At 43.2% G+C, this 136,891-nt stretch overlaps 7 protein-coding genes and 1 long non-coding RNA gene across 10 annotated transcripts; 2 read left to right on the forward strand and 6 right to left on the reverse strand.

The window, feature by feature from the left end:
* Positions 1 to 251: 251 nt before the first annotated feature.
* LOC140582891 (uncharacterized) lies at positions 252 to 2,962 on the reverse strand. The gene is made up of 3 exons (XR_011985699.1): positions 2,886 to 2,962; positions 1,306 to 1,391; positions 252 to 736 (listed from the first exon to the last, which is right to left on the reverse strand). It is a non-coding gene; the product is annotated as an uncharacterized lncRNA (long non-coding RNA).
* A 22-nt stretch (positions 2,963 to 2,984) lies between these two features.
* Positions 2,985 to 5,154, reverse strand: LOC140582774 (CD48 antigen-like). The gene is made up of 3 exons (XM_072707088.1): positions 4,788 to 5,154; positions 3,606 to 3,863; positions 2,985 to 2,995 (listed from the first exon to the last, which is right to left on the reverse strand). The coding sequence occupies exons 1-3, from the start codon at positions 4,972 to 4,974 to the stop codon at positions 2,985 to 2,987; spliced, it is 456 nt and encodes a 151-aa protein (XP_072563189.1). The 5' UTR covers positions 4,975 to 5,154.
* Positions 5,155 to 26,156: 21,002 nt separating this feature from the next.
* LOC111844583 (SLAM family member 5-like) lies at positions 26,157 to 57,540 on the reverse strand. 2 transcript variants are annotated; one of them, XM_072707350.1, is made up of 5 exons: positions 57,429 to 57,540; positions 53,472 to 53,780; positions 52,276 to 52,533; positions 51,929 to 52,065; positions 26,157 to 26,608 (listed from the first exon to the last, which is right to left on the reverse strand). In XM_072707350.1, the coding sequence occupies exons 1-5, from the start codon at positions 57,481 to 57,483 to the stop codon at positions 26,558 to 26,560; spliced, it is 810 nt and encodes a 269-aa protein (XP_072563451.1). In that variant the 5' UTR covers positions 57,484 to 57,540; the 3' UTR covers positions 26,157 to 26,557. The 2 variants fall into 2 exon arrangements, with proteins under 2 accessions (XP_072563451.1, XP_072563450.1); XM_072707349.1 differs by lacking the exon at positions 26,157 to 26,608 and adding an exon at positions 51,637 to 51,743.
* LOC140583133 (SLAM family member 5-like) lies at positions 28,551 to 34,006 on the reverse strand. The gene is made up of 4 exons (XM_072707772.1): positions 33,982 to 34,006; positions 30,486 to 30,794; positions 28,901 to 29,158; positions 28,551 to 28,690 (listed from the first exon to the last, which is right to left on the reverse strand). The coding sequence occupies exons 1-4, from the start codon at positions 34,004 to 34,006 to the stop codon at positions 28,551 to 28,553; spliced, it is 732 nt and encodes a 243-aa protein (XP_072563873.1).
* Positions 57,541 to 62,020: 4,480 nt separating the features above from the next.
* LOC111844581 (SLAM family member 5-like) lies at positions 62,021 to 63,862 on the reverse strand. Its single transcript, XM_072707089.1, has 3 exons — positions 63,579 to 63,862; positions 62,531 to 62,566; positions 62,021 to 62,355 (listed from the first exon to the last, which is right to left on the reverse strand). The coding sequence occupies exons 1-3, from the start codon at positions 63,724 to 63,726 to the stop codon at positions 62,021 to 62,023; spliced, it is 519 nt and encodes a 172-aa protein (XP_072563190.1). The 5' UTR covers positions 63,727 to 63,862.
* Positions 63,863 to 78,292: 14,430 nt separating this feature from the next.
* On the reverse strand, positions 78,293 to 83,794 carry LOC111846182 (SLAM family member 5-like). The gene is made up of 6 exons (XM_072707090.1): positions 83,698 to 83,794; positions 80,283 to 80,591; positions 79,235 to 79,270; positions 78,766 to 79,063; positions 78,456 to 78,570; positions 78,293 to 78,343 (listed from the first exon to the last, which is right to left on the reverse strand). Exons 1-6 carry the CDS (start codon positions 83,750 to 83,752, stop codon positions 78,293 to 78,295), a joined length of 864 nt encoding a protein of 287 aa, XP_072563191.1. The 5' UTR covers positions 83,753 to 83,794.
* A 13,631-nt stretch (positions 83,795 to 97,425) lies between these two features.
* LOC140582807 (SLAM family member 9-like) lies at positions 97,426 to 122,703 on the forward strand. 2 transcript variants are annotated; one of them, XM_072707184.1, is made up of 7 exons: positions 97,426 to 97,638; positions 98,552 to 98,878; positions 99,085 to 99,120; positions 99,296 to 99,556; positions 112,637 to 112,765; positions 121,649 to 121,731; positions 122,231 to 122,703. In XM_072707184.1, the coding sequence occupies exons 1-7, from the start codon at positions 97,473 to 97,475 to the stop codon at positions 122,360 to 122,362; spliced, it is 1,134 nt and encodes a 377-aa protein (XP_072563285.1). In that variant the 5' UTR covers positions 97,426 to 97,472; the 3' UTR covers positions 122,363 to 122,703. The 2 variants fall into 2 exon arrangements, with proteins under 2 accessions (XP_072563285.1, XP_072563284.1); XM_072707183.1 differs by lacking the exons at positions 121,649 to 121,731; positions 122,231 to 122,703 and adding exons at positions 113,006 to 113,088; positions 113,582 to 114,023 and having other exon boundaries at positions 97,438 to 97,638.
* On the forward strand, positions 109,541 to 111,882 carry LOC111844768 (T-lymphocyte surface antigen Ly-9-like; the record flags this gene model as incomplete). The annotated part of the gene is made up of 4 exons (XM_072707773.1): positions 109,541 to 109,868; positions 110,064 to 110,099; positions 110,274 to 110,644; positions 111,877 to 111,882. Coding segments are annotated over 4 exons (741 nt in total), but the record flags the coding sequence as incomplete, so codon positions are not given.
* Positions 122,704 to 136,891: the final 14,188 nt, after the last annotated feature.

Raw genomic sequence — 136,891 nt, forward strand, 5'->3', positions numbered from 1 at the left:
TCATAAAGGCATAATGGACCACTTCCCCTTAGCCCTTGCTGCTTTGAGACACACTTCAATATGGCGACTAGTCTCAGGAATGCCCGAAGGCGGAGGGGTAAGGCAGAGTGTTCAGGTACCTGGACTTTTGGGATTGGGCCTGCGTGTCCCTGTGCATGATGGGATAGCCACAGACAGCTACTGAGCTGAAATAAAACTTAACTTGGAGAAAACCATGTGCTAAATAAAAAAATAAATGCAAAACTTTAAGGTTCTTCTTTGTCACCACAAGATGGCGCAATTTATGCAAATACATTCTCTGAAAGGACAAAACTCGGAACATAGGAGGGCTTTTATAGGAAGCTGCTAGCTTGATACAAGATTTGAATGTCACAGGTTACTGATTTCCATACAGTGAGCTAATCTTTTCCTACATTCAACACAGAGCAGAAGTGCCCAAAACATGAGATGAACACTGTCACAGATGGGCGTTACAGCCGGTAGGAACAAGTAAGCCAGCCTGTTTATTTTGTCACCCACAAATAAGGCCCAACACTTCCTGGTATATGCATGGTATTGGTAGTTGCTCTGATCATTCTCTTGCCTGCTGCCCCTGCCCACTTTCGGTGCCTCCCTCTGCCCACAGCGCCTCAACTGCGGCCCCCCCCGTCCTTCATGAAGTGTGCCGGAGCTCCTCGTACACGGTGGTGAGCTTCACCGGTGTGGAACCGGGACCCAGTTCTGATACAGGCTGTCGCTGGGAGGAGGACAGAGGCAGAGAGAGAGAACAGAGAGAGGACAGGAAGGAAGAGAAAGAAAGGAAGATGCATTATTTCTGCTAACATCACCAGTCACACAATGAAATTACAGGGAAACCCCAGGCGTGGAAGATGACAGAGGCCTTTGTCTCCGTGATGACAGCTGTGCCCTTATCGCCAAATGCAGTCCTCGCTTTCAGGAAGCTTCCAGGCTGTTTGCTCTGTGTGTGAGGAAGCTGCTCTCTCAGTTCATTAACGACTCGTTTTTGGGACACGTCCACATGGTGATACTGAGCTTCCTGATAGGGGAGGCTGTGAGCGAGCGGCAGCTTCCCAGCCAAAGCCATGCTTCCTTAGCGTCACCAGAGAAACACACCAGTCTGCACCGAAATAGCAGCCGAGCGCTGCAGGATGACCCAGGCAGACCACAAAGGCGGATGTTTCTCTGCTGAATGCTCAGACAATGTGTGTGTGTGTTTGCTTTTAAGGTCTGCCTGTCTGTTTGTGTGTGTGTGTTTGCTTTTATTAAGGCCTGTCTGTTTGCTTTGGAAAAAAGTCATGTACTGACCTGTGAGTGGTTCTGGTTACTGTGAATTACTTCTGCATATTCAGTATTGTCAGTGTACACATGCAGTCTTGTAGAGGCGGATGCATCTATAAAGCAGGCAGACAGAACAAACTGAAAGGCTGGCACACACTAACTGGTACACACACACACACACACAAACACACACACACACACACACACACACACACACAGTTGGTCTACCTATCTAAATAGGGACCGCCCATTCATTTCTATAGGATAAACCCTAATCCCAATCACAACATCCTTAACCTCTACCCATCCCTAACCTTAACCATAAGTAACCAACCCAAATACAAGACTTCTGGCACTTTTACGTTTTTGATTGCATTCACAGATTTTTATAAAACTGAGGTTATCCAAATGGGGACCTTTACAAGTGTCCCCAAAAGTAGGGAAATTTCAGGTTTTACCTCACTTTGGGGACATTTTGGTCCCCAAATGTGATCTATGCAAACCCACACACACACACACACACACTGACTGGTACACAGACAATGTGCAACCTCTGACTCGACACATACAGTACTCCTCTGATGTTTTTTTTTCACTGGAGGTAGACGAACGTGTGAACGTGTTATGAAGGTTTTGCTTTTTCCTGTGAACCACTTCCTGTAGCAGACCATAGCTACACCACTGTTAGCATCGGTCACAGCGATACTGACAGTGACATTTGAAAAGAAGGTTCCATTTAGTTCCTGTGAACCGCTTCTGTAGCAGGACATAGCCTCCCCCCTTTTAACATCAGCCACAATGACAGTGACAGCGCTGTGGACCACTGGCTTCCAGTAGAAGGACTCAACTGCATCACTGTTAGCATTCTGGACACAACAGTCAAGACAGAGGTGTGCAGCAGCTAAACAAACACAGGGTCATAGGGAGACATGCCCAAGTGCAGGAAGCATTCAGATAAACATAGCCGTAGCTACACTACCAGTCAAAAGATTTTGCACATCACAGGTTTTTACCATTTTTCCATTTATTTCATAAACTGCAGATTTTTTACTTTTCTTAAGCACTGCAAAGTTGAGTGATCAACCATAAATGAAAATGAGTGAAATTAAACAAGCTTCCTTCATTAACATGGAAAGAGTATGTAACAGTGCATGTCTGACATACTATTACCTGGTTGTGTGGTGATGGCAGAGTCAAATTCTAGGCCGTCCTTTAACTTTAATTGCACTAGTTAACTGTTTCATCCCACAAAACAGTAGTATTTAATGTCCCTTGTAAAAAAATAATGCCTTGAATTTTCTCTGCTATTATAACTGCTAGAGGAGGTTACTTTGATGAATCAAAGATATGACATTTTCATGCTAATAAAGGTACTCAAATGGTGAACCTGCTGTAAATTTATTTATTAGCAAAGAATATTGAGTGTATTTTTATTAAATATTAAGTATCATGCAAATGCAGAAAATCTCAGTGTGTGCAAAAACTTTTGACTGGTTGGGTACAATGTATGTAAATTTCCTCCTGTGTTCACTGCGAGTTTGTCCGATATACCCGTCACGTGACAAACAGCAAAGTCCTCACAGCACCTTATAAAGCAGAATACCTGCCTTCCCTCTGCTCATCACGCTTCCTCTTCTTCAGGTAGGTGACAATGACGATGATGATGATGATGATGATTAGTCCAAGAACACATACCACAAGAGGGGCTAGAAAACTCCTGGAGGGAATGTTGTCACCTAAAACAGAGGAGGTGAAAACGTACTGATTTTAATACGTCATCAGTCTCAGATACTGAAATGTTCCCTTAATGTCCTCTTTCTAATTAGACTTTTCATTGGATTAACATTCATATAACCTTCATATTGTGACGCCCAAATGTTAGGCGCATTCTTATGTTTATTAATTATTACTTCTATTTATTAAATTTGGGTAGCAGATCACAACACATGCCACTGTTTTCATATATAATGGAAGCGTTAAGCACTGAAGCGGCGGTGAAGAAAGGGGCAGCTCAGCAGCCACAACAGCTTTTACAAGAGGAAATATTGTGTTTAAAGGTTAAAATGAAGGGTGATGTTTATTGAACATAGGAATCCGCTAAATTTATACAAATTACTAACTTTGGGAGGCACATTACGCCTCTCATTAATATTTTAGTTGCATTACTATTCTCCTTATCGAATTGTGGGTGTTAGTAAATCTCCATATAGGACCAAAAAGCCAGCGTCTAGATAAAAGTTTACACCTGTCACCAAAAGCCCTGGTGATTATTGCACATGCACCATATAATCATGATTACATCATGATGTGATATCATGCAGCCCTACCTGAGGTTTTGCTGCAGTTTGCTGGTATCTCCAGTGTGAGGTTCTGTGAGCTGACTGGGTTCTTTGCTTCACAGTAATAGGTGTATCTGTTTTCTATCTCCAGGGGCAGAGACAGGTTGGTGCTGAGGTCAGGGCTGCTGGTTTGGTTTAGTCTCTCGGTCCCTCTGTACCAGGACAGGGTGACGTCTCTCCCGTTCTCCACAGAACACAGAACCCAGCAGCTCCCACTGGCCGACAGTCTGGGTTCAGACACGTGATCTGAAGAGGGAGAAAGCAGGGGCACATTAAAACATACCCCCCCACAAAAACAAACACACACAGACACGCAGATTTGTAATGATATCTTTGTGGTGACTCTACATTCATTTCTATGGGGAAATCTCTAATCCCAACACGACAACCTTTGACTTTTGACATTTTTAGTTTTTTGATTGCATTCACAGATCTTTGTGGAGACCTGAAAAAATGGTCCCCAAAATGTCAAAATAATAGGTTTTTATTACACTTAGGGGGACATTTGGTCTCCACAATGTAATATAAAGATAATCCACACACACACACACACACCAATGTTTTAGTTCTGATTTTTTGTTTTAGTTTTTATTTTCACATTGTTTTTAATTTTCATGTGAAATCCAGTTTATTTCAATACGGTCTTATTACTTGTTATTTTATAGATACATTTCTATTTAGTCTTTACATGTATTTGTTGCACTTCAAGTTTTCGTAATTGTATTTCTAGGAATAGACGTAAAGTTATAGGACTTAGCTATCTATTACAAAATGTCACTATGCAATGCCATTGGCCATTTCTGTGGTCCAAGTGCACAAAAGGGGCCCAGAGCATGGCGCCATCTAAAGGCAATAAACTGAATTACATTTCCTTGAATGATTCCCATAAAGGAGGAAAGATAAATCATTACTTCAGCTAAATAGTATTAGAAAACAGTAATGGGAAGTATTTGCCATTTATTTTATGTTATTTCAATTATTTTTGGAAGCAATATTCATTTTTGTTTTGTTTAGCTGTGGTTTTTATTTTTATTTTCGCATGTTATTTCAGTTTACAACAATGTTTTCTTATAGGTTTAATTAACCATAAGCCTGACACACACAAACACACCCCTGATGATATGCACACATACTCATACACACATACAGACACCCAGAAGCAGAACTCACTGTATACAGTCAGCTGATATGCTGTAACTTTCTTCACTCCGTCATTGTTATCCACTTTATACTGGCCAGAGTCCTGGATCTGCAGATCGGTGATGGTGAAGAGTCCCGTCTTACTGTCCCACCACAATCTGCCTCTGAATTTCTCTGTTAGGTCTGTGTTACTGCTCCCTGACAGCACCATGGCCATATTGCCAATATTCCCATATGACAGGGTGCCCAGTGAAAGAACTGGGGCAGGAAAAGTGAAAGCCCCTCCCACAATGCCTTGCACCTGCTGTACCTCAGCGTGGGTGAATAATGTGCAGAGCTCTGAAAAAGAGGGAGAATGACGGGAAATTAAAAATCCATGTGGGGACCATCAACAATTTACAAGTGATCTAAGCGGGCTGACATCCTACAATAAAGAATGTCACTAGTGTTTTTGTCAGGATACACACCTGAACACTCCTGTACAATGGTCAGGGTCCCCACCAGAGTGTCTCTCTAAGTGTGTGGATGGTATACAAATAACATGCCCATCATTAGTGCTCATCGATGCTATTGGCTCAGGCAGAGGAGGGGCGGGACTTCGCGCGGCAGTAACACATCAAACAAGCCTGTCTGTCTGCAGAGGGATCCTAAACTGAGCCTTACGCTCTATCTTTGTACCACTTTTGTTCTTTGTAATTATTCTCACTTCAGGCACAGGGTAGAGGGATGGACACAGCCAACCATACAGAGGGTTGTAGCTTTAAGAGCTTAAACACTCACCTGTATTCCGCTGTGTGTAATAAACACAGAGCGCTATTGTTTACAGCAAACACTGGGGCAGAGGAGCAGGTGGCACCCGACAGGCACCTGCCCTTATCACACCCAGGGCACCATTACCCTGCATTGTTCTGCTATCAGCAGTATTTCTATGTACGCAGCAACATGACAGTTTGCTGCCACAAGGTGACCTGCAGGTAAACTAACACCGGGTTATAATTTGAGCTCATTCATCATTTACACCAGCACTGGGGGGCTCAGCGGGTTGGATCACAGTGCTAGCGATGAATCGGAAGGTCGCCGGTTTAAATCCCAGGGTCGGCAGAGTGATGTCAGCATTGGGCCCTTGAGCACGACCCTTAACCCCAATTGCTCCAGGGCCTGACTGGTCCTGCCCTGTCATCTGTGTGTCACTTTGGATAAAAGCGTCTGCTAAGTAACGAAGATGTAAATGTCACAGTCAGGGTCCTGGCCTCCGCAAGCATTTCTTATTTATCCCAAAACTAAACTGTTTACATGACAACATGACAAGCATTTCCTGTCACTCAGTTCTGCCCATTTTACTCAGTCCGCCTAGTAAAACGTTACTCTTTACCGTCTGATCCGTTAAAGTAGATTAGAAACTTTTTACTGTTAGAGTCACATTTTATGTTCATCTTCTAAAACATAAAATTTACCCAGAATTACCAATTCTCACGCATCTGGTGTGACACTCACACTTTCAGACTCTCACGCTCAGGCAAGAAATCTTACAGCGAATCAGTACTATTCCATTATAAACCTAAAATCAGCTACATCAAAAGAGTTGGGGCAGTTTGCAAACCCTAAAGACTATTTACATGGTGATTTGTGTATGTGCAGGTGTGCACAGAATCTCACATCCTGACCAAAGTTGCCAACCCTGTTCTACCACAGAAAAGTTTTTAAAATTTGATTCTAGTTCCCCTTTAAATTACATTATTGCTCTTCGGGGGAATTTACTTGACATTTCCCTCAGCTGATCTGCTATCATATAACACAAAAAACAACAAAAACGACGGCACCAGCTCAGCTGGGTGGTTTTGACAGGCTTGTGTAAAGTTACAGAGTCAAAGCGAGCTAAAAATGGGAAGTTAAATGCCGCTTCAAATAACTATATATTTTTGGAAAGCGGCAGAACACCTCAGGATCACACGAACATCACACGGCCACAGAACCCGGGGCGACATTCGGGCCCCAAACCCTGCACCCTGGCGCCAGCCTGCGCTCCGGGAAATCACCCTGACGCCAGAGCATTGAGGATTCTGTGTCAGTGACGTTATGCAAATAATGAACAAACAACGCGTGCAAACACTGTACAGCTGCACTGAATACGAGCGGCGAAGAAGCAAGAAACCAGCACTGTGCTAATTTACATGTTAAAGATCTCTGATAGAAGCTCACAGCCTATAACACGACGAACGTGTTGGTTATTAGGCTGTATATTGCAGATATTATATATGTATATTACATATGTATATTACAAGCACGCCTATAACATCGGCCGTACTGGCAAATCGCGCCCATCTTCCATGATGCCTACCGAACAGAACAGAACAGAATGCCTTTTATTTTTATTGCCCAGATGAGCAACGAAATTAAATGTGCCATGAATGGTACATACAGTATAATGAAGACAGAATCTTCAGATAGATTCAACACGTACGGACGCTCTGCATATAAGCTACACACATATAAGAAAGTAAGAACACAGGCATTAATAACCTAAGTATATAACCCCTGCAACCCGTCTAACCCAGATCAGAGACTGGAGTCTGTGTCCGCGAGAACGGGACTCACTGCAGGATCATAGCGCATAAAAACCGCTTCTTTCCGACAAACGTGTGATACATGATGAACTCGGTATATTTGCTGGGATGTAGCACTACCTTCCCCAAGCTCCAGGAGGAACGGCGCAGTAAAAAAAGACTTAACAGACAGACAGACTTATAAAACTGTAAACTCGGGCAAAGACATTAAACCCTCTGCGCAACTGAGCAACCTGCAAATACAGCAAAAAGCTCATCATTCGTATGGGATTTCAGTTTAGCTATGGAGACAATTTATAACAATAATAATCAGAACGTACTGTTATTTAATATAATAATTACATTTCAATATCATCAGACAAGCATATCTCATTCACAGTTAATTACTCTGTAAACTATAGTTATCAGATTGTGTGAACTCTATATTTGGGATTATTTACAATAGTTTATTTCTTATTTACTATCAGCAACTGAAATAAAACTTTTTTTGCAAAATACTAAACCGACTTAACTCACAGTGACAAGCTATTTCCAAAGAATCGAGCATGAAAGAACAACATTTAACTTACCTATAAAACAAAACGCAAACAGCGACAGACCGCTTCTTTGGTGGGATGTCTTCATTTCAGATTAAATATTACAAAATGCTATAGACAGCCTATTAAGGTTGGATATTCGACGGATATTCAGATCCACACTCTCCAGACTTAGCGGCGGGGCATCACGCACGCTAGCCGGCATAAGGCGGTCAAAAGACGGCCAGATCAATTCATAGCGCACCCGCTGATTTAGGGACCGTCAACGAATTACTGTCAGAATAATAAAATACTGATTGCTTACAATAACATCAATGCAATGGGACCCAGTAACTCCAAAATGAGTGCATATTCTGCAACTACCTGACATGCACAGGACACAGTGAACTTTACTCGTTTTTAACACTTTATTGCATCATTCTAAAAGGGAAAAGTGGGTAAATAGATTTCTGTCAATAGCTTCTAGGCCGTTGGAGCCTGTGCCCTAAAACCTAGTACGAATTGTAGTACTACCTTTGGCCTATAGGACACAGCAATTTTCATTTGATTTTAACCCTTTGTTTAATTGATATGATTTTTTTCCTCTAAAATTAAGCCTTTTCTTTCAATAGCTCCTAGGCCGTTGGAGCCTGTGACCCAAAACCTAGTACCAATTGTAGTACTACCTAAGGCCTATAGGACACAGCAACTTTCATTTGATTTTAACCCTTTGTTTAATTGATATGATTTTTTCCCTCTAAAATTAGGCCTTTTCTTTCAATAGCTCCTAGGCCGTTGGAGCCTGTGACCCAAAACCTAGTACCAATTGTAGTACTACCTCAGGCCTATAGGACACAGCAACTTTAATTTGATTTTAACCCTTTGTTTAATTGATATGATTTTTTTCCTCAAAAATTAGGCCTTTTCTTTCAATAGCTTCTAGGCCGTAGGAGCCTGTGACCAAAAACCTAGTACCAGTTGTAGTACTACCTTTGGCCTATAGGACACAGCAACTTTAATTCAAGTTTAACCCTTTGTGTACTTGATATGATTTTTTTTCTCAAAAATTAGGCCTTTTCTGTCAATAGCTTCTAGCCCGTAGGAGCCTGTGACGCAAAACCTAGTACCAATTGTAGTACTTCATGAGTCCTATGGGACACAGAAACTTTTGTATCACTTCAAGCGCTCTATATGTATTTTTATTGTGAAATTGTCACCCCAATCATGTTCAATGTTAATAAAACCCAGTATATAGCACCTCTAAGAAATTTTCAGAAATTTACTGTCACATCCCATACCTACCCTAGTCAGACGACTAAGTGACTGCATCTGCACAAGGTCTCCTTCAGTGTCTAATTCAGATGCATGTGGTGTTTGGACGTTTGACTTGCAATGCATCATGGGACAAATATTTGGGGTCGGGACTTAATTCTTATATATTTGTACTTCTATACACATCAGAATGATAAGGAGCGTCTCCAACAACTCACCTGGATCTGAAGTAGGCAATTTGTGGCTGCTACAGTCCTGATTTCAATTTTTTTTCCCAGGACTAGTTGTGAGCAAAAAATTCAAACACCACATGCATCTGAATTAGACACTGATGGAGACCTTGTGCTTCATTTAACGACACCAAAGGGCTCTGACCATGCGTCGGTTTTTCATGCACTGGGTATGAGAATGTGTTGATGATCTAGGTCTGAGGGAAGCGGGGATTTGGAAGGACGGGATCTATAAAGGAAGGTAAGGCACAGGAGATGCTGAGAACACAGAATAAAAGCTCAGTAGGTCGCATGAAAACAAAAATACCTGACATACAATGTGGGGGCAATCCAGGCATTAAAGGCAGTGGGACAGATGCAGTCAGTTAGTCGTCTGACTAGGGTAGGTATGGGATGTGACAGTAAATTTCTGAAAATTTCTTAGAGGTGCTATATACTGGGTTTTATTAACATTGAACATGATTGGGGTGACAATTTAACAATAAAAATACATATAGAGCGCTTGAAGTGATACAAAAGTTGCTGTGTCCCATAGGACTCATGAAGTACTACAATTGGTACTAGGTTTTGTACATATCAATTAAACAAAGGGTTAAACTTGAATGAGAGTTGCTGTGTCCTATAGGCCTTAGGTAGTACTACAATTGGTACTAGGTTTTGGGTCACAGGCTCCAACGACCTAGAAGCTATTGACAGAAAAGGCCTAATTTTAGAGAAAAAAAATCATATCAAGTACACAAAGGGTTAAACTTGAATGAGAGTTGCTGTGTCCTATAGGCCTTAGGTAGTACTACAATTGGTACTAGGTTTTGCGTCACAGGCTTCTACGGGCTAGAAGCTATTGACAGAAAAGGCCTAATTTTAGAGGAAAAAAATCATATCAATTAAACAAAGGGTTAAAATCAAATGAAAGTTGCTGTGTCCTATAGGCCAAAGGTAGTACTACAACTGGTACTAGGTTTTTGGTCACAGGCTCCTACGGCCTAGAAGCTATTGAAAGAAAAGGCCTAATTTTTGAGGAAAAAAATCATATCAATTAAACAAAGGGTTAAACTTGAATGAAAGTTGCTGTGTCCTATAGGCCAAAGGAAGTACTACAATTAGTACTAGGTTTTGGGTCACAGGCTCCAACGGCCTAGAAGCTATTGACAGAAAAGGCCTAATTTTAGAGGAAAAAAATCATATCAATTAAACAAAGGGTTAAAATCAAATGAAAGTTGCTGTGTCCTATAGGGCAAAGGTAGTACTACAATTGGTACTAGGTTTTGGGTCACAGGCTCCAACGGCCTAGAAGCTATTGAAAGAAAAGGCCTAATTTTAGAGAAAAAAAATCATATCAATTAAACAAAGGGTTAAACTTGAATGAGAGTTGCTGTGTCCTATAGGCCTTAGGTAGTACTACAATTGGTACTAGGTTTTGGGTCACAGGCTCCAACGACCTAGAAGCTATTGACAGAAAAGGCCTAATTTTAGAGAAAAAAAATCATATCAAGTACACAAAGGGTTAAACTTGAATGAGAGTTGCTGTGTCCTATAGGCCTTAGGTAGTACTACAATTGGTACTAGGTTTTGGGTCACAGGCTCCTATGGGCTAGAAACTATTGACAGAAAAGGCCTAATTTTTGAGAATAAAAAATCATATCAAGTACACAAAGGGTTAAAATTGAATGAGAGTTGCTGTGTCCTATAGGCCTTAGGTAGTACTACAATTGGTACTAGGTTTTGGGTCTCAGGCTCCTACGGCCTATAAGTTATTGACAGAAAAGGCCTAATTTTTGAGAATAAAAAATCATATCAAGTACACAAAGGGTTAAAATTGAATTAAAGTTGCTGTGTCCCATAGGCCTAAGGTAGTACTACAATTGGTACTAGGTTTTGGGTCGCAGGCTCCTACAGCCTAGAAGCTATTGAAAGAAATCTATTTACCCACTTTTCCCTTTTAGAATGATACTTTAAAATGCAATAAAGTGTTAAAAACCAGTAATGTTCACTGTGTCCTGTGCATGTCAGGTATTTGCAGAATATGCACTCATTTTGGAGTTACTGGGTCCCATTGCATTGAAGTTATTGCAAGCAATCAGTATTTTATTATTCTGACAGTAATTTGTTGACGGTTCCAAAGTCAGCGGTGCCCGAGCGCCTCCGAGGCTGTGGAATTGATCTGGACGTCTTTCGACCGCCTTATGCCGGCTAGCGTGAGTGATGCCCCACCGCTAAGTCTGGAGAGTGTGGATCTGAATATCCGTAGAATATCCAACCTAAAACTGATTTCACCTCGGTCCTATACCGACGCTATTTTTAAATGTATTACCATTAAGCTGCAAATTTCTTTATGAAAAGGCATTGTGCCCTTTTTTGCCTCATTAGTCAATGATACCACTGTTAATCCAGGCTACAGCATTACGCTACATTACACACATCCATAAACCACAAGTAAAGGGAAAAATCCGTGGCAAAATAAATAGCAGAATAAAATTGCATATCGCGCGAATGAGCGTTATTACGTTCCGCTTCTGCTTGTCGGCGATAAAGCGCCGCTCGCGCTGACAGGAAGCAGAAGCCATGTGAACGCGCCTCGTAATGGGTTACATGCAGAGCCGCAGGGAGGCACCTCTGACTAACAAGGCAAACTTTACGCTAAAACTTTTCAGTAGTTCCCAAAGAAGTTTGCTGGCTGGATTCTAGGTTTCAGTTTTGTTTGTTAGTTTGCGCACAATATCACACGTGAAACTGTGGTCATATTAGTGTAATATCGCTGACAATCTTTTTACTTATTCCTTCTAAATATTGCAAAATACGGCAATTGGCCTATTAGACAAGAATTATAATTTTAAAACTAATTTTAGATTATTAAATATAATTTGAGAATGTAATTCCCTGACATATCATTTTGAAATCTCTTCCATCCTGTCTCCTTTCCACCACGTCATTGATTTCACCCACTGACCCAGATATCTAATAACTCCTCCCCCTTTATCAGGTGACCAATTATTCCTCTATCTCACCTCTTCTTTACACATACAGTTTCCATTCTACCCTTCTTTCTGTAGAAATAAACCACAGCATTCAGCAAACAAAGTAAATTGTCAGATAAACCTCCACGGCCAAGTCAGGATTGAATGGAACTGCACTACCTTTCTGTGCCTCGTAGCCCAGTGCATTTCTCTCTAAGACTCAAACCCTTTCTTGTGGAGACCCTCAGGGATCAGTACCAGTTCCTCCTGTACTCCACATGCCCCGGGTCCTGTTAGGCGGATGAATCCCATGTTCGATGAAGTGATGTCACCATTGGGCCCTTGAGTGATGTCGTTAACCGCCCAATTGCTCCAGGGACCCTGACTGACTCTGATTTCTCACTTTTACATCACTTTGGATAAAATCACCAGCTAAATTAATGTAATGTAATGTAAACACATCTCTACCTCTCCCACCCTGATCTGATACTTCAGTTGCTTCCTGTTATGCCAGCAAGCATCATCTTCATACAGTATACCCTAAGTCTGAGGTTCAGCCTTGACCCCTGTGTGCAGAAACATGCTTTTCTCTGAGTCTCTCTCATCGTCTTACTGCATCTTAATTACCTTCCAGCGTTTTCTCCCCATACCTCCTCCTTCCTATGGACACATGTGTTCGCTTTGGATGTTGGTGCTAATCATGAGCTTATTTTTAGAGTCTATGTGTCACGTTCGGGAAGCAAGGGAGTCGAAAGCAGACATAGGGATCAAATAAATGGATTTTATTTAAACTGGAAACATACCGCAAGGGGTCAAAATGGAAACGCTGGTACTGGGGAAAGCACAGGCATACATACAGGATGATGTTAATGACATGACTAGGGAGTATAAAACAAGATGCACTTAAATACAGAGGACTAACAAGTGAGCGCAACGAGAGGCAGCTGGAGAGAATCACAGAAGAGCAGGAACAAGAGGTATGACCAACACATAGCAGGCGTGGCTTGTTAGAGCCCCACTAGGGAAAAAACAGGAGGGGCAGGAAGGCAGGGTGTGCCACTATGTCTCAGTGGAAAAGCCTAGAGGATAAAGTAATTTTCTTTGTTTTGTTTGCTAATTTCCCTTTTCCTTTACAGGAAATAGGAGGGAGCATGGAAACACAAGGTCTTATAAATGTGTAACTGGATTTTCAGTAGGAAAAAAAGAAAATTTAGCAGTGCACATGTAATGGCCATCTAACTCTGCGATAAAGGTGCAGGACACTAATATGCACAGAAACATGAGGCATTTCCGGAGGCCCTCTGCAAGGGGCAGAGCAGAATAAGTGGCATGTGCCCCAGGGAGAAATGTCGATTTCAGTCACTCAGGATGCCAAGTGAAGTTCCACACCACAGAAATGTCCATTTTCACTCCCTAACAGGAAACGATTCACTATTTAGTCTTAGATTATTCAACGAGAATATTCCAATAAAATTACCTTTGACATGCAGTGCTTGGTGTGCTGAGGCTTACAGCTAAATGCATCCACACCAACATTCATGCTGCTGGCGCCATCATTGCTAAAATCAGGCCACACCGTCTCACATGGAAACCACATTCTCACACGTCGAGATGCATTCTGCAGTAACACCTCTGTCCACAGTGCAGATTCACTGAATCTGGCTATCAGTCTAGCTCAGGTTTACAGACCTTCCGGTGATATGATCATGTGTGTTATTTGCCATGAGGGTGACACGGTGACTCCGTGGGTGACACTGTCACGCTGGGTGGGGGGTCTCTGCTCTGTGTGTGTGTTGGGGGGGGTTGCATATCCTCTCTCTGCTGAGCAGTTTCCCTTTGAGTTTCTCAGTTTCCTCCCTCAGACCAAAGTCACACATTTACGTTACCTGACATCTGTAAGCTGCCTGCGGTGTATAGGTGTGTGTGCTCTGCAATAGACTGGCATAACATCCAGGTTGTCCCCCCGGCCAAGACTGGTTCAGACCTCCTGTTTATATATTACTCTAAAAAGAATCTTTATAAGAAGTTTTTAAAGTTTATCCACTGTAACCTGAAGCTGTTGCACAGCCGCTTGGCATCCCTGTGGTGCATGTGATAGCTGCCAGCAGGTCAGCTTTGATAAATGGCAATTAAAGTCCAAAACTGGATAATGCTTAAGTCACATTAACTAGCAAAGCAGCACAGTTTAAACTCAGTAAAAGTCCTGCACTGTTACAGTAAGAGATGGAAGTTTTCATTTTACTCTCACAGTAATGGTCTTACTCTGGCTGGATTCCACGTCTTACAGCTCAGCAATATTGACAAACAGCAAAATCGAAGAGAGTGAAGCTGATGGCCGTTAAGCTCAGAACTGAAAGGAGGGTCACTACAGGCTGTGTGTGAGGACATCAGCTGGACAGGGAGCAGAGAAAGACAGCAGACGAAAACAACAGAGGGAGGGAGGGAGTATGTGGGAGAGTCAGAGAGAGAGGAGCTCTTGCATGCTGCCATCTGGTGGCCAATACAGTCGAACCCAGTACAACGTACCCCGTTTATAACGTTTACACCAATACAACGTTCAAATTTCGATGTCCCGAATTCGCGTAATGCATTATTCCATTTGCCGGTATCGGTTAGAACGTACACCTTTACAGCGTAAACTTCGATATAACGTATGATTTTCAGAGGAAAATAGGCAAACTGACCTTCGTTACAAAGTACAGCCTAATCTTCCGAGCGCGCGCACAATTCAGAATCGGCTGTTGCCGGCCATCTACATCGCTTAGCAACGCCTAACTACAGTATGAACCTATCCTCACGAAGCATTCCACGCCGGCCGGACTCCTTGCATGCAGCCCCCGTTTTTTCATGGTTTTGCATGGTGTCATGCTGCCGTACTGTATATCAAGCAAGATGCCTGCTAAAAGGAAACGAATTTCGCTGACCGACAAGGTGGAAATAATTCAGAATTATACATGGCAGCCTTATACTGCCGACGCGAACTAAGTTCTGAAACTGTGTGGTTATTGGGGTAATTGTGTGACATATAGTGAAAGAAATTAACAAAAGACAGATGTCTAACACATGTATCGAAATTTATTTCAGCCAATTGAATCATAAGGCGATTTGAACGATAAGCCGGCAGTGGATTTACGTTATGTCGGCTGTCTATGAGTAACTGATATTAACCTAGTTTGAAGAATATAGTTCCTATTATATTCTTCAAACTACACAAGCTGTATGTCATAGTGTCAACTTGAGGGGTGTTTTCTAAAAGTTTTTTTATATACATTTTGTGTTCTATCATTCATTTTGAGGGACTTGGTTACAACGTACTATGGTTATAACGTACAAATTCTTAATGTCGTTACGTTGTAACGAAGTTCGACTGTATATATATCACTGTTTATGAACTAGCTCAGTGGTGTTTTTGCTAACTTCCTCTTGATTTGCTCTGTGACGGGTGTCTGTGTTAGCAGGCCGGAGTAAATCACACAGTTGCATACAGAGCCATTCAGGTCTTTTGTTCTTTCTCCATGCTCAGTGTGTCCTGGTCCCTGCAACATGAATAAGTTCATTCTACAGAGAACAAGGACAGATTCCTGCAAATCAGGCCAGGCTACGTGGCATGATAATATGGATGCATCAGATACAGCTCATACTGTAAACGAAAGAAAGATCTCTGTGGAAAATAGAGATTCTACACTTGAAGTGTGAGCTGCACAGCATTTACCTGCAGAACAGAGTGATTAACAGCCCTTTTCTTCTTCTTCAGGTAGATGACAGTGATGATGATGATGATGATAAGTACAAAACAACATCCCACAGGCACATGGGCTAGAAAACTCCTGGGGGAGGGAATGTCGTCACCTAAAACAGAGGCGGTGAAAACGTACTGATTTTAATACGTCATCAGTCTCAGATCCTGAAATGTTCCCTTAATGTCCTCTTTCTAATTAGACTTTTCATTGCATTAACATCCATAAAAATATATTTTATGCTGTGGTCTGTTGGGGCTGTAACATGAAAGCAGCAGACAGAAACAGACTGAATAAGGTAATTAAAAGGGCCGGATCTGTACTGGGCGTGGCTCTGGACTCTGTTGATGTCGTGGCAAGGAGGAGGATCCTGTCCAAAACACGCACAATCCTGAACAGTCCTTCTCACCCGCTATACAGAGTTCTCTCTGATCAAAGGAGCAATTTCAGCCAGAGACTGATTATGACCAGGTGTTCTACAGAGTGCCACAGGAGATCTTTTCTCCCAATGGCCATTAAAATATATAACTCTTCTCTGTAATGTTTTCAGTACGGGACTTGAACTATGTGTAGTTCCTGCTCAATAATATTTTACAACACTACTGTTCTCAACTAATGTTCCAAGTGCAATATCTGACTATTACATTTGTGCAATATTTCTCCTTATCTACACGCCATTTCTAGTGCATTACTTAACATGTGTGCTATATTTAATTTAATTTTATTATATTTTGCTTCTATTTATTGGTATTTTTCTTTAAAGTTTTATATCTATATTTTTCCATTCTAATACTTTTTCCTAAACTATTTTCTTTTTTTTTTTTTCCTTTCTTCCCAGTAAATTAATCAGAGCAACTGTATAACCAAGACAAAGCAATTTCCCTTTGGGATTAATAAAGTTCTTTGAATCTTGAATCTTGAATTGAACTGAAAAAATTTATTCCTAATCTAAAGACACAAAGTCTGCACTGATGGAATGAAATACATCTTCGTGACAAACAGGAAAAGTGTACCGTACAGACCCGAGGTTTTGTTGCAGTTTGCTGGCATCTCCAGTGTGAGGTTCTGTGAGCTGACTGGGTTCTTTGCTTCACAGTAATAGGTGTATCTGTGTTCTATCTCCAGGGGGAGTGACAGGCTGGTGTTGAGGTCAGGGCTGTTGGTTTGGTTCAGTCTCTCGGTCCCTCTGTACCAGGACAGGGTGACGTCTCTCCCGTTCTCCACAGAGCACAGAACCCAGCAGCTCCCACTGGCTGACAGTCTGGGTTCAGACACGCGATCTGAAGAGGGAGAAAGTGGGGGCAAATTAAAACATACCCCCCCACAAACACACACACACACACACACACACACAGGATTCTACGCGGAAATCTTTAATCCCAGCATGACAACCTTAACCCCTAACCAGCACTAACCTTAACCATAAGTAACCAAACAAAATTACAACATTTTGCATTTTTATTATTTTGATTGCATTCACAGATCTTTGTGGAGACCTGAAAAAATGGTCCCCATAATGTCAAAGTAACAGGTTTTTATTACATTGAGGGGAACATTTGGTCTCCACAGTGTAATATACACATACTCCACACACACACACACACACACATGTAGGGTAAACATATCCTTATGGGGACCGCTCATTCATTGAGAATTACTAGGCCTTACTGAAATATGAGATTTAATAATAATAATTGATACTTTATTGATCCCGGTGGAGGAAAACGGTCCCCATAAGGGAAAAAAACGGATATTTATCACGTTATGGGGACATTATGCACACACACACACCAATGTTATAGTTTAATTCTTTTTTTTTAATTTTATTTTCACATTATTTTCAATTTTCATTTGAAATCCTATTTATTTCAATTTGGTTTTATTGATTTTTATTTTATAAATACATTTCTATTTAGTCTTTGCATAGTTTTATTCCAGTTTAAGATTTTGTAATTTTATTTCTAGGGATAGACATAAAGTTATATGACTTAGCTATCTATTAAAAAATATCGCTATGCAGTGCCGTTGGCCATTTCTGAGGTTCAAGTACATTGCACAAAAGAGGCCCAGAGCATGGCGCCATCTAAAGGCAATAAAATAAATGGCATTTCCTTGAATAATTTCCACAAAGGAGGAAAGATAAATAATTTCTTCAGCTAAATAGTATTAGAAAACAGTAACGGGAAGTATTTGCCGTTTGTTTTATGTTATCTGAATTATTTTTGGGAGCAATATTCATAGATTTTGTTTAGCTGTAGTTGTTTTTTCGCATCTTATTTCAGTTTACAACAATGTTTTCTTATAGGTTTAATTAACCATAAGCCTGACACACACAAACACACCCCTGATGATATGCACACATACTCATACACACATACAGACACCCAGAAGCAGAACTCACTGTATACAGTCAGCTGATATGCTGTAACTTTCTTTACTCCATCACTGTTTTCCACTTTATACTGGCCAGAGTCCTGGATCTGCAGATCGGTGATGGTGAAGAGTCCCGTCTTACTGTCCCACCACAGTCTGCCTCTGAATTTCTCATTCAGGTCTGTGTTACTGCTCCCTGGCAGCACCATGGCCACCGTGCCGATATTCCCATACAACAGGGTGCCCAGTGAAAGAACTGGGGCAGGAAAAGTGAAAACTCCTCCCACAATGCCTTTCACCTGCTGTACCTTAGCGTGGACAGATATCAGACAGAGTCCTGCAATAGAGGAGGCATTAACAGTGTGACACACAGGCTGCTCAGAGCCTATAAGAACGCTGCATAAGCTACATAAGCTGTGATAATGTCGCCCTCCCTTTAAGCTGATGGGAGGCCGTCCTGTGCCCTTCATCCCTAAATGGGGCCCATCTCCAGTGCAGCATTAACATCAGGAAGCAGCTTGTGGGGGCGAGAGAGCAGCACCTGCCCCTTTAAGGGGGACTAAGAGGATTATACATTTGATAAAGTGGGGGTGGGGGGGGGGGGGGGGGGGGGGGGAGGAGAAACACCTGCACCCTTGAAGCAGGATTAAGAGAATAATACCACCTAATAAATTGTGGGGGGAGGGGGGCACACATTAGAAGTGTTTGTGCAAAATACCCGTCAATATTCGGGGGAGTCCCCATCTCCCTATTGATGAGCAATATCGATCTTGAGACCCCCTTAAAATTTAGCTTTTGAGGCTTTCAGGGGGTCTCATAGGTTAATTGGGGGTGTCGGACCCCCCCAGACCCCCCGGTATTTCGCACATTGGTTTTACTGTATAACGACACTAATATCAGTTTCCTCAGAAGGTCGGCTGTGGGCCCCATGAGTCCATGTCATGTAGCCTGATCACCGGGGAGGAGAACAAGGGTCACGCGTGGGGAGCACAACCCCGACCTGCCCGTCACTCAGCTCAACATGGTACCAGGAAGGAGGGATACGAGGGTCACACTCCTGACAGGCAGGTCGGGTTGTGTTCCCCATGCGTGACCCTCATATTCCTCCCCGGTGATCAGGCTACATGTCCAGCGCAGACAGGGACTCGTGGGGCCCACAGCAGACCTTCTGGGGAAACTGGCAGATGGTGGTACACATCCACAATACCTCAGCTAATGCTCTGCGAAGGGCTGCCAGTGTCTGCAGGGGGAGTTTCGCAGCCAAACCCACAACTTCCCCAGCACCATCTTTTCCAGCATGTTATTTCAGACAGTGACTGATCACATGTTACACTCTGTGCAGAATTATTCTCCCAGACGCTGCTCTGAGAATTGTATTGCTTGCCACCGTGGCAGCGTGTGGCTCAGTGGGCTGTGCCTGTAATCAGAAGGTTGCTGGCTCAAACCCAGCCTCAGCACGTCTATGGGTCCTTGAGCAAGGCCCTTAACCCCCAGCTCCCTGGGTGCCGCTACGGCTGGTGCAGATAACTTTACATAATAGAGCAAGTTGAGGGAGGCGTAAAAACAATTTCTCCACGGGGATCAATAAAGTATCAATTATTATTATTAAATCTCATATTTCAGTAAGGCCCAGTAATTCTCAATGGGGGTTAAGTCAGCCAATAAAGGGAGTCAGGTCATAAATCAGTCACCTTTCTTGGCCAATCTATGGAATGCTTTGATGCACAGGAAGGGACATTGTCCTGCATGAACATCATAACCTTTTTGAAAGCTGCAGATGTTTTTTATACCAGTGTTTGAAGAATATATCTTCCAGGAGTTGGCGTTAGATCTTTTAGGTAACCTTTACACCATCTGCAAGTCGTGAAGTTCTGATAAGTTATTTCTCCACCACCTTATTGGCGCTTGAAGAAGACGCCCATGCACTAACTCATCCATCTGTTCCATCAAGAGTCACTTGCATCTCATCTGACCACAAAACCCATGTAAAATCAGCCTTGAGATGTGTCCATGCCCATTCTTGAGGTTTTAGCTTGTGTGCCTAACTGAGCTGAGGTTATGTTTCTGACCATAGCGATGTCACATAATACACTGCACCTAGTACTTCCAGAGATTCTGTTCAGAAAGCAGTTCTGAAAAATGGTGGCATTTGATGCTAAAGAGTCTGGAATCTCCCCTTTAATTTGACACAGACCTTTGGCAGTTAATTTGTGTCTCCTCACTACATGCTTCCATCTTCTTTTGCTGTTGGCCACGAGACACTCAATTGTATGGAGATCACATTTTAAAATTTTGGTAATGTAGATTTTTTGCATCCCTCTGAATTGCACTTTACTATTTTGTTACTTATTTATTTGTTTATTTCCCTGCTCTCTGCACAGTCCCTTTATGGCCTATTTTAATAGTATTAATAATTTGCTTAATAATTCTGCACAGGGATGTATCGATCATTTCCTGTTAAACTCCAAACAGGAATTACTCCGCATATTTACTATTTTAAGGTCCATTCTTAATTAGAGATTAATCTGTACTTAAATTATTAAGTTGGTAAAGCAGGTACAAGCAAAATACACACTTATGCACGCAGTGTTGAGGCAAAGAGGACCTTCCCTTTTGCAGCGAGAATTTCAGCTTTTCAGTAGCAAAAACACACAGCAAGATGTAGCTGATGTTCGTTAGATGTGGAAAAGGCATTAATAGATATATGCTGTATGATGTCACTGTGGTTGACACACACGAAACATTCAACTTCCTTTACAGTGTCTTGTTGAATTTCATAGTTTCAAGTGAATTCATAGGATAATTATAGTCTTTTCTGTTCTGTTGAATAACAGGAGTTAGAAAATAAGGTTTCTGCTCTTCATTCACATGGCATATTTCTGCCTGGTGTTTCCTGGAGTCCCCATGAGGAGCAGTGGTGTCCTAATAGTTGGGGAACTGCACTTGTAATCAAAAGATGGCTGATTTGAATCCCCAACTAGCAAAGTAGCACTGATATACCCTGAACATGGTACCGTCCCCAAGCACTGCCTCTCCAGGTGCTGAATTAGCTGCCCCCTGTAATGTGATGTATGGGTTAAGTGCAGAGGACACTCTTCACTGTGGTGTGTCAACAATGACAACTTCTCACTGATATCAAATAATATCAGAAATATGATGCATCCTAAAATCTTCATTGTCAGTTTAGTTCAGAACCTCTTCCACTGATTTTTGGAAGCTTGGTTCTGATTTAGCTGGAGATAACTGAACCCAAACATCACTTATAACCTAGTAAATATTTACCAGACAGCTCTAACTTCACCACGCTCTGCCATGTCTTGAACTAACCCACCCGTTCAGGTTAACTGCTAACCCCGGATCTGTTCTTCAGCAAATCACACGATCGTCACTGGTAATGCCAAGTTTATGAGCATGAAACACTGCTGATTACTACACATTACAAACTCATAAAAACATATTCCTCAAAATGTAGAGCTCTTTAAAGTGCACCATTTCCGTAGAATGAACCCTGATTTAAACCTAGTGTTGTGTCTTGCACTTGCCTAAATGAGAATTAATTCCCAGAGCCAAGGTTTGAAGAAACAGGTTCCATTTATTAGTTTTGCAATACGCTTAACAGAGGTAACAATTAAACTAGTTCTCTCTTCTCGGTACCCTGTTATTCTTGTCTTTTCTGTTGCCGGGCAACCCTATATATCACCCCATTTCAAGCAATTACCAAACAGGTCAGAGGTCAACAAATTAACAGTTTTTTCTATTTAAAAATCCCACCTCCTTTTATTTTAATCTTGTGTGTGTGTACACATACACCACACCTAGGTACTTATATTGTGCAATAATAATCCAGCACTGAGTAAATGTCTCACTGTTCTGTCCCGTTTCTCCGCAGCTGCACATTATCGCAGAGATGTGTTCAGCACACCTACCTGCCAGCCAGCATGTGAGCCTTAACACAGCCATTCCCAGGCAGTGCTTATCCATGCTGATGCCTGTTTATATGGCACGTTCCTGTACTGATAAAATGAGCATTGCAAAGGAGTGCTGTGGATGCTCATTCGTTCTAAAATGTTCTGCAGACTTTTTGGTCACATGACCATGACCACATACAGGAAGGGACGTCATTTCAATTTGTCAGAATGTCACGCTATTCGAGCTCTGGCAGAGGGGTAGAGTAGAGCTCAATGCTGCTGGCTTAATGCCCCAAGCTTGTCCTCAGCTTTTCAAAGTTAAACCTGTTGGGCTTCAGCCTTCATTGACCAGGTTGGACCTGCTCATCTATACGTTGGATCCTTTGCTCAGAAACACCACAACAGTCCTGAATATATGGCTCTCACTTCCTTTGTTTGGTATTTCTGTGACCGAAAGTGACGTGAGACTATACTATACTAAGGTAATTCTGTATTTCCTGTGCTGAATGATGTCTTTTCTGCAGCCCAGATCGCCATGATATCTAGAGTGAGACCTTTCTTATGATAAAGCCTCCTTCAGCATCTTAACTTCTCTGCTCTGACAGCACATGCATTGTTTCTCTGTCATGCTGCTATCAAGCTCACGGTCTCACCACTGACCCAGACATACGGCCCCTCCCTCACTGAAAGCTGACCGCGTGTGTGAGAGCACGATCGCTGTGCATGAGATCTGGAAGTGAGTGTGTGTCGTGTTGCTCGTCATATGCATGTCTGTAGCATTGTTTTGCAGTTTGTCTCTTTGCCTGACCAGCCATTTAGCAGTGAAGACCCTCTCCAGTGATGGCAATGTGCTTTTGATCTGACGTCCTAGCATGTGCTGTGCAGGGCTGGAACCTGTTGCTTGTAGTGGTGCTGCTCTGTATCACATCAGTGCCAGTGATGGATCTTTCTGCTTCAGGATTTTGTGGACTAGTAGTGATATAGAAAAAGTCATACTCAATGGAAAATTATCTGAATTGTGGTCAATTGTAGCCAATTGCCTGTCACAAGCTCGTCTGGACAACTCCACCTTGCAAAGATACCTTTCAGACACTTGCATACATCCTCATATTTCAGGCTGGCAAGATGTGCAATTTCCAAATACTGTGAAAAGTAATCTATGACCACAAGATAATGCTTCTTGTTATACTCACAGATTTCTGCAGTGATCCTTTTCCAGGCTCATGAGGACAGTGGAGTGGGGAGTAGAGGCTCTATCCATTGAGTTGGTTTAGCTTCAAAACACTGCAAGATGTTATCATCTCCTTTATTTCCTACTCAGTATCTGGCCACTGCTCATGCGGTCCCTCTCTCTGGATTTAACAATGCCCTGATGTCCATCATGTAGTGGTGGTAGTAACTCTTTGTGCATTGTGACTGGGGGAACCATCCTGTCCCCAAACAACACCCTTCCTTTAGATATACTGAGAGCATTTATCCATGGAAAGCATCTCTGAATCTGTGCTGGAACTTCACCTGAATACTTTGTCCAGCCATGACTGATTACTGAACTCAACATGGTAAGGATGCAGGGCTTGGTACAGGTGGGGAAAAGAGGGCAATGATCCACTTGGTGCTCCAAGAGACGACAGGGATTTATTGGGGAAACTAAAAAGCACATTAGGTACGAATCACAAAAATAACAGGACCACAAGGGATCAGAAATTAAAAGGGAAAACACTCCAAACTGAATCATAATATAGACCTACACAGGGAAACAAGTAAAAACAGAGACTAGAACCAGAGACATGGGCAGAGAAACACCTGCAGAACAAAGTACAATGACAAAAGAACAGAGCAGACACAGGCACTTAAATACAATCAGGTAACATGAGACAATTAGCCAATCAGCACAGTACAGGGAAACAGGCAACAGGTGGAGGAACTTAACTAACAATTATCAAGCACAGAAACTAGAGAACTTTAATAGGTACCAGAACTCAGAAACATTATTACATACTGATAATTAAACAATTCAAGGGAAACAGAAAACCAATAAACAACAAATTGATGAGAGGCCAGTCTCAAACCCATGACTGGAGGATATCAGTCTCAGAGCCGTAACCTCAACCCAATGTGCTAAGCGGCACTCCTGCGAGCAGGGGAAACACACAAGGGTTTTTAGATAAGGAGTACCAAGACGGAATGCCCAGTTATACTTACTGGCCAAACAGGGAACAGACATGAAGGGCAGGATCAGATGGGCGCTGACTCTGACACAACATCTGCATCTCAGGGACCTCCCTTGTCTGTTGTCTGATTTGGTTAAGTTTTGACTGACAGCATGGCCTTGTTGACCATCTAGAGTCTTCATCGTTTTGAATTTAACCAGTTCAATTCAATTTATTTTTACATAGTGCCTTTCACAATAGAGTCAGCAGAAGGCGTTTTACAGGGGTGTAATAAGAATAATTCATAGTAGTGAAGAGGAAAGACAAGGATTTGAAAGAAAGAAAGCCAGATGACAATAGAGAAGAGGGACCCAAAACTCCCAGGTAGGGAGAACGAAAAAACCTCTGGGGGTCCAAGGTCAACTGGCTGCCCAAAACCCCAGGAATGTTAACATTATTGAAAAAGAAAGAGTGGGTTTGTTTGCTAAAAGGTGTAAACTGTGATCAAGGTCAAAGGCAAAGTCCATCAATGAGCCGATTCTCCATGCTGGCCTGTGTAGGGTGGCAGATTGAAGGCTGCACCCACAATGTTACAGTTTGTAAATCACAACCACAATGACCCTTCTATGGAACTAAAGAAGGACTCCAGCTCAGATAGTGCCCAGCCCGGGCACCATCTGGACATGTGGGCAGAGAGCATGGGTGGTCAGAACATGCATAGAGACATTAATGGACAAGCAGAGTAGATTAAAATGGCATGTACAGCAGCTCTAGCAGCCATAGTTGCTGTGTGTTATGTGTTAGGAGCAGGTAAGTTAAACTGAAGTAATAGATCTTAATCGAAATTTATAGACTGCGACTGATTTGGCATCCCAAACATGAGCTGGCAAACCATTTCACAATATGGAGACTGTGCTCCTCAGAACTCGGCGACCCCACTCTGTTCCTTTAGGAGGTCTGCCACTTTGTGGCTGAGTTTCTGTTGTTCCTAAACATTTCCCCTTTGCAACAATACCACTTACAGTTCACTGTGGAATATCGAGCAGGAAAGAAATTTCCCAAAGTAACTTATTGCAAAGGCGACATCCTATGACAGTACAATGCTTGAATTCACTGAGCTCTTCATAACGACCCATTCTTTCACAATTGTGTGTAAACCTGACTGCATGGCTAGATGCTTGATTTTATACACCTGTGGCAATGGGTCTGAATGAAACTCCTGAATTCAGTGATTAAGAGGTGTGTCCCAGTGCTTTTGTCCCTATAGTGCATGTAGCCATCGTTAGCTCCAGCAGGGACTTTGCTCTTTTTATTGACTGTTGCGCTGCTGTGCGGGGATCACAAATGCCCAAAACTTGCAGTTTCTACTGATATCTCTGTGTTCTGTTGAGAGGTGACATAAAAACTTGGAAAATTAACTGACTGCGCTCAGGTCTGTGGAGTGTCCAGTGTTAGCCGCCATGTTGGACGTGACTTATGCCCTCCGGGTCTCCAAGCCAGTCACATGACTGAAACCTATGAATAGGGGTGTGTGCTCTGCAATAGACTGGCATCACCTCCAGGGTGTACCCCCGCCTGGGACTGACTGAGACCTCCCATTTTCATATCATTCTCAAAAAGAAATTCTGGATAATGCCTAAGTCATGTTAACTAGCAAAGCAGCATGGTAGAAACTCAAATAATTGCAATGTCACAATAAGAGATGAAAGTTTTTATTTTGCACTCACAGTAATGGACTCACTCTGGCTGGACGTCACGTCTTACAGCTCAGCAATATTGACAATCAGCAAAATCAAAGAGAGTGACGCCGACAGGCATTAGGCTCAGAACTGAAAGGAGGGTCACTACAGGCTGTGTGTGAGGACATCAGCTGGACAGGGAGCGGAGAAAGACAGCAGAAGAAAACAACAGAGGGAGGGAGGGAGTGTTTGGGAGAGTCAGAGAGAGAAGCTCTTGCATGCTGCCATCTGGTGGCCAGTATATATATCACTGTTTATGAACTAGCTCAGTGGAGTTTTTGCTAACTTCCTCTTGATTTGCTCTGTGACGGGTGTCTGTGTTAGCAGGAGTAAATCACATAGGTGCATACAGAGCCATTCAGGTCTGTTGTTCTTTCTCCACGCTCAGTGTGTCCTGGTCCCTGCCTTCCTGCACGGAGAAAAACATGAATAAGTTCATTCTACAGAGAACAAGGACAGATTCCTGCAAATCAGGCCAGGATACGTGGCATGATAATATGGATGCATCAGATACAGCTCATACTGTAAATGAAGGAAAGATCTCTGTGGAAAATAGAGATTCTATACTTGAAGTGTGAGCTGCACAGCATTTACCTGCAGAACAGAGTGATTGTCACTAATCACTAATTTACAGGATAGTAAGGGCCTTATAATTGATAACGAAATTGATATGGTAAATGAGTTTAATGATTATTTTTCAAGGGTGTTCACAATAGAGAACACAAGTAACTTACCACCAATTAATACGAATACAGCATCGTCTATGACCAATATATGTATAACTGAGGTTGATGTGATACTAAGCCTAGCTAAACTCAAAATAAATAAATCACAGGGGCCTGATGGCATCTTACCTTTAGTCTTGAAAGAGATGAGGGATATTATTAGCCAACCTTTGACTTTAATATTCCAGAAATCGTTATCTGCGGGTGTGGTACCATCAGATTGGAAGCATGCTAATATAACACCCATATTCAAAAAAGGGGATAGAAGTAATCCGGCAAACTATAGGCCAATCAGTTTAACTAGCATTACTGGAAAAATAATGGAAGCTATAATTCAAGTGAAAATGGTAGATTACCTAGATGCAAATAACATTATAAAGGATAGCCAACATGGATTTAGGAGAGGTAGATCCTGCTTAACGAATCTGCTTGCGTTCTTTGAGGAAGCTACAAGTGAAATTGATCACAAAAAGGCCTATGATGTGATTTACTTAGATTTCCAGAAAGCCTTTGATGTTGTCCCCCACAAACGGCTCTTGTTAAAGCTTAAAGCTGCAGGAATTTTAGGAACTGTGGCAGCTTGGATCAAAAACTGGCTAACTGATAGGAAGCAGCGAGTAGTTATTAGAGGCACTATGTCACAGTGGGCCTCCGTTTATAGTGGGGTACCGCAGGGTTCAATTTTAGGACCACTATTGTTCCTAATTTACATTAATGATATTGACACGAATACATACAGTAAACTGGTTAAATTTGCAGACGACACTAAGGTGGGCGGGGTAGCAGATACTAATCTAGCAGCAGAGAGGCTCCAACGGGATCTGGATTTAATTAGCGAATGGGCTGATACTTGGCAGATGAAATTTAACACAGATAAATGTAAGGTAATCCATGCAGGGAGCAGAAATATACAGTACAGATATTTTATGGGTTCCACTGAAATAAAGGTAGCTGATTACGAGAAAGATCTCGGTATGTATGTTGATGCTTCCATGTCCCACTCTCGCCAATGTGGGGAAGCAATAAAAAAGGCGAACAGAATGTTGGGTTATATCTCTAGATGTGTGGAGTTTAAGTCAAGGGAGGTGATGTTACACTTATATAATTCCTTGGTAAGACCCCACCTAGAATACTGTGTGCAGGTTTGGTCACCATACCTCAAGAAGGACATTGCTGCCTTAGAAAAGGTGCAACGAAGAGCTACGAGAATGATTCCTGGTCTTAGAGGAATGTCTTACGAGGAGAGGTTAGCGGAACTGAATCTGTTCAGCCTTGAGCAAAGGAGACTAAGGGGGGATATGATTCAGGTCTATAAGATTCTAACGGGTCTGGATGCCGTTCAGCCAAATGACTATTTCAATATTAGTCTAAATACTAGAACTCGTGGCCATAAGTGGAAATTAGCGGGAGAACATTTTAAAACAAATTTGAGGAAGCACTTCTTTACACAGCGTGTAGTCAGAGTATGGAATAGTCTTCCTGCTATTGTAGTGGAAGCTAAAACCATGGGTTCCTTTAAATCAGAGCTAGATAAGATTTTAACAACTCTGAGCTATTAGCTAAGTTCTCCCCAAACGAGCTTGATGGGCCGAATGGCCTCCTCTCGTTTGTAAATTTCTTATGTTCTTATGTTCTTATGTTCTTATTAACAGCCCTTTTCTTCTTCTTCAGGTAGATGACAGTGATGATGATGATGATGATAAGTACAAAACAACATCCCACAGGCACATGGGCTAGAAAACTCATGCGGGAGGGAATGTCGTCACCTAAAACAGAGGCGGTGAAAACGTACTGATTTTAATACGTCATCAGTCTGAGATCCTGAAATGTTCCCTTAATGTCCTCTTTCTAATTAGACTTTTCATTGCATTAACTTTCTTAAAACCTTCATTTGTTGCCAGTCTACAAACTCAAAGTCAGCACTACTGGAATGAAATACATATTCGTGACAAACAGGTAAAGTGTATAATAGACACCTGAGGTTTTGAGGCAGTATTCTGATATGTTCAGTGTGAGGTTCTGTGAGCTGACTGGGTTCTTTGCTTCACAGTAATAGGTGTATCTGTGTTCTATCTCCAGGGGCAGAGACAGGATGGTGCTGAGGTCAGGGCTGCTGGTTTGATTCAGTCTCTCGGTCCCTCTGTACCAGGACAGGGTGACGTCTCTCCCGTTCTCCACAGAACACAGAACCCAGCAGCTCCCACTGGCTGACAGTCTGGGTTCAGACACGCGATCTGAAGAGGGAGAAAGTGGGGGCACGTTAAAACATACCCCCCCCACAAAAACACACACACACACACAGGATTCTACGCGGAAATCTTTAATCCCAGCATGACAACCTTAACCCCTAACCAGCACTAACCTTAACCATAAGTAACCAAACAAAATTACATTTTGCATTTTTATTATTTTGATTGCATTCACAGATCTTTCTGGAGACCTGAAAAAATGGTCCCCATAATGTCAAAGTAACAGGTTTTTATTACATTGAGTCTCCACAATGTAATATACATATAATCCACACACACACACACACACACACCAATGTTATAGTTCTGTTCTTTTTTTTAAATTTTATTTTCACATTATTTTCAATTTTCATTTGAAATCCTATTTATTTCTATTTGGTTTTATTGATTTTTATTGTATAAATATATTTCTATTTAGTCTTTGCATATTTTTATTCCAGTTTAGATTTTGTAATTTTATTTCTAGGGATAGACAGAAAGTTATAGGACTTAGCTATCTATTACAAAATATCGCTATGCAGTGACGTTGGCCATTTCTGAGGTTCAAGTACATTGCACAAAAGAGGCCCAGAACATGGCGCCATCTAAAGGCAATAAACTGAATTACATTTCCTCGAATGATTACCATAAAGGAGCACAGATAAATCATTACTTCAGCTAAATAGTATTAGAAAACAGTAACGGGAAGTATTGGGCATTTTATGTTATTTCAATTATTTTCAGAAGCAATTTTCATACTTTTTATTAAGTTGTAGTTTTTTATTTTTTATCTTATTTCAGTTCACAACAGACTGAACTCACTGTATACAGTCAGCTGATATGTTGTAGGATTATTCACTCCATCACTGTTATCCACTTTATACTGGCCTATACTAGGGATAGACAGAAAGTTATAGGACTTAGCTATCTATTACAAAATATCCCTATGCAGTGACGTTGGCCATTTCTGAGGTTCAAGTACATTGCACAAAAGAGGTCCAGAGCATGGCGCCATCTAAAGGCAATAAAATAAATGACATTTCCTTGAATAATTTCCACAAAGGAGGAAAGATAAATACTTTCTTCAGCTAAATAGTATTAGAAAACAGTAACGGGAAGTATTTGCCGTTTGTTTTATGTTATCTGAATTATTTTTGGGAGCAATATTCATAGGTTTTGTTTAGCTGTAGTTGTTTTTTCGCATGTTATTTCAGTTTACAACAATGTTTTCTTATAGGTTTAATTAACCATAACCCTGACACACACAAACACACCCCTGATGATATGCACACATACTCATACACACATACAGACACCCAGAAGCAGAACTCACTGTATACAGTCAGCTGATATGCTGTAACTTTCTTCACTCCATCACTGTTATCCACTTTATACTGGCCAGAGTCCTGGATCTGCAGATCGGTGATGGTGAAGAGTCCCGTCTTACTGTCCCACCACAGTCTGCCTCTGAATTTCTCCATTAGGTTTGTTATACTGCTTCCTGGTACCACTATGGCCATATTGCCGATATTACCATATGACAGGGTACCAGTAGAAAAAACTGGGGCAGGAAAAGTGAAAGCCCCTCCCACAATGCCTTGCACCTGCTGTACCTCAGCATGGGTGAATAATGTGCAGAGCTCTGAAAAAGATTGAGAATGATGGGAAATTAAAAATCCATATCAGAACCAGGAACAATTTACAAGTGATCTCAGAGGGCTGACATCCTACAATAAAGAATTTCACTAGTGTTTTTGTCAGGATACACACCTGAACACTCCTGTACAATGGCCAGGGTCCCCACCAGAGTGTCTCTCTAAGTGTGTGGTAACATGCCCATCATAAGTGCTCATCGATGCTATTGGCTCAGGCAGAGGAGGGGAGGGACTTTGTGTGGCAGTAACACATTAAGCAAGCCTGTCTGTCTGCAGAGGGATCCTAAATTGATCCTTTTACTCTATCTTTGTACCATTTTTGTTCTTTGATGTTTAGGCACAGCATAGGGGGATGGACACAGCCAACCATACAGAGGGTTGTGGCTTTAAGAGCTTAAACACTCACCTGTATTCCGCTGTGTGTAATAAACACAGAGCACTATTGTTTACAGCAGCGGTACCCAAACTAGGGTACGCGTACCCCCTGGGGTACGCAAGAGGCTGTAGCGGGTAGGCGAGGAAGCGGGGGGAATCACGAATTCGAACAACGAGACAGTCAGCAATTTTCACAACAGCGGAGTCGATGACCTCCAAAAAAGCCGTAAAACACAAAATACAGTCGTGTTTATGTCATATGTTTTTGTGCTTATTAAATTTAAGTGTTTCCAAAGATTAATCCCACAACAGTAATAAAATAAATGTCTTTGATGTAGTGTGTAGTTCCACCCCCCAGATACTAGATGGCGTCTGTCATCTAATTGTAATTAGATGCAATTAGTAATTATATTAGGTTATGCAGTGCTCCTTGCTCAGTGTTCATGTGTTCTGCACAAGGTAAGGAGTGTTTCTTTTCAGTTAGTGAAAATGTAATATTGTTTTAAGTCTTCCTTTGAAATTATGTTCCCAAGATGTTTTATAAGGCAGTAGCATTGTGTTTTATAACATATTATACTATTCATTGTGTTTTATTTGCAGTAATTCATTGTTTTAATATCGGTTGTAAGTATTGCACTACGGATATGGAGCGGTCGTTAGGAAATCTGCTAAAATGTTCTGGTTATTGAGACTTGGTACAGTGTTTATATAAAAGTCTTTTGAATCCGATTGTAATGTCGAAGGAAAGTGCTGAGTGTTCATTAGGGGTGCACCGATTGCAGTTTTCTGGCCGATCAACGATCACCGATCCTTAGGCAACCTTACCTGCCGATCTCGATTTTTTTTTGCCGATCTTGTTTCTTTCATAACTAAAAGACAGTTACTTCAATGTTTCCATTTTTATTGAGTAAATTGATATGAATACTCACAAAACATGAGGTAGTGTCCTCAAATATAAACGAACATATAAATGAGCATTGCTGTTTGAACTACAAAATCATATTTTTTCTTCCAGACTTTAATTTCTCTAATTTTGTAAAAAATATATATATATAGCTGTTATGACACACTTGTCCAAAAAATAGGGAGGGAGGCAGCCTGCACTGCACCTCTCTCGGGAATGGGAGAAAAGGCTGATTTAACCCTCTGGGGCCTAGGGGTAGGAAACACACTTTCACTGACTGGGGCATGATCACACATTTCATCACACTTAATTCATGGCAAATAAATTATTTCTTATATATTTGTTTTGCCATTACACTCATCTTTATTTTAATATATATTGTAAATATGTCAGATTTTTGTTAAGTTTGAAATTTGACATCAAAGTATAGACATTGCAAAATGCAGTTTGGAACACTTGCAGAAACATTATAAAAGTACATAGTAAGCAATGCTGGCAGTTTGTTTTGATCCCAGATATCTGATCACCAAAGTCTTGGCTACATGAAGATGACTAAATGGTGTAGATGCAACATTAATTTGGATAAATAAATAAGAAAAACCTAACTCATGTAACTATTTCTGGCTCCTTTCATTGAATATGTAGCAACTTTCATGTGTATGAATGAGCCATTGTTACCTGGCCACGTCCCCAACCCCCTTTTATGGCGCTGAAGGGGATGTATCTGGATCGCGTTTCACCGTTGCGCTGTTAATCAAATTACCATGCGAATGCGATTTGAATACGCGCTAATGCGGCTATTTAGAATGTGAATAGCGATCTTCGGGTGAGAGCGGTACTACACGCCCCCGATGCAGGTAAAACAAAGTAAGATGACATGGTTTACTTTTTTGCCGATTTAACCTAATTAAAAAAACTTTAATACTTCCGACAATGGACGTTTTGAAAAGAAGACAGATTACGGATTTAGCCAGCGTTTTTTTCATGATTATACATTAAGATTTCAGCGAGATATTTATAAACTGAAATAGACACGAAAAGTACGCGAAAAGTACGCGATGTCGTCGACGACATACTCGACCCCAAAGAGTTAAAAGCATATAACTAAGATCGGTGGATCTCATGGGAATATGGTCGATTTCTGATCCCCTCAAATTAACGTGATCGAGGCCGATCGATCGGTGCGCCGATCGATCGGTGCACCCCTAGTGTTCATGTGTTCTGCACAAGAAATAAACGGCAGAGGCTGCGGACCAACAAGAAAGCGAACGCTCCCGTGTGCCTGGTTGTCCCTTCGTCTCCAGTAAAAAAATACACAACGCAGAGTGGCCGTAAACGCGCCAAAGAGGGAGGACGCAGTCCGGTCGACAGATAAGTGCACGGGACAAACAGGGTTACATTAACATAAATACTAAAAGAATAGATCGCTTTAATCGCTATTACAGTTGGGTATGGGCACGCGGTCTTATTTAGAAAACATACAAAAAGAGACGCATATAATGTTTAATCATTCGTTTATTTGTATTTGTCCGGTCCAGGAGGTTAATTTTGGGGATCGTTAAAGTGATAGATCACCTATCTTGATTAAGCCTGATTCGGTTCGTTATATATAAAAAGTAAATATTAAGTAAGAATGAGAATATGAACAACCATGGGAATTATTTTTACAGTGAAAACAATTGGTATTAATTATATTGTATGTTCTTGAGTAATCGATAAAATCAGTATATGCAAGACATCAATCTGTAATAGTGGAAAATATGTCCAGTTGATATGTCCAGTATGATCTAGGTCTGTGTGGTCAGACACTGTGCAATAAACAGAATTTTTAGGAACATGGCAAATGTTCACATTACAGCATGGAAGTACAGTAGGTTCACTGTCACAACGCTGACCGGGGAAGCAGAGGCGAGGAGACATAGGATCGGGGAAATGCGGGGTTTAATGAGCAAAAGGAACACACACTAGCGGTAAAGCAGAATTACAATACAATGACAGGACTGGAGAAACAAACGGAAACACGGACTAAATACAATGGACTAATGACAAGTTTGACAACAATCAGGAACAGCTGGTAAACACGGGGAATCCACACAGGGTTAACGAGGGGGCTTAGCACACGGAAGGAGCGGACGATCGGGGCATGACACTCACTGGAGAGCTTTGTCACATAACGTAACTGTCTCTAACAGCGTCTAACCGCACATTAAATAAAGTCCTGCGTATTTTTCTATTCTGAAATTCTGCCATGGCATGCACCAGTATGATGCTGGTGCAACTTTCCCAGGACCCAAGTCAAAAATATCTGCCACTCTGGTCGCGGAAAACAAGCGCTAACGGAAATATATGAAAAACACGGAAGCGGTAGAAGATTTTTTGAAATTTGACGGGAATGGGACGGTACGGGAATGACATCCCACGGGACTGAACGGGATGGGAATGGGTTTTGAAAATTTGGCGGTTAAATTGGATGGGAACGGAAACCCTCCACGTAGCCTACGCGAATGGGATGGGACGGGAACCAAAAACCTTTTCCGTGCCCATCCCTACTGTGAAATTCTCCCACCGGATAGCAACAATCTATTACTAAAATATATTAATAAATTCATTTGGTGGTGAGAAATAATCGACTGTTCAGTATTTATTTTTATGCATGCGGTATTGCAATCTATTTATAGACACTAATTAAGAGTCATTGGTAGCAGGGGGTACGCGGCTAAGGCTGACATGTCTCAAGGGGTACGTGGCTGGAAAAAGTTTGGGAACCACTGGTTTACAGCAAACACTGGGGCAGAGGAGCAGGTGGCACCCAACAGGCACCTGTCCTTATCACACCCAGGGCACCATTACCCTGCATTGTTCTGCTGTCAGCAGTATTTCTATGTACGCAGCAACATGACAGTTTGCTGCCACAAGGTGACCTGCAGGTAAACTAACACCGGGTTATAATCTGAGTTCATTCATCATTTACACCAACACTGGGGGGCTCAGCGGGTTGGAGCACAGTGCTAGCGATTGTAGGATCACACATGCACATATCACAGGGCCTAAATTCCTGGTGGCCTGAGACAAGGCCGAGCTTGGTACGAGAGGCACCAAAGGGGGGTTACACACACAAACACACACATTCAGATAACAAGGGCGGCCAGCACTCCAACTTTTATTGCCCAAAGATTTAGGGACCTACAGACAAGCAGAGTGGACCTAATGGACAGGGGTCCCTCGACTTGGCACACAACCCCCTCCCCATGCATTCTGCCTTACATATCACTCACCCAACAGGCGAACACCCTAAAGGAAATTTCATTTAAGTTTGGCTTTTGTATACCCTGTATATTGATTTACTCACGACTACTAGTCTCAGTATACAGATAGGTTATGTTTGTATGTGTCCTTAGACAATCTTAGTGTTTTGTGTGCCACCCTTATAACCATGTTCACGGAGTATCACCTATTTTACCCCTTTGCACTTGAACACATATAAATTTAAATAAATAGATAGGTATAGCTACCATTGTATGTATGTTCTCATGGTATACCAGAAGAATCTGGAAAATTAGTGTAACCAATGTGTCCTAACTTTTAGAGAGTCTTCTTTGTTGACAACCCCCCTTCTCTTCCAACATTCCTTTGTGGTCCTTATCTGATCTTGGTGGACCGCTACGAAGTTTCTTTGCTCTAACATATTATGTTAAAAGAACTGAATTAAGGTGTATCTTATCCATTCTGGAGAAGATGAATTGGCATAAGCCACACCAAACAAAATATGTTCTTTCCAGATGTGCAACTTATATTGATATTACCACAAACTAACGGCCACGCCTATCTATGGATAAGATGTGCTGTTTGTAATATGAATATTTGATGTAATATCTGCACAAAGTGTAACATCTGTTGAGGTGCAACCCAAAACACCTGTATCCTATACTGATGTGAATCAGTCACATAGATAAAATAATTAATTGTTTAATCAATTAATGCAGATGGTATGAGGTATGTACCTATGAACACTGTAAAAAATCAAACTTGCAATTGCTGAGCTTACAGTCATTTCTTTCACAATTCAACAATAAAAGTTGAGTTGCCCTATAAACTCAAATACATTAAGGGTTTCAACTAATCTTTTAACGTTTTGGAGCAAAAGTTGGTCTCAGATGAAATTTATAGCTGGCAAAATGAACGAATTCAAGTTTTACATGAGTTGAAGCGGTTGGCGCCTTTCGGTGCCTGAGCACGCATGCTCATCTCATATTTTTGGATACTACGGGTCTAGTTTGCACTTTTGCAAGGACTGAAAGCCACCTGGCCATCTGCCTTAATGCGAACGTGAGGCTTTTTATACCAGGAGGTGGATCGATCGTTCATCTCAACTTTCTAAAGGCAAGTAATGTTTCTTTTATTATATCAGACAATATATGTTTGAACAGTGTCAATTTGTCTTTTAGAAATATCACAACTGAAGTTCTTCGTATTTTTCCGAAACTTAGCATAGCATTACTTTCTAGGCTAAGAAGCCTTGTGGCTTATGGGTATGTGTTTACTATATCATTTAAGATTCCATGTCACAAACTATGTGCCATGTCACAAAACAATGAAAATCCGACAAACATCGCTACTAAAGAGGCTCGCTCATATCTGACAAGCCTCCGCGACACCCCCTATGTGTATTTCATGAAGTGCAGTCTGTGGCCGCCATACCACCGAACGAAACAAAATAGGCTGGCTCGCTCATGACCAATGGCAGCAACCGCCAATTTATAACCGCCAATTTATAATGGCGGTAATTTGAAATTAACTCAGGTTTCTTTGGATTGTTGACACTATCCTCTCCTCTCTTCTCATTATAGTTTTTGTATGCAGTGCCAGTTCTGCTGTTTTGTCTGTTCAAGTCAAGAAGTACTCTTAAGGCATCACCAGCTACGACATAGAAGAGGATTTCATTTGCCCTGTGTTTACAGTGACTGCGTCTGTTCGTTTAGGACACGAGGGGCATTGAAGTCTCACCTCAGCAGATCACACAACAGGGCTAAAAAAAGGCAGGAGATCTCAACATTTTTTTGTGATTTTTGTGAATTTAAGGAAAACTGCTCACAGCATACATTTATTTCACATATTTTAAGGCACTTAAAAAACCATCAGACTGTATCCTGTCCTTTCCAAAAATGTGACTATGCTACCAACAATGTATCAACCTTTACGTCACACACAAGCAGAAAGCACAAAAACTCAAAAGATATAAAAAACTGTATTAGACTGATTTCTCATGCAAATGCATGTCCTAGTGAAAGTAGCTCCCCTGATAAATCCTTAAATACCTCTCAGGAGCCAGAGACATTACCAAGTGGTTCAGGTGTAGCATCAAGTGATAAAGAGGACAATGAGTTTGTAGATTACCAATGTCTTGAACATAAAATAGCTAGACTTTTTCTATGCATGCAAACATTGTTACATGTTTCTAAAAGTGCTTTGCAGAGAATTATTGAGGAAATTAGTGACATTTTAAAATTTTCTCAGGTTCATTCATTTCAAAGAATCAAAGAGGTGCTTGCTGAACAGAACATTGAGGCAGATGATGATGTAATTAAAAATATAAATGATGCACTTTTCAAAACCAACCCATTAATTATCTCAACAGAACCAAAAGGTGCATTATCTACTGATTACAAGAGAAATATTTATTTCAAGAATAATTTTCATGTAATTGAGCCTACAGAGTACACCTACAAAGCCAGAACTAGAAATAAATTTGTTTATGTCTCAGTAAACCAGGTCTTGGAGAACTTATTGAAAGAGAAAAGTTTCTTTGAAAAGTTAGTGTCACACCCTGCTCCGTACGATCCCGATGTGTGCCACGCCCCCCTCATTACCTCGTGTTCAATCCTGATTGTGCTCGCCTGTGTCCTATTAAGTCTAGCTTGTCTTGTGTATTTAGTCCGTGTCTAAGTCAGTAGTCCCCAGTTCCGTCATTGTATTGTTCTGGATGTTCGTTCCTGTCTTCCCTCGCCTAATAAAACCCCGTTTGTCCGTATTGACGGCTCCGATCGCCTGCTTTTCGGCTCGCCCGACCTTGACTCCTGACAGAATGACGGAACTCCAAAACAAGCTCAGCGCTACTGGGGGAGGAATCCCCGTGGAAGAGGAGTTGGTCCAGTGGACGAACTACCTGGAACTCCAGGAGGATCCGGTAGCTCGTCCCTTGATCGACAGGTGTTGGGAGCTCCTCCTGGGGAGGTTTCACACCGGTGAGCAACAGCCGCTAGTCGAGGTCGGCAGAAACCTCCAGCGACTGAGGGAGAGAGCGGCAGTTTGGCTGGCCCCCCTGGGGTACCCCCGCTTGGAACCGCCCCCCGGCTCACCATCTGCCTTCCTCCCGGTCTTCCCCAAGACGGCAAAGGCTTCCGCCGCCCGGCGAAAGACGTCCGTCCCCGAGCGCATAACTGAGCTCAACGCGGCTTCCGCCGCTCAAACCCCGCCTCTACCTACAAGATCCGGACGGCGGAGAAAGAGGCGAAGGGGAAAGGGAGAAGAAGCCGCCCAGACTCTCTTCTTGGGGGCTTGCTCTGTTCTCCCTGCCTGTGACGACACCGCCGCTGCCCGCTTGGTGAGCCTCCGCCCGGAGAAGCCGCCTCCTTCGGAGGCGTATGTCTATCGGCCGGAGCGCCTGGGTCTAGGTGGCATCCGAGCCGTAAGAGACGCTATTCCTCGGGTCCCGAGAGCCCTTAACGGGGCAGCGCCAACGCACTCGGCACCCCTCCTGCCTGCTCCGGAACTGCCTGATCCGGATTCGCCAGCAGCACCGCCTGCTGCCACCGCCGATCTGCCCACGGCTGCGCTGCCTGCTGCCGCCGCCGATCTGCCCGCGGCTGCGCTGCCTGCTGCCGCCGCCGATCTGCCCGCGGCTGCACCGCCTGCTGCTGATGCCGCCGCTTTGCCGGCTGCACCGCCGGCTGCTGATGCCGCCGCTTTGCCGGCTGCACCGCCGGCTGCTGATGCCGCCGCTTTGCCCGCGGCACCGCCTGCTGCTGATGCCGCCGCTTCGCCCGCGGCTGCACCGCCTGCTGCTGATGCCGCCGCTCTGCCCGCGGCACTGCCTGACCCGCCTGTCCAGCCTGACTCGCCTGTCTTGCTTGACCCACCTGACCCGCTTGCCCTGCCTGACCTGCCTGCAGTTCCTGCAGCTGCCACCACTCTGGCTGCAGCACCCGCTGCGGCGCCCCCTGCTGGCTGCGTGATGGCGGCGCCCCCTGCTGGCCGCGTGATGGCGGCGCCCACGACGGCGCCCCCCGCTGGCCGCGTGATGGTGGCGCCCACGACGGCGCCCCCTGCTGGCCGCGTGATGGCGGCGCCCACGACGGCGCCCCCTGCTGGCCGCGTGATGGCGGCGCCCACGACGGCGCCCCCTGCTGGCCGCGTGAGGGCGGCGCCCACGACGGCGCCCCCTGCTGGCCGCGTGATGGCGGCACCCCCTGGTGACCAGGAACCAAGGGTGCCCGCTGCAGCTCCGAATGAGGTGCCCGCCGAGGCGCCCCCTGCTGGCCGCACACCCGAGGTGCCCTCTGAGGTGCCCCGTGCTGGCCACGTGACGGCGGCGCCCGTCCTACCAGCACCTGAACTGCCTGTCTCGCCTGTTCTGCCGGCACCTGAACTGCCTGTCTCGCCTGTTCTGTCGGCTCTTGAACTGCCTGTCTCGCCTGCCCTGCCGGCTCCTGTCCTGCCTGTCTCGCCTGCCCTGCCGGCTCCTGTCCTGCCTGTCTCGCCTGCCCTGCCGGCTCCTGTCCTGCCTGTCTCGCCTGCCATGCCGGCTCCTGTCCTGCCTGTCTCGCCTGCCCTGCCGGCTCCTGTCCTGCCTGTCTCGCCTGCCCTGCCGGCTCCTGTCCTGCCTGTCTCGCCTGTCCTGTCCGGCCAGCCCTGCTCACCGGCAGTCGCACCGCCGGAGGATGACGCCGCTCTGCCCGCGGCGCCCCTTGCTGGCCGCACGCCAGCGGAGGATGACGCCGCTCTGCCCGCGGCGCCCCCTGCTGGCCACTCGCCTGAACTGCCTGAGGTGGCGCCCACCGCGGCGCCCCCTGCTGGACACCTGCCCGCGGCCCTGCCTGAGGCCGCCTCTCCAGTCCTGCCCGGCCCGCCTGCGGCCACGCCCGCGGCCCCGGCTGCATCACCTGCAGCCACGCCCCCTGCTCTGCCCGAGTCTACACCCTCGGGCACCTCCTTCCTGACTCCCTCGCCCTTACCCCGGCAAAGCCGACGCCCCCCAGGACCCCGCCTCTCCGTCTCCAGCAAGGGACGGGGACATAGGCGTAGGGCCCGGGTCCCGCCCGCCCTGCCCCCTGGCTCGCCCGTTCAGCCCCTGGCTGTGGCTCGGTGGCTGCCTGCGGGTCCTCCGGCTCGGGGTCGGCGGTCGCCGCCGGGCCCCCCCCTGGATCCTCGGTGCCGGTCCTCGGTCCCTCCTCCGGCTCCGTGTCGGTCGCCTCCGGGCCCCCCTGCTCCGGCTGGGCGTCGGACGGCGCCTTCGCCGGCTCCGGCTGCGCCTCCGCCTGCCGCGGCTTCCCCCTTTTGCCTGCCTGCACCGGTGTTCCCTCCTGCTCCCTCCGTGTCCCCTCCGTCACTCCCTCGTCCCGTTCCCTTGGCCCCTGGGTGGTCCCCTTCAGCTCCCTTCTCCCTCCCGCCTGCGGCCCCTCCGGCCGCTGCCCGTCGCCCGCCTGGGCTCCCTCGTGCTCCCCTTGTTCCTCCTCCCTTTCCGTTTGTCCCGCCTGTCTCTGCTCCTCGTCCCTTTGTTCCTCCTCCGTTCACTCCTGGCCCTTTTGTTCCGCCTGTCTCCCCTTCTGTGTCTCCCTTCCTTGTTTGCCTGTCTGCCTTCCCTGTTCTGTGTCGTCTCTTGTCCTTCCTCTCGTCCTTGGTCTTCTTCTGTGTCTCCATCCTGTTCCCTGGTTTTGGTTGACGTTCTGTTTTGTTTTCCAGGTCCTGTTTTCCCGGTTCGTCTCGTCCGTCGCCTCTCCTCTGGCGCGCCCGGTGTGCGCGCCTTTGGGGGGGGGTTCTGTCACACCCTGCTCCGTACGATCCCGATGTGTGCCACGCCCCCCTCATTACCTCGTGTTCAATCCTGATTGTGCTCGCCTGTGTCCTATTAAGTCTAGCTTGTCTTGTGTATTTAGTCCGTGTCTAAGTCAGTAGTCCCCAGTTCCGTCATTGTATTGTTCTGGATGTTCGTTCCTGTCTTCCCTCGCCTAATAAAACCCCGTTTGTCCGTATTGACGGCTCCGATCGCCTGCTTTTCGGCTCGCCCGACCTTGACTCCTGACAGTTAGCATTTGATAAAGAAATTAGTGAAGGTTACAGATCATTTAGAGATGGGCAGTATTTCAAAAACAACAAGCTTTTAGGATTGCAAGATACTTGCATTAGTTTAGCTTATTATTATTTTTATTATTATTTTTATTTGTATTATTATTATTCTTTTTATTATTATTATTATTATTTATTGACGACTTTGAAATATGCAACCCTTTAGGAACATCTCGAAAAATTCACAAAATAACTGCCGTCTATTGGGTTGTACTCAACTTATCTGCAAGGTTTCGTTCTACATTGCCCTCAATACAGCTTGCTCTTCTTGGTAAAAGTGTAGACGTTAAACAGTTTGGGTATGATGCTTTTCTTTATCCACTCATTGAGGATTTAAAATGTCTTGAAAGCACAGGGGTGTATGTTGAATCTTTAAATAGTTTTTTAAAGGGAACTGTATTTTGTGTCTGTGCAGATAATCTTGGGGCTCACAGCCTTGCAGGCTTTTTGGAGTCATTTAATGTCGACAAGTTTTGTCGATTTTGTAGTATTGATAAACATCAGATTGCAGCTCTTGATCCTACAGAATTTCCATTAAGAACGGTGGAACAGCATAACATTTTTCTAGAAGATCTTCAGGATGGTCAAAGACAAAGTGTGTGTGGTGTCAAAGGTTCCTGTGCCTTAAGTGCGTTGTCCTATTTTCATCCAGTCACTGGATTTCCTCCAGATATATTACATGATTTCTTTGAAGGTGTTGTCCCTTTGGAATTGTGTTTGTGTCTTCAAGATTTAATCAGAAAGGGTTTTATTACATTTGAAGGACTAAACAAACGTATAAAATCATTTCCATATAAATTCTCTGATAAGCTCAACAAGCCACAACAAATTACAAAAGCCAGTTTTGGAACAGGAAGAGTGAGTGGCAATGGACATGAAAACTGGACACTTTTGCGTTTGCTGCCTTTTATCATTGGGACCCGTATACCAGAACATGAGCCATCATGGGAAATATTGATGGACCTTAAGGAGCTTGTTGAGATTGTTGTCTCGACAACTCTATCAGAAGAAATATTGTCATACTTGGACACCAAAATATTGGATCATCGACGACTACTGATAGAGACTTTTCCTGATTTTAATTTGAAGCCAAAACACCACTATATTGAACATTATAGTCATCTTGTGCGTTGTTTTGGTCCCTTAGTTGATTTGTGGACTATTCGATTTGAATCTAAGCACAACTTTTTCAAGAAAACTGTGCATGATGTCCAATGCTTTAAGAATATACTACTAACACTTTCTTCAAAGCATCAACAAATGATGGCATACTTCTTAGATGGTCACAGTCTTTTTAAACCAAGTCTGCATGTTGATAATATTGACACAGTTGACATCTGTTTCTTGAATGAAAATCTTCAGAAGTGCCTGAAACTGAAATATCCACAGGTAAAAGCTGTGTCATTTGCTAAATGTGTTTATCTGTATGGGACCCAGTATGTTAAAGGCATGATCATTTCATCAGGACAACTGAGTGGACTGCCTGAATTCTACAAGATACTGAACATTTTAGTAGACTCTGGGAAAGTGTCATTTGTTGCTACAAAGCTCTCCTCTTGGTTTATGGAACATTACAGATCATATCGGCTTGACAGCAGCTACAAAGATCTGGAAATACTTGACCCAGAAGATTTGAATGATTACCACCCTTTAGCTGAATACTGCGTAGCTGGACAACTGATGGTGACACCTGTTACATGCCTCCTGCATTGAAAGTGATGGTATGTATTATTCTTAAATAGTTTTCAGTTGATTACTTTGAATTTGTCAAATATTTAGAATTGCGCCCTTTTTTGGTTTGTCTTCACAGGCCCTGTTACTGCGAGTCCACGTCAGTCCAAAACTTATCAGAAAAATCCAAAAAGTGTGTCCTGAATGGGATTATAAGCTAACAAGCAGCGCTGTGTGTTTGGCAGATGGCAGGTCATGACAGACAGTTCAACTCTCATCCCATTCATGGCACTTTTTGTTATAAATGTTGTAATAAGTGTGCTACATTTGTTGCACATCAAAATTACTTAAAAAAAAAAAAACAAAAACTGACAAAACCATGAGCAATTATCTGGAATAACTAATTTCAACATCTTATTTCTTAAGTCTGTATTTTTAGCAACAACACTTAATGTGTTTTTAAAAACAAAATGGTAGGTTTATAAATGAGGCTGAGTCTTATTTGATTTCCTTGTTTTAGGTCTCAAACATAGTCCAGCATCGACGAACCATCAGTTTGGAAGGGTTACCGATATTTGTTCGCGACGACGAGACCAAACTCTTCCTAACATGTCTGGTGAGCATGCAAATCTACTCAATCTTCAGTTTTGGTTTTCAGAGACTTATATGTACTGTTGTTTTTTATTTGCATAGGATACAGATCCAGTTGAGAGGGCAACCCGAGGTGTTACGGTGGGAATCCTCACTGTTCTGGAGGACTACGTGAGACCCAACTCGCAGTCCACAGTGGTCAACACTGCCATTGTTTTGGAAGAGGACATTATTCTTGATGACCTGCCAGACCTTCCCACTGCCTTTGCCTACCTGTTTCGCCTACTTTATGGGCTCAACATGGAGTTTCCCAAAGAACTCAAGTACACATTTGAAGCTGTGCAACACATTTTTATGGAGTTGACATCTACCTGTTCCCAGAGGGTAAGAAGCTTCAAAACCAAGCTCTTAACCAAAGTCTAACCTATTTGACAACATGTTCAACTCAAATGCAACTTGTGTGAAACAGAATGCAGCAATTTGTTTTGATTTACAGTTTTTGGGTTTCGTGGTAAGTTGCTCTGAAAAAAGTTAATTTCTGGCTTTAAGAAAACGGTAAGGTGCAGAAAGTTCTGAATCAATCTCTTCTGTTCTAACTTTACTTAATGTAGCTTACATGGCTGATTGCAGATTTCATGTATAACAAGTTTTTATAAAATGTTGAAAGGGTTTATTCTAACTTGAACTGTTTTAAACAATTTTTATAATCTGGTTTTAGGTACATTTGTACTAGTTTTATAACAAATGTGGCGCGATACTGAACTTCAGAGGAAATTAGTGTTGATACTATTACTATTAAAAGACAAGTGGTGGAAAAATTTGTTTGAAAGTTGTTTGCTGTATGGAAACCAGATAGAAGTTGTTCACATCCTGCCATCTGATGTTTTGAATCTGTTTGTTAGTGACTATCTATCAAGATAGGTTTGATATTCTGTCTGACAATACCACACCTTTAAAATTGGATGAGTAACATTTGTTACAAAAATTTGACTTTTTTTGTGTTTTTGGAAGGACTTTATTTGTGGCTGAATGTTGTCAGTATGTTTAAAATGGCTGATCTCAAAAGTCAACATTGTCAGTGGTGCAGTTGTGTTTGAACACAATAAAGTTATTTGAAAATCAACTGTGTAAACATTCATTGGTACAACAGGGAGCACCTCATGAAAACTATAAAAGATACTTTTTCTAAACTTTAGGAAATTGATTGGCAAAACAAAAAAAAATATGTTGTGTAAACTTTAGGAAATACGTTGCCAAAACTAAAACGAATACCTTGTGTAAACTTTAGGAAATACGTTGCCAAAACTAAAACGAATACCTTGTGTAAACTTTAGGAAATACATTGCAAAAACAATAAAATATGAGTTAAGAAAAAGCACAATTATTAATTTTGTAAACACAAAAACATCAGCTGAAACAACTTTTCTCCTAAACTTGAAATTTATAAGTTATCCATCAGAACCTAAAAACATAAATGCAGTGGGTTGCCTTGAGTTTTTAAGTTTTCGCAATGTTTTTTTTTTTCAGTGAAGCTGGTATGGAATGTTTGGTGTCAAACTGACGGAAAATCACTCCTGATTCCAAATCTGGTCAGTGATTACCATAAAAGTGGATGTATCAAAAGTTATAACAGCTTAATAGAAATCATCAGTAAAGGGAGAATCAGTCAAGTCATAAATCCCAAAAGGACTGATATAGACCCCCTTCCAAAAGCCCGCCAAATGGATGGCCAGCCACTGGGCCAGGAGTCGAATTCCTGGTCATCCCTATTCATGGACTTTACAGCATAAAAACCTGACACCTCAGAACAAAGGTGCGCAGAGAATAATCATCAGCCCGAAGGAGAACATCAGCTGGGGCAAACAGATCATCAAGTGCAGAAAAGACCATCAGCCCGGGAGACGAGAAGCCCACAAGAAACCCTCCGGTGAAGGCCCAGCTGAACAGAGAACAGAACCCAAGACAAAGCTTCACCAGGAGAGAGAATCCAAAGGGGCTCCACTCCACTGCTCCAAACGCCACGCCTTCCTGAGTGCCATCAGCTCAACAGCTCTGCCATCAACTGCCAAGACCCCCCCCCCCCACTCTTCAACCAAGTAAACCAACTTCCTTTCATTCTAACAACTTAAGCTGTTCTGTTAACCTGCTATAAGACTTTAGGGTCGTTTTCCACAAACTGTGCTTGCTTTGCAGAACAGTATTTCCCATTTAAGGTTACTCATTAAATCCGGTCATTGCATTTTCATAATTACATCGTTTGTTTTATTCCGTTATTTCGTGTTTGTTGTTTGTGTTAAGTGTAATGTCTGTCTTATGTTAGTTGTAGTGTTAGCTAGGAATAAATGCATGTCTTTTACACAACTTCAGCCTCCGTCATTGAGTGTCTCACAATAAAGTCCCTGCCTCTGTGCGATCTTGCTACACGCTCTGAACCTCAAACTCGCCTGAAACATCGCGAGACTCTCTCTCATTGGCCGTGAGGGGAGCTTCGCTACCAATTGTTTACATTACCTGGTGACGCAGCTCGGTGGACGAGCCTTCTAACCCAGGTTACTAAGTGATACTGGTAATTAGTGAATCCCATTTAAGTCTCACATTAACAGACTCACGGGGATACCGCAATCGAGTTTGGAGGAGCCGATCATTAGGCATAACAATTGATTAATAATCAGCATTAAATAATAATTAATTAAACTTTAATTAATTCAAACATATTGGTGGAGATATTAAAATTTACCTGAGCTAATAATTCCTACATAATCAATCAGAAGGTCACCGGTTTAAATCCCAGGGTCGGCAGAGTGATGTCACCATTGGGCCCTTGAGCACGACCCTTAACCCCAGTTGCTCCAGGGCCTGACTGGTCCTGCTCTGTCATCTGTGTGTCACTTTGGATAGAAGCATCTGCTAAGTAACGAAGATGTAAATGTCACAATCAGGGTCCTGGCCTCCGCAAGCATTTCTTATTTATCCCAAAACTAAACTGTTTACATGACAACATGACAAGCATTTCCTGTCACTCAGTTCTGCCAATTTTACTCAGTCCGCCTAGTAAAACGTTACTCTTTACCATCTGTTTCGTTAAAGTAGATTAGAAACTTTTTACTGTTAGAGTCACATTTTATTTTCAACTTCTTAAACATAAAATTTACTTAGACTTACCAATTCTCACGCAACTGGTGTGACACTCACACTTTCAGACTCTCACGTTCAGGCAAGAAATCTTACAGCGAATTAGTACTATTCCATTATAAACCTAAAATTAGCTACATTAAAAGCATAGCTACATGGTGATTCCTGCATGTGTGCTCAGAATCTCACACCCTGACCAAAGTTGCCAACTCTGTTCTACCACAGAAAAGTTTTTCAAATTTGATTCTAGTTCCCCTTTAAATTACATTATTGCTCTTCGGGGGAATTTACTTGATATTTCCCTCAGCTGATCTGCTATCATATAACACAAAAAACACAACAAAAACTACGGCATCCGCTCAGCTGGGTGGTTGTGACAGGCTTGTGTAAAGTTACAGAGTCAAAGCGAGCTCAAAATGGTAAGTTAAAAGCCGCTTCAAATAACTATATATTTTTGGAAAGCGGCAGAACACCTCAGGATCACACGAACATCACACGGCCACAGAAAATGGGCGACATTCGGGCCCCAGACCCTGCAGCCCGGCGCCAGCCTGCGCTCCTGGAAATCACCCTGACGCCAGAGCAGTGAGGATTCTGTGTCAGTGACGTTATGCAAATAATGAACAAGCAACGCAGGCAAACACTGTACAGCGGCACTGAATACGAGCGCAAGAAGCAAGAAACCAGCACTGTGCTAATATATTCGTTAAAAATCTCTGATAGAAGCTCACAGCCTATAACACGACGAACGTGTTGGTCATTAGGCTGTATATTGCAGACTTTCGCTATGCAAGCACACCTATCACACCGTACTGGCAAATCGCCCCCATCTTCCATGATGCCTACCGAACAGAACAGAACAGAACAGAACAGAACAGAATGCCTTTTATTGTTATTGCCCATGTGTCATGAATGGTACATATACAGTATAATGAAGAAATAATCTTCAGATATAGATTCAACAAGTACGGACGCTCTGCATATAAGCTACACACATAAAGTAAAAACACAGGCATTAATAACCTAACCCTATAACCCCTGCAACCTGTTTAACCCAGATCAGAGACTGGAGTCTGTGTCCGCGAGAACGGGGCACGAGGCGGCCACTCGGGGCCCCAGTGCTGAAGGCGTGAGGCCGCTGTGCTTCACCCACTGCAGTATCTTAGCGCATAAAAAATCGCTTCTTAGGACAAACTTGTGACACATGATGAACTCGGGATATTTGCTGGGATGTAGCACCTCCCCCAAGCCCTAGGATGAACGGCGCAGTAAAAAAAGACTTAACAGACAGACAGACTTTTAAAACTGTAAACCCGGGCAAAGACATTAAACCCTGTGCGCAACTGAGCAACCTGCAAATACAGCAAAAAGCTCATCATTCGAATGGGATTTCAGTTTAGCTATGGAGACAATTTATAACAATAATAATCAGAACGTACTGTTATGTAATATAATAATTACATTTCAATATCATCAGACAAGCATATCTCATTTACAGTTAATTACTCTGTAAACTATAGTTATCAGATTGTGTGAACTCTATATTTGGGATTATTTACAATAGTTTATTTCTTATTTACTATCAGCAACTGAAGTAAAACTTTTTTTTGCAAAATACTAAACCGACTTAACTCACAGTCATAAACACGCCATTTAAGCTATTTCCAAAGAATCGAGCATGAAAGAACAACATTTAACTTACCTATCAAACAAAACGCAAACAGCGACAGACCGCTTCTTTGGTAGGATGTCTTCATTTCAGATTAAATATTACAAAATGCTACAGACAGCCTATTTTAAATGTATTACCATTAAGCTGCAAATTTCTTTATGAAAAGGCATTGTGCCCTTTTTTGCCTCATTAGACTATGATACCACTGTTAATCCAGGCTACAGCATTACGCAACATTACACACATCCATAAACCACAAGTAAAGGGAAAAATCCGTGGCAAAATAAATAGCAGAATAAAATTGCATATCGCGCGAATGAGCGTTATTACGTTCCGCTTCTGCTTGTCGGCGATAAAGCGCCGCTCGCGCTGACAGGAAGCAGAAGCCGTGTGAACGCGCCTCGTAATGGGTTACATGCAGAGCCACAGGGAGGCACTTTTCAGTAGTTCCCAAAGAAGTTTGCTGGCTGGATTATAGGTTTCAGTTTTGTTTGTTAGTTTGCGCACAATATCACACGTGAAACTGTGGTCATATTAGTGTAATATCGCTGACAATCTTTTTACTTATTCCTTCTAAATATTGCAAAATATGGCAATTGACCTGTTAGACAAGAATTATAATTTAAAAACTAATTGTGGATTATTAAATATAATTTGAGAATGTAATTCCCTGACATATCATTTTGAAATCTCTTCCATCCTGTCTCCTATCCACCACGTCATTGATTTCACCCACTGACGCAGATATCTCATAACTCCTCCCCCTTTATCAGGTGACCAATTATTCCTCTATCTCACCTCTTCTTTCCACATACAGTTTCCATTCTACCCTTCTTTCTGTAGAAATAAACCACAGCATTCAGCAAACAAAGTAAACTGTCAGATAAACCTCCACGGCCAAGTCAGGATTGAATGGAACTGCACTACCTTTCTGTGCCTCGTAGCCCAGTGCATTTCTCTCTAAGACTCAAACCCTTTCTTGTGGAGACCCTCAGGGATTAGTACCGGGTCCTCCTGTACTCCACATGCCCCGGGTCCTGTTAGGCGGATGAATCCCATGTTCGATGAAGTGATGTCACCATTGGGCCCTTGAGTGATGTCGTTAACTGCCCAATTGCTCCAGGGACCCTGACTGACTTCTCACTTGTACATCACTTTGGATAAAATCACCAGCTAAATTAATGTAATGTAATGTAAACACATCTCTACCTCTCCCACCCTGATCTGATACTTCAGTTGCTTCCTGTTATGCCAGCAAGCATCATCTTCATATACCCTAAATCTGAGGTTCAGCCTTGACCCCTGTGTGCAGAAACATGCTTTTCTCTGAGTCTCTCTCATCGTCTTACTGCATCTTAATTACCTTCCAGCGTTTTCTCCCCATACCTCCTCCTTCCTATGGACACATGTGTTCGCTTTGGATGTTGATGCTAATCATGAACTTATTTTTAGAGTCTATGTGTCATGTTCGGGAAGCAAGGGAGTCGAAAGCAGACATAGGGATCAAATAAATGGATTTTATTTAAACTGGAAACATACCGCAAGGGGTCAAAACGGAAATGCTGGTACTGGGGAAAGCACAGGCATACATACAGGATGATGTTAATGACATGACTAGGGAGTATAAAACAAGATGCACTTAAATACAGAGGACTAACAAGTGAGCGCAACGAGAGGCAGCTGGAGAGAATCACAGAAGAGCAGGAACAAGAGGTATGGGAGGAGAAATGGGAGGGAGCATGGAAACACCAGGTTTTATAAATGTGTCACTGGATTTTCAGTAGGAAAAAAGAAAATTTAGCAGTGCACATGTAATGGCCATCTAACTCTGCGATAAAGGTGCAGGACACTAATATGCACAGAAACATGAGGCATTTCCGGAGACCCTCTGCAAGGGGCAGAGCAGAATAAGTGGCATGTGACCCAGAGAGAAATGTCGATTTCAGTCATGCAGGATGCGAAGAGAAGTTCCACCCCACAGAAATTTAATATTCACTCCCTAACAGGAAACGATTCACTATTTATTCTTAGATTATTCAACGAGAATATTCCAATAAAATGACCTTTGACATGCACTGCTTGGTGTGCTGAGGCTTACAGCTAAATGCATCCACACCAACATTCATGCTGCTGGCGCCATCAGTGCTAAAATCAGGCCACATCGTCTCACATGGAAACCACATTCTCACATGTCGAGACGCATTCTGCAGCAACACCTCTGTCCACAGTGCAGATTCACTGAATCTGGCTATCAGTCTAGCTCAGGTTTACAGACCTTCCGGTGATATGATCATGTGTGTTATTTGCCATGAGGGTGACACGGTGACTCCGTGGGTGACACTGTCACGCTGGGTGGGGGGTCTCTGCTCTGTGTGTGTGTTGGGGGGGGTTGCATATCCTCTCTCTGCTGAGCAGTTTCCCTTTGAGTTCCTCAGTTTCCTCCCTCAGACCAAAGTCACGCATTTACGTTACCTGACATCTGTAAGCTGCCTGCGGTGTATAGGTGTGTGTGCTCTGCAATAGACTGGCATAACATCCAGGTTGTCCCCCCGGCCGAGACTGGTTCAGACCTCCTGTTTATATATTACTCTAAAAAGAATCTTTATAAGAAGTTTTTAAAGTTTATCCACTGTAACCTGAAGCTGTTGCACAGCCGCTTGGCATCCCTGTGGTGCATGTGATAGCTGCCAGCAGGTCAGCTTTGATAAATGGCAATTAAAGTCCAAAACTGGATAATGCTTAAGTCACATTAACTAGCAAAGCAGCACAGTTTAAATTCAGTAGAAGTCCTGCACTGTTACAGTAAGAGATGGAAGTTTTTATTTTACTCTCACAGTAATGGTGTCACTCTGGCTGGACATCACGTCTTACAGCTCAGCAATATTGACAAACAGCAAAATCGAAGACAGTGAAGCTGACGGCCGTTAAGCTCAGAACTGAAAGGAGGGTCACTACAGGCTGTGTGTGAGGACATCAGCTGGACAGGGAGCGGAGAAAGACGGCAGAGGAAAACAACAGAGGGTGGGAGGGAGTGTGTGGGAGAGTCAGAGAGAGAGGACCTCTTGCATGCTGCCATCTGGTGGCCAGTATATATATCACTGTTTATGAACTAGTTCAGTGGTGTTTTTTTTCTTGATTTGCTCTGTGACGGTTGTCTGTGTTAGCAGGAGTAAATCACACAGTTGCATACAGAGCCATTCAGGTCTGTTGTTCTTTCTCCACGCTCAGTGTGTCCTGGTCCCTGTCTTCCTGCACAGAGAAAAACATGAATAAGTTCATTCTACAGAGAACAAGGACAGATTCCTGCAAATCAGGCCAGGCTACGTGGCATGATAATATGGATGCATCAGATACAGCTCATACTGTAAACGAAGGAAAGATCTCTGTGGAAAATAGAGATTCTACACTTGAAGTGTGAGCTGCACAGCATTTACCTGCAGAACAGAGTTATTAACAGCCCTTTTCTTCTTCTTCAGGTAGATGACAGTGATGATGATATAGATGATAAGTACAAAACAACATCCCACAGGCACATGGGCTAGAAAACTCATGCGGGAGGGAATGTCGTCACCTAAAACAGAGGCGGTGAAAACGTACTGATTTTAATACGTCATCAGTCTCAGATCCTGAAATGTTCCCTTAATGTCCTCTTTCTAATTAGACTTTTCATTGCATTAACATCCATAAAACCATAATTTATTCCTAATCTAAAGACACAATGTCTGCACTGATGGAATGAAATACATCTTCAAGACAAACAGGAAAAGTGTACCGTACAGACCCAAGGTTTTGCTGCAGTTTGCTGGTATCTCCAGTGTGAGGTTCTGTGAGCTGACTGGGTTCTTTGCTTCACAGTAATAGGTGTATCTGTGTTCTATCTCCAGGGGGAGAGACAGGCTGGTGCTGAGGTCAGGGCTGCTGGTTTGATTCAGTCTCTCAGTCCCTCTGTACCAGGACAGGGTGACGTCTCTCCCGTTCTCCACAGAACACAGAACCCAGCAGCTCCCACCGGCCGACAGTCTGGGTTCAGACACGTGATCTGAATAGGGAGAGAAAGTGGGAGCACATTAAAACATACCCCCCCACAAAAACAAACACACACACACAGATACGCAGGTTTGTAATTATATCTTTGTGGTGACTCTACATTCATTTCTATGGGGAAATCTCTAATCCCAACACGACAACCTTTGACTTTTGACATTTTTAGTTTTTTGATTGCATTCACAGATCTTTGTGGAGACCTGAAAAAATGGTCCCCAAAATGTCAAAATAATAGGTTTTTATTACACTTAGGGGGACATTTGGTCTCCACAATGTAATATAAAGATAACCCACACACACACCCACACACACACACACACACCAATGTTTTAGTTCTGATTTTTTGTTTTAGTTTTTATTTTCACATTGTTTTCAATCTTCATGAGAAATCCAATTTATTTCAATGTGGTTTTATTACTTGTTATTTTAAAGATACATTACTATTTAGTCTTTACATATTTTTGTTGCACTTCAAGTTTTCGTAATTGTATTTTTAGGAATAGACATAAAGTTATAGGACTTAGCTATCTATTACACAATGTTGCTATGCAGTGCAGTCGGCCATTTCTGTGGTCCAAGTGCATTGCACAAAAGAGGCCCAGAGCACGGCGCCATCTAAAGGCAATAAACTGAATTACATTTCCTCAAATGATTCCCTTAAAGGAGGAAAGATAAATCAATACTTCAGCTAAATAGTAATAGAAAACAGTAACGGGAAGTATTTCCCATTTATTTTATGTTATTTCAATTATTTTTGGAAGCAATATTCATAGGTTTTGTTTAGCTGTAGTATTTGTTTTGCATCTTATTTCAGTTTACAACAATGTTTTCTTATAGGTTTAATTAACCATAACCCTGACACACACAAACACACCCCTGATGATATGCACACATACTCATACACACATACAGACACCCGGAAGCAGAACTCACTGTATACAGTCAGCTGATATGCTGTAACTTTCTTCACTCCATCACTGTTATCCACTTTATACTGGCCAGAGTCCTGGATCTGCAGATCGGTGATGGTGAAGAGTCCCGTCTTACTGTCCCACCGCAGTCTGCCTCTGAATTTCTCCTTCAGGTCTGTGTTACTGCTCCCTGGCATCACCATGGCCACAGTGCCGATATTCCCATACAACAGGGTGCCAGTAGAAAAAACTGGGGCAGGAAAAGTGAAAGCCCCTTCCACAATGCCTTGCACCTGCTGTACCTCAGCGTGGACAGATGTCAGACAGAGTCCTGCAATAGAGGAGGCATTAACAGTGTGACACACAGGCTGCTCAGAGCCTATAAGAACGCTGCATAAGCTGCATAAGCTGTGATAATGTCACCCTCCCTTTAAGCTGATGGGAGGCCGTCCTGTGCCCTTCATCCCTAAACGGGGCCCATCTCCAGTGCAGTGTTAACATCAGGAAGCAGCTTGTGGGGGCGAGAGAGCAGCACCTGCCCCTTTAAGGGGGACTAAGAGGAGTTTATATTTAATAAAGTGGGGGGGGGGGGACATGGGCACCTGCACCGTTAAGGGGAACTAAGAAGATTATACATTTGATAATGTGGGGGTGGGGGGGGAGCAACACCTGCCCCCTTGAAGCAGGATTAAGAGGATAATACCACCAAATAAATTGTGGGGGGAGGGGGACACACATTAGAAGTATTTTACTCAATGTGCGAAATATCCGTCAATTTTCGGGGGAGTCCCCATCTCCCTTCTGTTGCGCAATATCGATCTTGAGACCCCTTAAAATTTAGCTTTTGAGGCTTTCAGGGGGTCTCATGGGTTAATTGGGGGTGTCGGACCCCCCCAGACCCCCCGGTATTTCGCACATTGGTTTTCCTGTATAAAGACACTAATATCAGTTTCCTCAGAAGGTCGGCTGTGGGCCCCATGAGTCCATGTCATATAGCCTGATCACCGGGGAGGAGAACAAGGGTCACGCGTGGGGAGCACAACCCCGACCTGCCCGTCACTCAGCACACCATGGTACCAGGAAGGAGGGATACGAGTGTCACACTCCTGACGGGCAGGTCGGGGTTGTGTTCCCCATGCGTGACCCTCATATTCCTCCCCAGTGATCAGGCTACATGTCCAGTGCAGACAGGGACTCGTGGGGCCCACAGCAGACCTTCTGGGGAAACTGGCAGATGGTGGTACACATCCACAATACCTCAGCTAATGCCCTGCGAAGGGCTGCCAGTGTCTGCAGGGGGAGTTTCGCAGCCAAACCCACAACTTCCCCAGCACCATCTTTTCCTGCATGTTATTTCAGACAGTGACTGATCACATGTTACACTCTGTGCAGAATTATCCTCCCAGACGCTGCTCTGAGAATTGTACTGCTTGCCACCGTGGCAGCGTGTGGCTCAGTGGGCTGTGCCTGTAATCAGAAGGTTGCTGGCTCAAACCCAGCCTCAGCACGTCTATGGGTCCTTGAGCAAGGCCCTTAACCCCCAGCTCCCTGGGTGCCGCTACGGGTGGCGCAGATAACTTACTCTACATAATAGAGCAAGTTGAGGGAGGCGTAAAAACAATTTCTCCACGGGGATCAATAAAGTATCAATTATTATTATTAAATCTCATATTTCAGTAAGGCCCAGTAATTCTCAATGGGGGTTAAGTCAGCCAATAAAGGGAGCCAGGTCATAAATCAGTCACCTTTCTTGGCCAATCTATGGAACGCTTTGATGCACGGGAAGGGACATTGTCCTGCATGAACATCATAACCTTTTTGAAAGCTGCAGATGTTTTTTATACCAGTGTTTGAAGAATATATCTTCCAGGAGTTGGCGTTAGATCTTTTAGGTAACCTTTACACCATCTGCAAGTCGAGAAGTTCTGACAAGTTACTTCTCCACCAGCTTGTTGGCGCTTGAGGAAGACACCCATCCACTAACTCATGCATCTGTTCCATCAAGAGTCACTTGCATCTCATCTGACCACAAAACCCATGTAAAATCAGCCTTGAGATGTGTCCATGCCCATTCTTGAGGTTTTAGCTTGTGTGCCTAACTGAGCTGAGGTTATGTTTCTGATCATAGCGATGTCACATAATACACTGCACCTAGTACTTCCAGAGATTCTGTTCAGAGAGCAGTTCTGAAAAATGGTGGCATTTGATGCTAAAGAGTCTGGAATCTCCCCTTTAATTTGACACAGACCTTTGGCAGTTAATTTGTGTCTCCTCACTACATGCTTCCATCTTCTTTTGCTGTTGGCCACGAGACACTCAATTGTATGGAGATCACGTTTTAAAATTTTGGTAATGTAGATTTTTTGCATCCCTCTGAATTGCACTTTACTATTTTGTTACTTATTTATTTGTTTATTTCCCTGCTCTCTGCACAGTCCCTTTATGGCCTATTTTAATAGTATTAATAATTTGCTTAATAATTCTGCACAGGGATGTATTGATCATTTCCTGTTAAACTCCAAACAGGAATTACTCCGCATATTTACTATTTTAAGGTCCATTCTTAATTAGAGATTAATCTGTACTTAAATTATTAAGTTGGTAAAGCAGCTACAAGCAAAATACACACTTGCCTAATAATTATGCACGCAGTGTTGAGGCAAAGAGGACCTTCCCTTTTGCAGCGAGAATTTCAGCTTTTCAGTAGCAAAAACACACAGCAAGATATAGCTGATGTTCGTTAGTTGTGGAAAAGACATTAATAGATATATGCTGTATGATGTCACTGTGGTTGACACACACGAAACCTTCAACTTCCTTTACAGTGTCTTGTTCAATTTCATAGTTTCAAGTGAATTCATAGGATAATTATAGTCTTTTCTGTTCTGTTGAATAACAGGAGTTGGAAAATAATGTTTCTGCTCTTCATTCACATGGCATATTTCTGCCTGGTGTTTCCTGGAGTCCCCATGAGGAGCAGTGGTATCCTAATGGTTGGGGAAGTGCACCTGTAATCAAAAGATGGCTGATTTGAATCCCCAACTAGCACTGATATACCCTGAACATGGTACCGTCCCCAAGCACTGCCTCTCCAGGTGCTGAATTAGCTGCCCCTTGTAATGTGATGTATGGGTTAAGTGCAGAGGACACTCTTCACTGTGGTGTGTCAACAATGACAACTTCTCACTGATATCAAATAATATCAGAAATATGATGCATTCTAAAATCTTCATTGTCAGTTTAGTTCAGAACCTCTTCCACTGATTTTTGGAAGCTTGGTTCTGGTTTAGCTGGAGATAACTGAACCCAAACATCACTTATAACCTAGTAAATATTTACCAGACAGCTCTAACTTCACCACGCTCTGCCATGTCTTGAACCAACCCACCCGGTCAGGTTAACTGCTAACCCCGGATCTGTTCTTCAGCAAATCACACGATCGTCACTGGTAACAGCAAGTTTATGAGCATGAAACACTGTTGATCACTATACATAACTCATAAAAACATATTCCTCAAAATGTAGAGCTCTTTAAAGTGCACCATTTCCGTAGAATGAACCCTGATTTAAACCTAGTGTTGTGTCTTGCACTTGCCTAAATGAGAATTAATTCCCAGAGCCAAAGTTCGAACAAACAGGTTCCTTTTATAAATTTTGCAATACGCTAAACAGAGGTAACAATTAAACTAGTTCTCTCTTCTCGGCACCCCATTATTCTTGTCGTTTCTGTTGGCGGGCAACCATATATATCACCCCTTTTCAACCAATTACCAAACAGGTCAGAGGTCAATAAATTAACAGTTTTTTCTATTTAAAAATCCCCCCTCCTTTTATTTTAATCTTGTGTGTGTGTACACATACACCACACCTTGGTACTTATATTGTGCAATAATAATCCAGCACTGAGTAAATGTCTTACTGTTCTGTCCCGTCTCTCCGCAGCTGCACATTATCGCAGTGAAGTGTTCAGCACGCCTACCTGCCAGCCAGCATGTGAGCCTTAACACAGCCATTCCCAGGCAGTGCTTATCCATGCTGATGCCTGTTTATATGGCACGTCCCTGTACTGATAAAATGAGTATTGCAAAGGAGTGTTGTGGATGCTCATTCGTTCTAAAATGTTCTGCAGACTTTTTGGTCACATGACCATGACCACATACAGGAAGGGACGTCATTTCAATTTGTCAGAATGTCAAGCTATTCGAGCTCTGGCAGAGGGGTAGAGTAGAGCTCAATGCTGCTGGCTTAATGCCCCAAGCTTGTCCTCAGCTTTTCAAAGTTAAACCTGTTGGGCTTCAGCCTTCATTGACCAGGTTGGACCTGCTCATCTATACGTTGGATCCTTTGCTCAGAAACACCACAACAGTCCTGAATATACATGGCTCTCACTTCCTTTGTTTGGTATTTCTGTGACCGAAAGTGACGTGAGACTATACTATACTAAGGTAATTCTGTATTTCCTGTGCTGAATGATGTCTTTTCTGCAGCCCAGATCGCCATGATATCTAGAGTGAGACCTTTCTTATGATAAAGCCTCCTTCAGCATCTTAACTTCTCTGCTCTGACAGCACATGCATTGTTTCTCTGTCATGCTGCTATCAAGCTCACGGTCTCACCACTGACCCAGACATACGGCCCCTCCCTCACTGAAAGCTGACCGCGTGTGTGAGAGCACGATCGCTGTGCATGTTCCCACACCTGCACCCTCTCTGTCAGGTAACTGCTACACAGCCCTGTACATGGGCGCCTCCATGAACAGACTGACAAAGTTCTGGGTCTGGCGGACTTAGCTGTATCCTGTAGCCATGACAGGAAGTGATTGGCTATGTGGAGACACTCTGACACAGGCTGTCTGATGAATGCACTTTGGTGGCAATCAGAGTCTTTGGTTTTTGTAACATACATTTGCATAATTAAGACTACAAACAAATCTATGACCACAAGATAATGCTTCTTGTTATACTCACAGATTTCTGCAGTGATCCTTTTCCAGGCTCATGAGGACAGTGGAGTGGGGAGTAGAGGCTCTATCCATTGAGTTGGTTTAGCTTCAAAACACTATCTGCAAGATGTTATCATCTCCTTTATTTCCTACTCAGTATCTGGCCACTATATGCTCATGTGGTCCCTCTCTCTGGATTTAACAATGCCCTGATGTCCATCATGTAGTGGTGGTAGTAACTCTTTGTGCATTGTGACTGGGGGAACCATCCTGTCCCCAAACAACACCCTTACTTTAGATATACTGAGAGCATTTCTCCATGGAAAGCATCTCTGAATCTGTGCTGGAACTTCACCTGAATACTTTGTCCAGCCATGACTGATTACTGAACTCAACATGGTAAGGATGCAGGGCTTGGTGCAGGTGGGGAAAAGAGGGCAACGATCCACTTGGTGCTCCAAGAGACGACAGGGATTTATTGGGGAAACTAAAAAGCACATTAGGTACGAATCACAAAAATAACAGGACCACAAGGGATCAGAAATTAAAAGGGAAAACACTCCAAACTGAATCATAATATAGACCTACACAGGGAAACAAGTAAAAACAGAGACTAGAACCAGAGACATGGGCAGAGAAACACCTGCAGAACAAAGTACAATGACAAAAGAACAGAGCAGACACAGGCACTTAAATACAATCAGGTAACATGAGACAATTAGCCAATCAGCACAGTACAGGGAAACAGGCAACAGGTAGAGGAACTTAACTAACAATTATCAAGCACAGAAACTAGAGAACTTTAAGAGGTACCAGAACTAGGAAACATTACTACATACAGAGAATTAAACACTAAGGTTATTGACGCAGAACACAAGCAGGGCAAGCCAACAACCAGAAGATCAAAACAGAACACAATTCAAGGGTAACAGAAAACCAATAAACAACAAACCCATGACTGGAGGATATCAGTCTCAGAGCCATAACCTCAACCCAATGAGCTAAGCAGCAGTCCTGGGAGCAGTGGAAACACACAAGGGTTTTTAGATAAGGAGTGCCAAGACGGAATGCCCAGTTATACTTACTGGCCAAACAGGGAAGAGACATGAAGGGCAGGATCAGATGGGCATTGACTATGACACAGCATCTACATCTCGGGGTGCTCCCTTGTCTGTTGTCTGATTTGGTTAAGTTTTGACTGACAGCATGGCCTTGTTGACCATCTAGAATCTTCATCGTTTTGAATTTAACCAGTTCAATTCAATTTATTTTTACATAGTGCCTTTCACAATAGAGTCAGCAGAAGGCGTTTTACATGGGTGTAATAAGAATAATTCATAGTAGTGAAGAGGAAAGACAAGGATTTGAAAGAAAGAAAGCCAGATGACAATAGAGGAGAGGGACCCAAAACTCCCAGGTAGGGAGAACGAAAAAACCTCTGGGGGTTCAAGGTCAACTGGCTGCCCAAAACCCCAGGAATGTTAACATTATTGAAAAAGAAAGAGTGGGTTTGTTTGCTAAAAGGTGTAAACTGTGATCAAGGTCAAAGGCAAAATCCATCAATGAGCCGATTCTCCATGCTGGCCTGTGTAGGGTGGCAGATTGAAGGCTGCACCCACAATGTTACAGTTTGTAAGTCACAACCACAATGGCCCTTCTATGGAACTAAAGAAGGACTCCAGCTCAGATAGTGCCCACCCCGGGCACCATCTGGACATGTGGGCAGAGAGCATGGGTGGTCAGAACATGCATAGAGACATTAATGGACAAGCAGAGTAGATTAAAATGGCATGTACAGCAGCTCTAGCAGCCATAGTTGCTGTGTGTTATGTGTTAGGAGCAGGTAAGTTAAACTGAAGTAATAGATCTTAATCGAAATTTATAGACTGCGACTGATTTGGCATCCCAAACATGAGCTGGCAAACCATTTCACAATATGGAGACTGTGCTCCTCAGCACTCGGCGACCCCACTCTGTTCCTTTAGGAGGTCTGCCACTTTGTGGCTGAGTTTCTGTTGTTCCTAAACATTTCCACTTTGCAACAATACCACTTACAGTTCACTGTGGAATATCGAGCAGGAAAGAAATTTCCCAAAGTAACTTATTGCAAAGGCGACATCCTATGACAGTACAATGTTTGAATTCACTGAGCTCTTCATAACGACCCATTCTTTCACAATTGTGTGTAAACCTGACTGCATGGCTAGATGCTTGATTTTATACACCTGTGGCAATGGGTCTGAATGAAACTCCTGAATTCAGTGATTAAGAGGTGTGTCCCAGTGCTTTTGTCCCTATAGTGCGTGTAGACATCGTTAGCTCCAGCAGGGATTTTGCTCTTTTTATCGACTGTTGCGCTGCTGTGCGGGGATCACAAATGCCCAAAACTTGCAGTTTCTACTGATATCTCTCTGTTCTGTTGAGAGGTGACATAAAAACTTGGAAAATTAACTGACTGTGCTCAGGTCTGTGGAGTGTCCAGTGTTAGCCGCCATGTTGGACGTGACTTATGCCCTCCGGGTCTCCAAGCCAGTCACATGACTGAAACCTATGAATAGGGGTGTGTGCTCTGCAATAGACTGGCATCACCTCCAGGGTGTACCCCCGCCTGGGACTGACTGAGACCTCCCATTTTCATATCATTCTCAAAAAGAAATTCTGGATAATGCCTAAGTCATGTTAACTAGCAAGGCAGCATGGTAGAAACTCAAATAATTGCAATGTCACAATAAGAGATGAAAGTTTTTATTTTGCACTCACAGTAATGGACTCAGTCTGGCTGGACGTCACGTCTTACAGCTCAGCAATATTGACAATCAGCAAAATCAAAGAGAGTGAAGCCGACAGGCATTAGGCTCAGAACTGAAAGGAGGGTCACTACAGGCTGTGTGCTGGACAGAGAGTGGAGGAAGACGGCAGAAGAAAACAACAGAGGGAGGGAAGGAATGTGTGGGAGAGTCAGAGAGAGAGAAGCTCTTGAATGCTTCCATCTGGTGGCCAGTATATATATCACTGTTTATGAAGTAGCTCAGTGGTGTTTTTGCTAACTTCCTCTTGATTTGTTCTGTGACGGGTGTCTGTGTTAGCGGGAGTAAATCACACAGTTGCATACAGAGCCATTCAGGTCTGTTGTTCTTTCTCCACGCTCAGTGTGTCCTGGTCCCTGCCTTCCTGCACGGAGAAAAACATGAATAAGTTCATTCTACAGAAAACAAGGACAGATTCCTGCAAATCTGGCCAGGATACGTGGCATGATAATATGGATGCATCAGATACAGCTCATACTGTAAACGAAGGAAAGATCTCTGTGGAAAATAGAGATTCTACACTTGAAGTGTGAGCTGCACAGCATTTACCTGCAGAACAGAGTGATTAACAGCCCTTTTCTTCTTCTTCAGGTAGATGACAGTGATGATGATATAGAAGATAAGTACAAAACAACATCCCACAGGCACATGGGCTAGAAAACTCATGCGGGAGGGAATGTCGTCACCTAAAACAGAGGCGGTGAAAACGTACTCATTTTAATACGTCATCAGTCTCAGATCCTGAAATGTTCCCTTAATGTCCTCTTTCTAATTAGACTTTTCATTGCATTAACTTTCTTAAAACCTTCATTTGTTCCCAGTCTACAGACTCAAAGTCAGCACTACTGGAATGAAATACATCTTCGTGACAAACAGGTAAAGTGTATAATAGACACCTGAGGTTTTGAGGCAGTATTCTGATATGTTCAGTGTGAGGTTCTGTGAGCTGACTGGGTTCTTTGCTTCACAGTAATAGGTGTATCTGTGTTCTATCTCCAGGGGGAGAGACAGGCTGGTGCTGAAGTCAGGGCTGCTGGTTTGGTTCAGTGTCTCATTCCCTCTGTACCAGGACAGGATGACGTCTCTCCTGTTCTCCACAGAACACAGAACCCAACAGCTTACATTAGCTGAAGGTCGGACTGATAAGGGACTGGATGCTGGAGATGTGAGGAGGAGAGAGAGACACGTCACATGGGCAATGTAGTGTCATGCTCAATGTAATCAATGTGAAAGTGAATCACAAAGATGCCTCAAAGGAGCCCTGTCATGTGATCAGATCTCTCAGATGGGAAGAGCAGATCAGGTGTATATCAGTATCAGACAGACGGTCACCTTGTAAGGATGTTATGTGCGGCCTGTTCACTGGATCTGTGGGTAAACAGGAGAGCAGATTATCTACAGATCTGCTGAGAAAGCGGGCTTATGGCAATAAGGAGAATGGGTCAGAACCAGAACGAGGCTGACAGTCTGACAAGTGGAGTTGACAAGCTTTTTGTGCTTATTATTACAAGATGCTCCTCTGCTTACGAACTTTCAACTTACGAACCTTCAGACATATGAACGAAGAGGACTGTAAGTCCAAATTTTGTTCACTGGGCTCCCGTTTCCTGTCCGCAACATATATATTTTATTCTGTGCACCAATTCCGCCTAGTTTGACTTCTGGCCGCTACTCCCGCCGCACAGCAGCATAGCGTGCGAACTCCCAGCATCCTGGTTCTTTGTATTTGCCTATACCCTTACAGTTATGTTGAATGACAACTTACGAACATTTCAAGCTATGAACGGCCGTTCGGAATGTAACTCATTCGTAAGTAGAGGAGCGTCTGTGTATTATTTTCTATTTTTATTTTAGATTCATTTTAGTTTTCGTTTTCAAATTAGTTTTAATATTTACATTTATATGTATAATTAGTTTCAGTTTAAGTTTTAGTAATTTTACTTCTATGGATACACATAAAGTGTAGGACTTAGCTAGTTATTACAAAATGTCACAATGTAGTGCTATTGGCCATATCTATGGTGCAAGTAGATTATACAAAAGAGGTCCAGAGCATGACGCCATCTAAAGGCAATAAACTGAATTACATTTCCTCGAATGATTCCCATAAAGGAGCACAGATAAATCATTACTTTAACAAAATAGTATTAGAAAACAGTAATGGGAAGTATTTGCCGTTTGTTTTATGTTATATCAATTTTTTTGGGAGCAATATTCATAAGTTTTGTTTAGCTGTGTTTTTTTTTCGCATCTAATTTCAGTTTACAACAATGTTTTCTTATAGGTTTAATTAACCACAACCCTGACACACACAAACACACCCCTGATGATATGCACACATACTCATACACACATACAGACACCCAGAAGCAGAACTCACTGTATACAGTCAGCTGATATGCTGTAACTTTCTTCACTCCATCACTGTCATCCACTTTATACTGGCCAGAGTCCTGGATCTGCAGATCGGTGATGGTGAAGAGTCCCGTCTTACTGTCCCACCGCAGTCTGCCTCTGAATTTCTCCATTAGGTTTATTATACTGCTTCCTGGTACCACTATGGCCACAGTGCCGATATTCTCATACAACAGGGCGCCAGCAGAAAGAACTGGGGCAGGAAAAGTGAAAGCCCATCCCACAATGCCTTTCACCTGCTGTACCTCAGCGTGGACAGATATCAGACAGAGTCCTGCAATAGAGGAGGCATTAACAGTGTGACACACAGGCTGCTCAGAGCCTATAAGAACGCTGCATAAGCTGCATAAGCTGTGATAATGTCGCCCTCCCTTTAAGCTGATGGGAGGCCGTCCTGTGCCCTTCATCCCTAAATGGGGCCCATCTCCAGTGCAGCGTTAACATCAGGAAGCAGCTTGTGGGGGCGAGAGAGCAGCACCTGCCCCTTTAAGGGGGACTAAGAGGAGTTTATATTTAATAAAGTGGGGGGGGGGGGGGGACATGGGCACCTGCACCGTTAAGGGGAACTAAGAAGATTATACATTTGATAATGTGGGGGTGGGGGGGGAGCAACACCTGCCCCCTTGAAGCAGGATTAAGAGGATAATACCACCAAATAAATTGTGGGGGGAGGGGGGCACACATTAGAAGTATTTTACTCAATGTGCGAAATATCCGTCAATTTTCGGGGGAGTCCCCATCTCCCTTCTGTTGCGCAATATCGATCTTGAGACCCCTTAAAATTTAGCTTTTGAGGCTTTCAGGGGGTCTCATGGGTTAATTGGGGGTGTCGGACCCCCCCAGACCCCCCGGTATTTCGCACATTGGTTTTCCTGTATAAAGACACTAATATCAGTTTCCTCAGAAGGTCGGCTGTGGGCCCCATGAGTCCATGTCATGTAGCCTGATCACCGGGGAGGAGAACAAGGGTCACGCGTGGGGAGCACAACCCCGACCTGCCCGTCACTCAGCACACCATGGTACCAGGAAGGAGGAATACGAGGGTCACACTCCTGACAGGCAGGTCGGGGTTGTGCTCCCCATGCGTGACCCTCATATTCCTCCCCGGTGATCAGGCTACATGTCCAGTGCAGACAGGGACTCGTGGGGCCCACAGCAGACCTTCTGGGGAAACTGGCAGATGGTGGTACACATCCACAATACCTCAGCTAATGCCCTGCGAAGGGCTGCCAGTGTCTGCAGGGGGAGTTTCGCAGCCAAACCCACAACTTCCCCAGCATCATCTTTTCCTGCATGTTATTTCAGACAGTGACTGATCACATGTTACACTCTGTGCAGGATTATCCTCCCAGACGCTGCTCTGAGAAGTGTACTGCTTGTCATCGTAGCAGCGTGTGGCTCAGCGGGCTGTGCCTGTAATCAGAAGGTTGCTGGTTCAGACCCAGCCTCAGCACGTCTATGGGTCCTTGAGCAAGGCCCTTAACCCCCAGCTCCCTGGGTGCTGCTACGGGTGGCGCAGATAACTTACTCTACATAATAGAGTTATAAAGTTGAGGGAGGCGTAAAGACAATTTCTCCACGGGGATCAATAAAGTATCAATTATTATTATTAAATCTCATATTTCAGTAAGGCCCAGTAATTCTCAATGGGGGTTACGTCAGCCAATGAAGGGAGCCAGGTCATAAATCAGTCACCTGTCACCTTTCTTGGCCAATCTATGGAACGCTTTGATGCACGGGAAGGGACATTGTCCTGCATGAACATCATAACCTTTTTGAAAGCTGCAGATGTTTTTATACCAGTGTTTGAAGAAGATATCTTCCAGGAGTTGGCGTTAGATCTTTTAGGTAACCTTTACACCATCTGCAAGTCGAGAAGTTCTGACAAGTTACTTCTCCACCACCTTGTTGGCGCTTGAAGAAGACGCCCATCCACTAACTCATCCATCTGCTCCTTCAAGAGTCACTTGCATCTCATCTGACCATAAAACCCATGTAAAATCAGCCTTGAGATGTGTCCATGCCCATTCTTGAGGTTTTAGCTTGTGTGCCTAACTGAGCTGAGGTTATGTTTCTGATCATAGCGATGTCACATAATACACTGCACCTAGTACTTCCAGAGATTCTGTTCAGAGTGCAGTTCTGAAAAATGGTGGCATTTGATTCTAAAGAGTCTCTGGAATCTCCCCTTTAATTAGACATGCTTCCTCACTACATGCTTCCATCTTCTTTTGCTGTTGGCCACGAAACACTCGATTTTATGGAGATCACATTTTAAAATTTTGGTAATGTAGATTTTTTTGCATCCCTCTGAATTGCACTTTACTATTTTGTTACTTATTTATTTGTTTGTTTCCCTGCTCTCTACACAGTCCCTTTATGACCTATTTTAATAGTATTAATAATTTGCTTAATAATTCTGCACAGGGATGTATCTATCATTTCCTATTACTCCGCATATTTACTATTTTAAGGTCCATTCTTAATTAGAGTTTAATCTGTACTTAAATTATTAAGTTGGTAAAGCAGCTACAAGCAAAATACACACTTGCCTAATAATTATGCACGCAGTGTTGAGGCAAAGAGGACCTTCCCTTTTGCAGCGAGAATTTCAACTTTTCAGTAGCAAAAACACACAGCAAGATATAGCTGATGTTTGTTAGATGTGGAAACGGCATCAATAGATATATGCTGTATGATGTCACTGCGATTGACACACAGGAAACCTTCAACTTCCTTTACAGTGTCTTGTTCAATTTCATAGTTTCAAGTGAATTCATAGGATAATTATAGTCTTTTCTGTTCTGTTGAATAACAGGAGTTGGAAAAAAATGTTTCTGCTCTTCATTCACATGGCATATTTCTGCCTGGTGTTTCCTAGAGTCCCCATGAGGAGCAGTGGTGTCCTAATAGTTGGGGAAGTACACCTGTAATCTAAAGATGGCTGATTTGAATCCCCAACTAGCACTGATATACCCTGAACATGGTACCGCCCCCAAACACTGCCTCTCCAGGTGCTGAATTAGCTGCCCCTTGTAATGTGATGTATGGGTTAAGTGCAGAGGACACTCTTCACTGTGGTGTGTCAACAATGACAACTTCTCACTGATATCAAATAATATCAGAAATATGATGCATCCTAAAATCTTCATTGTCTGTTTAGTTTAGAACCTATTCCACTGATTTTTAGAAGCTTTATTCTGGTTTAGTTGGAGATAACTGAACCCAAACATCACTTATAACCTTGTAAATATTCACCACACTGCTCTAACTTCACCACACTCTGCCATGTCTTGAACTAACCCACCCGGTCAGGTTAACTGTTAACCCCGGATCTGTTCTTCAGCAAATCACACGATCGTTATTGGTAATGCCAAGTTTATGAGCATGAAACACTGCTGATTACTACACATTACAAATTCATAAAAACATGTTCCTCAAAATGTAGAGCTCTTTAAAGTGCCTCATTTCCGTAGAATGAACCCTGCTTTAAACATTATATACTTATATTGTATAAATAAATCATAATCCAACAGTGAGTAAATGTCTCACTGTTCTGTCCCGTCTCTCCGCAGCTGCACATTATCGCAGTGAAGTGTTCAGCACACCTACCTGCCAGCCAGCATGTGAGCCTTAACACAGCCATTCCCAGGCAGTGCTTATCCATGCTGATGCCTGTTTATGCAGCACGTTCCTGTACTGATAAAATGAGTATTGTAAAGGACCGCTGTGGATGCTCACTCATTTTTAAAATGTTCTGCAGACTTTTTGGTCAAGACCACATACAGGAAGGGACGTCATTTTGAGTCGTTAAGTTTTCACACTATGAGAACTCTGGCAAAAGGGTAGAGTAGAGCTCGATGTTGTTGGTTTAATGCTTTTTAAAGTTGTACCATTTGGCTCCAGGTTGGACCCTTTCCTTTACTCAGAAACACCTAAACAGTCCCGTATATAAGCCTCTTGCTCTCTTTGTTTGGTATTTCTGTGACCGAAAGTGACGTGAGACTATACTATACTAAGGTAATTCTGTATTTCCTGTGCTGAATGATGTCTTTTCTGCAGCCCAGATCGCCATGATGTCTAGAGTGAGATCTTTCTTATGATAAAGCCTCCTTCAGCATCTTAACTTCTCTGCTCTGACAGCACATGCATTGTTTCTCTGTCATGCTGCTATCAAGCTCACGGTCTCACCACTGACCCAGACATACCGCCCCTCCCTCACTGAAAGCTGCCCGCGTGTGTGAGAGCACGACCGCTGTGCATGTTCCCACACCTGCACCCTCTCTGTCAGGTAACTGCAACACAGCCCTGTACATGGGGGCCTCCATGAACAGACTGACAAAGTTCTGGGTCCGGCAGGTTCAGCAGTGTCCTGTAGCGATGACAGGAAGTGAGCACTGTGGCTCTGGGTCCAGGGGGCTCATTCTGGCGGTCTGGAACCATTCCACCATTACTTTCCATTAGTTTCTATTTGCATAAATTTAAACTCTGCACAGCTCTGTTGATTACAGTGACTGCAGTGCTGGGTCGTTGCTATAGAAAGGAATTCGCAGATATTTAGTTGCGAAACCGCGTTTGATGCAGTAAGCGTTTTAATAGGAAGAGCGGGGCAGTCATGCAGCGGCACTTCGCAAGAAAGAATAAGAAAATGCGCAAAATCAGCTGTGCGTCCTGGCTGGTTAAAACTTACTGTCAAATATTCAATGTTCAATGGATCATGTCTTTGAAATGCAGCAGTAAGTTTGAAGCGGGATACCTGCTTAAACTCCTAATGATCCCAGGTAAGTTTCCTCACATACATCCCACATAACAGCCTGGAAAAGCCTGATCTGCGGCTGCTGGTGAATTACTATAGCCAAAATTACTGTTTACACTGAAAGCAATGGTGCTGTTTTACCGAATGTAAATTCGTCTTTTGTATCATCTGCTGCTTTAGTTTTAAAAATACGTATGTATTCAAAATTTGTTTTAAATCCTAGAAAAAACATTTTAATGTTGAACAGAAGAAAGCCAAGAAGGTTTCGCTCCTTGGATGAATATTACATTTTTTATGCACTCGTTCTGCATATAACCATTAAGATGTTTTTATTGTTTCGAGTTCTCCTTTGTCATTCTGAATTAATTCCATCCCAATCTCATATTTATCAGTGATTTTATCCAAGTACATTGAACTAACTAATGAACTAAACAAATATATGTGAAACCGCACGTAAAACAAGTATTATTCAAGAGTCTGAAATGTGTTAGGGTTTGTAGTTTTTGGTCAAATTTGAACGAGTAATAAAACGTCTTTCAGGTTCGGTAATTCCTTAATCTATAAATGAAATATAGGTATAGGTTTAAAATATTTTTGCACTCAAGCGATAATCACACAGCCTATGAAGTACAGTGGTGCCTTCACTTCCCGCCGGTGCTACACTAGTATTAAAAAAAGTAATCTGGTCGTTGACCAAATTTTGTACGAGAACCAATGCATTGTTTTCCACGAAATTTTTGGTAGCGAACCAAATTGTTCATAGGCCACAGCGTTCGTGAACCGCAGGCACCACTGTACCAGTAAATCTAGTAGGCTACCATGTTTTTAAGCACAAGTTTAGAGGTGAGACGATGGTAATGACTGCCAGACTGTAAAAACATAACATTATATGAGTGTAAAGTGTCACCTGTGTGATTTCAGGGCTGCTGGGTCAGGAAGGGAAGACAGTGGCCATCACAGAGAGACTGGGTAACAAAGTGACTCTGCATACTGGTGTTACTGGACTACAGAATGACTCTGTAATAGTGTGGACATTTGGAACTTCTAGTCCACCCCTGCTGATTACTACACATTGCAAACTCATAAAAACATATTCCTCAAAATGTAGAGCTCTTTAAAGTGCACCATTTCCGTAGAATGAACCCTGATTTAAACCTAGTGTTGTGTCTTGCACTTGCCTAAATGAGAATTAATTCCCAGACCCAAGGTTCGAAGAAACAGGTTCCTTTTATTAGTTTTGCAATACGCTAAACAGAGGTAACAATTAAACTAGTTCTCTCTTCTCGGTACCCTGTTATTCTTGTCTTTTCTGTTGCTGGGCAACCCTATATATCACCCCATTTCAAGCAATTACCAAACAAGTCAGAGGTCAACAAATTAACAGTTTTTTCTATTTAAAAATCCCACCTCCTTTTACTTTAATCTTGGGTGTGTGTACACATACACCACACCTAGGTACTGTCACGTTCGGGCTCGGGCGAGCAGGGACGCAGGAGAGCAAGCCAGGACTTCAAGTCGAACTGGGTTTAATGAACCAAAAACAAGCAAGCACGGACAATAGCGAGACAATACAATGACGGATCTGGGGAAGACTGACTCAGACGAGGACTAAATACAAAATACAAGCTAGACATAACAGGACTCAGGTGATCACAATTAGGGCTGAACACGAGGTAACGAGGTGGCCGTGGCACACATCGGGATCGAACGGAGCGGATCGTGACATAACCCCCCCCCAAAGGCGCGCACTCTGGGCGCGCCCCAAGGGGAGGCGACGAAGGAGACGAAACAGGACCTGGAAAACAAGAACAAAACCATTAACGAGACCAGGGAAACAGGACCGAGACACAAAACAGAAACAGGGACGAGAAGAAGGACAAGACACGACAAAGAACAGGAAACGCAGACAGGCAGACAGAGAAAGGAGACAGAGGGGACAGGGCGAGGAGTGAACACAGGAGACACCGAGGGACGAGGAGCAAAGACAGGAGGGACAAAGGGACCAGAAGGGAACGGAGGAGACACAGAGGGACGAGGAGCAGAAACAGGCGGAACGGAGGGAAAGGGAGGAGGAACCAGGGGAGCCCGAAGGAACCTAGGCGGGCGACGGGCAGCGGCCGGAGGGGCCGCAGGCGAGAGGGAGGAGGGAGCAGGAGGGGACCACCCAGGGGCCAAGGGAATGGGACGAGGGAGTGACGGAGGGGACACGGAGGGAGCAGGAGGGACCACCAGTGCAGGCAGGCAGGAGGGGGAAGCCGCGGCAGGCGGAGGCGCAGCCGGAACCGGGGAAGGCGCCGTCCGACGCCAAGCCGGAGCAGGGGGGCCCGGAGGCGGCCGACACGGAGCCGGAGGCGGGACCGAGGACCGGCACCGAGGAACCAGGGGAGGACCCGGAGGGGACCGCCGACCCCAAGCCGGAGGACCCGCAGGCAGCCACCGAGCCACAGCCAGGGGCCGAACGGGCGAGCAAGGGGGCAGGGTGGGCGGGACCCGGGCCCGACACCTACTGTATGTCCCCGTCCCTTACGGGACACTGAAAGGCGGGGTCCTGGGGGGCGTCGGCCTTGCCGGGGAAAGGGCGAGGGAGTCAGGACCTCTACTGAGGCAACAGGCGTGGCAGCCGGAGCCTCAGGCGTGGCCGCAGGCGGGGCAGCCAGAGCCTCGGGCGTGGCCGCAGGCGGGGCAGCCAGAGCCTCGGGCGTGGCAGCCAGAGCCTCGGGCGTGGCCGCAGGCGGGGCAGCCAGAGCCGCGGGCGTGGCCGCAGGCGGGGCAGCCAGAGCCGCGGGCAGGACGGGAAAGCCGGGCTGGACTGGAGAGCCGGGCAGGACGGGAGAGGCGGCCGCCATCACTTGGCTAGCAGGGGGCGCCTCGGGCAGAGCAGGAGCCACTGCAGGCGTGCGACCAGCAGGGAGCGCCTCGGCGGGCGCCGTCATCATGCTGCCAGCAGGGGGCGCCTCGGCGGGCACCTCCATGGTGAGGCCAGCAGGGGGCGCCTTGGCGGACGCTGCAGGCAGAGCGGCGGCAGCTGCAGGGACCGCAGGCAGAGCGGCGGCAGCTGCAGGGACCGCAGGCAGAGCGGCGGCAGCTGCAGGGACCGCAGGCAGAGCGGCGGCAGCTGCAGGCGGGTCAGGCAGGACAGGCAGGTCAGGCAAAACAGGCGGGTCAGGCAGAACAGGCGGGTCCAGAGCCGGCTGGACTGACGAGCAGGGCTGGACGGGCAAAGCGGCGGCCTCAGGCAGGGCCGCGGGCAGAGCGGGCGTGCGGCCAACAGGGGGTGCCTTAGCAGGTACCTCAGGCGTGTGGCCAGCAGGGGGCGCCTCGGCGGGTGCCGCCATCACGTGGTCAGCAGGGGCTGCCTGGGCAGGCGCCTCGGGCGTGCGGCCAGCAGGGGGCGCCTCTGCGGGCACCTCGGGCGTGCGGCCAGCAGGGGGTGCCTCTGCGGGCGCTGCCGTCACGTGGTCAGCAGGGGCCGCCTCGGAGGGCACCTCAGGCGTGCGGCCAGCAGGGGGCGTCTCCGCAGGCACCTCAGGCGTCCGGCCAGCAGGGGGCGCCTTGGCGGGCGCCGCCGTCACGTGGCCAGCAGGGGGCGCCGCTGTAGGCACCTCGGGTAGAGCGGTGACAGCAGCTGCAGCAACCGCAGGCAGGACGAGCGGGTCAGGCTGGACAGACGGTGCCGCGGGCAGAGCGGCGGCAGCAGCAGCAGGCGGTGCCGCGGGCAGAGCGGCGGCAGCAGCAGCTGGTGCTGTAGACGATGCCGCGAGCAGAGCGGCGGCATCAGCGGCAGGCGGTGCCGCGGGCAGAGCGGCGGCAGCAGCGGCAGGCGGTGCCGCGGGCAGAGCGGCGGCAGCAGCAGTCGGTGTAGCCGTGGGCAGAGCGGCGGCAGCAGCAGCCGGTGCTGCTGGCAGGTCCGGAGCAAGCAGGTCCGGAATAGGCGCCAGGATCGGCGCCGGGCGTGCAGGCGCTGCCCCTTTAAGGGCCTTGGGGATCCGGGGAATAGAATCCCAAATGGCCCTGATCCCCTCATCTTCCAGGTGGCCACCCTGGAATATGGAGGCTGCGGGTGACGGCAGCTGCGCAGCTGCAGCGATCCCGATAATCAGCGGGGAGAGAGGCAAAACGGAGGGAGCAAGCCCCCAGGGAAACGGACGGGGTCTCCTCCAGTCCTCTCCCCTTGCGCCTCTTCTTTCTCCGGCTGGGGCACGTCAGTGGAGGCGGGGTTGTCACCGAGAGGGTGAGCGGCTGGAGCCGCCTCTCCGTTACCCCGTCGACGAGCCGCTGGAGGTTATCGCGCACTTCCGCCTGTATGCGTTCGGCTGTGAGCGGGGTGACTTCCTCTAGGAGGGTCCCGCTCTTGCTGGCTAGCTCTAGTAAGCCGGAGTCCTCCCGGACTTCCGGCTGGTCGAGCCAGTAGAGCACCTCTCGGAGCAGGACGATGTGTTGTTCATCGAACTGCGGAGGTGCGGTGGAGAGATCCGTCATTCTGTCACGTTCGGGCTCGGGCGAGCAGGGAAGCAAGAGAGCAAGCCAGGACTTCAAGTCGAACTGGGTTTAATGAACCAAAAACAAGCAAGCACGGACAATAGCGAGACAATACTTCTGGGGAAGACTGACTCAGACGAGGACTAAATACAAAAGACAAGCTAGACATAACAGGACTCAGGTGATCACAATTAGGGCTGAACACGAGGTAACGAGGTGGGCGTGGGGGATCGAACGGAGCGGATCGTGACAGGTACTTATATTGTGCAATAATATTCCAGCACTGAGTAAATGTCTCACTGTTCTGTCCCATCTCTCCGCAGCTGCACATTATCGCAGAGAAGTGTTCAGCACGCCTACCTGCCAGCCAGCATGTGAGCCTTAACACAGCCATTCCCAGGCAGTGCTTATCCATGCTGATGCCTGTTTATACAGCACGTCCCTATACTGATAAAATGAGTATTGCAAAGGAGTGTTGTGGATGCTCATTCGTTCTAAAATGTTCTGCAGACTTTTTGGTCACATGACCATGACCACATACAGGAAGGGACGCCATTTCAATTTGTCAGAATGTCACGCTATTCGAGCTCTGGCAGAGGGGTAGAGTAGAGCTCAATGCTGCTGGCTTAATGCCCCAAGCTTGTCCTCAGCTTTTCAAAGTTAAACTTGTTGGGCTTCAGCCTTCATTGACCAGGTTGGACCTGCTCATCTATACGTTGGATCCTTTGCTCAGAAACACCACAACAGTCCTGAATATATGGCTCTCACTTCCTTTGTTTGGTATTTCTGTTACTGAAAGTGACGTGAGACTATACCCAGAATACTAAGGTGATTAAATATAGAATACTAAGGTAATTCTGTATTTCCTGTGCTGAATGATGTCTTTTCTGCAGCCCAGATCGCCATGATGTCTAGAGTGAGATCTTTCTTATGATAAAGCCTCCTTCAGCATCTTAACTTCTCTGCTCTGACAGCACATGTATTGTTTCTCTGTCATGCTGCTATCAAGCTCACGGTCTCAGCACTGACCCAGACATACGGCCCCTCCCTCACTGAAAGCTGACCGCGTGTGTGAGAGCACGATCGCTGTGCATGTTCCCACACCTGCACCCTCTCTGTCAGGTAACTGCTACACAGCCCTGTACATGGGGGCCTCCATGAACAGACTGACAACATTCTGGGTCTGGCGGACTTAGCTGTATCCTGTAGCCATGACAGGAAGTGATTGGCTATGTGGAGACACTCTGACACAGGCTGTCTAATGAATGCACTTTGGTGGCAATCAGAGTCTTTGGTTTTTGTAACATACATTTGCATAATTAAGACTACAAACAAACACACAGTGATACATGCGTCATTCTGGTGGACTGGCACCATTCTGCCAGTCTGCCATTACATTTCACTAATTTCTATTTCCAATAATTAAAACTCTGCACAACCCTATTGATTATAGTGACTGCAGTACTGGATCAATGGTGTTGAGATTAAAACAGCTATTTGACTGTAGACATGATAGAACGGACTGTAGCTGTGTGCAGATATTTTGTTACGCAACTGCTTTTGATGCAGCGAGATGCTTTTGAATGGAAGATCAGGTAATATAGCGACATACTTACATAAAAGATTTTAAAAACTCGCAAAATTAACCATGCATGCCTGGCTGCTTAAAACCTACTGTCAAATATACACTGAAATATCCATTGCTGGGTAATATTCTGCCCCATAGTGTGAGCCGTGTGGTAACTATAAAGTCTGGAAGTAGACGGAGGTGTCGTTTGTTGCACCGGAGGATTCCTTCTTCCGTCTTATTCAAGGAGGGACCACAGAGTGGGGTGTTGCTGGACTGCAGCTGCAGTGCTAATCCACCCAGTGTCACCATCGAGCTTCACTACCACTTGTTCCACAACAGAGGACAGAGATCTGGAAGTGAGTGTGTGTCGTGTTGCTCGTCATATGCATGTCTGTAGCATTGTTTTGCAGTTTGTCTCTTTGCCTGACCAGCCATTTAGCAGTGAAGACCCTCTCCAGTGATGGCAATGTGCTTTTGATCTGATGTCCTAGCATGTGCTGTGCAGGGCTGGAACCTGTTGCTTGTAGTGGTGCTGCTCTGTAACACATCAGTGCCAGTGATGGATCTTTCTGCTTCAGGATTTTGTGGACTAGTAGTGATATAGAAAAAGTCATACTCAATGGAAAATTATCTGAATTGTGGTCAATTGTAGCCAATTGCCTGTCACAAGCTCGTCTGGACAACTCCACCTTGCAAAGATACCTTTCAGACACTTGCATACATCCTCATATTTCAGGCTGGCAAGATGTGCAATTTCCAAATACTGTGAAAAGTAATCTATGACCACAAGATAATGCTTCTTGTTATACTCACAGATTTCTGCAGTGATCCTTTTCCAGGCTCATGAGGACAGTGGAGTGGGGAGTAGAGGCTCTATCCATTGAGTTGGTTTAGCTTCAAAACACTATCTGCAAGATGTTATCATCTCCTTTATTTCCTACTCAGTATCTGGCCACTGCTCATGCGGTCCCTCTCTCTGGATTTAACAATGCCCTGATGTCCATCATGTAGTGGTGGTAGTAACTCTTTGTGCATTGTGACTGGGGGAACCATCCTGTCCCCAAACAACACCCTTCCTTTAGATATACTGAGAGCATTTCTCCATGGAAAGCATCTCTGAATCTGTGCTGGAACTTCACCTGAATACTTTGTCCAGCCATGACTGATTACTGAACTCAACATGGTAAGGATGCAGGGCTTGGTGCAGGTGGGGAAAAGAGGGCAACGATCCACTTGGTGCTCCAAGAGACGACAGGGATTTATTGGGGAAACTAAAAAGCACATTAGGTACGAATCACAAAAATAACAGGACCACAAGGGATCAGAAATTAAAAGGGAAAACACTCCAAACTGAATCATAATATAGACCTACACAGGGAAACAAGTAAAAACAGAGACTAGAACCAGAGACATGGGCAGAGAAACACCTGCAGAACAAAGTACAATGACAAAAGAACAGAGCAGACACAGGCACTTAAATACAATCAGGTAACATGAGACAATTAGCCAATCAGCACAGTACAGGGAAACAGGCAACAGGTGGAGGAACTTAACTAACAATTATCAAGCACAGAAACTAGAGAACTTTAATAGGTACCAGAACTCAGAAACATTATTACATACTGATAATTAAACAATTCAAGGGTAACAGAAAACCAATAAACAACAAATTGATGAGAGGCCAGTCTCAAACCCATGACTGGAGGATATCAGTCTCAGAGCCGTAACCTCAACCCAATGAGCTAAGCGGCAGTCCTGGGAGCAGGGGAAACACACAAGGGTTTTTAGATAAGGAATGCCAAGACGGAATGCCCAGTTATACTTACTGGCCAAACAGGGAACAGACATGAAGGGCAGGATCAGATGGGCGCTGACTCTGACACAACATCTGCATCTCGGGGTCCTCCCTTGTCTGTTGTCTGATTTGGTTAAGTTTTGACTGACAGCATGGCCTTGTTGACCATCTAGAGTCTTCATCGTTTTGAATTTAACCAGTTCAATTCAATTTATTTTTACATAGTGCCTTTCACCAGAAGGCGTTTTACATGGCTGTGGTGTGATGCATTACAACATCATAAGACAGAATAATTCATAGTAGTGAAGAGGAAAGACAAGGATTTGAAAGAAAGAAAGCCAGATGACAATAGAGGAGAGGGACCCAAAACTCCCAGGTAGGGAGAACGAAAAAACCTCTGGGGGTCCAAGGTCAACTGGCTGCCCAAAACCCCAGGAATGTTAACATTATTGAAAAAGAAAGAGTGGGTTTGCTTGCTAAAAGGTGTAAACTGTGATCAAGGTCAAAGGCAAAATCCATCAATGAGCCGATTCTCCATGCTGGCCTGTGTAGGGTGGCAGATTGAAGGCTGCACCCACAATGTTACAGTTTGTAAGTCACAACCACAATGGCCCTTCTATGGAACTAAAGAAGGACTCCAGCTCAGATAGTGCCCACCCCGGGCACCATCTGGACATGTGGGCAGAGAGCATGGGTGGTCAGAACATGCATAGAGACATTAATGGACAAGCAGAGTAGATTAAAATGGCATGTACAGCAGGTCTAGCAGCCATAGTTGCTGTGTGTTATGTGTTAGGAGCAGGTAAGTTAAACTGAAGTAATAGATCTTAATCGAAATTTATAGACTGCGACTGATTTGGCATCCCAAACATGAGCTGGCAAACCATTTCACAATATGGAGACTGTGCTCCTCAGCACTCGGCGACCCCACTCTGTTCCTTTAGGAGGTCTGCCACTTTGTGGCTGAGTTTCTGTTGTTCCTAAACATTTCCACTTTGCAACAATACCACTTACAGTTCACTGTGGAATATCGAGCAGGAAAGAAATTTCCCAAAGTAACTTATTGCAAAGGCGACATCCTATGACAGTACAATGCTTGAATTCACTGAGCTCTTCATAACGACCCATTCTTTCACAATTGTGTGTAAACCTGACTGCATGGCTAGATGCTTGATATTATACACCTGTGGCAATGGGTCTGAGTGAAACTCCTGAATTCAGTGATTAAGAGGTGTGTCCCAATGCTTTTGTCCCTATAGTGCATGTAGACATCGTTAGCTCCAGCAGGGACTTTGCTCTTTTTATCGACTGTTGCGCTGCTGTGCGGGGATCACAAATGCCCAAAACTTGCAGTTTCTACTGATATCTCTGTGTTCTGTTGAGAGGTGACATAAAAACTTGGAAAATTACCTGACTGTGCTCAGGTGTGTGGAGTGTCCAGTGTTAGCCGCCATGTTGGACGTGACTTACGCCCTCCGGGTCTCCAAGCCAGTCACATGACTGAAACCTATGAATAGGGGTGTGTGCTCTGCAATAGACTGGCATCACCTCCAGGGTGTACCCCCGCCTGGGACTCACTGAGACCTCCCATTTTCATATCATTCTCAAAAAGAAATTCTGGATAATGCCTAAGTCATGTTAACTAGCAAGGCAGCATGGTAGAAACTCAAATAATTGCAATGTCACAATAAGAGATGAAAGTTTTTATTTTGCACTCACAGTAATGGACTCACTCTGGCTGGACGTCACGTCTTACAGCTCAGCAATATTGACAATCAGCAAAATCAAAGAGAGTGAAGCCGACAGGCATTAGGCTCAGAACTGAAAGGAGGGTCACTACAGGCTGTGTGCTGGACAGAGAGTGGAGGAAGACGGCAGAAGAAAACAACAGAGGGAGGGAAGGACTGTGTGGGAGAGTCAGAGAGAGAGGAGCTCTTGCATGCTGCCATCTGGTGGCCAGTATATATATCACTGTTTGTGAAGTAGCTCAGTGGTCTTTTTGCTAACTTCCTCTTGATTTGTTCTGTGACGGGTGTCTGTGTTAGCAGGAGTAAATCACATAGGTGCATACAGAGCCATTCAGGTCTGTTGTTCTTTCTCCACGCTCAGTGTGTCCAGGTCCCTGCCTTCCTGCACGGAGAAAAACACAAATAATTAAATTCTACAGATAAAAGGACAGATTCCTGCAAATCTGGCCAGGATAGAGATTCTACACTTTAAGTGTGAGCTGCACAGCATTTACCTGCAGAACAGAGTTATTAACAGTCCTTTTCTTCTTCTTCAGGTAGATGACAGTGATGATGATATAGAAGATAAGTACAAAACAACATCCCACAGGCACATGGGCTAGAAAACTCCTGGGGGAGGGAATGTTGTCGCCTAAAACAGAGGCGGTGAAAACGTACTGATTTTAATACGTCATCAGTCTCAGATCCTGAAATGTTCCCTTAATGTCCTCTTTCTAATTAGACTTTTCATTGCATTAACTTTCTTAAAACCTTCATTTGTTCCCAGTCTACAGATTCAAAGTCAGCACTACTGGAATGAAATACATCTTCGTGACAAACAGGTAAAGTGTATAATAGACACCTGAGGTTTTGAGGCAGTATTCTGATATGTTCAGTGTGAGGTTCTGTGAGCTGACTGGGTTCTTTGCTTCACAGCAATAGGTGTATCTGTGTTCTATCTCCAGGGGGAGAGACAGGCTGGTGCTGAGGTCAGGGCTGCTGGTTTGGTTCAGTCTCTCGGTTCCTCTGTACCAGGACAGGGTGACGTCTCTCCCGTTCTCCACAGAACACAGAACCCAGCAGCTCACATTGGCAGAAGGTCGGACTGATAAGGGACTGGATGCTGGAGATGTGAGGAGGAGAGACGCATTACATGGGCAGTGTAGTGTCATGCTCAATGTAATCAATGTGAAAGTGAATCACAAAGATGCCTCAAAGGAGCCCCGTCATGTGATCAGATCTCTCAGACGGGAAGAGCAGATCATGTGTAGATCAGTATCAGACAGACGGTCACCTTGTAAGGATGTTATGTGCGGCCTGTTCACTGGATCTGTGGGTAAACAGGAGAGCAGATTATCTACAGACCTGCTGAGAAAGCAGGCTTATGGCAATAAGGAGAATGGGTCAGAACCAGAACGAGGCTGACAGTCTGACAAGTGGAGTTGACAAGCTTTTTGTGCTTAATATTACAAGATGCTCCTCTGCTTACGAACTTTCAACTTACGAACCTTCAGACATATGAACGAAGAGGACTGTAAGTCCAAATTTTGTTCACTGGGCTCCCGTTTCCTGTCCGCAACATATATATTTTTTTCTGTGCACCAATTCCGCCTAGTTTGACTTCTGGCCGCTACTCCCGCCGCGCAGCAGCGTAGCGTGCGAACTCCCAGCATCCTGGTTCTTTGTATTTCCTATACCCTTACAGTTATGTTGAATGACAACTTACGAACATTTCAAGCTATGAACGGCCGTTCGGAATGTAACTCATTCGTAAGTAGAGGAGCGTCTGTGTATTATTTTCTATTTTTATTTTAAATTCATTTTAATTTTAGTTTTCAAATTAGTTTTAATATTTACATTTATATGTATAATTAGTTTCAGTTTAAGTTTTAGTAATTTTACTTCTATGGATAGACATAAAATTGTAGGACTTAGCTAGTTATTACAAAATGTCACAATGTAGTGCTATTGGCCATATCTATGGTGCAAGTAGATTATACAAAAGAGGCCCAGAGCATGACGCCATCTAAAGGCAATAAACTGAATTACATTTCCTCGAATGATTCCCATAAAGGAGCACAGATAAATCATTACTTTAACAAAATAGTATTAGAAAACAGTAATGGGAAGTATTTGCCGTTTGTTTTATGTTATATCAATTTTTTTGGGAGCAATATTCATAAGTTTTGTTTAGCTGTGTTTTTTTTTCGCATCTAATTTCAGTTTACAACAATGTTTTCTTATAGGTTTAATTAACCACAACCCTGACACACACAAACACACCCCTGATGATATGCACACATACTCATACACACATACAGACACCCAGAAGCAGAACTCACTGTATACAGTCAGCTGATATGCTGTAACTTTCTTCACTCCATCACTGTTATCCACTTTATACTGGCCAGAGTCCTGGATCTGCAGATCGGTGATGGTGAAGAGTCCCGTCTTACTGTCCCACCGCAGTCTGCCTCTGAATTTCTCCATTAGGTTTATTATACTGCTTCCTGGTACCACTATGGCCACAGTGCCGATATTCTCATACAACAGGGCGCCAGCAGAAAGAACTGGGGCAGGAAAAGTGAAAGCCCCTCCCACAATGCCTTTCACCTGCTGTACCTCAGCGTGGACAGATATCAGACAGAGTCCTGCAATAGAGGAGGCATTAACAGTGTGACACACAGGCTGCTCAGAGCCTATAAGAACGCTGCATAAGCTGCATAAGCTGTGATAATGTCGCCCTCCCTTTAAGCTGATGGGAGGCCGTCCTGTGCCCTTCATCCCTAAATGGGGCCCATCTCCAGTGCAGCGTTAACATCAGGAAGCAGCTTGTGGGGGCGAGAGAGCAGCACCTGCCCCTTTAAGGGGGACTAAGAGGAGTTTATATTTAACCCATGAGACCCCCTGAAAGCCTCAAAAGCTAAATTTTAAGGGGTCTCAAGATCGATATTGCGCAACAGAAGGGAGATGGGGACTCCCCCGAAAATTGACGGATATTTCGCACATTGAGTAAAATACTTCTAATGTGTGCCCCCCTCCCCCCACAATTTATTAGGTGGTATTATCCTCTTAATCCTGCTTCAAGGGGGCAGGTGTTGCTCCCCCCCCACCCCCACATTATCAAATGTATAATCTTCTTAGTTCCCCTTAACGGTGCAGGTGCCCCCATGCGTGATCCTCATATTCCTCCCCAGTGATCAGGCTACATGTCCAGTGCAGACAGGAACTCATGGGGACCACAGCAGACCTTCTGGGGAAACTGGCAGATGGTGGTACACATCCACAATACCTCAGCTAATGCCCTGCGAAGGGCTGCCAGTGTCTGCAGGGGGAGTTTCGCAGCCAAACCCACAACTTCCCCAGTACCATCTTTTCCTGCATGTTATTTCAGACAGTGACTGATCACATGTTACACTCTGTGCAGAATTATCCTCCCAGACGCTGCTCTGAGAAGTGTACTGCTTGTCATCGTAGCAGCGTGTGGCTCAGCGGGCTGTCCCTGTAAGCAGAAGGTTGCTGGTTCAAACCCAGCCTCAGCACATCTATGGGTCCTTGAGCAAGGCCCTTAACCCCCAGCTCCCTGGGTGCCGCTACGGGTGGCGCAGATAACTTTACATAATAGAGCAAGTTGAGGGAGGCGTAAAGGGGATCTCCACGGGGATCAATAAAGTATCAATTATTATTATTAAATCTCATATTTCAGTAAGGCCCAGTAATTCTCAATGGGGGTAACGTCAGCCAATGAAGGGAGCCAGGTCATAAATCAGCCACCTGTCACCTTTCTTGGCCAATCTATGGAACGCTTTGATGCACGGGAAGGGACATTGTCCTGCATGAACATCATAACCTTTTTGAAAGCTGCAGGTGTTTTTTTATACCAGTGCTTGAAGAAGGTATCTTCCAGGAGTTGGCGTTAGATCTTCTAGGTAACCTTTACACCATCTGCAAGTCGTGAAGTTCTGACAAGTTATTTCTCCACCACCTTATTGGCGCTTGAAGAAGACGCCCATCCACTAACTCATCCATCTGCTCCATCAAGAGTCACTTGCATCTCATCAGACCATAAAACCCATGTAAAATCAGCCTTGAGATGTGTCCATGCCCATTCTTGAGGTTTTAGCTTGTGTGCCTTATAGAGCTGAGGTTATGTTTCTGACCATAGCGATGTCACATAATACACTGCACCTAGTACTTCCAGAGATTCTGTTCAGAGAGCAGTTCTGAAAAATGGTGGCATTTGATTCTAAAGAGTCTGGAATCTCCCCTTTAATTAGACACAGACCTTTGGCAGTTAATTTGTGTCTCGTCACTACATGCTTCCATCTTCTTTTGCTGTTGGCTACGAAACACTCGATTTTATGTAGATCACATTTTAAAATTTTGGTAATGTAGATTTTTTGCATCCCTCTGAATTGCACTTTACTATTTTGTTACTTATTTATTTGTTTATTTCCCTGCTCTCTACACAGTCCCTTTATAACCTATTTTAATAGTATTAATAATTTGCTTAATAATTCTGCACAGGGATGTATCTATCATTTCCTGTTAAACTCCAAACAGGAATTACTCCGCATATTTACTATTTTAAGGTCCATTCTTAATTAGAGATTAATCTGTACTTAAATTATTAAGTTGGTAAAGCAGATACAAGCAAAATACACACTTGCCTAATAATTATGCACGCAGTGTTGAGGCAAAGAGGACCTTCCCTTTTGCAGCGAGAATTTCAGCTTTTCAGCAGCAAAAACACACAGCAAGATATGGCTGATGTTCATTAGATGTGGAAAAGGCATTAATAGATATATGCTGTATGATGTCACTGCGATTGATACACAGGAAACCTTCAACTTCCTCAACAGTGTCTTGTTGAATTTCATAGTTTCAAATGAATTCATAGGATAATTATAGTCTTTTCTGTTCTGTTGAATAACAGGAGTTAGAAAATAATGTTTCTGCTCTTCATTCACATGGCATATTTCTGCCTGGTGTTTCCTGGAGTCCCCATGAGGAGCAGTGGTGTCCTAATAGTTGGGGAAGCGCACTTGTAATCAAAAGATGGCTGATTTGAATCCCCAACTAGCACTGATATACCCTGAACATGGTACCGTCCCCAAGCACTGCCTCTCCAGGCGCTGAATTAGCTGCCCCTTGTAATGTGATGTATGGGTTAAGTGCAGAGGACAATCTTCACTGTGGTGTGTCAACAATGACAACTTCTCACTGATATCAAATAATATCAGAAATATGATGCATCCTAAAATCTTCATTGTCTGTTTTTGGAAGCTTTATTCTGGTTTAGCTGGAGATAACTGAGCCAAACATCACTTATAACCTTGTAAATATTCACCAGACTGCTCTAACTTTTCCACGCTCTGCCATGTCTTGAACTAACCCACCCAGTCAGGTTAACTGTGCTTCACCACGCTCTGCCATGTCTTGAACTAACCCACCTGGTCAGGTTAACTGTTAACCCCGGATCTGTTCTTCAGCAAATCACACAACCTTAACTGGTAACGGCAAGTTTATGAACATGAAACACTGCTGATTACTACACATTACAAATTCAAAAAACATGTTCCTCAAAATGTAGACCTCTTTAAAGTGCCTCATTTCCGTAGAATGAACCCTGCTTTAAACATTATATACTTATATTGTATAAATAAATCATAATCCAGCACTGAGTAAATGTCTCACTGTTCTGTCCCGTCTCTCCGCAGCTGCACATTATCGCAGTGAAGTGTTCAGCACGCCTACCTGCCAGCCAGCATGTGAGCCTTAACACAGCCATTCCCAGGCAGTGCTTATCCATGCTGATGCCTGTTTATATGGCACGTTCCTGTACTGATAAAATTAATATTGCAAAGGACCGCTGTGGATGCTCACTCGTTCTAAAATGTTCTGCAAACTTTTTGGTCATGACCACATACAGGAAGGGACGTCATTTTGAGTTGTTAAGTTGTCACACTATGAGAACTCTGTCAAAAGGGTAGAGTAGAGCTCGATGTTGTTGGTTTAATGCTTTTTAAAGTTGTACCTTTTGGCTCCAGGTTGGACCACCTCCTCTATACTTTGGACCCTTTGTTCAGAAACACCAGAACAGTCTCGAATATATAGCTCTCACTTCCTTTGTTTAGTATTTCTGTGACCGAAAGTGACGTGAGACTATACTGTACTAAGGTAATTCTGTATTTCCTGTGCTGAATGATGTCTTTTCTGCAGTCCAGATCGCCATTATATCTAGAGTGAGATCTTTCTTAGGATAAAGCCTCCTTCAGCATCTTAATTTCTCTGCTCTGACAGCACATGCATTGTTTCTCTGTCATGCTGCTATCAAGCTCACGGTCTCACCACTGACCCAGACATACGGCCCCTCCCTCACTGAAAGCTGACCGCGTGTGTGAGAGCACGATCGCTGTGCATGTTCCCACACCTGCACCCTCTCTGTCAGGTAACTGCTACACAGCCCTGTACATGGGGGCCTCCATGAACAGACTGACAAAGTTCTGGGTCTGGCGGACTTAGCTGTATCCTGTAGCCATGACAGGAAGTGATTGGCTATGTGGAGACACTCTGACACAGGCTGTCTAGTGAATGCACTTTGGTGGCAATCAGAGTCTTTGGTTTTTGTAACATACATTTGCATAATTAAGACTACAGACAAACACACAGTGATATATGCGTCATTCTGGTGGACTGGCACCATTCTGCCAGTCTGCCATTACATTTCACTAATTTCTATTTCCAATAATTAAAACTCTGCACAATCCTATTGATTATAGTGACTGCAGTACTGGATCAATGGTGTTGAGATTAACACAGCTATTTGACTGTAGACATGATAGAACGGACTTTAGCTGTGTGCAGATATTTTGTTACACAACTGCGTTTGATGCAGCGAGATGCTTTTGAATGGAAGATCAGGGCAGGAACACTAAAAGTAATATAGCGACATACTTACATAAAAGATTTTAAAAACTCGCAAAATCAAACATGCATGCCTGGCTGCTTAGAACATAAGAACATAAGACCTATACAAACGAGAGGAGGCCATTCGGCCCATCGAGCTCGCTTGGGGAGAACTTAACTAATAGCTCAGAGTTGTTAAAATCTTATCTAGCTCTGATTTAAAGGAACCCAAGGATTCAGCTTGCACTACGTTATCAGGAAGACTATTCCATACTCTGACTACACGCTGTGTAAAGAAGTGCTTCCTTAAATCCTGTTTGAAATGTTCTCCCGCTAATTTCCACCTATGGCCACGAGTTCTTGTATTTGAACTAATGCTGAAGTAACTATTCGGTTGAACAGCATCCAAACCTGTTAGAATCTTAAAGACCTGGATCATGTCCCCCCTCAGTCTCCTTTGCTTGAGGCTGAACAGATTTAGCTCAAATAACCTTTCCTTGTATGACATTCCTCTAAGACCAGGAATCATTCTTGTGGCCCTACGCTGCACCTTTTCTAAGGCCGCTATGTCCTTTTTAAGATATGGTGACCAAACCTGTACACAATATTCTAGGTGAGGTCTCACCAAGGAATTGTATAATCTTAGCATTACCTCCCTTGACTTAAACTCCACACACCTGGAGATATACCCCAACATCCTATTGGCCTTTTTTATTGCTTCCCCGCACTGGCGAGAATGAGACATGGAAGCATCAACATACACACCAAGGTCTTTCTCATAATCAGCTACCTTTATTTCAGTAGGTCCCATAAAATACCTGTACTTTATATTTCTGCTCCCTACATGGAGTACCTTACATTTGTCTATGTTAAATTTCATCTGCCAGGTGTCAGCCCAGTCACTAATTAAATTAAGATCCCGCTGTAGCTGCTGAGCCGCTAGTTCAGTATCTGCTACACCACCCACCTTGGTGTCATCTGCAAATTTCACCAGTTTACTGTATATATTGGTGTCTATATCATTTATGTAAATTAGGAACAAAAGTGGTCCTAAAATTGAACCCTGCGGTACCCCACTATGAACGCAGGCCCACTGTGACATTGAGCCTCTTATAACTACTCGCTGCTTCCTATCCGTTAACCAGTTATCAATCCAGGTCGCTACAGTTCCTAAAATACCTGTCGCTTTGAGTTTAAGTGAGAGCCTCTTGTGGGGAACAACATCAAAAGCCTTTTGGAAATCTAAGTAGATGACATCATAGGCCTTCTTACCATCAACTTCCTGAGTAGCTTCCTCAAAAAACTCCAACAGATTTGTTAAACAGGATCTACCTCTCCTAAATCCATGCTGGCTATCCCTCAAAATGTTATTTGAGTCCAGGTAATCTACCATTTTCTCTTTGATTATAGCCTCCATAACTTTACCAGTTATACAAGTTAGACTGATTGGCCTATAGTTTGACAAATTACTTCTATCCCCTTTTTTGAAAATGGGCGTTATGTTGGCATGCTTCCAATCAGAAGGTACCACACCTTCAGATAAGGATTTTTGAAACAGTAATGTTAAGGGTCGGCAAATAATATCCCTCATCTCTTTTAACACTATAGGTAAGATGCCATCAGGGCCCTGTGATTTATTTATTTTGAGCTTTGCTAGGCTTTGCAAAACATCAGCTTCAGTTATATATATATTAGTTATAGACTGTTGGATTAGTAATAAGAACTGGTAAGTTACTAGTGTCCTCAACAGTGAATACCCATGCAAAACTATCATTGAACTCATTTACTATGTCAATGTCGTTTTCAATTATAAGACCCTTACTATCCTGCAGATTAGTAATTTCAGCTTTTAGAGCTCTTTTAGAGTTAAAATACTGGAAGAAACTTTTAACGTCATCCTTAGCTTCCAATGCGATCTTCCTTTCGACATTCCTTTTAGCTCGTCTAATGTCATTTTTTAATTCAGCCTGTAGAATTAGATACTCTTGCTTTATTATGTCATCATCAGTTATTTTCCATCTCTGGAACAAAGCCCTTTTCCTCCTTACTTTATACTTTATTTCCCTACTAAACCACCTAGGTTGCAATTTCCTAGATTTATTCTTGCTGGAAACAGGTATGAAGTCCTCTTGCACTTGCAATAATGTGCTTTTAAAAAATTCCCATGCCTCTTCAACAGTTTTGTTATTTAACTCCATCCAGTTCACAGTTTCTAGTTTTAATCTCATACAAACCTACTGTCAAATATACACTGAAATATCCATTGCTGGGTAATATTCTGCCCCATAGTGTGAGCCGTGTGGTAACTATAAAGTCTGGAAGTAGACTAAGGTGTTGTTTGTTGCACCGGAGGATTCCTTCTTCCGTCTTATTCAAGGAGGGACCGCAGAGTGGGGTGTTGCTGGACTGCAGTTGCAGTGCTAGTCCACCAAGTGTCACCATCGAGCTTCACTGCCACTTGTTCCACAACAGAGGACAGAGATCTTGAAGTGAGTGTGTGTCGTGTTGCTCGTCATATGCATGTCTGTAGCATTGTTTTGCAGTTTGTCTCGTTGCCTGACCAGCCATTTAGCAGTGAAGACCCTCTCCAGTGATGGCAATGTGCTTTTGATCTAATGTCCTAGCATGTGCTGTGCAGGGCTGGAACCTGCTGCTTGTAGTGGTGCTGTTCTGTAACACATCAGTGCCAGTGATGGATCTTTCTGCTTCAGGATTTTGTGGACTAGTAGTGATATAGAAAAATTCATACTCAATGGAAAATTATCTGAATTGTGGTCAATTGTAGCCAATTGCCTGTCACAAGCTCGTCTGGACAACTCCACCTTGCAAAGATACCTTTCAGACACTTGCATACATCCTCATATTTCAGGCTGGCAAGATGTGCAATTTCCAAATACTGTGAAAAGTAATCTATGACCACAAGATAATGCTTCTTGTTATACTCACAGATTTCTGCAGTGATCCTTTTCCAGGCTCATGAGGACAGTGGAGTGGGGAGTAGAGTCTCTATCCATTGAGTTGGTTTAGCTTCAAAACACTATCTGCAAGATGTTATCATCTCCTTTATTTCCTACTCAGTATCTGGCCACTGCTCATGCGGTCCCTCTCTCTGGATTTAACAATGCCCTGATGTCCATCATGTAATGGTGGTAGTAACTCTTTGTGCATTGTGACTGGGGGAACCATCCTGTCCCCAAACAACACCCTTCCTTTAGATATACTGAGAGCATTTCTCCATGGAAAGCATCTCTGAATCTGTGCTGGAACTTCACCTGAATACTTTGTCCAGCCATGACTGATTACTGAACTCAACATGGTAAGGATGCAGGGCTTGGTGCAGGTGGGGAAAAGAGGGCAACGATCCACTTGGTGCTCCAAGAGACGACAGGGATTTATTGGGGAAACTAAAAAGCACATTAGGTACGAATCACAAAAATAACAGGACCACAAGGGATCAGAAATTAAAAGGGAAAACACTCCAAACTGAATCATAATATAGACCTACACAGGGAAACAAGTAAAAACAGAGACTAGAACCAGAGACATGGGCAGAGAAACACCTGCAGAACAAAGTACAATGACAAAAGAACAGAGCAGACACAGGCACTTAAATACAATCAGGTAACATGAGACGTACAATTAGCCAATCAGCACAGTACAGGGAAACAGGCAACAGGTAGAAGAACTTAACTAACAATTATCAAGCACAGAAACTAGAGAACTTTAAGAGGTACCAGAACTAGGAAACATTACTACATACAGAGAATTAAACACTAAGGTTATTGACGCAGAACACAAGCAGGGCAAGCCAACAACCAGATGATCAAAACAGAACACAATTCAAGGGTAACAGAAAACCAATAAACAACAAATTGATGAGAGGTCAGTCTCAAACCCATGACTGGAGGATATCAGTTTCAGAGCCATAACCTCAACCCAATGAGCTAAGCAGCAGTCCTGGGAGCAGTGGAAACACACAAGGGTTTTTAGATAAGGAATGCCAAGGCGGTATGCCCAGTTATACTTACTGGCCAAACAGGGAAGAGACATGAAGGGCAGGATCAGATGGGCATTGACTATGACACAACATCTACATCTCGGGGTCCTCCCTTGTCTGTTGTCTGATTTGGTTAAGTTTTGACTGACAGCATGGCCTTGTTGACCATCTAGAGTCTTCATCGTTTTGAATTTAACCAGTTCAATTCAATTTATTTTTACATAGTGCCTTTCACCAGAAGGCGTTTTACATGGGTGTGTTGTGATGCGTTACAACATCATAAGACAGAATAATTCATAGTAGTGAAGAGGAAAGACAAAGGTATGAAAGAAAGAAAGCCAGATGACAATAGAGGAGAGGGACCCAAAACTCCCAGGTAGGGAGAACGAAAAAACCTCTGGGGGTCCAAGGTCAACTGGCTGCCCAAAACCCCAAGAATGTTAACATTATTGAAAAAGAAAGAGTGGGTTTGCTTGCTAAAAGGTGTAAACTGTGATCAAGGTCAAAGGCAAAGTCCATCAATGAGCCGATTCTCCATGCTGGCCTGTGTAGGGTGGCAGATTGAAGGCTGCACCCACAATGTTACAGTTTGTAAGTCACAACCACAATGGCCCTTCTATGGAACTAAAGAAGGACTCCAGCTCAGATAGTGCCCACCCCGGGCACCATCTGGACATGTGGGCAGAGAGCATGGGTGGTCAGAACATGCATAGAGACATTAATGGACAAGCAGAGTAGATTAAAATGGCATGTACAGCAGGTCTAGCAGCCATAGTTGCTGTGTGTTATGTGTTAGGAGCAGGTAAGTAAAACTGAAGTAATAGATCTTAATCGAAATTTAAAGACTGCGACTGATTTGGCATCCCAAACATGAGCTGGCAAACCATTTCACAATATGGAGACTGTGCTCCTCAGCACTCGGCGACCCCACTCTGTTCCTTTAGGAGGTCTGCCACTTTGTGGCTGAGTTTCTGTTGTTCCTAAACATTTCCCCTTTGCAACAATACCACTTACAGTTCACTGTGGAATATCGAGCAGGAAAGAAATTTCCCAAAGTTACTCATTGCAAAGGCGACATCCTATGACAGTACAATGTTTGAATTCACTGAGCTCTTCATAACGACCCATTCTTTCACAATTGTGTGTAAACCTGACTGCATGGCTAGATGCTTGATCATATACACCTGTGGCAATGGGTCTCAATGAAACTCCTGAATTCAGTGATTAAGAGGTGTGTCCCAGTGCTTTTGTCCCTATAGTGCTTTTTATCGACTGTTGCGCTGCTGTGCGGGGATCACAAATGCCCAAAACTTGCAGTTTCTACTGATATCTCTCTGTTCTGTTGAGAGGTGACATAAAAACTTGGAAAATTACCTGACTGTGCTCAGGTGTGTGGAGTGTCCAGTGTTAGCCGCCATGTTGGACGTGACTTACGCCCTCCGGGTCTCCAAGCCAGTCACATGACTGAAACCTATGAATAGGGGTGTGTGCTCTGCAATAGACTGGCATCACCTCCAGGGTGTACCCCCGCCTGGGACTGACTGAGACCTCCCATTTTCATGTCATTCTCAAAAAGAAATTCTGGATAATGCCTAAGTCATGTTAACTAGCAAGGCAGCATGGTAGAAACTCAAATAATTGCAATGTCACAATAAGAGATGAAAGTTTTTATTTTGCACTCGCAGTAATGGACTCACTCTGGCTGGACGTCACGTCTTACAGCTCAGCAATATTGACAATCAGCAAAACCAAACAGAGTGAAGCCGACAGGCATTAGGCTCAGATCTGAAAGGAGGGTCACTACAGGCTGTGTGCTGGACAGAGAGTGGAGGAAGACGGCAGAAGAAAACAACAGAGGGAGGGAGGGAGTGTGTGGGAGAGTCAGAGAGAGAGGAGCTCTTGTGTGCTGCCATCTGGTGGCCAGTATATATATCACTGTTTATGAAGTAGCTCAGTGGTGTTTTTGCTAACTTCCTCTTGATTTGCTCTGTGACGGGTGTCTGTGTTAGCGGGAGTAAATCACATAGGTGCATACAGAGCCATTCAGGTCTGTTGTTCTTTCTCCACGCTCAGTGTGTCCTGGTCCCTGCCTTCCTGCACAGAGAAAAACATGAATAAGTTCATTTTACAGAAAACAAGGACAGATTCCTGCAAATCTGGCCAGGATATGTGGCATGATAATATGGATGCATCAGATACAGCTCATACTGTAAACGAAGGAAAGATCTCTGTGGAAAATAGAGATTCTACACTTGAAGTGTGAGCTGCACAGCATTTACCTGCAGAACAGAGTGATTAACAGCCCTTTTCTTCTTCTTCAGGTAGATGACAGTGATGATGATATAGATGATAAGTACAAAACAACATCCCACAGGCACATGGGCTAGAAAACTCATGCGGGAGGGAATGTCGTCGCCTAAAACAGAGGCGGTGAAAACGTACTGATTTTAATACGTCATCAGTCTCAGATACTGAAATGTTCCTTTAATGTCCTCTTTCTAATTAGGCTTTTCATTGCATTAATTTTCTTAAAACCTTCATTTGTTCACAGTCTACAGATTCAAAGTCAGCACTACTGGAATGAAATACATCTTTGTGACAAACAGGTAAAGTGTATAATAGACACCTGAGGTTTTGAGGCAGTATTCTGATATGTTCAGTGTGAGGTTCTGTGAGCTGACTGGGTTCTTTGCTTCACAGCAATAGGTGTATCTGTGTTCTATCTCCAGAGGGAGAGACAGGTTGGTGCTGAGATCAGGGCTGCTGGTTTGTTTCAGTCTCTCGGTCCCTCTGTACCAGGACAGGGTGACGTCTCTCCCGTTCTCCACAGAGCACAGAACCCAGCAGCTCACATTGGCAGAAGGTCGGACTGATAAGGGACTGGATGCTGGAGATGTGAGGAAGAGAGACGCATTACATGGGTACTGCATTGTCATGCTCAATGTAATCAATGTGAAAGTGAATCACAAAGACGCCTCAAAGGAGCCCCGTCATGTGATCAGATCTCTCAGACGGGAAGAGCAGATCATGTGTAGATCAGTATCAGACAGACGGTCACCTTGTAAGGATGTTATGTGCGGCCTGTTCACTGGATCTGTGGGTAAACAGGAGAGCAGATTATCTACAGACCTGCTGAGAAAGCAGGCTTATGGCAATAAGGAGAATGGGTCAGAACCAGAACGAGGCTGACAGTCTGACAAGTGGAGTTGACAAGCTTTTTGTGCTTAATATTACAAGATGCTCCTCTGCTTACGAACTTTCAACTTACGAACCTTCAGACATACGAACGAAGAGGACTGTAAGTCCAAATTTTGTTCACTGGGCTCCCGTTTCCTGTCCGCAACATATATTTTTTTTTCTGTGCACCAATTCCGCCTAGTTTGACTTCTGGCCGCTACTCCCGCCACGTAGCAGCGTAGCGTGCGAACTCCCAGTATCCTGGTTCTTTGTATTTGCCTATACCCTTACAGTTATGTTGAATGACAACTTACGAACATTTCAAGCTATGAACGGCCGTTCGGAATGTAACTCATTCGTAAGTAGAGGAACGTCTGTGTATTATTTTCTATTTTTATTTTAGATTCATTTTAGTTTTAGTTTTCAAATTAGTTTTAATATTTACATTTATATGTATAATTAGTTTCAGTTTAAGTTTTAGTAATTTTACTTCTATGGATAGACATAAAGTTGTAGGACTTAGCTAGTTATTACAAAATGTCACAATGTAGTGCTATTGGCCATATCTATGGTGCAAGTAGATTATACAAAAGAGGCCCAGAGCATGACGCCATCTAAAGGCAATAAACTGAATTACATTTCCTCGAATGATTCCCATAAAGGAGCACAGATAAATCATTACTTTAACAAAATAGTATTAGAAAACAGTAATGGGAAGTATTTACCGTTTGTTTTATGTTATTTCAATTTTTTTGGGAGCAATATTCATAAGTTTTGTTTAGCTGTGTTTTTGTTTTCGCATCTTATTTCAGTTTCCAACAATGTTTTCTTATAGGTTTAATTAACCACAACCCTGACACACACAAACACACCCCTGATGATATGCACACATACTCATACACACATACAGACACCCGGAAGCAGAACTCACTGTATACAGTCAGCTGATATGCTGTAACTTTCCTCACTTCATCACTGTCATCCACTTTATACTGGCCAGAGTCCTGGATCTGCAGATTGGTGATGGTGAAGAGTCCCGTCTTACTGTCCCACCGCAGTCTGCCTCTGAATTTCTCTGTTAGGTCTGTTTTACTGCTTCCTGACAGCACCATGGCCACATTGCCGATATTCCCATACAACAGGGCGCCAGCAGAAAGAACTGGGGCAGGAAAAGTGAAAGCCCCTTCCACAATGCCTTTCACCTGCTGTACCTCAGCGTGGACAGATATCAGACAGAGTCCTGCAATAGAGGAGGCATTAACAGTGTGACTCACAGGCTGCTCAGAGCCTATAAGAACGCTGCATAAGCTGCATAAGCTGTGATAATGTCGCCCTCCCTTTAAGCTGATGGGAGGCCGTCCTGTGCCCTTCATCCCTAAACGGGGCCCATCTCCAGTGCAGCGTTAACATCAGGAAGCAGCTTGTGGGGGCAAGAGAGCAGCACCTGCCCCTTTAAGGGGGACTAAGAGGAGTTTATATTTAATAAAGTGGGGGGGGGAGGGACATGGGCACCTGCACCGTTAAGGGGAACTAAGAAGATTATACATTTGATAATGTGGGGGTGGGGGGGGAGCAACACCTGCCCCCTTGAAGCAGGATTAAGAGAATAATACCACCAAATAAATTGTGGGGGGAGGGGGGCACACATTAGAAGTATTTTACTCAATGTGCGAAATATCCGTCAATTTTCGGGGGAGTCCCCATCTCCCTTCTGTTGCGCAATATCGATCTTGAGACCCCTTAAAATGTAGCTTTTGAGGCTTTCAGGGGGTCTCATGGGTTAATTGGGGGTGTCGGACCCCCCCAGACCCCCCGGTATTTCGCACATTGGTTGTACCATGGTGTGCTGAGTGGCAGGTCGGGGTTCTGCTCTCCATGCGTGACCCTCATATTCCTCCCCGGTGATCAGGCTACATGTCCAGTGCAGACAGGGACTCATGGGGCCCACAGCAGACCTTCTGGGGAAACTGGCAGATGGTGGTACACATCCACAATACCTCAGCTAATGCCCTACGAAGGGCTGCCAGTGTCTGCAGGGAGAGTTTCGCAGCCAAACCCACAACCTCCCCAGTACCATCTTTTTCTGCATGTTATTTCAGACAGTGACTGATCACATGTTACACTCTGTGCAGAATTATCCTCCCAGACGCTGCTCTGAGAAGTGTACTGCTTGTCATCGTAGCAGCGTGTGGCTCAGCGGGCTGTGCCTGTAAGGTACAGAAGGTTGCTGGTTCAAACCCAGCCTCAGCACATCTATGGGTCCTTCAGCAAGGCCCTTAACCCCCAGCTCCCTGGGTGCCGCTACAGGTGGCGCAGATAACTTTACATAATAGAGCAAGTTGAGGGAGGCGTAAAGGGGATCTCCACGGGGATCAATAAAGTATCAATTATTATTATTAAATCTCATATTTCATTAAGGCCCAGTAATTCTCAATGGGGGTTGCGTCAGCCAATGAAGGGAGCCAGGTCATAAATCAGTCACCTGTCACCTTTCTTGGCCAATCTATGGAACGCTTTGATGCACGGGAAGGGACATTGTCCTGCATGAACATCATAACCTTTTTGAAAGCTGCAGATGTTTTTTTATACCAGTGTTTGAAGAAGGTATCTTCCAGGAGTTGGCGTTAGATCTTTTAGGTAACCTTTACACCATCTGCAAGTCGTGAAGTTCTGACAAGTTACTTCTCCACCACCTTGTTGGTGCTTGAAGAAGACGCCCATCCACTAACTCATCCATCTGCTCCATCAAGAGTCACTTGCATCTCATCTGACCACAAAACCCATGTAAAATCAGCCTTGAGATGTGTCCATGTTCCTTCTTGAGGTTTTAGTTTGTGTGCCTTATAGAGCTGAGGTTACGTTTCTGACCATAGCAATGTCACATAATACACTGCACCTAGTACTTCCAGAGATTCTGTTCAGAGTGCAGTTCTGAAAAATGGTGGCATTTGATGCTAAAGAGTCTCTGGAATCTCCCCTAATTTGACACAGACCTTTGGCAGTTAATTTGTGTCTCCTCACTACATGCTTCCATCTTCTTTTGCTGTTGGCCACGAAACACTCGATTGTATGTAGATCACATTTTAAAATTTTGGTAATGTAGATTTTTTGCATCCCTTTGAATTGCACTTTACTATTTTGTTACTTATTTATTTGTTTATTTCCCTGCTCTCTACACAGTCCCTTTATGGCCTATTTTAATAGTATTAATAATTTGCTTAATAATTCTGGACAGGGATGTATCTATCATTTCCTGTTAAACTACAAACAGGAATTACTCCGCATATTTACTATTTTAAGGTCCATTCTTAATTAGAGATTAATCTGTACTTAAATTATTAAGTTGGTAAAGCAGCTACAAGCAAAATACACACTTGCCTAATAATTATGCACGCAGTGTTGAGGCAAAGAGGACCTTCCCTTTTGCAACGAGAATTTCAGCTTTTCAGCAGCAAAAACACACAGCAAGATATGGCTGATGTTCGTTAGATGTGGTAAAGGCATTAATAGATATATGCTGTATGATGTCACTGCAATTGATACACAGGAAACCTTCAACTTCCTCAACAGTGTCTTGTTGAATTTCATAGTTTCAAATGAATTCATAGGATAATTATAGTCTTTTCTGTTCTGTTGAATAGCAGGAGTTGGAAAATAAATTTTCTGCTCTTCATTCACATGGCATATTTCTGCCTGGTGTTTCCTGGAGTCCCCATGAGGAGCAGTGGTGTCCTAATAGTTGGGGAAGCGCACTTGTAATCAAAAGATGGCTGATTTGAATCCCCAACTAGCACTGATATACCCTGAACATGGTACCGTCCCCAAGCACTGCCTCTCCAGGTGCTGAATTAGCTGCCCCTTGTAATGTGATGTATGGGTTAAGTGCAGAGGACACTCTTCACTGTGGTGTGTCAACAATGACAACTTCTCACTGATATCAAATAATATCAGAAATATGATGCACCCTAAAATCTTCATTGTCTGTTTTTGGAAACTTTATTCTGGTTTAGCTGGAGATAACTGAGCCAAACATCACTTATAACCTTGTAAATATTCACCAGACTGCTCTAACTTCACCACGCTCTGCCATGTCTTGAACTAACCCACCCGGTCAGGTTAACTGTTAACCCCGGATCTGTTCTTCAGCAAATCACACAACCTTAACTGGTAACGGCAAGTTTATGAACATGAAACACTGCTGATTACTACACATTACAAATTCAAAAAACATGTTCCTCAAAATGTAGACCTCTTTAAAGTGCCTCATTTCCGTAGAATGAACCCTGCTTTAAACATTATATACTTATATTGTATAAATAAATCATAATCCAGCACTGAGTAAATGTCTCACTGTTCTGTCCCGTCTCTCCGCAGCTGCACATTATCGCAGTGAAGTGTTCAGCACGCCTACCTGCCAGCCAGCATGTGAGCCTTAACACAGCCATTCCCAGGCAGTGCTTATCCATGCTGATGCCTGTTTATATGGCACGTTCCTGTACTGATAAAATGAATATTGCAAAGGACCACTGTGGATGCTCACTCGTCCTAAAATGTTCTGCAGACTTTTTCGTCACATGACCATGACCACATACAGGAAGGGACGTCATTTTCAGTTGTTAAGTTGTCACACTATGAGAACTCTGTCAAAAGGGTAGAGTAGAGCTCGATGTTGTTGGTTTAATGCTTTTTAAAGTTGTACCTTTTGGCTCCAGGTTGGACCTCCTCCTCTATACTTTGGACCCTTTGTTCAGAAACACCAGAACAGTCTCGAATATAAGGCTCTCACTTCCTTTGTTTGGTATTTCTGTGACCGAAAGTGACGTGAGACTATACTGTACTAAGGTAATTCTGTATCTCCTGTGCTGAATGATGTCTTTTCTGCAGCCCAGATCGCCATGATATCTAGAGTGAGATCTTTCTTATGATAAAGCCTCCTTCAGCATCTTAACTTCTCTGCTCTGACAGCACATGCATTGTTTCTCTGTCATGCTGCTATCAAGCTCACGGTCTCACCACTGACCCAGACATACGGCCCCTCCCTCACTGAAAGCTGACCGCGTGTGTGAGAGCACGATCGCTGTGCATGTTCCCACACCTGCACCCTCTCTGTCAGGTAACTGCTACACAGCCCTGTACATGGGGGGCTCCATGAACAGACTGACAACGTTCTGGGTCAGGCAGGTTCAGCAGTGTCCTGTAGCCATGACAGGAAGTGAGCACTGTGGCTCTGGGTCCAGGGGGCTCATTCTGGCGGTCTGGAACCATTCCACCGATCATTCCACCATTACTTTCCATTAGTTTCCATTTGCATAAATTTAAACTCTGCACAGCTCTGTTGATTACAGTGACTGCAGTGCTGGGTCGTTGCTATAGAAAGGAATTCGCAGATATTTAGTTGCGAAACCGCGTTTGATGCAGTAAGCGTTTTAATAGGAAGAGCGGGGCAGTCATGCAGCGGCACTTCGCAAGAAAGAATAAGAAAATGCGCAAAATCAGCTGTGCGTCCTGGCTGGTTAAAACTTACTGTCAAATATTCACTGTTCAATGGATCATGTCTTTGAAATGCAGCAGTAAGTCTGAAGCGGGATACCTGCTTAAACTCCTAATGATCCCAGGTAAGTTTCCTCACGTACATCCCACATAACAGCCTGGAAAAGCCTGATCTGCGGCTGCTGGTGAATTACTATAGTCAATTACTGTTTACACTGAAAGCAATGGTGCTGTTTTACCGAATGTAAATTCGTCTTTTGTATCATCTGCTGCTTTAGTTTTAAAAATACGTATGTATTCAAAATTTGTTTTAAATCCTAGAAAAAACATTTTAATGTTGAACAGAAGAAAGCCAAGAAGGTTTCGCTCCTTGGATAAATATTACATTTTTTATGCACTCGTTCTGCATATAACCATTAAGATGTTTTTATTGTTTCGAGTTCTCCTTTGTCATTCTGAATTAATTCCATCCCAATCTCATATTTATCAGTGATTTTATCGAAGTACATTGAACTAACTAATGAACTAAACAAATATATGTGAAACCGCACGTAAAACAAGTATTATTCAAGAGTGTGAAATGTGTTAGGGTTTGTAGTTTTTGGTCAAATTTGAACGAGTAATAAAACGTTTTTCAGGTTCGGTAATTCCTTAATCTATAAATGAATTAAAGGTATAGGTTTAAAATCGCACTCAAGAGATAATCACACAGCCTATGAAGTACAGTGGTGCCTTCACTTCCCGCCGGTGCTACGCTAGTATAAAAAAAAGTAATCTGGTCGTTGACCAAATTTTGTACGAGAACCAATGCATTGTTTTCCACGAAATTTTTGGTAGCGAACCAAATTGTTCGTAGGCCACAGCGCTCGTGAACCTCAGGGACCACTGTACCAGTAAATCTAGTAGGTTACCAGTTTTTAAGCACAAGTTTAGAGGTGAGACGATGGTAACGACTGCCAGATATCTCACAATAACCGAATAAAAGACTGTAAAAACATAACATTATATGAGTGTAAAGTGTCACCTGTGTGATTTCAGGGCTGCTGGGTCAGGAAGGGAAGACAGTGGCCATCACAGAGAGACTGGGTAGCAAAGTGACTCTACATACTAGTATTACTGGACTACAGAATGACTCTGTAATAGTGTGGACATTTGGAACTTCTAGTCCACCCCCAACAATAGCTAAATCAGTTAATGGGAGGATTGAAATCAACATGAGTGAAAGATTCAGAGAGCGGCTGCAGCTGGACCCAAAGACTGGATCTCTCAGCATCACAAACATCAGCACCAGTGACACTGGGATTTACCAGTTACACATCATAAAGGACCACATACTGAAAAAAGAATTTGATTTAAACATATACAGTAAGTGATATGAAATTATCAGTGTAATACTTCATTACACTTTTATATGTATTCCCCATTCCAGTCTTATAAAGGTTAAACTTCCTGTTCACTCTGTTATCTTTATTCCTTCCAGTCTCGTTATGGTTCTGACCCATTCTTCTTATTGCCATAATCCTGCTCTCTCACCAGGTCTGTACATAATCTGCCCTCCTGTTTACCCACAGATCCAGTGAACAGGCCGCACATAACATCCTTACAAGGTGACCATCTGTCTGATACTGATCTACACGTGATCTGCTCTTCCCGTCTGAGAGATCTGATCACATGACGGGGCTCCATTGAGGCGTCTCTATGATTCACTTTCATATTTATTACATTTAGCATGACACTACACTGCCCATTTGACGCATCTCTCTCTCCTCCTCACATCTCCAGCATCCAGTCCCTCATCAGTCCAATTATCAGCCAGTGGGAGGTGCTGGGTTCTGTGTTCTGTGGAGAACGGGAGAGACGTCACCCTGTCCTGGTACAGAGGGACCGAGAGACTGAATCAAACCAGCAGCCCTGACCTCAGCACCAGCCTGTCTCTCTCCCTGGAGGTCTGGGAGGACAGTCCTGTCTACAGCTGTGTGGCCACCAACCCAGTCAGCGAAGAGGCTGCAGAGGGGAACATCAAACAGCTGTGTGCTGAGCTGGGTAGGTCTCAGAGCAGAGGGTCCCTCATGGTCTGCTGCTGCTGCTGGACACTAACACAGCTTCTCCTCTCCAATAACTTACTGCAGATCGTCACAGAATGCAAACAATAAGAGACCAAAGTAACAATACAGTGTATAGCATGTCTGCACCGACTTCTCCATTTATGACAGCACTTATTCTTTCACTGCATTCATATTTATTTATTGAGCTAGTAGCTCAAAAATGTACAGATGGCATCTTCTGTTTGCACCCATTTACTGCATGGTCACAGTGACAGGGTCCCAGACAGAGGGAGAGCAAGCAAACATGCAGAGTTTGGTGTAGATAAGGTGCAAACCACCAAGCCACTGCGCTACACTAAGTACATAAAACACAAAGGTAAATAAAGACAAGACAAAGAATAGGTGGTCTGTACCTGCCCAGAGATTGTACTGGATTTAAATGACACAGCTAGTTTGCACCCCTGTTATCTAATCCAGGTCCATTCCAGAACCGTCTCTGACTGAAGTTCTTACAGACAAACTGAGTGAATCTATATATAAAACCCTGAAATGCAAGGAAGTTAAAGGTAAGAATGTTCAGCATTAACACTGTGATCTATCACTATTTGGTCTTTTATTATCTCACTCAAACACTAATTGAGTGGTTTAGGTTGAGGAGTGTGAGCTAAATTTCACATACATGTATTTGTACTGCGTAGAAGTAGGGAAATAGCTGAATTAAACAGAAAATGTAGTGCAGGGTGCTGTTAGAACAGACTGACAAGTAAGAGGCGAACCCCGGAATGCGGGAGAACGGGAGTTTAATATGGAAATCGGGTACACCAAAAGCCAAGGTGAGGTCAAAGAGAATGGTCGGGTCGGGTGCCAGGGTTAGGATGCCGGTGAAGTCAGTCCTACGAGCAGGGATGAGATGGGGCGACGACGAGATGGGAGGCACGACGAGGACAGGTCCAGAGATCGGGGTGAGGGAGGCAGGACAGGTGAGACAGGCACAGGACAAAAGAATGTTTAGTATGGCTGAAATACGTGGCAGCAGTACTTTGCAGTGGGTCAGTCATAAGTTCCGCTTTAAGTAGCGGAGCGATGAGTCGTCTATGGGTTGCAGCTGCCTTGCCCCACCCCTCTGGGCATGACAGGTCCTACATCACATTAAAATAATGTGTATGTGTGGGCATGTTCTCCACAGCTTCTGAAGGTCCTCCTAATTCCACGCTGAGTGTTGATGTCTACATCCCAGCTCCTGTAAACCCCAGATCCCTCCTTAAGCAGGTCTGTGCATGAACTTCAGTGAAGACCATGCTGTCCCACCCCCCCATGAGCCTGACCCAGTGTCACAGTGCATTGTAGCCTGGGGGCTCTGGGGAATTGTCCCGGTTACCTGTGCATTTGGCTGCATCCAGAAATTACCGCTTTCCTCTTAATGGCTGCATAAAACCTCATCTGTGTTTAATCTTAGCAATATGCTGCTGAAATTGTAGCTCAGTTGAATGAGGTTCTCAAAACTTGTACTAAACTATTTATTGATTTTGGTGAAATTTGTGTAGGGGGTGAAGTTGAAATATCTATTTCACTGTTGAATGTATGATGAAATTCTCACATTTTATATGAATGTCACTCAAAGGTGATATTTAAAGAGAAAATGGCTAAATATGACAGAGATTTATATTTGAATAAATGCTGATCCACGGATTGTCGGTCTAGATGAAGTTTTCCTACATCATTGTTACTGATCATGTGGCATTTTCCCTGAATCTCTCGGCTCTCCTCTCCAGCATTCAGGATGTACGAGAGCAGCGGCTGCCAGAGATGGGGACAGCGGGGGACAGACCCCGAGCCGGACACGGGACTCCCTGCAGACCACCATCACGTACACGGAGGGAAAACACCACAGAGACGTCTGCTAATCGATGACTCTTAAGTTCATGTGTCCCCACTGGCCAGTGACCCCCAGAGGACACTGCAGGAAAGTCAGTGCTACTGGATGTACATGTGCTCATGTATGAACATTTCAGCACAGGCACCCATCATCCAGTCGGGGGGGAGGTGTCCACAGAGTGGTATCCACTGTGCACCGGGGATAATTGCTCAGATCTCCCTGACACTAGGGGGCAGTACAGTAATGCTGACCACATTTATTGTTGCATAAACATTTATACAATCCCCATTTCACTTGTGAATCAGATGGCTGGGGAATATCAGCCAAATAAAACAGCTCTCCATAGATTAAAAGTATCATTATTTACTGGGCTTTTAATAAAATCAAAAGGTTTATTCGAATATTGATGTTGTTCATAACTTATTTCTTATTCTAGTTTATTATGTGACTTTTCATCCAGAATTTTCTTTTACCAAAATATCAGCTGGACCGACACACAGCAGACTGCCGCTGTTATACAGGTATTCAGTGTCCTGGTGAACAATCTCTGTATTTTACACCCTGTAGCCTGTAACTGCAGATTAATGCAGGACCATGTAAATCCATCATTAATGCTGGAGTCTGATGCTGCCACATTTCAGATCCCAAACCTAAACCAGGTCTTATTTCCCCGAGTCAGTCGGCTACAATCCTGAGGCTATAAACGGGGAGCAGCTCTGAAGGAGGGTCACAGCCCCGGCAGACATGTAGCCTGTCACACGCCGCATGGACCTGTGTGTCAGGCGTGTTACATTCACCAGCGTGTGTATAGGGTCCGTATTCATGTACATTGGACCCCCATCCCCCAGAATGGCCTCATTTTCAGTGTGCGCTGTCTTCGGCCCCCCACCTGCTTTGCTCGCCTACGTGTGGTTTCTGAGACACGTTGTGTGTTTCTCGCTGTGGTGGTGGTGGTGGGGGGGGGGGTCGAGCTCATGGTCACGCTGCTGACACAGACTCACACGTCACCTTTCCATCACGGAGAGCTGCTGCACCTGCATGTGAAGGTGCAGACTCTCAGGCTCTGTGCACATTAGCACACTAGGTCAAGCTGCACCCAGACATCAGTCTCCCAGCACCCCCCCCCCACCCAGCTACCCTGGGCCACGACCCTCCACACTGACTGCCCTCATGTAAAGGTCACAGGTCACTCACAGACGCTCCCGCTTTTTGGTCCTGATTGCATGGTGGGCAACATGCTGACTCAGAGGCCGGAAGTGTGACGTCATCCCCAACTGCCGCAGGCTCCGCTAGAGAGAGTTCCATAGAACAAACAAAACTTTTGTTCCGACCAAATAGTTCCCAAGTACTGTCTGGATATGAACCGTGACACAGAATAGGTCTCCACATGGCATTTTCACCCTCTAGACATGGTAAAATATAACTGTTTAGGTGGCATAAAACTACATATTTAAAAATCCCATGTAGACATTAATTTTTATACCACAACAACATGGTACAGATGTACATGTTAAAAAGGTCTTTCGGTGCTGATATTCCTAGACTAACACTTTTTTATTCAAGGGCAAAGGTTTCAGTCTATAATGGTATTGTGTGGGTTGATATTATAATATTTGGGCTTTTAATCATAGACACTGAAAATAAAATTGAAGAAATTTCAGTGAAGAGATTAATTGTTTTGTCTGATACAGTGAATTATATGGCTGACATGGAACAAGCAAAGTAAAAGGAGTAAAGTAGGCAGGGACAGAGTTCAAATGAAACTTTAATGTAAAACTACATAAACACTATTATTATAGGTTTCCAATAACATCCATTATCTAGGCCAGGGGTGTCAAACTCCAGTCCTGGGGGGCCAGAGCCCTGCACAGTTTTTGGTTCACCCTCATTTAACACACCTGATTCAACTCCTTGTGCTAATTACCACACAGCTCTTCAGCTGAATCATTTGTTGTGGAACAGGGAAAGAACTAAGCTACACAGGGCTCCGGCCCTCCAGGACTGGAGTTTGACACCCTAATCTAGGCTATTTAATGCACATTCTTACCTACATGCTTTAATTTTACATACATGTATTTTTCACTTGCACATCTCACCGATATCATTAAAGTGTGTTTGATACAGGGACAAAAATGTAAAAAATCAGGCATAGACCAAGACGTTTGAAATTATTGGTGATCCAGGTGAGATGGTGAAGTGCATACTATTTTTGGCACCATAGAATGCAAAATAATGCAAATGGTCAGTAACGTTACTTATACCAGTGGTGTTTCTCTTAACAGAATTACATGTGCTTTGACACATTATCTCCAGTTGGCAGTTGGCAGAAATATAAGCTACAGATTTGTTTTCTTTGCGGAACCTCGCATTGTGAGCAACCTTGTTCCCGCCTACTTGGCCTACGCCAGACAGCATCCACAGCGTTAGTTAGCATCGCGGGCAGGGTTGCCAGAGCAATTGCTGATGCTTTCTCCGCCCGCGGTATGAACATACGGTCAGGTGACGTGTGACATGTGAACCCTCTAGGGGCCGACATTCCGTCCAGGGTGCCCCCGGCCTTGGGGAAGGGCTCCATGGGACGGGATGAATGGTGTTCCTCTCTTAGACAGGTGCAGCTTGGAGGTGCTGCACTTATTCCATGTTTCCCTTCATTTAAGGCCCAGTATCAGATCTAATGAGTTGATTAAGGTCTGAAACCTTGTAAAATGAATCTGAGACTTTGGAACTCTTAGGGTGCCCAAATTTTTGCAGAGTGCCATAATAATGTTTTTATTTTTTATCTTTGTTCAATTTATGACATAAAAAGTAACTATGCATCAATGTTTGTTGAAAATATTGTGCATTTTTTCCATTTCCTACAGAGACTGTGTTTACATCTTTTCCATAAAAAAATGACCAAAATATGTTATTTATCGAGGGGTGCCCAAACTTTTGCATGCTACTGTATCAGGTGTTTCTGATTGGTGTTTTTTGCTTGAATACTCCGGCGATGATCTATTGGTCCATCTTCATCCCTACCCTCACCTATGGTCATGAGCTATAGGTAATGACCGAAAGAATGAGATTGTGAATACAGGTGGCCGAAATGAGGTTTCTCCGCAGGGTGTCCGGGCTCTCCCTTAGGGATAGGGTGAGAAGTTCGGATATCCGGGAGAGCCTCAGAGTAGAACCGCTGCTTCTTCACGTCGAAAGGAGCCAGTTGAGGTGGTTTGGACATCTGGTGCGGATGCCTCCTGGGCGGCTACCCGGAGAGGTTTTCCGTGCATGTCCTACAGGGAGGAGGCCCCGGGGCAGACCCAGGACTCGCTGGAGGGATTATATCTCTCGGCTGGCCTGGGAACGCCTCGGTGTCCTCCCCAAGGAGCTGGTAGAGGTGGCTGGGGAGAGGGAAGTCTGGGTGTCTCCTGAAGCCGCTGCCCCCGCAACCCGAGCCCCAGATAAGTGGATTGTAATGGATGGATGGACTCTGGCGGATTGTTAAAGGGTTGAAAAATACTTCACCAGCAAACAATATTTAGACACTTTCATTAAAATGCATGAAAGTACTTTGGTTCTTGGACAGATTATCAAAATCTATCTATCGTTTTTGTTGTGGTTGTAACCCCTCTCATTTTTATGAGAATTGCTAAGTTCTCTTGCTATACTCCAATGATTTTTTTAAAAATCGAATTGTCATTTGAAATTACATAGTAAAAAAATATATGTTGTATTGTACAAGGTGACGTGGAGAAAAGCAGGCACAGGACGCCAGCTTAAATTTAAAAATTCTTCATTTTTAATCCTTGACCAGATGCATTCACTCTCTATGGCAGGGTTCTTCAAATCTGGACCTCAATTCCAAATCCAGGCCTTGTTTTCAGTTCTTCCAGGTAGTTAGCTTAATAATTACTGACTCTGATTGGTCAGAGGCTTCACACCTGGCTCACAGGTAAAGGAAGGCTGTAAAACAAGCAGTGCTCGGACCTCGAGGACCGTGATTTGAATAATAGGGCTCTATGGCATTGCAACAACCCTGTTTTTTCTTTTTCACATTCTCCTACCGCCATCTACTGACATGACATAGTAATAGCAATAACTTAAAAATAATTCAAGACACAACATGAACTACTACTCTAAACAGGGATAGCAATTGAACAGTATTTTTTAACAGTGAAAACAAATAATATTTCTGCATTCAATTATGTGCCTTTCTTGTGATCTTATATGTGACATAGTCTTTCATGCATGTGTGCCAATGCCAACAGTGCACAGGATTTTTTTTTTCAGCAGAGGCAGCATCGGTTAGAAGAACAGTCGATTCAGGAATAACAATCTCTTTCATTTCTGGTGTCTGGCTCGAGCGGCACACTCTAGCAAAGTGCCCAATCTTTTTGCGCAATTTGCATATTTTGTTTAGCGCGGGGCATTGCGTAGAATTTGCCAGATGCTTATCAGAACCACATCTGTAGCATTTGCGAGTACGTGCAGATTTCTTATGAGTACCTGCGCTTGTGGAGCGTATACGTTACCTCCGTGGCAGAGAGTGCATCTCCCGCACAGGTATTTCACCGCGTGAGAGCGCAATAGCATCGCGTGCGGCCGATTCCAACTGACTGGCAATCTGAGTAGCTTAATTTATCCAGTGTTAGTTTATCATCTCGCAACATATTCCCGAACTCACACAATGGGAGCTTTCTACCGCGGACCGGTATACGTTATAGAAAAACCGGACCGGTCAAACTAGTAGACCGGTACTGGACCGGGTTCGGAGATTAAATATGTGTCGCCGTTTGTATTTCTTTTCAAATGCGAAAAAAACGTGACTTGGAAATATATTTAGTAGTTCATTTTTGGGAAATTGGATTATTCCTCCCGAAAATCCCCGCCATGACATGGCGCGGTGGAATGCTCGTGTATTGCTCTGTGTACATCTGTAAAGCACCAAACATCGCAAGGCACGGAACTGAAACTAACATCATGTAATATTTTTTTTTTTTTTTTTTAAAACAAAACATGTGGTTCAGTTTTCTCCTTGCACTAGGTTTTAAGTGCATTTTCCATGCAATCATTTTCGGAAAGGACTTGGGTATGGACGGTAGGGACGTGTGTCGGTGCCAACACTGTGGGAGCACAGTGCGTGTTTAGAGAGACGGGGGTTCGAGACTGATTTGGTCCCAAACAATGTAGAAACCAAACATACAATCTTGACGCCCTCATAGTGAAATGGTAAGAATTTGTATAGATTCAGAATCTATGACGGTGCCGCAGTAACAGCTAGGGTTAACCCCAGGGTTCGAATTACAAAGTGGCTTTCGGGGGAGCCGTATTTACCGATCCTCCCTGACTGACTTTAACGCTTTTGGTGCATGTTCGGGCATTTAAAACAATAGGTTTACAGTAAACCTATTGTTTACTTAGTAAACCGTTTACTTCAAAACGCAAGCGTCAGTCAGTGTTGTCAGTGTTAGGGCAAACAGCTCTGTCCACGGTTCTGAATCAACCGCGCTTAGGCCTAGGCTTTTTGCCTCCATGCATACTGTACATCTTAACTTCTGATTTTTGGAGTAGAGCCATGTATTCCTGATTCTCCACTCACTCCATTGCTTTGTTGTCCAGTTGAAAGGTGTTGCATGATCGCCTGGTCCGCTGCAGGTCGCAGCGGTGGTTTCTGGCGCCAAAGTCTCGCTATCCTCGGTGCTGGTGCTGTCACTAGCAGCAACTTTTAGCGGCGGCAGCGGCGATAACACCGGCAAGCTAGTTGTAGCTGGTGCACTGTCATCACTCCTCTTCGTTTGTTTTGTAAATCCAAATTGACTGAGGTTTGGCTGCTTTCTTTTTGACATTCTCATTAGTATCCACAGAGTGTTCCAAAAAACGAATAAAGTATGTTTTGAACTTGAAGTTAAGCTAACATTCAAATACCAACTCAGTGAGAAGTTCAAGTGGTGACGTAAACGTAGTACCGTAATTTTCGGACCATAAGACGCACCTAGTTTTAGAGGAGGGAAATGAAGAAAAAAAAAATTCTGAACCAAATAGTGTCATAAAATATTTTATGTCAACCATCCTTACCTGGCCACATCCCTCCCCCCTTTTATGGCGCTGATGGGGATGTATCTGGATCGCGTTTCACCGCTGCGTTGTTCAGCAAATTACCATGCGAATGCGATTTGAATACGCGCTAATGCGGCTATTTAGAATGTGAATAGCGATCTTCGGGTGACAGCGGTACTACACGCCCCCGATGCAGGTAAAACAAAGTAAGGTGACATGATTTTATTTTTTTTATTTTTTTTTTTATTTAACGTAATTTTAAAAAGACAGAAGCCAGCGTTTTTTCATTATTCTACATTAAGATTTCAGTGAGATATAAACTGAAATAGACGCGAAATGTACGCTGTACAATGCACTCGAACCCAGAAGGTTAAAGCACGTGAGCAGAGCAATATTCGGACCATAAGACGCAGGGACTTTTTCCCCCCACTTCTGGGGGAAAAAAAGTGCGTCTTATGGTCCGAAAAATACGGTAATTTCAGTGCAGCGCTGCCACGCATGGATGGTCACAGCAGGAGACAGCGGAAAATAGTGTTCGGAAATAGTAATGTAATGAGCGAATAAACACACAACATTGACACATTTTTAATATCATCATTTATTTCAGGAACCTTAATGTACAGAAAATCAAAATCTATATGCGACACAAAAAATGGAAAGTGTTTTAGAGCTCCCCCTAAATGTCTCAAAGTAGGCTTTCAGGGGAGCCCAGCTCCTTTTCAGGGGAGCCAAGCTCCCCTTAGCTCCCCCGTAATTCGAACCCTGGTTAACCCTTTGCTGTTTTTCACTTGATTGCTTGAAAAAAGGCACGTCTGATGGGCCGTTTCATCGTTGACTCGCCGATGATGACATGAACATGTTACTAAGGGATGTGCTTCTCTACATGGGTGGAGCACGAGTCACACTATAGCGGCGCACATACACTCATATGGGAAAACAAAAATGCCAAAGATGGAGGAGAATTAACTGCGTTTTCAACTGGTAAACACTTACAGTATAATGCATCATGCCTTTGAAATGCAGCACAAAGTTTGAGGCTGGATATCTGCTTGTACTTCTAATGATCTCAGGTAAGTTTTCTTAACATGAGTCCTACATAACAACCTGGAAAAGTCTGATAAGGAGTGGAGAAAATGGTCAGAAGCGATCGTGTTTAAGGTGAAAACACTTATTTTATAAAAAAGAATAAAAATATACTTTTTTAATATTAAGTACGCATTCAACATTTATATCAAACGTTGGAAAAACGATGCACATCAAAAATGCACTTTAATGTTGAACACGAGGAGCACGAGTTTCCGCAGATAACCGTTTCCTTTGTATTGTATTACTGGGTTTGCTGTGCTTCAGATTTCCCAAAACGAATTCCATCATATCTCCGATTTTGCTAAACGGTAAACCGATGAAATGGCGTAAATATATGTGAAATAAAAACTCTTTTCAAGAATTCATTACTGAAGATAATGAAAGATATGGAGGTTGTATTCTTTATTCAAATCTTGCATGTAAAATATGTATTCAGACAATAATGACCAATTTCCAGTCAGTGGCGAAATTTTTCACGAGGATTGCCAGACTGGGCCATTGAAAATCTTTTTAAAATTTCATCCTTCAGATCATTGTAATAAATGAAAGAAATCTGTCATAATAACTCATTTTACATAATAACCTTTTTTTTTTTTGTAAAAACCGAACACTAGTAGACACATAACACATAAGATATTATAATACTTTATTGTCATTATAAGTACAATATCCAGTCAGTGGTGCCCTCAGAATTTTTTCATAGGGCTTGCCAAATTGGGCCACAGAAAATCTTGTGTCACCAAAACCAAAAGCAGTAACTGAATTTTGGGAATTCTTTTCTGCTGTTACAGTATACAGACCCCTTGAAAACAGCAGAGTGAAATGTTTTAAAATTAATGCGTTTATTACTTTTGTCCCTTGTTGATCAGCCCTGCATCGAAAAATAAGCTGAACTGATCACACTGTAGCAGCATCTGCTGAGTGACTGTATTACTGTATAACAGAAAAGGTGAGATTATACGAGTGTAACGTGTCACCTGTGTGATTTCAGGGCTGCTGGGCCAGGAAGGGAAGACAGTGGCCATCACAGAGAGACTGGGGAACAGTGTTAGTCTGCATAGTGATTTTACTGGCTCCTTTATAGCTACTGCCTCCATTATAGTGTGGACATGTAATACTTCCACAACAATAGCTAAATCAGGTTATGGAAGGATTGAAACCAACATCAGTGAGAGATTCAGGGAGCGGCTGCAGCTGGACCCACAGACTGGGTCTCTCAGCATCACAAACATCAGCACCAGTGACGCTGGGATTTACCAGTTACAGATCATAAATGGACAAGTACTGAAGAAAGAATTTAATCTAGAAATATACTGTAAGTGTTACTGAATTATCAGTTTAATACTTCATTACATTTTTATATGACTTTCCATTCCAGTCTTATAAAGGTTAAACTTCCTCTTCACTCATTCCTTCCAGTCTCGTTCTGGTTCTGACCCATTCTTCTTATTGCCATAAGCCTGCTCTCTCAGCAGGTCTGTAGATAATCTGCTCTCCTGTCTACCCACAGATCCAGTGAACAGGCTGCACATAACATCCTTACAAGGTGACCATCTAACTGATACTGATCTACACCTGATCTACTCTTCATGTCTGAGAGATCTGATCACATGATGGGGTCCTTTAAGGCGTCTTTGTGATTGACTTTCACATTTATTACATTTACTATGACACTACACTGCCCATGTGATGCGTCTCTCTCTACTCCTCACATATCCAGCATCCAGTCGCTCATCAGTCCGACCTTCAGCCAGTGGGAGGTGCTGGGTTCTGTGTTATGTGGAGAACGGGAGAGACGTCACCCTGTCCTGGTACAGAGGGACCGAGAGACTGAACCAAACCAGCAGCCCTGACCTCAGCACCAGCCTGTCTCTCCCCCTGGAGGTCTGGGAGGACAGTCCTGCCTACAGCTGTGTGGCCACCAACCCAGTCAGCGAAGAGGCTGCAGAGGGGAACATCAAACAGCTGTGTGCGGAGCTGGGTAGGTCTCAGAGCAGAGGGTCCCTCATGGTCTGCTGCTGCTGCTGGACACTAACACAGCTTCTCCTCTCCAATAACTTACTGCAGATGTATCTTCACAGAATGCAAACAGTAAGAGACCAAAGTAAAAACAGAGTACTGTATGTAGTGTGTACACTAAGTACATAAAACACAAAGTTAAATAAAGGCAAGAGAACAGGTGGTCTGTACCTTTCCAACAGGATCAGAGATTGATTGTACTGGATTTACATGACATAGTTAGTTCGCTCTTCTGTTATCTAGTCCAGGTCCATTCCAGAACCTTCTCTGATTGGCTGAAGCAGGGCTTGTCCTTTAAGGTGCGCAATTGCGCGTGCACGCCATCACGCGCCTAAAATGGTGAAGAGCTGCGCAAAGAAATGCGCGCCTATCAATAAAAAAGAATTAAATTGTACGCGCCTCATAATTTGTCACGTGACCAATCGACGCTCCACGGAATTATTCATGACAACAATGGCGTCGAAAAAAAGCATGGATAGCAAGGGTCATCCGTGTCAGAATGCAACGTTTTTGGGGAACGAATTAATTAATTGTAGCCTACCGTTTCCACTACCTGACCCGCATGGTCTTTGTTTTACCCATAACCAAACCATAAATAAATAAAGATAAGTTACACACAAATTACCACCTGTCAATCACTTTTTCCGCGGGACTCTGGCATGAATAGGCACAGTGATCTGTGTCGTTATAATGGCGTCGACAAACGGTTGGTAAAAAAGGTGCAAATTCACCTTTCTGGCAATACTTTGGCTTTAGACCGAATGAAACAGGACAGCCACGAGATACGTCTGAAGTGGTGTGTAGGATTTGCGGTCAAGTTATCCGCTCAAAAGATGCGCAGACGTTCTGTTCGTTATGGTAAAACCATGAAAAAGGCACATTTGGTGTAGTTTATTTGATCTAATTTAATTAAAATTATTTTGATTTTTTTTCTGCTGTTTCTGTATGCCTCATTTATTAATGTAAACGAACTAGTTCGTGTAATTCGTTTGGAGTTCACTGTAATTTGTATTGTGATCGCTAACAACTTCCTTGTTATTTCCTCATAATAATAATAATAATAATAATAATAATAAAATAAGTAAAGATGCGGAAATTGAAAGCATGCATTTAATTTGGCTATATAGTGTGATTAAGTGTGTGTTTTTCGTGAGCTGGTTGCTGCTGCGGCGGGGGTGGGGTGGAGGATCGCGATGTCGGCTCAGCATCGTGATGTCTATCTGCCATCGGCGATGGACGATGGCATCGTCTATCGACCCAACCCTATTGTCCAACTCTTAATATTGAGCTATCCCCACTCCTAGTCCTAGTCCAACAGCAATATCCTTGGCTACTGTCATTACTCACCCTGTGGTCTAGTTGCAGATTCTATCCTGGAAGGCAACCTACTCAAAACTACTCAAGCACTTAAGAGATGGCATCTTCATAACTAGTTAGTATTAGCTGTATACATGTTAAGGATTGGCTGCTGCTGGGATTGACTGCTGATGTGTTCTTCATCCAAGAATGAAGTTTTCAGAGAAGACACTGGCTAACAAATGCAATTTCAGTGGAGAAACAGAATTTGGCTCATACAAATTATTGGATGCCATATCTAAGTTTTGGCCCATATAATCTTAATATTATGGTGCTCTTCCTCTCTGAGCCTTCTGCAGCAAGTGTTTTGCAAATTGAGGACAATCTCCAAAGTATTGATGCAAAAAAGACTGAATTCTGAATTGCTAATTTTATTCACCAATAAAAAGTGATTCACTTTAAATGGGTTTCTACAAAATATGTTAAAGCATTAAAACTAGGACAAAATTCTCAACTAACACTAGGACTACAAAAAACAGAAATATGTACAAATACAAGTACATTTTGACCCATTGCACCAAAGTCCAACCACATTTTAGGCGCACAAAAAAGGTAAAATTGTGCACCTAGCACTTTTAGGGTGCACAAAAAAAATTGTGCACCTAGCACTTTTTAGGTGCACAAATTTGTGTGCGCCTGCATTTTTCAAAGGACAAGCCCTGCTGAAGTTCTTACAGACAAACTGAGTGAATCTCTTTGTTTGGTCAGGATCTTCACTGATGCCAAGTATGTACATTATACCTGCTATACCTGCAGTGTTGATCCCTACAGCTGTGATGCTAATGATTGGATTTATTTGTTGTACATATAACACCAAAAAATTCAGGGAAATTAAAGGTAAGAATGTTCAACATTAACACTGTGATCTATCACTATTTGATCTTTATTATCTCACTCAAACATTAATTGAGTGGTTTAGGTTGAGGAGTGTGAGCTAAATTTCACATATATGTATTAGGCAGATATATGCACTGCATAGAAGTAGAGTGATACCTGAATTAAACAGAATATGTAGTGCAGGCTGCTACATCACATTAAAATGATGTGTGTGTGTGTGTGTGGGCATGTTCTCCACAGCTTCTGAAGGTCCTCCTAATTCCACGCTGAGTGTTGGTGTCTACATCACAGCTCCTGTAAACCCCAGATGCCCCCTGAAGCAGGTCTGTGCATGAACTTCAGTGTAGACCATGCTGTCCCACCCCGTCATGAGCTTGACCCATTACCACTGTACATTCTGGGCTGGGGCTCTGGGGAATTGTCCTGGATGCCTTTGGCCACAGCCAAAAATAATGCTTTCCTCTTAATGGCTGCATAAAACCTCATCTATGTTTAATCTTAGCAATTTTCTGGTTAAATTCTAGCTTACCTGAATGAGGTTCTCAAAAATTGTACTAAACTATTTATTGATTTTGGTGAAATTTGTGTAAGAGGCGAAGTTATCAATATTTTATTGCTGAATGAATGATGAAATTCTCACTTTATTATATGAATGTCACTCAAAGGTGTTGGTTAAAGAGAAAATGGCTAAATATGACAGAGATTTATATTTGAATAAATGCTGATCCACGGATTGTCGGTCTAGATGACGTTTCCCTGCATCATTATTACTGATCATGTGGCATTTTCCCTGAATCTCTCGGCTCTCCTCTCCAGCATTCAGGATGTATGAGAGCAGCGGCTGCCAGAGATGGGGACAGAGGGGGACAGACCCCGAGTGAGACGCGGGACTCCCTGCTCACCACCATCACGTACACGGAGGGAAAACACCACAGAGACATCTGCTAATCGATGGCTCTTAAGTTCATGTGTCCCCACTGGCCAGTGACCCCCAGAGGACACTGCAGGAAAGTCAGTGCTACTGGATGTACATGTGCTCATGTATGAACATTTCAGCACTGGCACCCATCATCCAGTTGGGGGGGAGGTGTCCACAGAGTGGTATCCACTGTGCACCCGGGATAATTGCTCAGATCTCCCTGACACTAGGGGGCAGTACAGTAATGCTGACCACATTTATTGTTGCATAAACATTTATACAATCCCCATTTTACTGTGAATCAGGATGGCTGGGGAATATCAGGCAAATAAAACAGCTCTCCATAGATTAAAAGTATTGTTACTTACTGGGCTTTTAATAAAAAAACAAAAGGTTTATTTAAATATTGATGTTGTTCATAACTTATTTCTTAACCTAGTTTCTTTTGTGACTTTTCATCCAGAACTTTCTTTTACCAAAATAGTAGCTGGACCGACACACAGAAGACTGCCGCTGTTATACAGGTGTTCAGCGTCCTGGTGAACAATCTCTCTGTTTTACACCCAAACCTAAACCAGGTCTTATTTCCCCGAGTCAGTCGGCTACAATCCTGAGGCTATAAACGGGGAGCAGCTCTGAAGGAGGGTCACAGCCCCGGCAGACATGTAGCCTGTCACACGCCGCATGGACCTGTGTGTCAGGCGTGTTACATTCACCAGCGTGTGTATGGGGTCCGTGTTCATGTACATTGGACCCCCCCCCCTCCCCCAGAATGGCCTCATTTTCAGTGTGCGCTGTCTTCGGCCCCCCATCTGCTTTGCTCGCCTACGTGTGGTTTCTGAGACACGTTGTGTGTTTCTCGCTGTGGTGGTGGTGGGTGGGGGGGTCGAGCTCATGGTCACGCTGCTGACACAGACTCACACGTCACCTTTCCATCACGGAGAGCTGCTGCACCTGCATGTGAAGGTGCAGACTCTCAGGCTCTGTGCACATTAGCACACTAGGTCAAGCTGCACCCAGACATCAGTCTCCCAGCACCCCCCCCACCCAGCTACCCTGGGCCACGATCCTCCACACTGACTGCCCTCATGTAAAGGTCACAGGTCACTCACAGATGCTCCCGCTTTTTGGTCCTGATTGCATGGTGGGCAACATGCTGACTCAGAGGGCGGAAGTGTGACGTCATCCCCAACTGCCGCAGGCTCCGCTAGAGAGAGTTCCATAGAACAAACAAAACTTTTGTTCCGACCAAATAGTTCCCAAGTACTGTCTGGATATGAACCGTGACACAGAATAGGTCTCCACATGGCATTTTCACCCTCTAGACATGGTAAAATATAACTGTTTAGGTGGCATAAAACTACATATTTAAAAATCCCATGTAGACATTAATTTTTATACCACAACAACATGGTACAGATGTACATGTTAAAAAGGTCTTTCGGTGCTGATATTCCTAGACTAACACTTTTTTATTCAAGGGCAAAGGTTTCAGTCTATAATGGTATTGTGTGGGTTGATATTATAATATTTGGGCTTTTAATCATAGACACAAATTAAAATTGAAGAAATTTCAGTGAAGAGATTAATTGTTTTGTCTGATATAGTGAATTATATGGCTGACATGGAACAAGCGAAGTAAAAGGAGTAAAGCAGCCAGGGACAGAGTTCAAATGAAACTTTAATGTAAAACTACATAAACACTATTATTATAGGTTTCCAATAACATCCATTATCTAGGCCAGGGGTGTCAAACTCCAGTCCTGGGGGGCTGGAGCCCTGCACAGTTTTTGGTTCACCCTCATTTAACACACCTGATTCAACTCCTTGTGCTAATTACCACACAGCTCTTCAGCTGAATCATTTGTTGTGGAACAGGGAAAGAACTAAGCTACACAGGGCTCCGGCCCTCCAGGACTGGAGTTTGACACCCTAATCTAGGCTATTTAATGCACATTCTTACCTACAAGCTTTAATTTTACATACATGTATTTTTCACTTGCACATCTCACCGATATCATTAAAGTGTGTTTGATACAGGGACAAAAATGTAAAAAATCAGGCATAGACCAAGACGTTTGAAATTATTGGTGATCCAGGTGAGATGGTGAAGTGCATACTATTTTTGGCACCATAGAATGCAAAATAATGCAAATGGTCAGTAACGTTACTTATACCTGTGGTGTTTCTCTTAACATAATTACATGTGCTTTGACACATTATCTCCAGTCGGCACAAATATAACTTTTGCATACTACTGTATCAGGTGTTTCTGATTGGTGTTTTTTGCTTGAATACTCCGGCGATGATCTATTGGTCCATCTTCATCCCTACCCTCACCTATGGTCATGAGCTATAGGTAATGACCGAAAGAATGAGATTGCGGATACAGGCGGCCGAAATGAGGTTTCTCCGCAGGGTGTCTGGGCTCTCCCTTAGAGATAAGGTGTGAAGTTCAGATATCCGAGAGAGTCTCAGAGTAGAACCGCTGCTTCTCCACGTCGAAGGGAGCCAGTTGAGGTGGTTTGGACACCTGGTGCGGATGTCTCCTGGGCGGCTACCCGGAGAGGTTTTCCGTGCATGTCCCCGGGGCAGACCCAGGACTCGCTGTAGGGATTATATCTCTCAGCTAGCCTGGGAACACCTCAGCATCCCCCCCGAGGAGCTGGTAGAGGTGGCTGGGGAGAGGGAGGTCTGGGTGTCTCTCCTGAAGCTGCTACCCCCACGACCCGAACCCCGGATAAGCGGATTGTGATTGATGGATGGACTCTGGCGATGATTGTTAAAGGGTTGAAAAATACTTCACCGGCAAACAATATTTAGACACTTTCATTAAAATGCATGAAAGTACTTTGGTTCTTGGACAGATTATCAAAATCTATCTATCGTTTTTGTTGTGGTTGTAACCCCTCTCATTTTTACACAGGAATTGCAAAGTTCTCTTGCTATACTCCAATGAATTTTTTAAAAATCTAATTGTGATTTGAAATTACATAGTAAAAAAATATATGTTGTATTGTACAAGGTGACGTGGAGAAAAGCAGGCACAGGACGCCGGCTTAAAGTTCACACAACTTCTTCATTTTTAATCCCTGACCAGATGCATTCACTCTCTATGGCAGGGTTCATCAAATCTGGACGTCAATTCCAAATCCAGGCCTTGTTTTCAGTTCTTCCAGGTAGTTATAGCTTAATAATTACTGATTCTGATTGGTCAGAGGCTTCACACCTGGCTCACGGGTAAAGAAAGGCTGGAAAACAAGCAGTGCTCGGACCTCGAGGACCGTGATTTGAATAATAGGGCTCTATGGCATTGCAACAACCCTGTTTTTTCTTTTCCACATTCTCCTACCGCCATCTACTGACATGACATAGTAATAGCAATAACTTAAAAATAATTCAAGACACAACATGAACTACTACTCTAAACAGGGATAGCAATTGAACAGTATTTTTTAACAGAGAAAACAAATAATATTTCTGCATTCAATTATGTGCCTTTCTTGTGATCTTATGTGACATAGTCTTTAATGCATGTGTGCCAATGCCGACAGTGCACAGGATTTTTTTTTCAGCAGAGGCAGCATCGGTTAGAAGAACAGTCGATTCAGGAATAACAATCTCTTTCATTTCTAGTGTCTGGCTCGAGCGGCACACTCTAGCAAAGTGCCCAGTCTTTTTGCACAATTTGCATATTTTGTTTAGCGCGGGGCATTGCGTAGAATTTGCCAGATGCTTATCAGAACCACATCTGTTGCAGATTTCATATGAGTACCTGCGCTTGTAGAGCGTGGCAGAGAATGTATCTCCCGCACAGGCACTTCACCGCAATAGCATCGCGTGCGGCCGATTCCAACTGACTGGCAATCTGAACATCTTAATTTATCCAGTGTTAGTTTATCATCTCGCAACGTATTCCCGAACTCACACAATGGGAGCTTCCTACCGCGGACCGGCATACGGTATAGAAAAACCGGACCGGTCAAACTAGTAGGCCGGTGGTGCAGGAGGGGGTTCGGAGATTGAATATGTGTCGCCGTTTCTTTTCTTTTCAAATGCGAAAAAAGCGTGACTTGGAAATATATTTAGTAGTTCATTTTTGGGAAATTGGATTATTCCTCCCGAAAACCCCGCCATGACACTGTGTGGTGGAATGCTCGTGTATTGCTTTGTGTACATCTGTAAAGCACCAAACATCGCGAGGCACGAATTACTGAAACTAACATCATGCAATAAATAAATAATTATTTTTTAAAAATAAAAAAAACCTGGGGTTCAGTTTTCTCCTTTTAAGTGCATTTTCCATGCACTCATTTTCGGAAAGGATTTAGATTTGGATATGGACGATAGGGACGTGTGTCCGTACCAACATATTGTGGGAGTACAGTGTGTGTTTAGAGGGACGGGGGTTCGAGACTGATTTGGTCCAGGGTTGGGGCCATTCCGGAATGCATTGATCAATTCCAGTCCAAATCAGGAAATGGAACTGGAGCTGGGATTGGAAAAAAACTACAGGGAACAGAATTGGAGTTGAATTTGAATTTCAGGGAGATTTAAGTTCCAACTCCAGTTCCATTTCCTGATTTGGACTGGAGTTGATCAATGCATTCCTGAATGGCCCCAACACTGTCCCAAACAATGTAGAAACCAAACCTACAATCTTGACGCCCTCATACTGAAATAGTAAGAATTTGTATAGTTTCAGAATCTATGACGGTGCCGCAGTAACAGGTTACATCTTTGCTGTTTTTCACTTGATTACTTGGAAAAAAGGCATGTCTGGTGGGCCGTTTCATCGTTGACTCGCCGATGATGATATGAACATGTTACTATAAGGGATGTGCTTCTCTACATGGGTGGAGCACGAGTCATACTATACACTCATATGGGGGGAAAATGCCAAAGACGGAGGAGAATTAACTGTTTTCGACTGGTAAACACTTACAGTATAATGCATATCATGCCTTTGAAATGCAGCACAAAGTTTGAGGCTGGATATCTGCTTGTACTTCTAATGATCTCAGGTAAGTTTTCGTAACATGCGTCCTACATAACAACCTGGAAAAGTCTGATAAGGAGTGGAGAAAATGGTCAGAAGCGATCGTGTTTAAGGTGAAAACACTTATTTTACAAAAATATTTTAAATATAATCTTTCGATATTAAGTACGCATTCAACATTTGTTTCAAACGTTGGAAAAACGATCAAAAATGCACTTTAATGTTGAACACGAGGAGCACGAGTTTCCGCATATAACCGATTCCTTTGTGTTGTATTACTGGGTTTGCTGTGCTTCAGATTTCCCAAAACGAATTCCATCATATCTCAGATTTAGATAAACGGTTGATCGATGAAATGGCGTAAATATATGTGAAATAAAAACTCTTTTCAAGAATTCATTACTGAAGATAATGTAAGATATGGGTGTTGTATCCTTTTCTTTTTATTCAAATCTTGCATGTAAAATATGTTTTTAAACAATAATAACCAAATTGCAGTCAGTGGCGAAATTTTTCACGGGGATTGCTAGACTGGGCCATTGAAAATCTTTTTTAAATGTCATCCTTCAGATCATTGTAATAGAAATAAAATAAATCTGTCATAATAACTCATTTTACTTAACAACCTTTTTTTTTGTAAAAACTCAACACTAGTAGATACTAGTTAACACATAAGATATTATAATACTTTATTGTCATTATACTAAGTACAATATCCAGTCAGTGGTGCCCTCAGAAATTTTTCATAGGGGTTGCCAAATTGGGTCACAGAAAATCTTGTGTCACCAAAACCAAAAGCTGTAACTGAATTTTGGGAATTCTTTTCTGCTGTTATAGTACACAGACCCCTTGAAAACAGCAGAGTGAAATGTTTTTAAACTACTGTGTTTATTACTTTTACTTGAATAGCCCTCATTGATCAGCTCTGCATCGAAAAATAAGCTTAACTGATCACATTGTAGCAGCACCTACTGAGTGACTGTATTACTGTATAACAGAAAAGGTGAGATTATACGAGTGTCATGTGTCACCTGTGTGATTTCAGGGCTGCTGGGTCAGGAAGGGAAGACAGTGGCCATCACAGAGAGACTGGGGAACAAAGTGACTCTACATATTGGTGTTACTGATTCCTTTATAGATACTGCTTCCATTATATTGTGGGCATTTAATACTTCCACAACAATAGCTAAATCAGTTTATGGGAGGATTGAAACCAACATGAGTGAGAGATTCAGAGAGCGGCTGCAGCTGGACCCACAGACTGGATCTCTCAGCATCACAAACATCAGCACCAGTGACGCTGGGATTTACCAGCTACAGATCATAAATGGACAAGTACTGAAGAGAAAATTTAATCTAGAAATATACTGTAAGTGTTACTGAATTATCAGTTTGATACTTCATTACATTTTTATATGGCTTTCCCATTCCAGTCTTATAAAGGTTAAACTTCCTGTTCACTCCAGTATCTTTATTCCTTCCAGTCTCGTTCTGGTTCTGACCCATTCTTCTTATTGCCATAAGCCTGCTCTCTCAACAGGTCTGTAGATAATCTGCTCTCCTGTTTACCCACAGATCCAGTGAACAGGCCACACATAACATCCTTACAAGGTGACCGTCTGTCTGATACTGATCTACACCTGATCTGCTCTTCCCGTCTGAGAGATCTGATCATATGACGGGGCTCCTTTGAGGCGTCTTTGTGATTCACTTTCACATTGATTACATTGAGCATGACAATGCACTACCCATGTGACGCATCTCTCTCTCCTCCTCACATTTCCAGCATCCAGTCCCACATCAGTCCAATTATCAGCCAGTGGGAGCTGCTGGGTTCTGTGTTTTGTGGAGAACGGGAGAGACGTCACCCTGTCCTGGTACAGAGGGACCGAGAGACTGAATCAAACCAGCAGCCCTGACCTCAGCACCAGCCTGTCTCTCTCCCTGGAGGTCTGGGAGGACAGTCCTGCCTACAGCTGTGTGGCCACCAACCCAGTCAGCGAAGAGGCTGCAGAGGGGAACATCAAACAGCTGTGTGCTGAGCTGGGTAGGTCTCAGAGCAGAGGGTCCCTCATGGTCTGCTGCTGCTGCTGGACACTAACACAGCTTCTCCTCTCCAATAACTTACTGCAGATGTATCTTCACAGAATGCAAACAATAAGAGACCAAAGTAACAAAACAGTATTTAGCGTGTCTGTACCGACTTCTCCATTTATGACAGCACTTATTCTTTCACTGCATTCATATTTATTTATTCAGCTAGTAGCTCAAAAATATACAGATGGCATCTTCTGTTTGCACCCATTTACTACATGGTCACAGTGACAGGGTCCCAGACAGAGGGAGAGCAAGCAAACATGCAGTTTGGTGTAGATAAGGTGCAAACCACCAAGCCACTGCACTACACTAAGTACATAAAACACAAAGGTAAATAAAGACAAGACAAAGAATAGGTGGTCTGTACCTGCCCAATTGCGAACAGAAATTGTACTGGATTTAAATGATACAGCTAGTTTGCTCTCCTGTTATCTAATCCAGGTCCATTCCGGAACCTTCTCTGACTGAAGTTTTTACAGACAAACTGAGTGAATCTTTTTGTTTATTCAGGTTCTTCACTGACGCCAAGGATGTACATTATACCTGCAGTGTTGATCCCTACAGCTGTGATGCTAATGGTTGGATTAATTTGTCTTATATATAACACCAAAATATCCAGGGAAATTAAAGGTAAGAATGTTCAGCATTAACACTGTGTTTGATCACTATTTGGTCTTTATTATCTCATTCAAACACTAATTGAGTGGTTTAGGTTAGTGTGAGCTAAATTTCACATATATGTATTAGATAGATATATGTACTGCATAGAAGTAGAGTGATACCTGAATTAAACAGAATATGTAGTGCAGGCTGCTACATCACATTAAAATGATGTGTATGTGTGTGTGTGTGGGCATGTTCTCCACAGCTTCTGAAGGTCCTCCTAATTCCACGCTGAGTGTTGGTGTCTACATCCCAGCTCCTGTAAACCCCAGATCCCTCCTTAAGCAGGTCTGTGCGTGAACTTCAGTGAAGACCATGCTGTCCCACCCCCTTATGAGTCTGACACAGTGTCACGGTGCATTGTGGCCTGGGGGCTCTGGGGAATTGTCCCGGTTACCTGTGCATTTGGCTACATCCAGAAATTACGGGCTTTCTTCTTAATGGCTGCATTAAATCTCATCTGTGTTTAATCTGAGCAATTTGCTGCTCGTATTCAAGCTCAGTTGTATGAGGTTCTCAAAACTTGTAATGAACTATTTATTGATTTTGATAAAATTTGTGTAAGAGGTGAAGTTAATATTTTACTGCTGAATGAATGATGAAATTCTCACTTTATTATATGAATGTCACTCAAAGGTGATGGTTAAAGAGAAAATGGCTAAATATGACAGAGATTTATATTTGAATAAATATTGATCCACAGATTTTTGGTCTAGATGAAGTTTCCCTACATCATTGTTACTGATCATGTGGCATTTTCCCTGAATCTCTCGGCTCTCCTCTCCAGCATTCAGAATGTACGAGAGCAGCGGCTGCCAGAGATGGGGACAGAGGGGGACAGACCCCGAGTGAGACGCGGGACTCCCTGCTCACCACCATCACGTACACGGAGGGAAAACACCACAGAGACATCTGCTAATCGATGGCTCTAAAGTTCATGTGTCCCCACTGGCCAGTGACCCCCAGAGTCAGTGCTACTGGATGTACATGTGCTCATGTATGAACATTTCAGCACATGCACCCATCATGCATCAGCATCCAGCAGATCCAGCTGGGGGGGGGGGAGGTGTCCACACAGTGGTAACTGCTGAGCCTGTGCACCGGGGATAATTGCTCAGATCTCCCTGACACTAGGGGGCAGTACAGTAATGCTGACCACATTTATTGTTGCATAAACATTTATACAATCCCCATTTCACTGTGAATCAGATGGCTGGGCAATATCAGCCAAATAAAACAGCTCTCCATAGATTAAAAGTATCATTATTTACTGGGCTTTTAATAAAATCAAAAGGTTTATTCGAATATTGATGATGTTCATACCATATTTCTTACCCTAGTTTCTTTTGTGACTTTTCATCCAGAACTTTCTTTTACGAAAATAGCAGCTGAACCGACACACAGCAGACTGCCGCTGTTATACAGGTGTTCAGTGTCCTGGTGAATAATCTCTGTTTTACACCCTGTAGCCTGTAACTGCAGAATAATGCAGGACCATGTAAATCCATCATTAATGCTGGAGTCTGATGCTGCCAAACCTAAACCAGGTCTTATTCCCCCGAGTCAGTCGGTTACAATCCTGAGGCTATAAACGGGGAGCAGCTCTGAAGGAGGGTCACAGCCCCGGCAGACATGTAGCCTGTCACACGCCGCATGGACCTGTGTGTTAAGCGTCCTACACGTGTGTATATGGGGTCCGTGTTCATGTACATCTGACCCCCTCCCCAATGACCTAATTTTCAGTGTGCGCTCTCTGCTCGGCTTTCTTACGCGTGGTTTCTCCAGCATGTTGTGTTTTTCTGTCTGAGGTCAGGGGGGTCGAGCTCATGGTCCCGCCGCTGACACAGATACACATGTTGCTTTTCCATTACGGAGAGCTGCGGCACACATGAAGGTGCAGGCTCCGTGAACGTTAGCACACTAGTTGATGTTGTGCCCAGACACCACCCCCCACCCCCCCCCCCCCCCATTGACTGACCTCAAGTAAAGATCACAGGTCTCGCCTATGGGTCCTGATTGTATGGTGGATGACATGCTGACTCAGAGGGCAGCAATGTGTCCTCAGACCTACAGGGGTGGCCTGCTTGGCCTGTGACGTCTGCATGCTTCCCTGTGCTCCGGTGTCCTCCCATAGTCCCGTGGCCAGCAGTCAGGTGACATGTGACGTGTGAACCCTCTAGGGGCCAGCAATCTGTCAAAGTTGCCCCCAGCCTTGGGGAGGAGCTCCAGGGCTCCATGGGACGGGATGAATGGTGTTTCTCTCTTAGACAGGTGCAGCTTGGAGGTGCTGCACTTATTCCATGTTTCCCTTCATTTAAGGCCCAGTAAACATCGGTGCAAACAGACACTATTTACATTTCACACAGATAGTGGAAGCTTTTGTCCAAAGCGATGTGCAAGTGATGCAAATAGCACATTACAAATGTACATCCTGTCACGTCGGCATAAGTATCGGGCTGCCACTTTAGCAGCTGCTGTAAGAGAAAAAGATATGAAATAGCTCTCCATACTAATGGTAATTTAACAAACATGAATAGACAGCACTTATGGCAGCTTTGCCTGTTGGCGGTCCATCACCCAGAAAACAGCCTGTGCATTTCCTTTTCAGGTGCTCGTACATACAGTAGTAGAGGCTGACAATTTTCTGGGAATCCTGTGGGATGGGAGCCAGTTTCAGTATTAATCACTGGTCTGGCATGGGACAGGAAAAAAGTGAACAGAAGTGTGTATGCCGCTCTAAGTCACAACGCGAAGTCCCAAGTGTCTTGAACACAGATGTTTATTCACAGCACCTAAGCACCGCCGTAAACACCGTAGAACTAAAGATATAAGACAAATACAAAGAAAATACGTCAATTACATATTCACTAAAAATAAGATACGTACAACGATAAAACTCAAAGTACAACATACCACTTTTGCCTGCTTGTGAGCTAAGAGGGAAGGTTGATACTGAAAATCCTTGCTAAATGCTTCCTTTAACCCCTTGTGCAGTCCAAAAACTCCAGAGCTGCTTATGTCAACTTATTACTCTCCCGTCGGCATACAGGAAATGACGTATAATGACCGCAGTTAAAATATAGACAAAAATACTTAAAGGAAACAACCCTTAATCAAATAAAATTCCATTCCCCTTCTGAAATGTAAACAATATTAAATATAAATATAACACAGAGGAAATTAATCAAAAGCAGATAAATCTATTGAAAAAATGGAACCAAATGGATACAATTTAAAACAAAGTTTTACAAATTTCAGAATCATATATCAGTTTTTATATGGTGATCGACTGTAAATTAATGCTGTTTTCTTCATTTTGAACACAATGCTTTATAAGTCTTAAAAACTCTCCTGTCTGCTAGTGGTTGGTGGCTGGTTGGCCAGTACCACCTGACCAGTGCAATGCATAACATAGGCTTTGATTTTGTGTGGCACAGTCATAAAATAATGGAGTCGGAGCCAGACAAGATAGCGTTGCAACAAAAATTAACAACAACAATCCTAATATCTGACTTTCAGAGCTTTCAGGCAAGTCACATATTTTAAGGAAGTTTCCAGAGTTGAAAGTTACGGTAATAAAACGGCATAAGCTGTATGTAAGATGTGAAAAATATCTATAAAACACCAAAAAAGACGTGTCTGTGGTGTTATTGTGATATTGGAGTTGGTGCAAAACCTTAGCTTAGTTTATTTGCTGGGCTAGTGCCACTGCGGTATGCCATCGAAACTTTACACAATGTAAAGCCTTTTTGTTTTGTGATAATTTGAGCTACTCCCATAATTATGTGTTGATACTGAAAGGAAACATTTATTATAATGAACTGAAGCATTTTAGAAATCAAAATGATAATTTAATTTAAATTAAAAAATAATTTATGGATTTAAAATATTCCTGTCAACGTATTTTCAGTATAAACACCAACGACAATGTCAACTCATTCTATGGATAGGAAATCTCACAAAAGAACTATCCAGAGTGAATCTTCTCATTTGTTGAAGGGAGCTTCAAGAAGCATTGGTTTGCTGGCCGAAGGGGATGAGATGGGACATAATGTAGGTCTTGAGGGTGCCTGGTCATTGATGGACCTATAAAGCAGCACCAAGGACCTGAATTTCTTGAAAGAGCCTACAGGGATCCAGTGAAGGGAGACAAGGAGAGTGTGACATGAGAATGTTTAGCTTAATCAATATCAGATATGCTGCTGCATTTGGAATCATTTGCATTGGTCTCACAGCACATTCTGCTAGTAGAGAGTTGCAATAGTCTAGTCGTGAGGTAACAAGGTCCTGGACTAGAAGCTGAACTCCACTCAGACAGAAAATGCCCGATCTTCCTGATGTGTCTAACATCACTCATGGGTTCCTGGAAGATCTTGATGGGAACAGTGTGGATGATCCAAACTGAACAGTGATGTCATGGTGTATGGTAGGACTGGCAGGGTAGATGGTCTTGGAGAGGTTAAGCTAGATTTGCCAGGCATGCAGAAATCCAAGTGGAGACCATGGTGACATCGTCCAAGGTGGAGAGAAGGTCAAGTTGATCTGGATGTCAACAGCATAATAGTGGTAGGAGAAGCCATGTGACTGGATGATCTAGAGAGGTATCATGCAGGAGGAAACCAAAGTGATGCTAAGGCTGTGAGCTCAGGCATTGGCCATGGGGGAGTTATTCACTTCAGGGTGAATCACAGAGCCGCAGAGACACTGGCTGTAGCACAGGCCTACAGGCACACTGCGAACGTCTGCTGTGGTCTGCGCTGAAGACAGGACGCAGCCATGTAGGAGTCATGTGCTCCCAAATGAATCACAGAGCTGAAGACTGTAAGCGGCCATGTAGCTGTTACGATGTCATGTGTGCAAAATGCTTATGCATATAAGGAGGAAGTTTAGATTTTTCAGACATTTTAATGAATGGTCATTAGGGCCAATAGCTGATCACTTGTGTTGAACCAAAAAGCTTACAAGCTCCATTCAGGCCTATTCATATTTAAAGTTGTTATGAAGTTGCTGAGTGAAAATGTTGCATCTGTGGTGCATAAAAGGAAGCATTTCTGTCAATCAAATTACACAAAACAAATCTTTGAGTTTATTATTATTACGTTTTTATTCGATTGACTTACCATTACAGTGGTACCTCACAACTCGAACTTAATCCATTCAGAACTACGGATTGAATCCTAAAAAGTTTGAGTTCTGATCGAATTTTCCCCATAAGAAATAATTGAAAACCAATTAATTGGTTCATGGCCCCAAAAACTTACACCTAAATATGTTTTTTTTTTTTTTTTTTAGCATTTTAACACAAAATGAACCCGATAAAACAAGAACAGCATATACTGTACTAAACACATCTAAGCACATTTATCAAAACAGTAATTTGCAAAGTAGGAAAATAAATGTATCCAAACAATGTGTAAAGTTAAACAAAACAATGTGTCCTGCCCATGCCCCGATCGTCCGCTCCTTCCGTGTGCCACGCCCCCTCGTTAACCCTGTGTGATCAGCTGTTTCTGGTTGTTGTCATTAGTCCTCTGTATTTAGTCTGCGTTTCAGTTTGTTTCCCCATTCTGGTCATTGTATTGTCCATCTGCGTTTTGCCTGCCTTACCTGTAATTAAACCCCGTATTCCCCGATATCCTGACGTCTGCGCTTTTGTCTCCGTTCCGTTCCATCCCGCTCGACACGACAATATTATTATAATTAAATGTATTAATGGTTTATTATTAATATTTAAAAAATTAATAAGAAATCTTTATTTTTAAATGTATTTTATTATAATTACTGTTACTGTATATCATTGTATACATGTATTTTTACTGTCTAAATATATGTATTCAGCTCGTGTAAACATGCACGATGCTAGTCTGAAGCGTTACCCTTTGTTTCAGCTGAGAGACGTGCTGCGTGACTCATTATCTTAGGTCGGCGTTCACGGTTTGAATTCTGAGATTCAGATCGAGCTCTAGGTAATTTTTTTTTCAAACTGGTTGGTTCGACTTTTAAGAAATTCGAGTTCTAATGAGTTTGAGAACTGAGGTACCACTGTGTTCACATGAGTAGTTTGGATATAATTAAGACACTTCAACATACTTGATCTTAATTTTGGTTTCACATTTGCATTAAAATATTTTTAAAAAGCGGAATAATGGTGCATTCGTTTTTCTCTCGGAACTCGGAAATTCCGAGTTGAGTGACATCACGGCCGACAATCTCCCGTTCCAGCTACCCACATCTCGGAACAAACATGGCTGCCTCCATGAACACGTTGCTGTGTGTTGTTGCTTTATACAGTATTTTAGCAGATTTGGAGTTTTCCAAATGCAGAAAATGGAGAAATGGAGATTTTTCCAAGAGACAAACAAGAAACACGAACTAGTCAAACCACATTAAAAGCTTTATAAAATATTTTAGTACATTCATAGCGATATTCTTTTTTCGAACGGTAAACAAACTACAAACAAACCAAGTCGCCATGTTGAAATTACGTCACAGGGGCAACTCGGACAACAAAATCTTGTCCGACCTCAGCGTCATAAAAGAGGCGTGTTTCCGACGGGAAGTGACGTTTTTCGTGACGTTTCGTGACATTTTCATCCGACTTGGAGAGAAAATATTATGGAAGGCCAACGGGGCCAAAATGTCTTAAAAACACGTTGATTTTTTACATGCAAAAAATCAACACGTCCATTTTTTACATGCAAAAAAATCAACACGTCGATTTTTCACATGCAAAAAATCAACACGTCGGTTTTTCACATGCAAAAAATCAACACGTCGATTTTTCACATGCAAAAAAATCAACACGTCGATATTTCACGGCTAAAGACGTATTTTTTTACGCCTTCAGACGTCAAAAACAGGCAGAATTTCTCTCTTTTTAAATGAGGACATACTTAATTATTTTAAAATATGATAAAATATGTGCATGTATGCCTATATTATTAATATTCTTAATTACAATTCGTTGGTTCTAGTAGTTGTATTTAACAAATTCTTACTACTCTTCTTCTTCTTCTTCTTATTATTATTATTATTAAAGTGAGTAATTATTTGTCACCACAGCACAGTGCACCACAACTAAATGTGACCTCTGCATGTGACCCATCTGTGAAGGAACAGTGGGCAGCTGACAAGCACTGTGCCAGTAGCAGTCATGAGCAAGGTACAGTACCCAGTTATTACTGGGGGATAGCCTGTCAACAGGAGGCAATGAAAGCACTTTCTGCCTGTTTGGTAGCCAGGCTGACACCTATGTGAGGAGGTTTCCTGGAGAGGAGTTCAAGCCTGAGTGCCTCAACCTCACTGTGAAGCATCGTTTGAAGGTCATGGTCTGGGGCTGCATGGCTGCCAGTGGCGTCGAACGTCTGCACATCGTTGACGGCATAGTCAGTGGGACCAAGTACATCACAGTACTGCAAAAGTGTATGGTGCCATCAGTGCAGCAGTTGTTTACAAGCTGGTTCCTGTTCCAAGATGACAACGCACCGTGCCATTGCTCCAAACAGGTGATCAACTGGAAGCGTCAGAACAACATCGATCAATTGAGTGGCTTGCCCAATCCCCCGATCTGAATCTCATTGAAAACTTGTGGCACAAGGTGGCTTTAGAGATATCCAAGAGACATCCAAAATCAAAACATGAGTTGATTGAGTCACTCATTGCAGCCTGGAACCATGTTATTACCCATGATCACCTCATAAAACTGGTTCACTCAAAGCCAACATGGTGCAGGCAGGTGATGAAGAACAAAGTGTGGCCCACCAGATACTGAGCCATCACTGAGACACAAAATGTCCTTTTTCAAGGCCACCTACATGAACATGAAGAAAGCTTGACGCATGTCTGTTCTACTATGAAGTATACTCATTTATTTTGCACCTTTGGCCAGAGAAGTACATTACGCATATTACTCAATAAGACAATTGACATGGGAGCTTTAACAAACAAACTCAGAAAAGTAAATCCAAGCTAGAATAAAAACTTGATTTTTATTACTGTGTCCCCTGTAACACTGTTTTCAAATAAATATATTGGCTCAACGAAGGAGTTAAAAGTAAAAGGTCAAAAGTTGGAAAAAATGCTAAATTAACAAGTGGTTGCAGACTTTTGCATACCACTGTAGTGTGGCTGCGCTTTTATAGCGAAGACTTCTCTTCACAAGCTGTGCGATACCATTTAACATTTGTTATGTTTTTGAATTGGCTCTTGGTCATGCCAGTACAGACACGGTGTTGCCACCTCTGGCATCCATCACAGAGTATCTACAGTGGGATTAACAACATACAGTATAGGACAAGTAGCCATTTTTTCCCATCTATCAAATGACTACAGTAATTTTCCTCACCCAGTCACCATCTTTATTCTGAAACTGTCCACACCATTGGCAGGCCTCCTCAAGAGATACTGTAAGGAAATAAGCATGAACTTACTGGTGAGCAGGCATTCATCATTATACTTATCTCCCAGTTTGCCAAGCATGTTCACACACCCTTCTGACTGACTTTGCCTGAGTCACTTGCCCTTTATTGTGCTGTTGTGGGTTTTTTTCACTGTAACACAATTCAGTCTTCAAATGACTTTTACACATACCGTGTGATGTTATCTGTCATTGCAACCACACATCCATTCCTCTCACATTGATTTTTGCATTATCTCAAATTAGTTCTACCCCTGATTTTTCAGGTTCAGAGTCTGTGAAAACATAGCTAAGAGGCCCTTCTGTCAAAAGGGGCTGACAGACATTCGCTATAGTCATGTTAATATAATATAATATAATATAATATAAAATTCTTTAAAACCTGTTAAGTCTAAAACTGTAAGAGTAGGTGTACTTGTTTACAAGACAAAAAACAAAAGTTCTCTTACATAACTTTTGTAGTATTTGAAGGATTTTATACCCCATTTTAAGCACAACTGTACAATTGATTGACCCTGCCCATAACAGCCTTTTACCCCTAACTGTGCAGTATCTGTATAAACTGGACACATCTGGTTTGACCGCCCCAAGGGGCTTTGGTAAGTTAAAGTTTACCTTGCCTTATGTTTCTGTTACAGTTTTTCTGAATTGCTAAAAGACTAAACCTCATTCTTGGAACAAAACTTCCAATTGCCAAAACTCATTTATTGAATCAATCACTCTTTTGGTGAAACTTTAAACACAATTTGCAGATTTGAGCAAAACTCTAAACACATTCCCATTCATCAAAACACATTTTGCACTGTGGTGAACTTTGATGCAAAATAGAAAACACAGGCTGCAGAAGTTCAGCACAGCCACCATACAGTAGTCATCACTTAAACACAATGACTCAAAACTGTTCACACATGTTTCTAAACATGAGAAGAAGCCAAAGAGTGACTAGAACATACAATATGTGCTAGATGAGAGTGCAAGTGCCACTGGTGAGTTGAATTTCGACGTCAACGTACAGATGGGTCACACAGAGGATTCTTCCCGCATCACCCAGCAAGGTGTCCCTATTGCTCACTACCGACAGTTACCGTACTTATGACCAGAGACCCACACAACAATTACGTTTCAAACTACATTTTCACACAACTTCACATTATATGTGATCGTAGAGCTAAATTATTCCTTATTAGTTATGAAAGATTATTAAATTTCTTACTTACACGGTGACTATACCCTTATTAGAATGCATTTTCCACCATCGCTGATGTATTTACCCGGGACTAAGCTTCTAACTACAGCTCAAGAACTGTAGTTCGAACTACGCAATTTTGCAACAGTGTTGCTCCACTATGGTCTTGGGTAATGCATCCCAGAATGGTAAGGTTAAAGAGGAGCTTTTTCCCCCAGGTCATAATGCTCCTAAATCAGGACAATACTCAATGCCTCTAAGTACTGCTTCACACTGTCCAAATCATTGGCACATACCTCAGGCCTCTTCCACATTGCACTTATATACCTCTTACCTATCACTTATGTATAGATTATGTACAGCTGAACATTTCATATATTTTTTATTTTATTATTTTTCTTATATTTTTCTATATTTTGTTACTCTCTTATCATGCACAGCTGCTCAGAGTGACCAGGGTTACATTCCACTACATGTTGTGTGTGTACAACTGTGTACATGACGAATAAACCTTTTGAATCTTCAATCTTAAATTTTTGTAAAGTACAAATTCCGACCTTCCTGGCAATATATCACATGTTCTGGGGCCTCATTTCTACATGCCACTTCTGTGGACTTTTAGATTATGTAGGGCAGCTTCCCTATTGTTACAGTGTATAGGACAAAATGGATAATTACAAATCCTGCCCCAAACACTTTTAAATGTTTTCGTAAAATACAAATTTAGCCTTTTCCACTACTATATGCCAAGCCTGGGGGACTTATTTCTACATGCTACTTCCATGTTTAAATGTAACAGATCTGCTTTGCAATTTTCTTTTTCTTTCTTGTATTAATTCTGATATAATGACTTGTACAGTGCCAACCAATGTGACGTTTCTATAATAGTGTTGATATTTCACATGAGTGTTTGCAAGGTGTACAGTAGCCTTACTTATATGAGAAAATGAAACCAGACAACACGAAGATATAGTTCGATAGTGTTTCGATATGAGATTTACAAAAATTCTTAAGAATACACTTTTTTGGTGAAAGAAACATTTTTATTTATTGATTTATTACGATTTATTTTACTCATCCAGAACAGGCACCCACAAACTGTGACGTTCATGGTAGCTGGACATCCAAATGCAAATTATACACGACTAGAGAACGCTCAACAAATGATATATAGAACATTTTCAATTTTTTTTTTCAAAAAAACCAACAATAAAATTATTGTTAAACATTAACAACAATAAGGATTTCGGACAATCGTATTGTACTCTGTAATATGGATGACAAAATTGCACTGGCTGAACACGCAGCTGCTGCGCCTTGCTGAGCTCCTCGAATACCCCTTTGTTTACATCCAGCGTATACTCCACCCCTGCAGCCGACGGCAGATCGCGCTCCACGTCACGTCAGCTGCAGACACACCTCGAACGCACCCAGTGATTAGGTAACGTCGTATGGGTTTCTTTCTATGCCACGTGATCTGTCTACGCGGCGCAAGAGTGTCCATCTGCAGACGCCTGTAGAGTGGAGCTCCACCGGAAATACGTCATCTCCACAGTAAATACGTGATTTTAAGGGGCGTAAAGTGGATCTCATCTATACGGACGTAAAGTGGAGCTCCACAGGAAACACGTGACCTCTACCGGAAACTACCACTTTGTTAGCGAAAAGAGACAAGATAGAATCCAAGGAGACATTCCTCTTTGATTTTCAGATCCAAGAGGACATGGAATTATTTTTACAGGCCTGTGTTGACCAGCGGGGCCTCCGGGTTAATGCTGTCTTATGAGAAAGATTAAATTACTGGCACATGAGTGTGTTGATTGATTTTTTTTTTTATTTCATTCTGTTTGTTGTTGCTGTCTAAATAAATTTAGCAGCAGATTGAATATAATTGTTACATGTTGATAACTGGTACGCAAGTACGCGTTCACCTTTAAAAGCGATACGTGCGGCAATCGATTGCTGTGACAGTGTAAATGCGTACGTATTTTATGTGCATTTGCGCTGATATGACAAGAAAATACCATGCATTTCAACCTATATACCGCAAATGAAGTACGAATTAGCATATACAGGTTGAAATGCATAATAATTTCTTGTCATATCAGCGCAAATGCACATAAAATACGTACGCATTTGCGCTGTTCCAGCAATCGTATATAGTATATGTTTATAACAGTTAAGGCAAGACCAATATATATATTAGTAATGTGTATGGAAAGTAACATAATAGCAATTGCGTAGGGGGGGTTCCAAGATGGCGGACTGAATAGTCGCATTCGTCTGAACTCCTCACTAAAGTCCCGATGTTTAATCTTGAAGTTATATAATCCACTCCTATGAGTTATACTGGTGACGTTTCAGCCCGAACATGAATAAAAGCAACAACACGAAATCTCCGGCAGTAATTAAAGAACCTCCCGTTCACAACCCAGAGGAAAAGTGAGCATGACTACTCAACCCTGATGGATACGGCTAATTCTAGCAGCTACAAAAGGGACAGATTGTTAACAACCCCTGATAATACTCCAGAAAAATCACAGATGGAGAAGAAAGCAAAAGGTACGCCTAATGATAACGACTCCAACACGTCCACTGATACTATACTGAAAGCTATTGAGACGCTTGGAAAACGTGTCGACGACTGCATGGACGACGTTAGCAGACAAATTCAACAACATAGCGCCATGTTGGCTTCCATCGCTAAGTCGGTGCAGTTTAATTCAGAGGAGCTACAAGAATGCAAAACGAAAATACAACACCTGGAAAAAGAGATTAAATCACTCAAAAAGGATAATGACGACACTAAGGATCGTGTATTGAACCAAGAAAGACAAAAAAGAAGATGGTGTCTCCGTATCAAAGGGAAAAAGGAGAAAATAAATGAAAACATCAGAGCAGAAGTGGTGGAACTTCTAGGAAGGATTGCTCCAGACCTAAAGATGAAGATGGAAGGAGCAGTTGATGTTGTCCACAGAGTGGGAAGAGCAGCGGAGATTAAGCACCGACAAATCATTATTCGGTTTGTGAGACGTGATGTGAGAGATGACATTTGGAGGCGTACGAAGGCTTTTCCCATATGCAAAGAAGAAGGGATCCGCTTTGCTGAAGACCTGATCCTGGAGGACTGGAGATCTAGACAAGCATTATGGCCAAAAATCGCCCAGGCTCGGAAAGAAGGCAAGGCTGCAGGCTTCAGGGGCCCGTTTGGCTTCATAGAAGGCAAACGCATTAGGGAGGAGATCCCAGGTACGGGCTGACATTTGAATACGAAAGGAATATACAGTGGAACATTTCGGATAATGGGACTTTCACCTCAAGACTTTCTTACTCCACCTCCTAAACGTCCTCTTTAAAGCTGTTCATGTGTTCTGTGTTCCAATTAAAAACTAACATTTCTTTTTTTTCCTTTAACACAAGGGGACTTAAAAACTCAATTAAACGCAAAGCTGTTTTTCTGTTTTGCAAGGGGCAACAGGCAAATTGTTTTTTTCTCCAGGAAACTCATTCTGATGAGTCTGATGTGAAGTTTTGGTCACAGCAATGGGGAGATAAAAAATTTTTTTAGCCATGGTACAAACAGGTCGGCAGGGGTTGCTATATGTTTTAACAGGTGTCCTGGTAGGTTTTTGTGCAATATGGCGGACAAAGATGGACATTGGGTTGCCTGTGTGGTAAATGTTGATAGTTTTCTGATTACTTTGATTAATGTTTATGGATACAACACTGATCAAAAGAATAGGAACCTGCTGCATCAAATATCTACAGTTATAAAAGAATTAAATACCAAATTCCCCACTGATTATATAGTAGTTGGAGGTGATTTCAATGTGACCCCCGATGAATGGATGGATAGATGGCCCTCAAAATATTCAAAAGAATATAAAAACCCAATAATTGGAAATTTCGCTAATGATAATAAATAGATATATGGAGATTGTTAAACAAAGATGTCAAGCAATTTACCTGGCACAAACCTAATGGTCAAAGCAGGTCACGTATTGACTATTGGTTGGTATCCAACTCAATTTTACAATATGTTAAGGAAACAATAATCTCTAATGGCCCCTTAAGTGACCATTGCTCCATTATTTTAAGACTACAAAGCAAAGACCAAAACAACACATTTAGGGATTATTGGAAATTTAATTCTCAGCTGCTGAAAAATGAGGAGTATTGTAATTATATTAAAAAAATAATTTTAGAGATCCAGGATGATGAGGCCATCAGTACACCGATATCCAAATGGGAATATCTTAAATTTAGAATCAGGAAATCCTCAATCGAATTCGGTAAAAAAATTAAACAAACAAAGGAAAGAAGAGGAAACAAATGTAGTAAAAGAACTTATGACTCTTTATGGCAAATTGAATTGGACTGAGGTAGAAAAAGAAAAAATTAACAATTTACAGTCTAAATTGGACGGAATGTATATTTATAGAGCCAAGGGCGCTTATTTGCGATCCAAAGCCAGGTGGATAGAAGAGGGTGAAAAAAACACTGCCTATTTCTGCAATCTAGAAAAACGTAGACAAGAATCTAATTCAATATGCAACCTAATAATCAATGGAGAGGAATGTACTGACCCTAAACGCATTTCGAATGAAGTATTTACTTTTTACAGTAACCTTTATAGGTCCTCATACCTCATACCAAATGTCTCTTCCTTTTTTGACAAAATCAGCAATTGGATTGCTGTAATTCATGATAATTTTAGAGAAATTTGTGATAAACACCTAATTATAGAAGAATTTGATTTTGCTATTAAGAGCATGGCATCTGATTGATCGCCAGGACCAGATGGAATAACAACTAACTTCTATAAGCACTTCTGGGAAGATTTAAAATTATTATTATTCAGAGCGTTAAGTGAATGTATTAATCAAAAGGAGCTTACGACAACAATGAAACAAGGAGTTATAAAATTGATTCCAAAACCTGGAAAAGATAAGAAAAAACTATGTAATCTAAGGCCTATCACACTCCTAAATACGGACTACAAAATTTTTACAAAAGTTTTAGCTACAAGACTAAAACTAGGTATTTCTGAAATAATTAGCCCAACACAATCAGGATTTCTCAAAGGACGGTTGATCCAAAATAATATCCGTTTGGTTTTAGACCTTATTGATTACAATTACCTAATTAAGGATGATGGTTTTTTGCTGTTCTTGGATTTCCATAAAGCATTTGATTCTATAGAACATACTTTTATTTTTAAGACACTTAAGCATTTTGGGTTTGGAAATGCATTTCTGGATATGATCACTATGTTGTACACTGATATTAATAGTTGTGTTTCTCTTTCAGAAGGCACATGTCCCAGGTTCGGGGTGGAAAGAGGCATCAGGCAGGGCTGTAGCATCTCACCCCTTTTATTTATTGTAGCTACTGAATTACTTACTATTACTGTTAATAAATCAAACATCAAAGGCTTAGATATAAATAATCACAAATTAATTATAAGTCAGTTTGCCGATGATACTATAATCTTTCTAAAAAATAAAGAACAAATTCCAATGGCCTTAGATACAATAAAGGTCTTTTCTGGTGCCTCTGGACTACGCCTGAACCTGGAAAAATGCGAACTCATGAGTATCCATAATTGTCCTCACTCTTCCTTGTATGATATACCTGTGAAAAATGAAATCAAGTATCTTGGAATTTGGGTAACTAAATGCATGGCTGATAGTGAAAAAAAAGAATATTCAGAACACAATTGACAATTGTAAAAAAACCTTAAATCATTGGCTACAAAGAGATTTAACGTTGTTCGGCAGGACAATGTTAACCAAAGTTGCTTCTTTGTCCAAATTAATCTATCCAGCTTATTCCCTAGCCATCCC

The sequence above is a fragment of the Paramormyrops kingsleyae genome, chromosome 25 (assembly GCF_048594095.1).
Source record: "Paramormyrops kingsleyae isolate MSU_618 chromosome 25, PKINGS_0.4, whole genome shotgun sequence".
NCBI classification, from domain to species: domain Eukaryota; kingdom Metazoa; phylum Chordata; class Actinopteri; order Osteoglossiformes; family Mormyridae; genus Paramormyrops; species Paramormyrops kingsleyae.

What these genes read in the sequence shown, in the direction of transcription:
- LOC111846182 (XM_072707090.1), bottom strand. Translation starts at nt 83,752, where the DNA reads ATGGATAAGCACTGCCTGGGAATGGCTGTGTTAAGGCTCACATGCTGG. An exon ending in GCTCACATGCTGGCTGGCAG is followed by an intron (nt 80,592 to 83,697) that starts GTAGGCGTGCTG and finishes CCTCTATTGCAG; the next exon opens with GACTCTGTCTGATATCTGTC. An exon ending in TACCTGTTTGTCACGAAGAT is followed by an intron (nt 78,571 to 78,765) that starts GTATTTCATTCC and finishes TCCCTCCCCCAG; the next exon opens with GAGTTTTCTAGCCCATGTGC.
- LOC140582774 (XM_072707088.1), bottom strand. Translation starts at nt 4,974, where the DNA reads ATGGCCATGGTGCTGTCAGGGAGCAGTAACACAGACCTAACAGAGAAA. An exon ending in ATATCAGCTGACTGTATACA is followed by an intron (nt 3,864 to 4,787) that starts GTGAGTTCTGCT and finishes CTCCCTCTTCAG; the next exon opens with ATCACGTGTCTGAACCCAGA.
- LOC111844581 (XM_072707089.1), bottom strand. Translation starts at nt 63,726, where the DNA reads ATGGAGAAATTCAGAGGCAGACTGCGGTGGGACAGTAAGACGGGACTC. An exon ending in ATATCAGCTGACTGTATACA is followed by an intron (nt 62,567 to 63,578) that starts GTGAGTTCTGCT and finishes GTTTACCCACAG; the next exon opens with ATCCAGTGAACAGGCCGCAC. An exon ending in GCACATAACATCCTTACAAG is followed by an intron (nt 62,356 to 62,530) that starts GTGACCGTCTGT and finishes TCACATCTCCAG; the next exon opens with CATCCAGTCCCTTATCAGTC.
- LOC111844583 (XM_072707350.1), bottom strand. Translation starts at nt 57,483, where the DNA reads ATGGATAAGCACTGCCTGGGAATGGCTGTGTTAAGGCTCACATGCTGG. An exon ending in GCTCACATGCTGGCTGGCAG is followed by an intron (nt 53,781 to 57,428) that starts GTAGGCGTGCTG and finishes CCTCTATTGCAG; the next exon opens with GACTCTGTCTGACATCTGTC. An exon ending in ATATCAGCTGACTGTATACA is followed by an intron (nt 52,534 to 53,471) that starts GTGAGTTCTGCT and finishes CTCCCTATTCAG; the next exon opens with ATCACGTGTCTGAACCCAGA.
- LOC140582807 (XM_072707184.1), top strand. Translation starts at nt 97,473, where the DNA reads ATGCAGCGGCACTTCGCAAGAAAGAATAAGAAAATGCGCAAAATCAGC. An exon ending in GCACATAACATCCTTACAAG is followed by an intron (nt 99,121 to 99,295) that starts GTGACCATCTGT and finishes TCACATCTCCAG; the next exon opens with CATCCAGTCCCTCATCAGTC. An exon ending in CCAGATCCCTCCTTAAGCAG is followed by an intron (nt 121,732 to 122,230) that starts GTCTGTGCGTGA and finishes TCTCCTCTCCAG; the next exon opens with CATTCAGAATGTACGAGAGC.
- LOC140583133 (XM_072707772.1), bottom strand. Translation starts at nt 34,006, where the DNA reads ATGTCTCCTCGCCTCTGCTTCCCCG. An exon ending in TCCTCGCCTCTGCTTCCCCG is followed by an intron (nt 30,795 to 33,981) that starts GTCAGCGTTGTG and finishes AATCTTTTTCAG; the next exon opens with AGCTCTGCACATTATTCACC. An exon ending in ATACTGCCTCAAAACCTCAG is followed by an intron (nt 28,691 to 28,900) that starts GTGTCTATTATA and finishes CCTCTGTTTTAG; the next exon opens with GTGACGACATTCCCTCCCGC.